This window comes from Pinus tabuliformis, chromosome 9 (genome assembly GCF_031772625.1).
Source record: "Pinus tabuliformis cultivar Carrire ecotype Pingquan chromosome 9, CPIR1, whole genome shotgun sequence".
NCBI classification, from domain to species: Eukaryota; Viridiplantae; Streptophyta; class Pinopsida; order Pinales; family Pinaceae; genus Pinus; species Pinus tabuliformis.
Genome location: NC_142307.1, coordinates 228,972,730 through 229,116,908, shown reverse-complemented (window position 1 = coordinate 229,116,908; position 144,179 = coordinate 228,972,730). Strand labels below are relative to the sequence as shown.

General features: G+C 38.0%; 1 protein-coding gene across 4 annotated transcripts; it reads left to right on the top strand.

Moving 5' to 3' along the window:
- Positions 1-22,565: 22,565 nt before the first annotated feature.
- LOC149148015 (mitochondrial aspartate-glutamate transporter AGC1-like) lies at positions 22,566-141,082 on the top strand. Of its 4 annotated transcripts, none has more exons than XM_089446012.1 (9): positions 22,566-22,795; positions 42,238-43,104; positions 43,255-43,373; positions 43,762-43,886; positions 102,461-102,560; positions 102,874-102,951; positions 103,178-103,261; positions 139,898-139,983; positions 140,200-141,082. In XM_089446012.1, exons 1-9 carry the CDS (start codon positions 22,726-22,728, stop codon positions 140,369-140,371), a joined length of 1,701 nt encoding a protein of 566 aa, XP_089302138.1. In that variant the 5' UTR covers positions 22,566-22,725; the 3' UTR covers positions 140,372-141,082. The 4 variants fall into 4 exon arrangements, with proteins under 4 accessions (XP_089302138.1, XP_089302137.1, XP_089302136.1 ...); XM_089446011.1 differs by having other exon boundaries at positions 22,568-22,795; positions 41,533-43,104; positions 43,315-43,373; XM_089446010.1 differs by having other exon boundaries at positions 22,573-22,795; positions 41,578-43,104.
- Positions 141,083-144,179: the final 3,097 nt, after the last annotated feature.

Genomic DNA, 144,179 nt, shown 5'->3' with positions numbered 1-144,179 from the left:
AGGAAGGGATCATTACATATGATGTTCATATTCAAATAAATATGAAACGTAAGATACATGACCGAGGAAAACGGAATTGTTCTATCACAATGTTTTGGTGTTTTGCATTTTCAATTTATTTTATATTTTGTGTTCATGTTTAAAGGAATATGAAGATTGCATTACATCTCAAGTTTATATTTTATTAAATTAATTAAAAAGTTTTGTGATTGATTTGTTTAGGTTTACTTTATTTTTTTTATAATTTTGTAGTAAAGTAAATTATGATAAAAATATGGTTTATATTTTTTATTTAAGTAATTTTAAAGTATTTAAATAAAAAAAAAGTTAATAATGATTTGTTAAATTGGTAAAGTTAAGTTTTAGTATTGTTTTATTAAAGTTTAATTTTGTTTTTTTGTTTTTAATAGATTTGTGTTTATGTATATATCAGTGTTGATGAAAATAGTTGGGATTAACTATAATCTTACGGAATTGTTCTATCACAATGTTTTGGTGTTTTGTATTTTCAATTTATTTTATATTTTGTGTTCCTAATTAAAGGAACATGAAGATTGCATTATATCTCAAGTTTATATTTTACCAGGGTAATTAAAAAGTTTTGTGATTGATTTGTTTAGCTTTACTTTATTTTTTTATAATTCTGTAGTAAAGTAAATTATGATAAAAATATGGTTTATATTTTTTATCTAAGTAATTTTAAAGTATTTAAATAAAAAAAATTAATAATGATTTGTTAAATTGGTAAAGTTAAGTTTTAGTATTGTTTTATTAAAGTTTAATTTTGTTTTTTTTAATAGATTTGTGTTTATGTTTATATTGGTGTTGATGGAAATAGTTGGGATTAACTATAATCTTATGGAATTGTTCTACCACAATGTTTTGGTGTTTTGCATTTTCAATTTATTTTATGTTTTGTGTTCATGTTTAAAGGAACATGAAGATTGCATTACATCTCAAGTTTATATCTTACCAAATTAATTAAAAAGTTTTGTGATTGATTTGTTTATGTTTATTTTATTTTTTTAATTTTGTAGTAAAGTAAATTATGATAAAAATATGGTTTATATTTTTTATCTAAGTAATTTTAAAGTATTTAAATAAATAAATAAATAAATAAATAAGTTAATAATGATTTGTTAAATTGGTAAAGTTAAGTTTTAGTATTGTTTTATTAAAGTTTAATTTTATTTATTTATTTTTTAAATAGATTTGTGTTTATGTTTGTATTGGTGTTGATGGAAATAATTGGGATTAACTATAATCTCATGGAATTGTTCTACCACAATGTTTTGGTGTTTTGCATTTTCAATTTATTTTATATTTTGTGTTCATGTTTAAAGGAACATGAAGATTGCATTACATCTCAAGTTTATATTTTACCAAATTAATTAAAAAGTTTTGTGATTGATTTGTTTAGGTTTACTTTATTTTTTTATAATTTTGTAGTAAAGTAAATTATGATAAAAATATGGTTTATATTTTTTATTTAAGTAATTTTAAAGTATTTAAACGAAAAAAAAGTTAATAATGATTTGTTAAATTAGTAAAGTTAAGTTTTAGTATTGTTTTATTAAAGTTTAATTTTGTTTTTTTTAAATAGATTTGTGTTTATGTTTATATTGGTGTTGATGAAAATAGTTGGGATTAATTATAATCTTACGTAATTGTTCTATCACAATGTTTTGGTGTTTTGCATTTTCAATTTATTTTATATTTTGTGTTCCTCTTTAAAGGAACATGAAGATTGCATTACATCTCAAGTTTATATCTTACCAAATTAATTAAAAAGTTTTGTGATTGATTGTTTGGGTTTACTTTATTTTTTTATAATTCTTTAATAAAGTAAATTATGATAAAAATATGGTTTATATTATTTATTTAAGTAATTTTAAAGTATTTAAATAAAAAAAAGTTAATAATGATTTGTTAAATTGGTAAAGTTAAGTTTACTTATTGTTTTATTAAAGTTTAATTTTGTTTTTTTTTTAATAGATTTGTGTTTATGTTTATATTGGTGTTGATGGAAATAGTTGGGATTAACTATGATCTTTAAAAAAATTTGGTATAATAAATATTTTTATTTGTGATTTTTATATTAAAAGTTTAAGTAGTTAAAGGTTGCAAGTTCGTTTTTTTTAAATATATTATAAATATAGAAAGTGTAACTTGTCATATTAAAAGATAAGATTTTTTTGTAAAATAGTTTAAATGATAATAGTAATTTTATAAAATAAGTAATTGTGTTTAGAGATGCTTTTGAGTTAATATGGTAGAGATGTTGTAATGTTTAACATTTTCATTTAGTTAAAATAAAACAAAATTAAATTCAAAAAAAAATAAAAAAATTTCTAGTCCATGGTTTTTTTCTCATGATAATTAAATGCCTAATGTGGTTTATTTAAAGGTTAATGATTAAACCAACCTAGATCCATCTTAATTCCATATCTACGAAGCGCCGAGAGGGAGCAAATCTCTTTTCACTCTAAAAGAGGTTTGTACATCAAAGATTTGATCCCTTTCAATGCTTGGTAGATATAGAGTTAAGATGGATCTAGGTTGGTGTAAACAAAAAAGTATTGAAAAGTAGAACATGCCACCATCTTCACACCTTATACTTTCATGTGCATTAAGTTATAAATCAGTGTCTTGATGATGTAGCATTACTACGAACAATTACACATATACCTACATTTAGTGATATCACAATCGATGCATTGTTTCATGGTAATATCACAATATATTAAAGTTTATATTCAAAATACATAGTTTGCAAATCTAAAGTTCTTGGTTCTTTGGGCATCTCTATGGTCATTCTCTTTTTCTCTGCAACATTAATTGATTCTAATTAGTTTCCTCACTGTTATTTTTTACTTAGAATGAAACCATAGGAAACCTCAAAGTACTTCCCCACATTTCATGGATGGTAAACCGAGTAAATCGTTGACCTTAATTACGGGGCCTTGCCCTAAGGGAATCGAACCTATGATTAACAACAATTAGCAACGATATCAAAAAACTTTACACCTGACTTTAGATCACTTGAGCTAACTCTTTGGGGTTGTCTCCTCACTATTTATTTTGACAAATCTTCACATTTTCTTTTATCTCCCCTCTTCGCTAACGTGCATGCATAGTCTCACGTTGTTCCTCTTACTCATTCACTTTTCTTTTTTATATTGTTTTTCCCTTTTATTTGTATAGTTTGCATGCATACTTGTCTATATTTACGTCTTCGCCTTCTAAATCATCTTTGAGCATTTCTTGACCGATGGCTTATTCTTACCTTACTTCATAAATGAATGTGCTTCATTCAAACTATATGCCTCTGAAACTATGCACTACTTGAATATGCTTTTGTACATATAAGTTTTATCATGCATATGTTATTCTTCCTTCCTCGACTATACATTATCTTCTTAGCTTTGTTCAAATTTACTTTAACACACACTTCTATATCTTTGTACGTAAATTGTCTAAAAACTCTCTCCTACATTAAGGTTTTCCATCACATTTAATGCTACTTCTTAATTTCATTACTTGCATAATTTTTCACTTTATTTTTTGATACCAACAATAATCACAGGTTAAAATTTGATATCAATATAAAATGTTATATGACATGTCATTATTTTTCTTTTGAAATGAAACGACTAGTTTTTTTTTTTTTTTTCAATACGATTTGAAGACCAAAACCTTTTACATCTGCTACAAGATCTTCATCAACAAAGTTTAAGAGTGTCTAAAAAAGACTTGAAATTCTAATTTTCTACCTACATACTACTAATCTAATATGGAATTTCTTATAAGCATCGTCTACTAAGGCCATAATTTCACCCAGATGGTGAAATTCTCGTTGGAATCCGAAGAATTATTTTTCAAGAAATCCAATCGTGGGGGTGTTTGAAAAAATTATGCCTGATTTTTTTCAAAATTCTGCCAGAATTTCCATTGTTTTTCGAGGTGAAGTTGTGGCCTCATTAGACTACTACTTTCTTATATGTCCTCCAAAAAAACTCCTATAAAAAATATGTACTTAAATAACACAAGTTAAAATTAAGAAAAAGAACTAGTATTCATTATTTGACCTGGGAACCAGGTTGGCTTCAATTCCTTCATCTCTTTGCCTTGGCTATAAAGAAGCAAATGTCAATTCCGCATTTGCCTCCTCAGTTGTCATCACCTGCTATTCTGGAACCATCCTCTGTTGTGCCTCAGACTCCACTATCATTTCCTCATTCACCCCAGTTGTTGTTGCATCATGCAAAGGTTCCATTTTATCAAGCATGAGGTTCAGAAGGTCATATGCCACTTATAACTTGTCCATCTTGGTTTTGAATATATCACTTTTCTAATTTAAGAGGATGGATTGAGCTTGAACCTATGCATTCCCCATTTCCCCTTGCTTGGTTAACAGAGAGAGAATGAATTCCATGATTATCATCAAATAATCGAATTAATGATTGAATTCGTCTTTCTTTAAACTAGATCATCACTCCATTTGAATACCAACACAACAAACCTCCACCCCTTTAGAGATTTTGAATAACTAGACTTGAATTTATGATGAAACGATGTTGTGTGACATCTCCTTATAGCCATACATGTCTACACCCACCATGTCATCGATTCTCTCACCATCTTCAATACGACAATCAACCTTGTACATTCTCTGAACTAGGCGCTCAATCTTTGTGTTACTGTCTACGCAAATAACATCCCTCTCCATTAAAGTTGCATACCCTGAGTATATTTGTTGATTATCGATTATTGAAATAATGACTCTATGCATCCCTCTAAATATGACTTGTCATTGCCTTATATATATATATATATCGATCGAAAGAGATTACATCGAAGCTAGTAACAATACATAATTGACAATTCCAAGACTATAGTAGAATTATACAAAACAATAGATATTCTATGAGGTCCTTTAGCAACCATTCCAACAAGAAATTAGAGATTTCTTTCAAGAAAATTGTTTCACATATTTTCCCAAAATATACATTACACAACCATAGACAAAAATCAAAGTTGAGCATTGTCTTATGCTTCTTATTCATCAACATGGAGGGAGTTTGGTTCTTCTATGTCCATGGGATCTAAGTTTTAAAGGATTTAGTCCTCCTCTACTCGTATTAACTAGACAAAGAGATTGTTGGAGGCTAAGGACAGAGCATCCATGTGCTAAGCAACAAAAAGAGATCTAAGCTGGTTGCATTTCACTTCAAGATTTTTAGTTCTCAATTGTTGTTGGAGGAGAAGATGCATGACATTGGCATTATGTGAGGCACTAGCCTCCTCAAGCTCAACAATTTTAGTGGTGATTGTAACTAGAGCATTGTTGGTTGTCTGAATGATTTCGTATCTTCGAAGCACATTCTAGACCTCCTTAACCACTGGATTCTCCATATCCATCAAGATTTTAATGTTAATAATTGATAGTGATCTCACTAAAATAATATAATGATATTTTGCTACACATATAGAGTAGAGGAAACACGATCATACCATAATATCATTGTAACAATCATTTTTAATACTAAGCAAAGTCTTTCGGTAGAAATCACATAAGAGAAATTTTTGGCCGACACGTTTCGAACCAACAAGTGTGGTTCATCATTAGGACTAGATGATGATCCACACTTGTTGGTTCGAAACACGTCAGCCAAAAATTTCTCTTATGTGATTTCCACCAAAAGACTTTGCTTAATTCATTATGGATCACAAAAGCCTGAATACAAATTTTTTTAATATATCATATTTATAATAATTACAAATTACAAAAGTTGAAAACAATTTATTAGACGTATCACTTATATCACTCATAAAATTAAAACTTTTTGATCTCAGACTTTTGTGATCCATATTGATTCTTTGAAATTGATTGTCGGATTAATCACATCATCATTATTTGTTGGTTGACGTTTTGAACTCTCTAATGTGGTTCATCCTCACAACCAAGATGAAAAAAAGGTTATATTATTAGGATTAAATAACAAAGATGCACCATGTCCAGAATTAGTCGTTAAAAAATATAAATTATTTTAATCAAAATAAGAATGACAAGGGAGAGTTTAGGTCAATATTTAATAAAATATTAAAAATAATTTGATGAATATATAAAAAAATAAAAAATAAAAATACTAATAAGGTTAAGGAAACTATTTGTTAAAAATAAAAATAAAAAAAGAAAATTAATAGATAAAAAATAGGAAAGAATAAATATTATTCACCAAATTAATAATAAATTATTATATTATATATTAAATTAAGGAAAAGAAAAAGACAAAAAAAAATTGTTTCTATATTACTATAAATAATTATATAAGCTATTAAATTCTAAGGAAAAGATTAATAATTTGAGTAAAGGTTAAAAGGAAAAATATTTAGGTTAATTTACAATAAATAAAATTAGTGATTAAATAGATAAAAATAATAATTAAAGTAAAACTAAAATATATTGTATTCATTAAAAAATAAAAGAAAAATAAAACTATAAAAGATTAAAAAATAAGAGATAGAAAAAAGTAGGAGTATATATGTGTGGGGTCCAAAAACCATTTAAAATCATTAATGACAAATTATAATATAATATTATGTATACCAATGTATATGAATGGGCTAGGAAAAAACATGATAAAAAAGGGAATATTACAAAAATAATAAATATAAGGAAAATATATATGTATATATAAAAATAAAAATAAATAAACAAAAAGGAGAAAAACCTAAATTACCAAAAGGAGAGGGAAAGAATCGAACTCTTACTCAATTTTCAACCATCATCCATGTTGAGATTTTTTGTATGTTTCTCAATTTCAATGGCCTCTCTCAACTTCCTATGGTGGAAATGATCAATCCTTGTGATGACCCTCAAATCCTCAATGTAGACATGGTGTTTAGTTTTCACCGCATGTTCAACAATAGTTGAGGAGTGGGAATGATTGTACTTAATGTTTGTTGCATGCTCTTGAATTCTCATATTAATTGAGCAGCTAGTTTTCCCGATGTATGGAATCCCATAGGAGCAAGGAATTGAGTAAACCCCTTTCATGTTATTAGGGTTCACAGGGTCCTTAACAGATCGAAGGGAGCTTCTAATGGTATTAAGGGGCTTGAAGGTAGAAAAGACATTCTTCTTAATAAGAATATGAACAATTTTATAAGTGGTCCCATGGATGAACAAAAGTTGAACATTGGAAATTTGTTCATACCGAGTTTTTTTTAATCCTTGGACCTTTACTGGATTTTTGAGAAGTTACAAGAACTTGATGTTTGCTATAGAAATTATTAAAAAAAAAAATGAATTGATGGGATTTCTCATCTTCTAGTTGATTATTAAGAAAGATCCTTAGTGCATGAGTAGCAAGAGTGTTAAGAACTTCGATTTTTTGCACTAGAAAATGGTGAGAATTGGCATGAATATATTCTTTCGTGTGAGTTTTTTTTTTGAAACACTTGATGAGATAAGGAACCATCTTGCATAGATCATAAAAGTCAAGATAAAAAATTATAACCCTATAAAGAAGGGAAAAAATCATATCTTACTTTTCTAAAACGCTGCAGGGATGCATCAATGGTTCCAGTGTTTGCTCGTATAAAACATCGTCCTAACAAATCTAACAACAATCTTATTTTTTTGAAAACCAATATGTTTTTGCTTCGATCTAAAATTTGTAGGGTCGTGAGCGAATTGGATTCTTTATCATGGAGGTTATTCTCTCTTCACTGAGATTTGGTGAATGGCATTCCCGAAACTCTTTGGAGAATAATTGTTGGATGTACAACTTCGAAAGCTTCTCGTCTGGGAGAAATTTTCAAGAAGTAACCCTTGGTCAGTCCTTCATCCACCAAACCTCTAGCTAACCCTCCTCTCATAAACCATGTTATCCATGCCATCTTTCTTGTGGATAGCACGTCAAGCGATTGTCGAGTATGTCTTGCCGTTGACTAAACCTCTCTTTCCTTTCATCCTAACCCCCATTCCGTTGACTCGTCCTCTCCTCCTCTTCGGTGGTAAGAAGTCCCTTTCTTTTCCCTCCTTCGTTTCATTATCTTCCGCCTCTCTTCAACCTTGTTTGGAATATAATAACAATTATTATGATACCTATAATGAAATTAATAACAATTATCATGATTCCTGTAATAAAATTATCAATGACAATAGGAATAATAATTATAATAATATTGTCTATTGTATTAATAAAAATTATTCAAATGATGATGATGATTTGATGTTTTAGACGATGATGATTTTTTTAGCCTTTCTCATAATAATGTTATTAATTTATCTAGTGTTAATTTGGACCCTCATGTTTTCACCTTTTGGAAAAATGATTAAATTTTGTCGTGGCTCCAAGAAAGATTCCCATTAAAGACATTATTTACAACCTTGAATATGGGATTAGGGACATTATTGATAATATTAAGGAAGCTATTATGCAATATTACGTTATTGTTCTTAAGAAAACTAAGCCTCCTAAGAGCAACATTAGCAAAAAAGAGTTTCTTGCCCTTAAATCCTTAAGAGATGAACCTGAAATCGCCATTCTTAAGGCCGACAAAGGTGGGGTTGTTGTTATTTTGGATAAATCTGACTATGTTAGGAAAATGTAACCTTGAATATGGGATTAGGGACATTATTGATAATATTAAGGAAGTTATTATGCAATATTACGTTATTGTTCTTAGGAAAACTAAGCCTCCTAAGAGCAACATTAGCAAAAAAGAGTTTCTTGCCCTTAAATCCTTAAGAGATGAACCTAAAATCGCCATTCTTAAGGCCGACAAAGGTGGGGTTGTTGTTATTTTGGATAAATCTGACTATGTTAGGAAAATGTTAGACCATCTTTGTAATAGTGAAATTTATAAGAAACTCAATAAATCCTCTTTAAAAAGTATCTAAGGAGGTCATTTATGCCTTAAAATCCAATATTTCTCTTATAACCTTTAGCAAGAAACTTATTAAGAGCAACCCTCTCACCCCCATAATTTATGGTCTTCCAAAGATTCATAAATTCGGGGCCCCCTTAAGACCTATTGTTAACACAATATGTGGACCTACTTATCTTATTGCTAAATTCTTAGCACAAAAGCTCACGCCTTTGGTTGGTCTCATCAACTCCTTCGTTAAGGACTATGCTTCTTTTGTCAAGGAGTTAAATGATGTTAAGATAGACCCTGGGGATTTGTTAGTAAGATTTGACGGTGTTTCTCTTTACACTAAAATCCCTATTAATGAGGCCATAAATGTCATAAATCAAATTATTGATGATGACACTACCAAATTAGTTGGTCTTTGCCTAACATCTACCTTTTTCAACTTCTAGGGTTAATTCTGAACAAACATGTTGAGTTGCCATGGGTTCTCTGCTCTCCCATGTCATTACTAACTTATTCATGGAATATTTTAATACCAAAGCTTTGGCCTCTACTCAATTTCGACCCAAACTCTAGAAAAGGTTTTTTGATGATACTTGTGTTGTTTGGCCCCATGTTCGTGAGAAGTTAGATTTGTTCCATAATCATCTTAATTCTCAATTTGAATCCATCAAATTCATAATGGAGGTTGAGATAGATGGTAGTCTTCCTTTCCTTGATGTTCTCTTTTTTAGAATGGAAGATGGTTCCTTATCTCACCAAATGTTTCGCAAAAAAACTCACACAAAACAATATCTTCATGCCAATTCTCACCATTTTCTAGCACAAAAATTTAGAGTTCTTAACACTCTTGCTCCCTGTGCTCTAAGGATCTTTGATAATAAGATGAGAAATCCCATCTTTTGAAAGTTTTAAAAAAGAATGGCTATAGAAAACATCAAGGTCTTATAGCTTTCAAAGAGTTAGTAAAGGTCTAAGGATTAAAAAAGCTCTAGATGAACAAATTTTCAATGTTCAACTTTCGTTCATCCATGGGACCATTGATAAGATTTCTCATATTCTTAGAAATAATATTGTCTTTGCTACCTTCAAGCCCCTTAATTCCATTAGAAGCTCCCTTTCGATCTGCTAAGGACCCTGTGAACCCTAAGGACATGAAAGGGATTTACTCAATCCCTTGCTCTTGTGGGATTCCATACATAGGGGAAACTTATGGCTACATTAATATAAGAATTCAAGAGCATGTAATAGACATTAAGCACAATCATTCCCGCTCCTCAACTATTGTTTAACATGTCGTGAAAACTAAGCACCATTCCTGCATTGAGGATTCTAGGGTCATAGCGAAGATTGATCATTTCCACCATAGGAAGTTGAGAGAGGCCATTGAAATTGAGAAACATGCAAAAAATATCAATATGGACAATGGTTGGAAATTAAGTAAGAGTTTGATTTCTACCCTCTCCTCTTGATAGCTAAGGTTTTCCCCCTTCTTTTTATTTATTTATTTATGTTTATTTTTATATATACATATATATTTTCCTTATATTTATTCGTTTGGTAGCATTCGCTTTTTAACCTATTTTTTCCTTGCACATTCATATAGATTATTATATATAATATCCTATTATAATTTGTCATTAATTATTTTAAATGATTTTTGGACCTCATATATTTATTCTGTCAAGTTTTTTTTATCTCTTATTTTTAAATCTTTTATAGTGTCCATTTTCTTTTTAATGAACACAATATATTTTACTTTAACTTTTAATTATTCTTTTTGCTTATTTAATCATTAATTTTATTTAACTCAAAATTAACGTAAATATTTTTCTTTTTGACTTTTAGTGGAATTATTAATATTTTATTTAGAACTTAATAACTTTTTTTCCCAGGAAAAAGTCATAATTTTATTATTGAAAACAAAATTACATGTTGCATCTACTAAGAAGCATTGCATCATCAAGTCCATGACTGATGATAATCAGTTCCTACCAAATAACAAGCTAATATATTTATGAAGAGAAAATTTAGGCTTTTCTCCCTTTCTTTTTCCCTACCTTGCGCCATTCCCCTTGTGACGACACAAAAGAGACAAGAGCGAGCTGATTTCCAACTTCTGGCCTTGCCATGTCCTTGTCTGAATTTGAATTGTCTAATGTATGTATATGTTTGTTTCCACTGGTATCCTTTGCTTATGGTATCTTTGTTGATTATACCAGACTGCTCTGAGATTTAGTTTGTTCTTGTGAGGTGTCCCCTTGTGTTTCTGGTTCATTTGATGTCTGGTTGTTCCCCTTGGGTGAAGGTTCTTGCTCTGCTTCGTCCTCCTCCTCTTCAAACTTAGGTGGGGGGAATTGCCAACCTTTCGGTTGTTTCCCAGTATTCTTCTTTCTTTAGGTGTCTTTCTTGGCTCCAGGACACATATTTTGAAGGTGCCATGTTTGCCTGCAAATTCTACATCTAAAAGTTGTGTTCTATAATCTAAAAGTTGTGTCCATTTCCGCTGGTTGTGGATCAGTTGTATGTAATCAGGTAAGCCTTTGCTAAGATCTACTTCCACACATATTTGTGCGTATGTGAATACTCTTTACTCCAATATTTGGGTATCTATTTTGATGTAATTCTCAATGATGTTCTCTATATCTACTAGGACTCGATTGTCCCAGAAATGTAGAGGGAGATTGTGCAACCGAACCCAAATTGGCATTCTGGTTATGACCGTGGTATTTGCATCAAATTCTAGAAACCAAGGCGTGATGAAAAGGCCCATCGATCCCCAGAACCATGGTCCTTCTTGAAGGATAATGTCTCTTGCATCCGATGATGGGAATTTTACAATGAAGATCCCTTTTGAACAAATGTGTATTTCACAATGTACTGTCCAGTTTGTGAAAATCCAATGAAAACGCTCTATTGGTTTTAGCCAGAAACAGTTGAATCAACAAATAATGGCTTGTGATTCAAAGGTAGCACATTGCTCATCTGCTTCTGGAATGTCTATATTTAGTTCTAGAGTGTAATTTAGTTGCTCCACTATGTATGGATTGGGAGAAGTACCTACTTGTTTTGATGGTTATGTAGTTGCATTTTTTTCCTTGTAGGATGTTCTTGAAGGAGATTCCTTCATTTATATGCTTCTGTTTTGATTATGTTCTTTTAGATGTATTGCTCCCAAAACCTCCTCCTGCACTTTTTATCTTACTGGAGGTCGCAACACCTCCTCTTAGATACAAGTTGAGGGTTGTGGAGGGTGCTGATAGGATGTTCTAATCCATCAGGAATCGGTCATCCTGCAATGCCCCCATAGATCACTATTTTCATATGAGCAGGGCATCCAATATTTTGTGTGATGTTATGCTTCAATTGCATCACTCTGTTTGTTATATTCACCCAAACTAATAAAGATTTCCCAGCAGGGGATTTTAGAAAGATTTGAAAATGAAATGGATTTACCATATGTCGAGAGCCTATGTCCATCTTGTTGCCGAGAGGTCGTTCCGCATCAAATGTCCCCTGTGGCGCTGAGATTTGTTTGTAGTGATTGTTGGGGCGGATCGTAACTAGGGCCACCCCATCTGAGCCAAATCTCTGCACATGATCTAGTTCAGGCTTAGGAGAGAAAATTGGTGTGGAAATCCTAAATCGGAGGGCATTTTTCCTTTTTGACTTCAGAGCCTATACCCGGTGTACCCAGATTTGGTATTATCCCATCCATCTCTGTGACTTCGTGCTGGTTTGTTTGATGCATGCGCCCGGCCTGCACAATAGTGTCGATATGCAAGTATCTGGGTGTAACGAGATTTGTCCTATCGAGACTGCGACAACAAAAGCTATTCTGTGACAGCAGAGGGGTCCCGCGAAGCAAAACTAGAGTGTCATGTAGGTTATGTCCGCTGATAACTCTGTTGTTGCCGCCTTCCTCAAAGTCCCCAAACCCAGCCACACAAGTATTGTCCAAGAAACTCTATTCAACCAATCCAATAGGGATAGTATGCCATCTTCAACAAGCTAGAGTGGGATGATGAATCACTTGTGCCAGAGCGATTTCGCTTTAGTTACCCCGAGGGTGGATTCTGCCGCAGTGCCATGGTCTCCCTCTTCTGAAAGTTTCAGGAACCCTGTGATCCATAATCCAGGTTGCCCTTGCCAATTAGGAGGTTCAACATGTGCCCACCCAGAGTTGTGAGCTCACTAGAGGCCAGGTACCTCAGATCTGTTGTTGCCATGCAAGCCCTCCAAGGGGCTGATCTTGGCATCCGATTCTATTCCCACATACCCACACAGTGAAACCCTAGCGCAAAGGAGCTCCATTTTTCTTCAAATTTCATTTAGAATTTAGAATTTAATAACTTACATAATAATAATATTATATAATTATTTATACTAATGTAACAATAAATTTATAATTTTTGGTAACTTTCTTTTCCTTAATTTAATATATAATATGGTAATTTATTACTAATTTGGTTAATAATATTTGTTCTTCACTATTTTTATCTATTTATTTTCTTTTTCTTTTTTAATTTATTTTTTATTTTTTATTTTTTTATTTCTAACAATTAGTTTCTTTTAACTTTATTAGTATTTTTATTTGTTGGTTTCTTTTAACTTTATTAGTATTTTTATTTTTTTCTTATGTATTGACCAAATTAGTTTTAATATTGTATTAAATATTGATCTTAACACTTCCTTATCCCCCGGACGGTCAAAAGTCGCTAGAATCCGAGCAAAAAAATTCCAAAAATATCTGGTAGAAGCAGTGTTTAAATTGTGTTTTTGATGGTGGAAATGGATTCAACACCATCAAAAACGTCTAGGACACTTAAAATTTTGAAGTTTAACAACTACAACTTGGATTTACAAAAATCCTTGCCGGATTTTCTCTAAATATGACCGAAATTTCCATAACTTTCCAGGCAACTCCTCCGCCTCGTTAGACTACGTAAATTATTTTTAATACTTTATTAAAGATGTAGTTTAACTTATAAACGAAATGGCATTTTTCACGACCATTTTTTTGGCTAGTTTGAATCAAAATTCGATAGAGATTTTTAAAAACTTGAGTTTAAATTATTTCCCTAGGGCTTTTCAAGGGTGTTGAATCCATCTATGCATTCAACAATGTATTTTAAACAACAAAAAACCCTGAAATTGTATTGTCGGATTTTGATGAATTCCGGTGAAAAAGGTTGTTTCATAAGTTAGACTATGCCTTTTATTAAATATTGACCCAAACACTCTCTCTGGGCAGTCATTAGGGACTCTTGCCCACCTGGGTGGGAACCCCAAACTTGAGGTTCCAATTGACGGGCCCGCTTGGGGAGATGATAGGGTGCATGCATCTCTATCCACTATTGCGATGCCAATGGATCTTTTTGGTCATCGTTGGGACTCTTGTATGACGCTCTCGAATCAACGGACATCCTCTTCGTGATCGAGACTCATGCGAGCTATGTTCGACCTCTCCTAGATATTGCAAGGTACCATTGGTTCTCAGTTTGTAGGTAGGAGACGAGGATCTCAGGAGGGGTCAGAGGATCAGGTGGAGTTACTTGTTTGGCTAGTGACTCACTCCAAAACATGGTATCTTTGGTAGCTGAAGATGAGTTTTCCAGGTTTATGTGGATTCGAATTAGCGTCAGGGTCTCTCCTCCGAGGGACATCTACATTGCAGTCCGTTACTTCCCCCAACCTATTCACCATTTGTCATCCATAATGGCTCAAATAGGGACCCGTTTATAGACTTGTACACTGACATCATCCAATACTCTGCTGATGGAGAAGTCATCCTCCTAGTTGACTTCAATGCTCGTACTAGAGATCTCCAAATCCTTCTCCACGATCGATCAAAGGATGTGTTTTGTACCTAGGGGATAGATCTAGATTCAGTACGACTTCACCGAATGTCAGATCTTACTTTGGGGCCCACCACAGTTTATGGTAAGACTCTATTGCAGTTGGGGGAACCATAGGAGTTGTTGATTTTAAATGGTCTCCCATGTTTACCAAACTCCCCTTTTTTCACATGCCGACCATATGGCGGGGGTGCGAGTGTAGTTGATTATGTCCTTACTAGCTAGAAATTGTTCCTTTTTATTCACCATATCTCGGTCTCCCCCATCCCCCTTGTTGATCATGCACTTCTTTCCTTCTCTCTCTAGTTTGACCCTTCCCTTCCATCCCATCCTTCCCCTCGGGGCCCACCCCAAACCATCTTTCGATCTGATGAAGGCAACCCTGACATCTTCTCCTCTACCCTACACATGATGCTCTCATCGGAGACCCAATTCTCCTTACTTGTTTTTGCTTACACTAAATACACTCGTCTTTCATCTGCCATTTGGGAAGAAACAATGAAATCCTTCCCCGATTCCACTCGTTCCACTTCCATCTCCCCAAATGTTGGATCTTACCCCATGAACAAATGGTACGATGACGAATGCAAGACTCTACATTGAGAACTTTGATATGATTTCACCCACTCTCAACCCTTCTACACTGACCTCAAAGCTTGTTATCATCGTCTCCTCCATGGCAAGAAATGACTCTTTGTCTCTCATAGAAGAAGGGAACTTTCTACTCTCCTTGCCCACTCCCATAAACAATTTTGGCATACTATCCTTCCCCGACGTGCCCCTCTTCCATATAACCTTGACCCTACATCCATGTTTTTTCACACTTCCAACCTTTACGATATTCCAAGGAAGGCCCAAATTCATGTTAGCTCCCCACCCTCTTCCTGTTACCTATTCTCAAACATAGATATTAAAGAGGCCATTCAGGCGATGAACAATAGAAAAGCGCCCGATGAGGAAGGCTACCAAGCAGAGTTCTTTAAGCACGGTTTTCGTGTTTTGGTTGGCTACTTGGCTTATCTCTTCAACCATGTAGTCTATGAAGGTTTTCCACTGACATGGTCACACCACATCATCCATCTGATCCACAATTCAGGTTCCAGCTCAAATCCCAATAACTACAGAATGATCATCATGGCCCACATGTTCTCAAAGTTGTATGCTACTGTTTTACATAGGAAGCTCTCTAGTGACCTTGAGCAAAGACAACTCAGATCTAGCAGACAGGCAGGTTTTCAACCGACTCATCAAGCCATTGATCACATCTTCACCCTCCGCACCATTAGTGAGGAGGCACGACATCACCCTTTGAAAGTCTACTATTGTTTCGTAGATTTTCGGAAATCTTTTGACTCTATTCTAAGGGAAGCATTACTCCAGAAACTCAGAGATATTGGCATCTCGACGACCCTATTGACAACTATTAGGCACCGATATGAGTCTGCGCTTGATTGTCTTCGTACAACTCATGGGATGTCTGATTTCATTCGTAGCACTATTGGCGTTAAGTAGGGTTGTCCACTGTCCCCTACCCTATTTGGGATATATATTGATGAGTTGGAAGCATTTTTACACGAGCATATCCAGGACACCGATGGTTGCCTTCTTCACCGGGTTTTGATATCTATTTCACTCTTTGTTGACGACGTGTTCCTCCTCTCCTCATCCCCAGAAGGATTAGAGAGGCAGTTGGATGCCTTAGCTCTGTTCCGCGATCTTCAACAATTGATGATCAATCTGGGTAAAACCAAGGTTATGATCTTAAATGGGGTGAAGAAAACTTCAGACCTTCACTTCCTATTCAAAGGGGAGGAGTTTGAGATCATCAACATAAATACTTACTCGGGGGTGCGATTCTCAGGTCCCCGCTTCAGTTTGCGACCAATGCTTATGTTATATACCTAGGGTGGATAATATGGGGTACCAAGGGAGGTACCCAAGGTAATAATGTAATAATGGGATGGGCCATAGTAATAAATAAGGTGGTTAACCCATATCATGCAAGGGACCACAAGTAGTTAATAATAATGTAATGGGCCCATGGTATTAGTTTGATGGTATGAGGGAACGATGGTAATGACCCATGGTATTGTATGTATGAGGCCTATATAGAGGCTAGAGACTCCACATGGAGAGTGTCAAGAAATAGTCAAGGATTATTGTATGAACAAGGATATGGCTTGTGGAGTGTTCTCCTTCCCTAAGGAGTGAATGTATGGTTATATTATCATATATTTATGGGTTAGATCTATAACAAATGGTATCAGAGCTATAACAAGTGGTATCAGAGCTATAACAGGTGGTATCGAAGCTATAAGAAGTGGTATCAGAGCTATAACAAGTGGTATCAGAGCACTTTCTTGGGAAAAAGGGGAGAATTTTTTTTTGTTTTTAAATTTTTGCAGGATTTCGGGGGCGGCGAGTTTGCAGATCATATCTGTATGTTTTGGTGAAAGATCTAAAAAATCTAATTGTAGATCTGTATTCTTTGTGAAAAAATAGCCGATTTCAAAAAGAAAATCGGTTGAATCAGAGTCCAGATGAAGGAGATATCGCTGATCTAAAAATCAGTGGGGTTGTAGACAATTTTTCAGTGCAGCGAGTTAGCGGCGCAGATCTGGACGTCCTAGTGCAAGATCTGCAAAATCTTATTGTAGATCTGGATTCTTTGTGAAAAATACCCAAATTCAACAAAAAAAACCAGTCGAATCGAAGTCCGGATGAGGGAGATATCGCTTATTTAAAATCAGCTCTTTTTTGCAGAAATTTTGGTGACGGCGGGAGAGTTGCAGCACAGATCTGAAATTTCAAGTGCCTGGATCAAGATTTCTACCACATGGGCAGATGCAGAATGATTGTTCCATTTCTAAAAACAGGTTATAATAGGGATTCTGAGCAATATTGACGGAATTGTGACCATTTCAAATTTTCGCCAATATTTTTTGTGATGGCGGGCCTAGATCGGAATTTGAGGGACTTGTATAAATTTGATGGCTCTCATCCAGCTAGGTGGCTAGCACAAATGGAGAAATATTTGGATCATGTCTATGATAATGAGACTCAGCTTATGGTGGGAAGCATGTACTTGGACAATGAAAGACGACAATGGTGGCAAGAGCATCAACGTTCCAATGGAAGGTTTTTGACTTGGGATGCCTTCAAAAAAACTCTTATAGAGCGCTTTGACCGTAAATCTAATCTTGTGGATAAGCTCACACAGACAGACACACAGCCTAACAAAGATTTTATTTTTATAGGAAAAAGGAAACCAAGGAACCAAAAGGGTTATTTTTTGCTGGTATCTCTGTATTGCAGGTCCATGGATTGATTCAGAAGGAGAAAATCATTGTGTCTATAAATCCGAGTTGCAAGCAAAATCTCATAAATGTCAACTTGGCAAAAAAATTGCAAGTTCCAGCAAAACAAATTGAAAATACACAGGTTGATGATGAGGATGTTCAAATTTATAAGGATTTGAATCTTTCTACGGATAAGTATGTGTTTCATGGTGATTTTTATGCTTTAGATATGGATAACATGGATGTTGTTTTGGGATACTCTTGGATGGAATCAATGGGTACTATCAATATTAATGTATAGAATAAATTCCTGAAGCTCTGGTATAAAAAGAAGAAAATTACATTACAAGATATTTCCATTAATAAATAGGTAGAGTCCAAGGAGGCTGAAGCAGAAGATGTTCCAGGGTTTGATATATTAGATGATGAGCTAGTGATGATAGACAATCAAACACAAATAGAGGCTGAAGCAGAAAAGGTTATAGGTGTTGATACATCAAAGGAGGGCTCAGTGGTTGAAGTAATATTGAAAGATAAGACACCACAGCGGGCACCACAACATGCACCAGATAACAGTCAGGCTCCCGTAAGGGGTGAATTAAAGAAAAAGCCATCGTGGATTCAAACTTCAACATATCATCACCCACATCACCTCGCAAGACAATCAACAAGATGGCAACCAATTAGCCACATGGACAACAACCCCCGCAGGACAGATAGAGAGGAGCGAAGATCCACCTACTACACATCCACACAGAAGAGCTACCACAGTCAACTTCCATCTCAAGCGAGCGAGGCACCAGCGAGATCGAGGGTTCACCTTTCTCTTGGATGGCTAGATGCACGTGCATGGTACCAGTGGACTACTCTTTTGAGTAGATCTTATTATTTGTGTTCTTCCCATGTTTCGGGGACGAAACATGCTTAGGGGGGTGGAATGTTATATACCTAGGGGGGATAATATGGGGTACCAAGGGAGGTACCCAAGGTAATAATGTAATAATGGGATGGGCCATAATAATAAATAAGGTGGTTAACCCATATAATGTAAGGGACCACAAGTAGTTAATAATAATGTAATGGGCCCATGGTATTAGTTTTATGGTATGAGGGAACCATGGTAATGACCCATGGTATTGTATATATGAGGCCTATATAGAGGCTAAAGACTCCACATGGAGAGTGTCAAGAAATAGTCAAGGATTATTGTATGAACAAGGATATGGCTTGTGGAGTGTTCTCCTTCCCTAAGGAGTGAATGTATGGTGTTGCCCTACCTTAAGGGTTTTGATATCAATAAAGTAAATCATTTCTATCTATATTCAGATTTTGTTATTCTTGGGCTTATTTATATTATCATATATTTTTGGGTTAGATCTATAACAGCTTCAGCGTCGGATCAACAAAGGATATGAATCCTTAGCCCTTCTTGAGAGACAATGATTTCGACATCACTTCGAGGACATCTCGTCCAAGATGAGCCTCATGGACACCTTGATCCGTCCCACTATTTTATATGGCTCAGAGATTTGGGGACTGTATTTACTTGAGTTGGATTGGGCTTCAGCTGAGAGAGTCCAAATTCTTCTTGTCCACCGCATCATTAGATGCAAACAGACAATACCTCAACACATCATCCTTGTAGAGTTTGGAGCTCAGCCATTTGGCTTGAGACGGTCTTTAGATTGGTCTCATTCTTGCACTGTGTTCGAGGCTTTGTAGACTCGATAAAGAGTAGGGACCGATATCCTTACTTGGAATATTTCTCTTCTGAGACTATTGCACGTTCTACTCCCTTAGGTCAAGTTAGATGTTGGTTTACAGGAGTTTCAAAACTCTTAGAGTCAATGGGCATTCAATTGGATCATCTCCCTCCTTTCCGATATTCCTTAGATGCCCCTGGTCACCTTTTACCTACTAGACAAGAGTTGAACAAGATCATCAGGAAGGACATTTACATGCATTTCATCCAGGTCACTTGGGTCAATCCTTTGGGAGGGTTGCACCCAAATATGGCCTTCTACGTTGAGCACTTATTGAAGTTGCGAGATTGGCTCATTGTTCGACCCCAATATACATTTTGCCACTAGATGCATGCTCTTCACATTCCTTTAGGCCAGTTCAGAGTAGGTTCTCATATACTTCGAGTAGAGACGGACCACCAGATTGATAGACCAGATAGAATCTGCAAGGTATGCCATTTATAGGAAGTGGAGATCGAGGTGCACTTCATTTTTGGATGCCCTGTCTACTACGGGATCAGGGGAAGGTTCCATTGCTTGTTCAGAGACTGTCAGACCCTCATCGAATTTTTTAGGTATCCTGATCAGAGATGTTTGACCCTATCTATGTAAGAGGCTCTCAGGTTTCAAGCCCATATTCTTTAGCCTCCCATCAGACCAGACTGCAGACACAGGATCACAACATTTTTCAGGGTACTACCTTCAGACAGGGGCACCAAGAGATCGATTGATATTAGTTCATATCCATACTCTAGATCAGTGAGGATCTGTGGGACCTCACCCCACCACATGAGATTTCAACAACAAATCCATCTCAGATCCGTTCCTGGGAGACAGACTAGGTCCTCCAAACCTCAACAGTGCACAAACTCCCCCAAGCAATGATTTAGTGGACATTCCGCACTTTCCACCGACCCTTCATCGGGCCAACAGGCTTTGTGGAGTTTTCTTTAGTGTTCTTCATCAGCCTCATATGTTAGGAGAGATGGGTCTGATTCTTCTCCACCATGACATTCCATACATTGTATCTTTTATGTTTCTGCATTGTACCTTTTATATTCATGCATTGTATTTTTTTATAAGAGACCGTTTGGTTCTCCCACATTGTATGGACATCATTGTACTCAATAGTCCCTTTAACCTACTTTGTGGTCAATAGTTGGACATAAATATAATTATCTTATATCATCTTATCTCTTAACTTTCTTATGTTGATTAAAATAATTTATATTTTTAAATGGCTAATGCATCTTTGCTATTTAATCTTAAGGATAGATCGATTTTTTTTAATCTTGGTCGTGAGGATGAATCACATTAGAGGGTTCAAAACGTTTAACAAATAATAATGATGTGATTAATCTGAAAGTCAATTACAAAGAAAATTAAAACTATTGATATAAATTCATCTTAATCTTAAATCTATTAAATATTAAAAGAAAAAAACATCAATATTAAATTATATAAAATTAAATTAAATCTATATATATATTATGAGGCTAGATCCATCTTAACTCCCCATCTACCAAGACCAAAGAGGAATCAAATCCATATTAAACATTGAAAGAATTACAAATATCCCTCATACATTGAATTACATTGAATTAGAAAGCAAATATTAATAGGATAAGAATTCTCTCAATTTTTCTCTCTATATATGTTTCATGTTAAAATCTTTTGTTCAACCTGGGTATTGACATATTTTATTTCCTATGGTAATTTTATCTTTGTCATTGATATTTTAAAAATCTTATATATCAACTTCATATTAGAAATAAAATAAATTACATATCTCCCTCGTTATGGAAATTGAAAATATAAGAATTTTTTAATTTATTTATTATTTTTTAAATTACTTTAGTTTTTTTTTGTAGATATAAAATTATGTTATTTAATATGGGCATTGAAATATTTTACAAAATAATTTTTCTGTTATTAATATATTTCTGTTTTAAAGATCATATATACTCACAATGTAGAATGAATTACACATCATGTAATATTAATGATACTATTCTTTGTCATCTTCATATTAAGTACTAAAGAAATCCTCATAGTAAAAGTAATTTTTTTTTGCTTGTCTCCATATTAAATAGTGAAGAAATTACATTTCTTCTTCATATTAAAAGGTAAATTATTATAGTTTGCATAAGGTAGTTCAAGTGGCAATGGCCGTGGAAATGAAGTCTCACCGAACCGAGATCTTGGGTTCGATTCTTCTGCTACCCTCCCTGGAAATGGAGTGAATAACGGACATGTAAAAACTCGAAAATGAGAAGGTCCCACCTAAACTTACAAAAAAAAAGGTAAATTATTATCATTTTTACTTCCATTTTTCCTCTTACTTTATATCTCTATATAAAGTTATGTTAAATTAAGATACAAATTAAAATACTTTAATTACTATTATTATTATTTTTATGTAAAATTAAAGCACAAATTATTATTATTTTTATTTCCAATTACTTTATACCTCTATATAAAATGTAAATTAAAATATTTTAATTATAACCAACATTAATTTTTTTTATTATTACTATTTTTAACTTATTATTTTAATATTTTAGTAACTCATCTCTTTCCTACTAAACTATAAAACAACTCCCACAATTTTTATTTATTTATAAACATTACCTATTTCATTTATATCACTATATAAAATAAACTAACCCTCAAAACAAAATATTAAAATAAAAATCCACTATTTAAAATCCCACAAGTAACCTTCCATTTAAAAAAAACCAGAAATCAAAGTTCCATAAAATATGAAAAAACCATCCGACTTTTAAAAAAAACACTCTGCCCCAACCAAAATAAGTGACCACACACAAAGCGTTTCCGAAATATACTGCAAAAAGCTCGTATCGATCGTAAGACTCAAAACCCCCCGAACCCTATTTTAAAACCCCCTAGATAATCGACCAAAGGCAGCCCAAGTTTTCAATGGGCGATTGGATTTCATGTCCACACGACATCTTCTTCTTCCCCAGACAAGCCAATCACAGGAAGAAAGGTATTTGAATTGATTCCAATGCTCTATTTTTTCGTAAAATTTGATGTGTTATCGCTATTTTCAGACCCAGATTCGATCTCTGTCTGCATATTATTCCAATGCAAAATCATCTCTTTACCTCACCACAGATTTGTCGTCTTCACTTTTATCTTCATCTATGTCCAGTACCTTTAAAGTGCATTCTCATAGCTGGCTATCTTGAACACCTGTGGAAAATCAGTTGTAGTAATCCGCTTTAATTTGAGTGGAAATGCTATGTGAATTCCTCTGCCATTCCTTATTTTTATGATAGGATTTGATGATACTTCATCTTGGTCAATGCATATTTTCTATTAAGCCCGACTCATTTTCTGGTTATGAGTTCAACGTCCGTGGAATGGTTCAGTTCAGGTGATGTAGCATGCACCAATGCTAATACCACGTGTACTAATTTGGAGCCGTTTCCTAGGAGTTAACGCATCCTTGTATTCTTGTATTCTTCTGGGGTGAACACTCTTAATTGCCAAGTTCATCAGACTAGAGTATTTTGAACTTGTTTTGTTTGTACCATAATGCAGGGGAGAATCATAAAATTAAACAAAGAACGATGAATCCAACCATGGACACTATTTCAGGAAATTTTGATCCGAGTCTTCTATAAATCACCACTTCATTGCATGTATCCCCTAGATTCATTCTATAGTTACTGAGTTTGGCCAGACTCCGAATTCGATTCTCCGAATCTAGCAAAGGTAATTAGGTTACTGAGACTATGCACCCCACCCTGAAAGCCCGTAGGCAAGGGTGAGATTCTCATGGCTCACAAAGTGTGAACATATCACAGTCGGGATTTGAACCTGGTTGGGAAGGATAACTCTTCTTCCTCTCAACTGCCGAAGGTAGATCCAATTGACAACAATGCCACTGAGATTTATGTCTGTCTGCATTTTGAATTATTATTTTATGATTGTGTATGTTTATGCATTTTCTGTTTTATTTGAATTTCTGAGTAATATGTAAAATTTTATATGTTCCATATTTCCTAAACTCTTTCTGAGCTTTTTTGAAATCATGAACTTTTCTATATCTCTCCTGCTTGAAACCAAGAGACTTTTCAAAGTTTGAACTTGGTAACCATGATTCATCCTGCTATAGGAAGAAATTGGATATGCTTCTGCATCAAGCTCTCTTTGTTGGAAAGTTTTGAACCTTCTGATTCAAAACAGAAAATATAATCTTCCGATGAAATTCTTACACCATCTCTGGTGCAAGTCTTTTTAGTTACTTACTGGCTAACATGACATCATCTATCAGTGGGTTTTTCCATTCCGATAGTTACTATTCTTTATATTTGCTACGATGGTACTGCAGTCAACTTTTGTTGCCAAAATTCTTTCCACTGTCCTAAATGGCTTTTTGAGCAAACCTAGCAAATCTTCAACTCAACTTGGCTGTAGTTCTATCGCTACACCAATGTCTTTATCCCTTGCATGATCCTATCGGGTGAATATACTTCAAATTGGAGAGACATCTGATATTCTTGGCGGACCCAAAATATAAGGATCGTAGCCCATTTTTCTCAAAATTGCAAGCGGCTGAATTCCTTATTTTAATTTATTATATTGGCATTTCAGGAACTGAGATTTTTATAAATATTTGATCACCATATCACCAATTTGATATTGTTTCTCCTTTCCTCCATAGCGGTTTTATACTTATAGACCTCATTATTTTATTCAATTTTTCTTCTTTTTTCCTCTAGGAAGTACACTACACCTTGTGAAAAATTTCATTAGAAACATTGGCATCTACTGGCAGAGGTCTCAATTTTGTCAGTGTGTCTCTATTATATGTTAGGAGTTGAATAACCTGTAGCAAGATTAACAAAATTGTTACAAGCAAACTTAGTGTGAGTACACAAGAAGTTCATCTTTGTTGGTTTTGGACTATACATTGTAACACATTCCCAGCTGGTGGATTCAATATTTCAATCTACTGATCAGTTTGACAGTGATATGAACTAAAGATGCATCTCCAACATCTTGCATAGTGTTCAACAAAAGTAGCCCAAGAATTTGGTGTCCCTGTCAGAGGTGATAAAGAGAGTTACATTAAAATGAATCACTACCTCCTTGAAAAATAACTTACAATGTGTGATGCATCTCCATGTTTATTACAATATCTAACATGTACATTGTAGGAAAGCTATCGAAAATTTAAAAATTTAATATTATTACCTCTTTGAGTTTGTGGTAGCCCCACCACAAAGTCCATGATTAAGTGTTGCCATGATTTATCTGGTTTTGGTAAAGGTTGGTCCTCACTGATATTTTGTTGCTTACCCTTGGCAACTTGACAAATGCAACTCTTGTTCACCTACATAGTGACCTCTTTGGTCATGCTTGACCAATAATGATGTTCTTCCAATTGCCCAAGGGTTTTGTCCTTTTTGAAATGAACTAGAACTCTAATATGTGCCTCAGTTATAAGTATTTCACCCACTGTACCTCTCTGAATACACAATTGCTTCTCATTTCTATCCTGCAACATATATTCTAAGAAGTTACTCCTATCGCCCATAATTGGTTCTTTATCAACAAGTCCTTCCAAAGACTTGATGCATTTGCTTTACCTACTCTGTACTTGATCAAAAGTTAGCCGTGCAATTAATTTAATCATCTGGCATGACTAGCATTTAACCTGTTTTATGCAAATACTTAAAGACTTGATCTTTCCAATTCCTCCAATTAGGTAGACTTTTTTATGATTCACTATAATTTCTAATCAAAATGCAGTATTTCTTCTTTTCTTCATTAAACATTTCTCTGTTGTATGTCATGGGATGCTGGTAAGTATTGGTAAGAGCCAAACCTGATACATGACATTCAACCTCAAAAACCCTGTTAAAATCTTGAAGGGATAGAATTGGAGCTTCTGCTACACACCTTTTGAGAGTTTGACAGGTCTCTTCTATTGCCTATAGGCTATGACCACAAAACCCCTTATTTGCTTTGACCATAGAAGTTCCAGGTGCAGCAATCTTACTCAAATTTTTGATGAACTTTTGAGAAAAGTTCACATGTTCATGAAAATGTGGCACACACACAAAAAGACTGCAGAGCTGGTCAATCCATATTTGCCTTCACTTTACCTGGGGGTTTATGTCAATTCATTTTATGAAATAATGTGTCCAATTATCAATATGTGCCAACCTGCGTTGGGAAAATATTGTCTTTTGTATATTCAGAAATAATTGCCCCTCTTGCAAAATGTCAAACAGAGCTCATAAATGCATGAAATATTTCTCTTGAGTTTTAGTGTACACTAGAATAGTAGAACAGCATGTAAATAAACAATAATAAACTTGCCAATAGGGGCTGACCCTCAAAGGTCATGATGATTCCCTGCTTGGTGCTGGACTCATACCTACTGCTGCTTGAGTTGTGGAGCTTGGACTTGTGTGTTTTTAGGGCCAGATGGCCCATCCTTTGTTTTCCATTATGTGTTAATATATTTGACATGTGTATGGACTGTTTAATGCCCAAGTGGGTGTGATTTGTTGATGGGCGATTTTTGGTACCAACACTGCTCAAATCTGATTTGGTTTGTGGTGGATGATTAAGCGACCTGCTTTTTTATGGTATAAAATACTGGAAGGTACATTTACTTTTATATTAACAGTTAAAGGAAGCATTCATTTAAAAATTACTTGACAATAAATGGAAGTATACCTTATTCATAAGTTGCATGAATTACTAGGTGCATTGACAGGACCATATGACATCACATCATAGGCCATTGTTGGCGCAAACTCTAGAATCCATTCATCTTCTTCATTGATTTGACTTTGATTGTAATCACTTCTTAAAAGTACCTTTGGAAAGAACTCTCTTCCTTAAATGTTTGTACATGCGAGGCATATGGAAGTGATTTTTGACAGTGAAGTCCAACGTTCCCCTCATTATGCTCAACTTTCACATGGTTTGACTTTATGATCTTCAACAGCTACATAAAGGTGGATGATTTCTTCTTGCTTTTGTGATTTAAGGCTTAATTTGCTTTCTTGTTCCTTTGATCTTATTCCATAGGAGTGTTCCTCACTCGATGTAACCTTTGCTTTGCTCATAAGATGTGCTGCATTGTTATATTTAACCCTCACGGCTGCCCCAAGAGAAGTCGGCCCGCCTTTAATGATGAAATAATGCTTGAAAAGGCACTCTGGAGAGGGTGTTTTTGGTGCTTTCACTTGGAGATGACTTGTCTTGCCTCGGAGAGTGCAATAGACCTCCTCCCCTGCCTTGGAGAATGTGAAATGCTGCGTTGAGGGAAAAATCATTGTAAATTGTGAGACTGCCTTAAAGCATGATGTCCATGGCGGCACAACCAAAGAGGTGTGCACACATACATAAGAGAAATGGTCCACGCAGGGAATACAAGATAGGTGCACTTAAGACAATGATAAGATGGGTGTTTCTACACTGATATAGTGCAACACTGCAATCACCTTTGCAAGGCTAATATAGCAAGTGTTCCCTTAACTCATGTGTCTTTCCTAATTGATCCACCTCTATGATGCCTAAATACCAGCACATGACATAAGCATGTTCGTCAAGGCAGGGAGATACCACTCACCAGGGGTCTGTTAGCAAAGCCATTAAACCAAGCACCATGAAGATGAAACTAAGAAGACTGGTCATGATCGTCCACCCAAGGGGAACTAGTATACATTTTTACAGTTCATCCCACATGGCTTAGAGGCCATAGATTGTACACATTTGGGCTTACAAATGGTGTGGTCCTTTGTCAACAAATTTGGGGTGCCCCTGGTGAAAGACGGGTAACAGAAGACAACTTTGTTTAGATTATTTGACAAGTGCCCGGAAAACATGTGCTGGAAGCATGGCTTTGTCATCCTTCATTGGCATAAGATTATGTCATCTATGATATTTCTTAAATAATATGTATAAACTATAAACTCTTTCTTCACAAACAATACTTCGATCTTATTGCATGGCCTCCTTTTGGGTAGTATCTGACAAGCAGTTTTGGGAAAATTATCACATCAAACTATATCTAGATAAGATCCTGAATTGAAAGCAACTGAAATTTGATGACCATCATTTGGACATTCCCAAAACTTATGGCTATCCTTAGAATACCAATGACAAATTGGTGGGTTCCTGTCTCTATGTCCTTGATCATTCATGTGCCTTCGTCCACGTCCAAGACTCTGTTTTGAGCATTGTTGATCCTTTATCTAAGATCGTTTTGTTGGTTCATAAGCCCCATCTCCTTACCCATTCATGAATCTAGCATCTACCTTTTGAGGGCCCTTGGAAAAATTCATTTTGGTGCCCAAACTGTCAAATCTTTCCAAATAGTCTACTAGAGCAAGTGTTCCCTTAACCCATGTGTCTGTCCTAATAGATCCACCTCTGTGATGCCTCAATACCAACACATGACATAAGCATGTTCGTCAAGGTAGGGAGAATACCACTCACCAGGGGGCAGTTAGCAAGGCAATTAAACCAAGCACCATGAAGATGAAACTAAGAGGATTGTTCATGATTGTCCACCCAAGGGGAACTATTATACACTTTTACAGTTCATCCCACATGGCTTGCAAGGCCATAGATTGTACACATTTGGGCTTACAAATGGTGTGGCCCTTTGTCAACAATTTTGGGGCACCCCTGGTGAAAGACGGGTAACAGAAGACAAAATTGTTTAGATTCTTTGACAAGTGCCCTAAAAACATGTGCTGGAAGCATGGCTTTGTCATCCTTCATTGGCATAAGATTATGTCATCTATGATATTTCTTAAATAATATGTATAAAATATAACTTCTTTCTTCACGAACAATACTTATATCATATTGCATGGCTTCCTTCTGAGTAGTATCTGACAAGCAGTTTTTGGAAAATTCAAAATTATCACATCAAACTATATCTAGATAAGATCCTGAATTGAAAGCAACTGAACATTGATGACCGTCATTAGGACATTCCCAAAACTTATGGCCATCATTAACACAATACCAATGACAAATTGGTGGGTTCCTGTCTCTCTGTCCTTGATCATTCATGTGCCTTCCTCCACGTCCAAGACTTTGTTTTGAGCATTGTTGATCCTTTATCTAAGATCGTTTGTTGGTTCATAATCCCCATCTTCTTACCCGTTCATGAATCTAGCATCTACTTTTTGAGGACCCTTAGGCAAATTCATTTTGGTGCCCACACTGTCAAATCTTTCCAAGTAGTCTACTCTGTACAACTGAGTCATTTGGCTTTTGTCCTATACTTTTGTTATTATTGAATAAAATTGCAATAATCTCAAGGCCATTATTTCTCTTTCACTGCCTTAATAACATCTCCCCATGTTGTAGGATGACTGATTCTTTGTTCTAATCTTCTATCATTCTAGCGGCATACATTTTACACCACATAGGCTTTCCCCATATGCTTCGAAACACCAAATTCTATTTTTTATAGATCAGTGAATGAAAGTTGTCAAAAAATTTTAGGGATCTTTGCACAGCCTTTTCCTACTAATCCTGAACAACATTTCTTTTCCTGAGGAAATAATCTCACTTCACCCTCACACACTTAGCAAAGAATGGGGACACTGGTACCAGGCCTGTCCTCGCTGAGAACTCTTCCTTCATCCCCAGAATTTTTAGAGAGGAGGATTGATCATTGGTGGCAGAAGTAGCTGGTAACCCAAAAGGACCTGATCGGAATTGATCCTGAGACATCTATGAGCTGTTGAAGTTTCTAAGTCTACTTAGTTTAGAAACCCTTCATGCACTTTTTCTTATTTTGTTATGAAACCAGCTCACAAAAAGATAGAAAAGAGAGATCCACGCCTTAGAATTCAGCCTCTTCGAGGGGGCAACCTCCTTTACATTACATAAATGAACAATTCTTGGATGATACAAATGACAAAACCTCCTTTCTATATATAGGAGTCTAAGGAGTCACAATATAATCCAGCCGACCTAACAATAATAATATAAAGCCACAAAAATAACAATAGAGGGATTCTATGGGGCACAGAAATAACAATATGGGGGTAATAGGGGCACAACAATATAAATAGGGGGTATAACTACAATAGTAATGGGGTAATCACTAGTATTATAGGGACCCAACATGCCCCTCTCCTTCAAAAAAGTGTTGTCCTCAACGCTTGAGCAGTTCTGGATACTTCTGCATAAAATTCTCATCCTCCCATGTGGAATCTTCAGCGGATAAGTTCTTCCACTTGATAAGATACTCTGAAATTGATCGATTTCGTAGCTGTCGAGTTCTTGTTTCTGTGATTGCTTCCGGTTCCAATATAATTTTTCCTTCCTCGTCAAGTTCTGGCAATATTGTTTGAATTGGGAGCTTGTCACCTATAACCTTCTTTAAACATGAAACATGGAAAACTGGGTGCAATCGAGAAGCTGCAGGAAGCTCCAATTTGTATGCCATAGTACCAATCTTTTCCAACACCTTGTACGGACCATAATACTTTGGTGATAATTTATTATCCTTCTTAGCTTGCTTTAGGGACATTTGCTTATATGGTTGTAGCCGTAGGAATACCCAATCACCTACATCAAAACTTCTTTCACTGCGATGTTGATCTGCCTGTTGTTTCATTCTATTTTGTGCCAACACGAGGTTATCCTTTAAGAGTTGGAGGACTTGTTGTTGATGTTCGATGTGATGTTCCACTGCCTGAACCTTAGAATTTTCTCTTAAATATGATGTGATGGATGGTGGTTGATACCCATAAAGTGCCATAAATGGGGTCATTTTTGTTGCTGTATGGAAGGAAGTGTTATACCACCATTCAGCCAGAGGCAACCATTTGACCCATTGTGTCTGTTTATCAGATACAAAGCAACGAAGATATCCTTCCAAACATTTGTTTACTATCTCAGTTTGCCCATCAGATTGAGGATGATAAGATGAGCTATGAGCTAACTGAGTACCAAGACAAGAAAATAATTCTGTCCAAAAATTTCCAGTGAAAATGGGATCTCTGTCACTTACAATAATCTTTGGGTTTCCATGTAGCTTTTGAACTGTTTCCATAAATGCAGTAGAAACTGTACTGGCTTTAAATGGATGTGATAATGCACAAAAGTGTGCATACTTGGTAAGTCTGTCAACTACCACCATGATGACACTCTTTCCCTCAGACTTGGGTAAACCTGTGATAAAATCCATTGAAACCTCCTCCCAACGTTGGCTTGGAATGGATAAAGGTTGTAATAGACCTGGTGTCTTAATTGTTTCAACTTTATTTTGCTGGCAAACCAAACATTCCGCCACAAACTTTTGAATATCTGATTTAAGGCCATCCCAAAAAAATTCCTTCTTAACCCTGTGGTAAGTTTTTAAAAATCCTGAGTGCCCTCCTAAGGGAGAAGTGTGCAATTCCATAAGAATCTTTTGTTTTAGCTGGGAATTCTTACAGAGGTATAAGCGATCTTTGTACCATAACGAATCATTTTTCCAGCTAAATGTATCAGAAGTACTGGAATCTTGTTGTAGCTTTTGAATAAGTGCCCACACTTCTTCGTCATTCTTCCATTCCTCCCTTGCTTCGTTTATCCAATCTGGTTGGATAATAGAAATGGCACACAACAATGCTTCCACATCCTCATCCTTTCTTGAGAGTGCATCTGCCACCACATTTTGCTTCCCTTTTTTGTAGATGATTTCAAAGTCATAACCCAACATCTTTGTGACCCACTTTTGTTGCTCTTCAGAGGATAATCTTTGTTCTAAAAAGTATTTAAGGCTATCATGATCCGTTTTTACCTTGAAGTGTCTTCCCATTAGGTAGGGTCGCCATTTCTTAAGTGCATGGAGTATTGCCAACATTTCCTTCTCATAAATAGCTTTGCTTAAAAACTTTCCCTTGATTGGACGACTTTCAAAAGCAATGGGTCTTTCATCTTGCATTAGAACAGCACCAATTCCATTTCCTGAAGCATCACATTCCACAATAAAGGTTTTTGTGAAGTCCGGTGTAGCTAAGACCGGTGCTTGGCACATTGCCTCTTTAAGATGTTCAAAGGCCTTTGTTGCTTCCGGAGTCCATGAAAATGAATCTTTCTTCAATAATGTTGTTAGAGGTGCTGCTATTCTCCCATAATTCTTAACAAACTTGCGATAATACCCTGTCAACCCAAGAAATCCTCGCAGATGCTTTATGGATGTGGGGATTTTCCATTCCTTAATGGCTTTAATTTTGCTAGGGTCTACCTTAACTCCTTCATGAGATACAATATGACCCAAATATTCCACCTCCTGGACTCCAAAGAAACATTTGGATCTTTTTGCATATAATTGTTTCTCCTCCAATAGTTGTAGCACCCTGTCAACATGTTCAACATGATCCTTCCAAGACTTGCTGTAGATTAGTATATCATCAAAAAATACTAACACAAATTTTCTAAGGAATGGTTTGAAAATTGAATTCATCAAACCTTGAAATGTTGAAGGTGCATTGGTAAGGCCAAAAGGCATGACCAAAAATTCATAATGACCCTCATGAGTTCTAAATGCTGTTTTCGGAATGTCTTCAATCTTCATTCTGATTTGATGATATCCCGAACGAAGATCCAACTTGGTGAAGTAAATTGATCCATGCAATTCATCCAGTAATTCATCAATAACAGGAATGGGGAACTTATCTTTAATAGTGAGCTTGTTGAGCTCCCTATAATCTGGACACATGCGCCATGATCCATCCTTCTTGTGCACCAATACTACTGGAGCTGAGAAAGAACTTTGACTCGGTTGAATTATACCAGCCTCTAGCATTTCTGCAACCATACGTTCAATTTCACTTTTTTGGACATATGGATATCTGTACGGCCTGATGTTTGGAGGAACACTTCCTGGAATCAGATGAATAGCATGATCATGATCACGCATAGGTGGGAGACCTTTGGGAGTCTCAAATACCTTGGAATGATTGTCCAGGACTTTTTGGAGATCTGGAGAAATAGATGATTCCAATGTGGAAACATCTAGCGAACATAATTGTGCAATTACACCTCTTTGCTCCTTTTTTAGAAGCTTTGTCATGCCATTAGAGCTGATTATCTTTCCTGGTTTCCCTGCAATACCCCTTAATTCAACTTCCTTTCCTTCCACAGAAAATTTCATGAAAAGTTCTTGAAAATTAAAAGCTATTGTACCCAAGGATTGTAGCCATTGGACTCCTAGTACAACATCAGCACCTCCCATTGGAATGGAAAGCATTGGGCTAGTCAATACATATTCTCCCATGGATAGCTTGATATTATGGCACTTTCCAGAACAATTTATTGTTCCTCCATTTGCAATCATCACTTGACACTCTGGTGCTGGATATAGGAAGCAATTCAATTCTTTTGCTACCCTACAATGAATAAAATTGTGGGTGCTTCCTGAATCAATCAACACTATTACCTTTTTCTTCTTGATTTGTCCTTCTATCTTGATGGTTTGAGGAGTGGTAATTCCCGCCAATGCATTACAAGATATGGTCGGATTTATTTGTTCTTCATCTAGGCTTTGTTCCTGGAATATATCCTCTTCTTTTGACCTTTCTTGCTCCTTTTCTTCTTCCTCTTCACAATCTATGTAGAATAATTTCTTCTCAGCACACTTATGACCTTTTGTGTATTTGCTATCACAATTGTAACAAAGCCCTTTTGCTCTTTTTTCTTCCAATTGTTGTGGTGTCAACCTTGTAGGTTGTGGAAGACTATGGGCAACAACACTTCCGTCTTTATAGTTGTGAACGGTATGCTTCCTAGTTGCCATAATTTTGCTTTCCATTTTTCTTGCTAACCTGAATGCCTTCTCTAATGAATCAGGTTCCCAAAGGCGCACATCATGTTGGATATTATCCTTTAAAGACCCTATGAACACATCAATCCTATGCTCCTCTGGAATATCTTTTACCCTTATGTTCAATTTTTGGAACTCCTCAATGTGCTCCATTATTGAACCCTTTTGTTTGAGACTTATCAATTGGCTAAAAAAAGTGTTGCTTTTTGTATCCTCATAATGTGCTATCAATTCTTCCGTAAAAATTGCCCAAGTGATAAATTGTTTACGAGAACAAAGCCATTGATACCATACAAACTGATTTGGTTCCAAATATAAAGTTGCCATACGTACCTTTTGTGTGTTTTGCACATTATTGAGATCGAAGAATTGCTCCATCTGTAATATCCATGTGGCGGGATCCTTGCCATCAAACTTCCTCATATCGATTTTTGGAACATGGTGAGTCTTCGATCCAACATTAGAGTCTATGGAATCATGATTAACATTTCTTTTGTTCTCATCATGAGTTTCCTTTAGTACCTTTCACCATTAGTGACCATTTCTTGTAGCAACTTATTCATATTTATCTTCAATTCGTCCATGTCTGTCTTCAAATCTATCTTCAAGTCATCCATCTTAGCTTCCACACCTTTCTTTAAACCATCCATCTTAGCTTCCACATCTTTCTTTAGACCATCCATCTTAGATTCTGTTCCCTTTTGTGCAAGGGACATTTGTTGCACTTGTTCTTGTAATTTTGATATATCATGTAGCATTTCTTCCTCTTCTTCATGAGTCATGCTAGAGCTTTCAGGTCCCTTACTAGGTGTTTGCATTTTCTTTCCTCGGGGCATCAGTTACCGATAATAATGCTTTACTATGCCCTTTGAATTCCTTCAAACCAAGCTTATGCAAAAATAAAAAAAAAAACTACACACCTTTTTTCACTTTGTAGAAGCCTGATATTGAATCTGATGTATCTCTGTAATTTCGAATCATCCAATTCTAAAATTGCTACCTGTAGTAGCCTTCTGCGTCCTCTTTCCAATGCCACAAGTCTGAGCCAAATTGGATTCTCCAAGGAAGAGTTATGTGAAATCTCCCACAGTGACTTGCTTTTAGACTGGTTCAGTAGAGCGAACTTGTACGACGTGCCACGAGTCACTGTTTCAACTTTGAATCTGAAACACATATACAAGAAACTACAGTCCGTCCTCTTTCTGTACCTTTTTACGAAATTTCAATCCGATCCTCAGAGAGAAAGTTATGACGATTTTCCCCAGGTCACCTGTTTTGAATGTAATTCAGGAGTCTGCAAAAAGACCAACTTCCTCAGATCATATCTCCGAAAATATCGCGCGAAAAGCTCTGAAATTCGGACCCAAGGTTCAGCGCCAATTCTTCTCAAATGGGTTTTTTTTGTGACTTCTGAAACGTCACAGAAAAAAGTTATAGCGAAAATGCCACGATGACCTGTTTGGAGCAGCGAAACCCTAGAATCCAAAGCTCTGATACCAAATGTTATGAAACCAGCTCACAAAAAGATAGAAAAGAGAGATCCACGCCTTAGAATTCAGCCTCTTCGAGGGGGCAACCTCCTTTACATTACATAAATGAACAATTCTTGGATGATACAAATGACAAAACCTCCTTTCTATATATAGGAGTCTAAGGAGTCACAATATAATCCAGCCGACCTAACAATAATAATATAAAGCCACAAAAATAACAATAGAGGGATTCTATGGGGCACAGAAATAACAATATGGGGGTAATAGGGGCACAACAATATAAATAGGGGGTATAACTACAATAGTAATGGGGTAATCACTAGTATTATAGGGATCCAACATATTTATTCCTACTTACTTGTTATTTTTCTTTAACAAGTTATTTACAAAGTAAATATTGAAAATAAACACTAGTGCATTCTCAACATATTATAGATCAACAACTAAAATAAAGAAGAACAAATACACCACATGACACCATTATTTTTGGACCAATGTCCCCGGAAAAACCCAATGCGGGAAAACCGATGCTGATATCTGAGGGTTTTCTTATTAAGTAATATCAGAGTGCAATCAGGGTGCCGAAACTGGCCTACCCAATAGAGAATTTCCTTAGCAGCTATACCTCACAATTTGAGAGAAATCACCTCGTTGAAACCCTGAAAAATCCTTCCGGCAGCTCCTCAGCACAAAACTGCTCTGCAACCCCAGCGTTTGCCTAATCTGGACTGCGTCAGCCCCTCTCTATCTCACGCTGACCCTGCGTCAGCCCCAGGAGGCCTTGCGTCAGACACGCTGGCCTCTCTGGTGCTTTGCGCAACACTTGGCTACCTATGCGTGGCCCTGCGTGAGCCCTTGCTGGCTCTGCGTCACTCTCCTTGGCTGCTGCGCTGCTCTCCCAACACAATCTCTGCCTTCTTTGTTTCTCTGTACTCAATGCCCCTCAGCTGCTCTGCCGATCACTGATTCTATCTCTCTTAGCAAACCCTGCTCTAGAGAATAGAATGACTGATCACTATGGTGTGTTCTCCAAGTGACCTTCAAGCCTCCTCTTATACTTTTCCTGTTGACATCTCAACAGCCAAGATTAAGTCCCTAATCAACGACTAAGATTAGATTTGGCTTGATCCATTTCTTTTGGACCATTCTAACACAGATTCATATTAATATTTTATTTTCCCTAAGTTTAGACTTAGGGACTCCATTAGAAATATTAATTATTTTAATATCTCCTGATCTGTTTAGAATCTGCCCAAACCCTTTATGGGTATTGGAGATCTCATGTGCCCCAACCTCTCCACCAAATTTCGTGGCTAGAGCACATCCGATGCTACCGCAAATCAACACTCCCTCTTAGCGAGGATTGTGCTCGAGCAATACTCCTCACTGAGTATTACTCTGATCATCCAGCATTGGTACCTGCGCTGATGCTAGGCCTTTCTGCCCAACATCTTTTGCACTGCTGCCCATGGTTCTACCACTTCCACTGCTACATCTGTACGTCAGCTACCTCTGCATCCATGCTGCTGCTGGTCCTTTCTCCCAGCACTGCATCCGCACTGCACCTCCTCTCATCATGTTGCATCGTGCTGCCCTCTGCTGCATTGCAACTCAGTTACTGAGAAGTAAGTAACTGATCTCCCAACTGACCTCCCTGTGGTGCTAGAGACACCCACTGATGCTGAAGCTCTCTCTGCTGCTGACAAGTGCTCCTTCTCTGACCTCTGCGTTGCTGCAATAACTCCCTGCATCTCACACCGTTGCACACCTCTCTGTGCCTTCCTGCACTGGTGCAACACTCCTGTGCCTCTTGCACTGCTGCAACCTACTAGCTCTGTGCTGTCTCGGGACTCCTACACTGTAGCTCTCTCTGCCGCTCCATCCGCATCCGTCTCTACCCACTCAGCCAGTCCTGCTACTCCTCGTCGGGGCTCTCGTAGCAAGGTCTAATCCAAGAGGCTGGGTACCTCAAGGATCCTGCCCCTCATCGCCTGTAGTCCGCCTGACTACAGCTCGATGTCTCCCCACTTCCGCTCAAGTGGTGCGTGTGCACTCATGGCACAATCATCGTCTATCAAAACTTCCTTCTCTGCTCGTGCTGGTGCTGCCTTAGTCTCGGAAGACTCTCCCTTACTCTTCTTCCTTGGGCACTGGGTCGCATAATGACCCATCTCCCCACAGTGGAAGCACTTGATCTTGGAGAGATCTTTCTTCTTCCGCTTCTCCTGCTTTCCCTTAGATGCTAGGGCCACATCTTCCTCCTCCTGCTGAACTTTGATCCCTTTGCTGCTATTTCCTGTCTTCGACTGCCGTCTAATCTCTTCCTGGCGAAGAGTTGCCCACATCTTGTCCCAAGGTAGGAGAGTCCCTCTGCCCAGGATACTCTGGACAAACACTTCCCAATCTTCTGAGACAACATTCAGGGTTGTCCTCACCATAAGCTCCTGATTCGGTGTCACTCCTATAGTAGTCAACTGGTCTCGGATCTCATTCAGTCCTCCGAGGAAGGTGTCAATCGATTGACCCTTCTTCATCTGATACAAACTCATCTGGTTCTCGAGTAACATTTTTCTTTGCATAGAAGTATGCTGGTATAGGTTCTTGAGAGCCTCCCACATCTCAACTGCTGTTTCCTTCTCGGCTATATGTGGTACCACATGATCCTTGACCCTGTCAAGGATAATGCACTTGGCCCTCGCCATCGCCTCTTCGTACTTGTCGTTATCATTTGGGTCGACTGGGATATCTATAACCTTTAAGGCGAAGTTCTTGACATGATTCTTGTCAAGCACTTACAAGATTCTAGCCTTCTAGACTGGGAAGTTCGATGCTCTGTCCAGTCTATCTTGGTCTCTTACCCCGTGTAGTGCCATGACGCTCCTCTACTTCCCTCCTGTCAAGCACTGATAAGATTTTGGCCTTCCAGACTGCGAAGTTCGATGCTCCGTCTAGTCTATCCTAGTCTCTTACCTTGTGTAGTGCCATGACGCTCCTCTACTTCCCTCCTGGAAGTTCTCTGTTCGACTCCTCTGAGTCTCTACTTCCTGTCTGGAAGTTTTCTTCTAGACTCCCTCTGAGTCCTAATTTCCCTCCTGGAAATCCTTCCGCCGCTTGTCGAGATGCCCCCTACTCTGATCGTCTTTTGCAACTACACTGCTGATCCAGGTTCCTCGGCTAGAAACCCTCGGTAACAACTCCTCTGGCTCTGCTTTGTCATGTACTGTTCTGACTATAGTACCTCACCAGCTCCACTCTGCAATATTTCTGTAGCCTTCTAGACTCCAGCAACTGCCTCTCTGTGAACTGCGTGAGCCCCTCTCTGCCTCACGATGGGTCTGCGTCACCCCAGATGGGTCTGCGTCAGCCCTCTGGCCCTCTGCGTCAACAACGCTGGCCTCTCTGAGGCTCTGCGCAACTCCCGGCTTCTTCTGCGTGGCTTTGGCTGGCTCTGCATCACACTTCTTGGCCTCTGCGCTGCTAGAAACAACTTCTGTCACCTTGGGACAACTGTTTTCTGTTGCTATTGCTCCGCTCGGCTGATGTCTTTTAGTCCTCCTGTGATCTGCAATCACCCTTTGATACCATGTTGAAGTTTCTAAGTTTACTTAGCTTAGAAATCCGTTATGCACTTTTTCTGATTTATTCCTACCTACTTGTTATTTTTTCTTTAACAAGTTATTTACAAAATAAATACTGAAAATAAACACCAGTGCATTCTCAACATATTACAGATCAGCAACTAAAAGAAACAAGAACAAACACACCACATGACACCATTATTTGTGGACCAATGTCCTCTGAAAAACCCAATGCGGGAAAACTGGTACAACTATCTGAGGGTTTTCTTATTAGCAATATTAGAGTACAATCTGGGTGCTGAAACTGGCCTACCCAATAGAGAATTTCCTTAGCAGCTATACCTCACAGTCTGAGAGAAATCTCCTGGCTGAAACCCCGGAAAATCCTTCTGATAGGTCCTTAGCACAAAACTGCTCTGCAAACCCAGCGTCTGCCCAATCTGGACTGCGTCAGCCCCTTTCTGTTTCACGCTGGCCCTATGTCAACCTTTCTTGGCCTGCATCAGCCTCAGGAGGCCTTGCGTTAGCTTTCTGGGCCTCTGCGTTAGATACACTGGCCTCTTTGGTGCTCTGCGCAACACTTGGCTGCCTCTGTGTGGCCCTGCGTGAGCCCTTGCTGGCTTTGTGTCACTCTCCTTGGCTACTGTGCTGCTCTCCCAGCACAATCTCTGCCTTCTCTGTTTCTCTGTACTTAATGCTCCTCAGCTGCCCTCCCGATCACTGATGCTATCTCTCTCAGCAAACCCCACTCTAGAGAATAGAATGACAAATCACTCTGGTGTGTTCTCCAAGTGACTCTCAAGCCTCCTCTTAATACTTTTCTTGTTGACATCTCAACGGCCGAGATTAAGTCCCTAATCAACGACTAAGATTAGATCTGGCTTGATCCATGTCTTTCGGACCATTCTAACACAGATTCATATTAATACACATTAATATTTTATTTTCCCTAAGTTTAGACTTTAGGGACTCCATTAAAAATATTAATTATTTTAATTTCTCCTGATCTTTTTAGAATTTGCCCAAACCCTTTCTGGGTATTGGAGATCTCATGTGCCCCAACCTCTCCACCAAATTTCGTGGCTAGAGCACATCCGATGCTACCCCAAATCAACATGGGCATTGCACAAGAACATCTACTGATCAAGCTAACCCTTGGGGCTATTAACCCAAACGATTTGTTTCATAAACCACTTCTTCAATAAATATACACTATGTAATATGTTGACACAGATTCTGAAGAATTTATTTGAACCATTTAAATATGTAGTTTTGCTCAGCGTTCCTATTAACCCCTAAAATTAGCTTCCCTCAAAAAATACACGTCTGAACATTATCTGAAGTTCGAACATACCTAGTCATTATATTCCAAAACAACTTTGTATTATCCATAGCTGTTCATTATCATCCATCCACCTAAAATTAAAATGCTAAAATATTTTCTGCTTGCTGAAAGGCAAATCTCTAAGAATATCTAAAATGCACATCTATTGTTTATGCTAACCCCTTCCAGTAAAAGATTATTATGCTTCAGATATCATTTTGTTCTTACAATAGATACAAGGTATGTGCGTTGCGATTCATGTTAATGGTCAGCTTGCTTTTGATGCACCTAACTCTCTTGCTTCATTTTATCAAATGGAAAAGTTATCTTTGATAGAGCTTAAAGGGCTTGTGTTGGATGGAAATTCAAGAGAAAGAACATTTGCCAATTTCTTGGGAATGTTAGACACTGTTGTGTGTGTGTGTGTGGGAGTGAGAAAATGACACATAATCCCATCTGCTATTTTTGAATTCCATCTTTTGGTGTTTCAAGAACTTTTCTTGCAGGTCTCTGTTTGTTAGGAATTCAACTGTCACTTCATTGCTCTTGTTTGGGTAAATTCACCTCCGATATTCTTTGAGACATGGCAATTTGAGGAATATGCGAATGGTCCAAGGCAATTTTTTTTTTCCCAAACACGTTTTGTTTGTCTTTTAAACGTATTTAGAATTTTAATATGCCTTCTGTAATATTTATCTGGATATAAATGGATGCAATATGACCTCTTCCTCAATTCTTATCTTGTTAGACGTTGTCTTGGTGTTCTACATTGTGACTCTGGGAAGACAGTAAAGCAATTATCTAATGTCTTGACATAAAGCTCCATTATTTTTTTGGTTTCAAGAATTCCACATACTTGGTAATGCTTGTTTTCTTTTCTTACTGATATGTTTATCTGTTTGTCAATCTAATGTGGTGACTTTAATATAATAAAGAGACAAGCAATCTCATTCCTTAGAAATACCCTACCAGACTCTAACTTTATTTAGATTACAGTGAATTGATTGAAACATTGTTGGGCTGACAGAAAATATTGCACCTAATACTGTATGCTTAACAATAAAGTCCCATATAATTGTAAATATATAAAAGATGGAAAACAAACAAGCCTAAGAATCCTGATATATAACATGTTTTCTGTTTGTAATAAATGGTCATGATAGTTGTATATGATGATAAAAGATAATGTTTGTTATGTCTTGAAGCATGCTACTGAAAGGAGGTCATTATCATTTAGCATCTTTTAATACGCAATGCGTGCTCTATTTTCATTGTACTTCTTTGGGCTTCTGAGAATTCAATTTCTGCTTGGTGTGTCTACTTTGTCATTTGCTGAAATCAAACAAATTGTCTGATTTTATATTTTTGAATTCTTTCTCAGCATCTTTTCCCCAGTGGCTTGCCCATTTTAGTCATGGTAAAAGACTGGTCAAATTGATTGATTTCATTGCAGTGGTGGACAATTTTCTGTTAGAGCTCTGTTTATAACTGCCAGAATATTTGTTTTTCTGATAAATGCAGCATTATTTTGAAGATTGGTAAATGTGATCCTTCTCATCGCTGCAGTGGACAATTTTTCCTGGAAGCTCACAACTTCCAAATCCTGGAAATTTTCTTGAACAAGCCTTTGTCTTCATGTCTGATAAATGCAGCAATTTGCTATTATCCATCTTCTTCATGGGTCCTGCGAGGACTAACCTCACCAGAAAGTTTGGACCATGGCAGCAGGGGGCAAGCCTTTTGTACAATACCCTTGGCTACCATCTGATTTGACAACTTTTGTGTGTGTGCACTCTAAAAAGAAGCACAGTTTTTCAATCCAGAAGGCTACTTATATGTTACATGACAAATGCCTCTCGCTTGTGGGTCAGTTCAACAATGTGTTTAGTAGAGGGCATTTTGTCTCAGCTTCTAAAAGTTTCCTTTGCCCAATATCTAAGTCTATCACAGATTATCTGTCAGGAAATTTAGGATCAAATATTGGTTCTGAGGACAACAGATATACTGATGACTTCAATGGCCTTATATTCAATACTAGTGGCATTGATTTTTGGGAAGATAAATTGTTTCTATATGTGTCAGAACAGGACGATGCGACCCAATTCTCGGTCAGTAATGGATGCTGTAATGTGGATCTGAAGGCAGCTAGTAGTTTAACATATAGCTCTTCTGAATTTCAAGTTCCTAAATCCATTGCACGTCTTTTATTTGATCCTTATTCTACAGATAATGTCGAAAGTTTATTTTGGAGTGGCATTTCAAGTAACAAGTCTTGTTTGCGTCTCCAAGCTGGCAAAGGATATGGCTGTGGGGAAAGAATAAAATGGCCTGGGGGTCTTGATAGAGCATTACATTCTGATTTGAAAAGTCCACACAAGTGCATAGAAAAGCTGCACAGGTTTGGAAAGCTGTTGGCTGGTCAGATTTATCGAATAAGTAGAAGCATAGGAGATTTTCAAGGGATAAGCTCTGCATTCCATGGTAATGCAGTGGCTTTGGATATCATATCAGAAAACTATCAGCAAAGAACGGTAAACAACATACCAAATATACTCATGAAGGGCGATTCAATAGTAGAGTTGACACCAGATAAAATTTCCAAACTTCTCAACTTAGGAACAGACAAAGACTGCAGAGATTTTGCAGATTCAATGAATAACCTACCTAGAAACACAGACAAAAGGGGAACTGCTGCTGTTCTCCGGCAGTCAACTCTGTTAACCCCAGCCAGGTTTCATCAGTCTATGAAGTACATCTTAAATTCGAATAGATCATTGGAGGAGTCTGTACTACCTATTTCTTCTACTCTGGGAAAAGAGTCTGACAAATGTAAATCTGATGATAGATCCATGAAGCAGTTGGCAGGCCCTCTTGGCAGTGAGGAGTCTTTGAGAATAGACACTCGTTTACAACAGACAAGCTCCATGAGTCCATTTCCAAAAATGGGAAATAATGCTCTGGCAGGTGCATTGGCTGGAGTGTTTGTAAGCCTTTGGTTGCATCCAATAGATACTGTGAAGACCATAATTCAATCTCGTACTGTTGGTCATCGGTTGCTCTTTCATAATTTGGGCTCTATTATGTCAGAGAGAGGTATGCTCCTTTCATATTGAAAACTGCTGTCTCTAAAACTTCTTCATTTGATTGATTACCAGGACTGGTCTGTTGTGAAGTGCTTGTTTTTCACTTCAAAATTTTCCTTTGAATGTATTATTTGAAATGCAGTGGTTGTTTGGATTTTAGGTATAGCAGGCTTGTACAGAGGTATAGGAAGTAACCTTGCATCATCTGCACCTATATCAGGAATTTATACATTTACGTATGAGTCTGTGAAAGCCGCCTTACTACCCCACTTGGCAAAGGTAAAGGCTTCCTCTTGCAAAACTTTTCTGTGTTTTATATTAGAAACTGTTTTATTACTTATCCAAGTAGAGTGACATGTTTTTGCTTGGAGTATGGATGTTTACTCATCAAGATGCAGTCCCTGCCATTATCTTCAAATAGTCAATTTGTTTTTGGATGACAAATGACTATATTTCTAAACGAGAACGAGAGAAATGTCAAGTTATATATGAGCTTGCTCCTGTTAATGTGGGTCTTCTGAAAGAATTCTTGCAATTATTGTTCTAAATGAGAGATAATATTTTGTTGCATGTTGGTTCCTTGTTCCCAGCAATTTATTTTTGATTTCAATGATACTAGTGTAGGAATTATTTTCTTCCCATGATCTTACTAGCCTTTCTCATACAGGAGTACCATGCTTTTGCACATTGCGTTGCAGGTGGTTGTGCAAGTATTGCTACATCATTTATTTATACTCCTAGTGAGTGTGTTAAACAACAGATGCAAGTTGGTTCACAATATTGCAACAGCTGGTATTTAACTTTTGATTTTTGGCTATTTGTATGTGCCGTTTTGTCTGAGAGTCTTCTTTGAATGTGTTATTGCATTGGATTATGTCGTTATTTTTTACTATTTAGTTTTCAAAATTCACTTTTGTCTATCTGAAAACAAACTTTGTGTAAATGCCTCCCAGTTTGTGTGTTATTCTTGTGAGATCCCATTAATTTTTTGGGACTTGGCGATTATTTTTTAGGGAGCAGATATGGTTACATCAACATGACTTGACCTTGTTCCCAGACTGTTCACATGTATTTTATAAGAAAAAAGCTTAGGCTGTAGACTAGTTTGGACTGCTAGTCCGCTACCTATTGGCAGTGTAGATGTCTATTGTGTTCCTATAATCCTTTTAATAAAATGAGTGACTTTTCCTCAAGCTGGCTCTAATGAAACCTTTTGATTTCTGCTCTACCTCTAAGCCACTGGTGTTAATTCTTTTATACCAGATCTGATTTACTTTACTTCAACAATCTATTAAAAACCCAGAAACTATTTATCTCAAATATTTATGAACTTGCTGATAAAATAAACACACTGGTATATTAGAAAATAAAATGCAGCGGAAGTAAAACAGGAAAATCAATCACACTATACCAGCAACTTTGTGCCCAACACAATCTTCTTTCATATTAAATTTCTCAGGACAATTTGGGCCTAGATCCACAGAGAATACACAGAAAAATACAACTGTTAGGAACCTGGAGCTCGACCCCCTTGGAAAATCGGCCTCAAGGAAATTGACAGTACTGAAGAAACTCGATCTATGGAAAATTTAGCCTACCTCACTGGCAATTCGACCCTTCTTTTTTCCTTGTTATGGCCTTTGCACACTTAAGAAATCTGGTCTCTGGATATTTCAGCCCTCCAATAACTCGTCCCTGCTCTTTAGCTGACTTGGCCTTCCTCTTTCTCGCTTAGGCTTCCCTGAAATTTTCTTCCAAAATTCCTTGCTGCAATTATCCTTTTTCTTTAATCTAATTGAGCCTCTTGCTCCTGAGAGAATCGCTTCATCAACAATTGTGTGTCTTTACCTCTCCCTTAGGCTTATTTTATAATTTCATTACGCCAAAATCCTTAACCCTAATCTCCTAACTGATTAATGTCTAGGATTAAATCCTAGGCCTCACTTGAGATCAACAGCTATGATTATATTTAAGTAACATAAATAGTTTTATTATTTATCTTTAAAATTTTTGCGTAATAGTCCACAATAATTAATTAAATTAATTATTTTATGTATCGTAGGTTAATCTTAGAAAGAAATCATAAAATCACTTACTCCACGAAGTAAGCACCTGAAGTGACAATCAAATATCTTATACATGCTAAGACACCAAGCCAATGTAGAAGACCTTTCGAGGCTACAGGATCAACACTGCCTCCTAGCAAGGAAGTGATTCTCCACCACCCTTAGCTTGTCTATGTAAAACATAAACTTCCCATTTACTAGAGGCTTATGAGAATATCTACTACTGGTTCCTTTGTGGAGATGTATTGCAATCTCACAACACCTCTCTGGACCTTGCCTTTGATGAAGTGGTATATGATCTTTGTATGCTTGGACCTATAATGAAACACTTGATTCTCAGAGAGCTTAATGCAACTTTGGTTGTCACAGTCAATCACAGTGAGTCCCATCTCAAGACGAAATAATCCTGTGAGCATTTTGTGAAGCCATATGGCCTTACAACTTGCCAGACTCGTTGCCATGTACTCGGCCTTTGCTGAGCCAAGTGCCACTGAGTGTTGCTTCTTGCTATACCATGAGATCATAACTGATTTGAAACTGAAACAACAACTTTAAGTACTCTTCCTATCCATTGCAGTCTCTGCCTAGTCTAAATCTGTGTAGCCTTGCAACTCCACTCCAACAACTTTGACATACCATAGTCCATTATTTACTAGTACCATGAAGATACTTGAGCACTTGCTTCGCTGCCACCCAATGAACCCTCCTCGGCTCCACCATGAACTGACTGAGTGTGTTCATAGTAAAACACATATCTAGCCTATTGTTGACCGGATACATCAAGGACCCGATCATCTGCGTGTACAGTGTTGGATCCACCAACTCATCGTCTAAAGCATTTAGCTTCCTCAAGTTGGTGATCGTAGATGTAAACATCGACTTGTAATCCTCCATTTTGAATCTCCTCGGAATCTCAATTGCATATTTTCCCTACCCTAGGAAGATCTCTCCTAGTTGCTGCCACACCTTTAATCCCAAGAAGTGATGCTTCAAACCAATGTCCTTCATCTCGAACTCTGATTCAAGGTCCTCCTTGCACATCCCTGTGATCCTCTTTGATCTTGTCAGGAAGAGATTGTCAACATATAGTACCAAGATAAGTGGCTCACCATTAACAAGTCCATAATACCAGTTGGGGTCTGCCTCACCCTTGGTGAAGCCTAATTCAAGTAGGTACTCATCAATCCTAAAGTGCCATGCACGAGGTGCCTGCTTAAGTCTGTATAAGGCCTTCTTCAATTTGCATAACATGGGATTCCCTCCCACTTTCCTCAAAACCTTGAGGTTGCTCATTATGCACCTCTTCCTCAATCACCCCATTGAGGAAGAGAATCTTCACATCCATCTGTTGTATCCTCCACTCCATCTCTAAAGCAATAGAAATGACTACCTTGATAAATGCATATCTGGCGACTGGAGCAAATGTCTCAGTTTACCCCCTCGTTTAGGCAGAACCCTCTTGCTAAGAGTCTCACTTTGTACTTCTCAACACTGTCATTTGTTGCATGCTTGGCCTTGAGGATCCATTGAGAAGTGATCACTAACTTCCCCTCGGGCCTCGAAACTATCTCTACACATCGTTCCTCATGATGGAATTGTACTCTTCCACCAAGACATTCCTCCTAACTTGTTGGTTTGTTGCCTCCTTAAAGGTAGAAGGCTCAGACTCATTAATGTTGCTCATTAAGGCCAAATAATTGCAAAATATGTTAGGTGGTCTACTCTACCTGAAAGTGCTACTACGAGCCTCCAGATTCTCCTTAGCATCCCTCAATGTTTGCTCAACCCATCTCGGCCTCCTCTTGATAGATTTCAAAGGAATCTCTCGCTCCTCTTGATCTGAAGGTTGTGTCCTTGCTGCTATTCCCTCCATAGCCTTTTGAGCCTCTCACTCATGATCCTTTCCCATTGCTGAATTTGTCCCATGTGACCTCCTAAAGGTCCTACCTTCCTCAAATCTAACATCTCTCCTCAACACTATATTCCTATGTCTCGAAATGTAGACCCTGTAGGCCTTTGAAGTCTCATTGTATGCAACAAAAATGCCCCTCTCTGATGAGGGCTCCGGTTTAGTCCTCTTCTTTAAGGGAATGTGGACATAAAATGGACTACTGAAGATGCACAGATGACTCACCTCTAATTTGACTCCTGTAAAAGACTCCTCATGAGTCATGTCCTCCACTGCCTTGTGAGGACTCTTGTTTTGCGAGTGTAGAACCAAATTACATGCTAACACCCACTAGAATATAGGCAATTCCTGATCATGGGTCATGGCTTTGGCTGCTCCGACTATACTCATGTTCTTCCTCTTTGCCACTCCATTCTGCTATAGATTGTAAGGCATTGTTAGCTCTTTCTTGATTCCTACAGGAATCCTTAAACTCCTTGGTGGTATACTCGCTCGCATTGTCTGATCTCAGTACCTTGATATTCTTCCTAGTTTGGTTCTCTACAAGAGCTTTGAACTCTTGAAATCGATTGAGGACCTCATCCTTGGTCTTCAAGAAGTAAATTCATGTCCTCCTAGAATAGTCATCTTTGAATGTCACAAAATATTTGCTCCTCGAGATAAACTCCACTTAGGACCATAAATGTCAAAATGCACCAAATCCACCACACTTGACCTGGTCTCATTGCTATGAAATGCTTCCTTCACTTGCTTTCCAAGTGGACATCTCTTACACACACCATCATGCTCTATACTAAACTTTGAAAAACCAGTGACCATCTCCTGTTTTAATGGTAGATACCTATAGTGTAGATGTCCCATCCTCCTATGCCAAATCCCATTCTTATTGTCATTGCTATGTAATAGGGCTTTAACTCACTGTCCTCTCAAAAGATACAAGATATTCTCCTTGTTGCCTATAACTTGCCTCACACTAGGATCAACCCTTTTTGGCTTGACTTCAAGTCCCTTGCACTCCATGGCCAAAACTGAGAGTAAATTCTTTTCCAATGGAGGTACATACATTACCTTCATCACCCCCCTAAGATTCCTCAAGTCTAGCTAGGACTGTATGCTGCCTATTGAATATGTAGCAAGTAAAGGTCTTTTGGCTTGTGCCTTAGTGAAGACCTCAGTTTGTCCTTCTCTCAGTATGAGTGCGAGCTCATGAGTTAGACTTCAGTTAGGATGAGTCTATTTCCAGTTTACATGAAAATCACCAAGTTTGCATGCGTAGAGTTGGAGCTTCAGTTAAGTGGAGTCTTCATCAGTTTGACTAGAGAATGAGGTGGAAGTCACAAGTTCAGTTAGAACGAGTTAATCTTCAGTGTTGATTGAAGGAAGAGCTAGTTAATACTCTAAGTGTTGGTTGGAGAGAAAAAGAGTATCACTCTCAGTTAACTTGCTATTAGAACTTGAGCTTCTAAATTGAGCTAGGCCCCTTGCATGCTCGAATTGGGTCTATAACGAGGAGGACAAAGGCACAAAAAATCATGTTTTGTTCACAAGGTTTGCGAGACAAGACAATTCACGAGTTTGTGAGATCATCTTTGATTGTGGAGAGTGCAGAGAGCTTATGTCCTAAGAAATAGGAGATCATAAGTGCACAAGTATTTAGGAGATTGTGCGCAATTTTGAGGAGCTTGTGTCATAAGAATTAAGAGGCACAAGTGCATAAGGAAATAGGAGGACTTGCACTAGGAAATAGGGGACTCGCGCAAGGGAAAGTCGAGTATTCAGCAGGGGGACAATTGTGATCAAGAAGGTCGAGATCAAGCAATGATCAAGGCAGGACAAGGTCAGTTGTATTAGCTGAGATTAGTGAGAAGAAGCATAACACTTTCTCAGATAGACAAATTGCCTTGTAATAGATCCAATTGCTTAAGAAAAATCTTTAAAATATTATAACCAAGGAAGTAGATTTTCCTAAGTAAACAAGCGAGTCAGTTTGTGTGATGTGTTTTTTTATCTTTGGTGTTTTAATTCCGCTGTTTATAAATTGTTAAGAAACTCTGTATCTTGGTGAAAGTAACTTTGGTTTCAGTTTTCAGTTGCCTAGTTTTTAGTGATTCATCTAAGTAGTTGCAGAGTTTCAAGGAAATTTAACACTGCCAATGTCCACCGCTACATACTTGGTGTTGTCACCAAGCTCCACATTTAGATCTTTGTGTTGCTTGTCCATACTGGTGAAGATATCATGAGATCCAGTCATGTAACGAGATGTTCCACTGTCCATAAACCATACCCCTCTTGTAGTGGTGCCAGAAAAACAAGATACTAGAGCAGTTTCCTTCTTGATTTTTTCTGCCAACTCATCTATCTGTGCAAATGTAGTTGTTGCTGTCTTCCCCTTTCTTTGCTTTTTGTTTGGGCACTATCCGACATAATGATTGAACTTATGACATGCAAAACGCTTGACATTGCTCATTTCTTTTTTCCTTATGAAGGTGCTCCTACACTCTTGTTATGCTTGGCTTTACCCTTGCTCTTCTTTGCTTTCCCAGAAAGAGTAAGGTTCTCCTCATCTCCACCTTTGCATTGTCCACCTGTTATCCCAAATCTCCTTTTGGGTGAAATTCTCCCACAATTTGGCCAAATAAGGAAGCTTATCTTTGGCTAGGATACTTGTCACAAATGTAGCCCACTGGTTGGTACACCCTTTCAGTGCTACTTTTTCAACATCCATCTCATCCACCTCTTCCCAATAGTTGAAAGTCCATTAGAAACATGCTAAATCCTTGTGAAGTACGAGGCCACAGTCTCAAAACTATTCATCTTCTCTCTTAGTACCATCATTCTGTTCTGGTTGTCACTTCGATACAACTTTGTTAAGGCCATCCACATTTTATACGCTGCATCCTTCTTTGTTATGTGAGGGTTTATGTTTTCACACCATCCCAAATGACGCCCCTGGCTTTTATATCACTTATCTTATGTTGCTTGGGTAACATCTCGAGGACCTTGAATCTCTTGGCTTCCAATTTTTCACAAATATTTGCCATTAAAACTGTGGTGATCCGCTCCTTCCATGGACTGAAGTTTGTAGCCCTTTCCAACCTGTTGTCATACCTCAAAGTTGATGATGCCATTTTACAAGATCGATTTCAGCTATAGAACCCTTGTTACAAAATAAAATTCAGTTGCAAAAAATAATTTGCTACTGTAAAACCTTTGTGATATATGATATTCACCATAGAGTTTCTATTGTTGTAATACCATGTTAATTATTTTATAATAGATCTGTTTTATGTTAACAATTTTTAAAAAACCTAGAAAATATTCATCTCAAATATTTCTGAAATTGATGATAAAATAAACACATTGGTATATTAACTCAAAAAATAAAATGCAATGGAAGTAAAATAGGGAAATCAATCACACTAAACAACAAATTCGTGCCCAACACCTTTATTACTTCATATTAAATCTCTCAAGAAAATTTGGGGCTAGATCCACAAAGAATACATAGGAAAATGCAACTGTTGGAAACCTGGAACCTGGCCTCACTTTGCAATTCATCCTCAAGGAAATTGACATTAATGAAGAAACTCGACCTTTGAACAATTTAGCCCCCCTTAGCAGCAATTTGGCCCCTCTTTGCCTTGGTACGACCCTTGCGCACTTGAGGAATTCGGCCTATGTATATTTTGGCCCTCCTCCAATAACTCGACCCTCCTCTTCAGCTGAGTCGACCTCTTTCTTTCTTTCTTCATCTTCCTTGAAATTTTCTCCTGAAATTCCCTACTTAAATTCTCTTCACTTCTCTTCAGTGTAATTGAGTCTCTCGTTTTTGAGAAAATCACTTTCTCAACAATTGTATGTCTTTATCTCTTCCTTAGGCTTATTTTATAATTTCATTAAGCCAAAATTCCTAACCCTAATCTCCTTGGTGATCGATGGCTAGAATTATATCCTAAGCCTCACTTGAGATCAACAATTGTGATTATATCTAAGTCCCTTAAATAATTTTATTATTTATTTTTAGAACTTTGGCATAATAGTCCATAGTAATCAATTAAATTAGTTATTGTACTTTTCCCGAGTTAACCTGAGGAAAGAAAACATAAAATCACTTACTCTACCAGGCAAGCACCTAGAGGGCAATCAAATATTTTTTACATGCTAAGACACCAAGCCAATGAAGAAGATCTTTTGAGGCTATAGATTCAACAACTAGAAGATAATCTTTTGTTAACTTGTATAGTGCTAAAGCGCAACCAATGTAGAATTCAACATCATAAATCAAGACAAGGGAAAAAAATATTATTAATCATTGAAATAATCTTCAAAGGCTATGATTAGGATTCAATAAAAGGTTAAACCAAAACCTTGCACAAAATGGGGGGTGCTTATAAGATACAAGGGTAATTAAAGATTTAGGAAAGGACAAACAAATTAGTGGAGTTGCTTCCTTGATTATACACAAAAAAATTAAATACATGAAGAGAAGCATAGAAGAGGCTTTTAAAATAATGAGCCTTTAGCCTCTGACCTAACTTGTATATGAAGGGGTGATGGCTTTTTTTGAAGCATTAACTTAATATTTCTTGTTTTTTATAACTAGACCAATTATGGGAGTGGTGACATTACAGGGGACCACTGACTTCAGTTTAACAACTTGGGACTTTTAGGATTGGCCTTAGTGATTATGACTATAACATTATAAATTTTTATGATAAATAATCATTTACTATTACTAACATCATTAAATTAAATATTTACAAGAACAACGTTGTTTGCCATCAATTAGAAGAAATCACCTGAAGGCTAAGTAACACAATTCTAGATAGGCTTTTGTGAGTTTAGTTGGTCCCTTTTACTGCAAAATCTAGTAGGCCTAGTGCAAAGCCTCATTAGGCAAATCCACCTCATGGCAACAAGGGATTTGCCACCATTGTCACCTCAACAACCTTTCTCTAGCGATTTAGTGGTAATTTAATCACAATGGGTGCTTCCCTATATGCAAATCACTTGAGGATATTCAATAAGAAAGGTTCAAGGTGGTGAAGGAGGTCTAAAGATTTGGATAGAGTATTGGTAGAGCCAAGAGGGCTAATTTGTTAGGACAAATTAGGACATGATATTTTAATCATTTCGGGTGTTCGTAAAGTTAGAAGCACGCTACTATATGTAGGGAATTAGGCTTGGATGATTGTCATGTTAAGAAATAGAAAACTATTATTTGTCCTCAAATTTAGAGCTAGGTTGCGTAAGTTTACTAGTAGGCAATTTAGCAAATTAAACTTTGAAATGCTAAATTGACAAAATCAAGAAAGCATGAAACAAAACTATGATTTAACAACCTGAACAACCGAAAGAAACTAATCTCACTTTTTGAAAGTAAAAGCGCACAATTTAGTCTTTTGGATGATCAGGCATGCACTAATGTCCCACAAGTTGTAGTTTCTTTGGTTTCAAAGGCTTATAATGGTTGACTCATTAGTCTTGTACTTTTATCATCATGATTGATTTCAACTGTTAAAATGAAAAACAATTCTTAGAAATGGAAACAATGCTTTGATGCAAGGGTAGTTTGATAGATTATGCATGCATTAGGGCCTTTTCCTAATGGATGGACTCTCCTAATCATTTACCTAATTCTTCGGTGAGCTTGTTTCTCAAAGCATTTAATCTATGGAAAGAGAAGCCTACAATGTTTGATAGAGGCTCTCCTAACCTTTTACCTAGTCAATCAGTAAGCATGTTTTTCAAAAGCATTGACTAATCTATGAAAAAAACTTGATTTTTTCTTGAACAACAATAAAACTATGATGACTGTTACCCCAAAATCTAGCAGTGCTTGGAGAGGGAAACCCTACAAGGTATAAACTAGACCTATAATCAACAATGGGGTAGTGGACTGTGGCCCATTGTCACCATAGCCAAACCCCCCTGCTCTTTATGTAGGGAGGAGTCCTGGTAGGAAAGATATCACTTATGATGGTATTCTAGGGTTAAAGTATGAAATGATCTCACTAGGAGGTCCTCAAGAAAGACTTAATTTTGGTTGAAGGCTTCACAAGGAACCAATTCGCTTTCTATGAAGATACTTGGAAATGGGGAGGGGGGGGCACAAGACCTAGGGTTTGATTTGATTTGACAAACATTGGAGGAACTCAAGGTCAAGGCAAGGAGAAAAGGTTTCTTACATTGGATAGTAGCTAAGGCAAGGTTGATGAAACCTTCAAGGAAGTCCTTAAGTTGAGGGAAGAAAAACTAGGGTTTCCCTCTTTGGGCAAACACCTAGGGCAAGATAATTTATGGATGAAATTGAAGTGGATACCCACCAAATAGATAGGTTTGATGGCAAACCCTACCAACTTGATGTTTAACTTCTCCAACCACCAAAATACCTCTTCCTTGGAATTTTTCCCTAAGCCCTAGTTTCTAGCCCTAGCCTTGAAATGACCGAATTTAAGAGAGAGAAAAAATGGATAAAATATGAGACCGATCACCAAGAAGTTGGACTAGTGCCTTGTCCTTGGGAGAATCGAGTCTAGGATGATTTTGGTTAGTTAAACTTGTTTTCAATGAGGCAAAATTTGATGCCCTAGCAAACAAATTTCAAGCGTTTACCCACTCAATGAAAAATGGATTTTTCATGGGAGAGCTACAATGGGTTCACCACTAAGACTATTCAATACATGTTATACATGAGTAATGTATGCAATATTCATCTAGATGTTAATTCCATTAATTTTCAACAAATTAGGGTGCAATTTTACCATGAATTAGAATCAATAATTCCTTAAATTAGACATAGAAAAATAGATATTCAATAATAAAGAGAACATACAAGACAACATGCAAGAATTCCTTCCATTATCCAAAGAATAACTCAAAGAAATATAATAAGCTCTAAATGTCAAAATGCATCCAAGAGATCCAAATCTCTCCCACAAGAGAACAAGTGTGAATTCCTCTATGAGGCTGAAATTTCGAGTGTGATGATGACGAGAGATCAAATGGGGTCTCTCCAGTATATATATATATATTATAAGTCCTAACATAACCTATTTTAGTCTACAATGCCCTCTAAATAAAATTACGTACAAGTAAAAGCCTAGGTCGCAAGCTGACCTAATAGATTTTACAAATTTAACTTTATCTCCACAAATTCTAGCTGAAATGCTGATGTCATGCTTGTATGGGCATCTAGAGGGTTGGCGTTGCGGCCTTTTGATGCCATGACCAGTGTAGAAGGCCTCTAAAATCGAGATCTAGGGGTTGGCCCCTACATCTTTGTGCAAATCATCCCGTGGCCCCCAAATGTGGGTTAGGGGCACAAAACTAGGTCTCATGGGTCTCCAAGTGATAAAATCTTTGTCTCTGCTCCAATGTTGAGGGCATTGAAGATGGTGCCTGCCTTGCCATGTCTCAGGGCATGAGACAAACCTCATATGGGCCCTAAATCAATTGGCACACACACACACACACACACACATATATATATGTGCATAGTTGATTGGGGGCAAACTGATCGAAGTGCATCATCCCATGAATAATATAAGGCAAAGTGCAAAAGTTGTGGGTGTTAAAGGTGCCCATAGCTATGAATGATGCTCAAAGAAATATAATAAGTTCTAAATATCAAAATGCATCCAAGAGATCCAAATCTCCCACAAGAGAACAAGTGTGAATTCCTCTATGAGGCTGAAATTTCGAGTGTGATGATGATGAGAGATCAAATGGGGTCTCTCCAGTATATATATGTTCTAACATAACCTATTTTAGTCTACAATGCCCCCTAAATAAAATTATGTGCAAGTAAAAGCCTAGGTCACAAGCTTACCTAATAGCTTTTACAAATTTAACTTTATCTCCACAAATGAAAGCTGAAATGCCGACATCATGCTTACATGGGCATCTAGAGGGTTGACGTTGTGATCTTTTGGTGCCATGACAAGTGTAGAAGGCCTCTAAAATCAAGATCTAGGGGTGGCCCCTATATCTCGGTGCAAATCATCCTCTGTAAATAGATAAATAAGTAATATGAATAGTCATCGGGAGATGAAGTGAACGGTCTCTCCCTCATGTATATAATGAAGACTTACCTGAAGGAATAAACACGAATCAATTTTTGGTTGAGGTACTGTCTGGTCTGACATGGTATCAGAGCCAACACCATTTTTTAGTTTCCCTCTGCTTTGTAACTCCCTCCTGCATATTCTGCTTATATTCTGCCCATGTTCTGCAGGCTGACATCTCTGTCAAATCCCTGCAAAATCTCATTCATTGTTTAATGTATTCGTTGAAGTGCGTTACCCCTTGAAGGAGTCGATTCGTTGCATTGGAGTTGGTTGTTGCATCGAACACACTGAAGCCGTAGGTGCTGTGGTGTATGGCACTGCTTCCTAAAGACAGCAGGCCGACGGACAGTTTAAGCCTAGAGGTGCTATTTCTTCTTGCACGAATGGTATTGAGTTGCACATATATCTTGATTGTATTATGCAGTGGTATAAAACCCTTTTGCTGTGTGTTCCATTTACTATGAGTTCCATTCGCTGTGAGTTATACGTTTGAGTTACTAGCTGCAACCACTTACTTTGAGCCATGGAATCTTGGCGAATCAGTTATCACCCACTCCCTATCCGGTGCCAGCCGCCATGCCCCAATGCTGAGCTGAGTTTTGAATTTTCTATTGAAAATAGTGCTCTTTATAGAAAAAGAAACGGTTAATTGCATTATGTTTGCCATGTCGTCGTGGTTGGATTCTTTATAAATCTGGCGTGTGAATATGATTACTTATTGTTGGGAGGTGCGAGGTCTCTGAATTGGGGATCTCTGCTTGCCTTACCAAGGTGCCACACGATTAATAACAGAACCCTTCGTGTTCCATTTCTCGGACAGAGAAGCAGTTTATGCTGGCCAGATGATGCTAAAACAGCCTGTATTGACATATACACGTGAAGAACTCGTTTGGTCGTTCAATTAATTTGTTCAGTGTGTTGTATAGGTTGTGTGCCTCCTGATTTGGAAATGTTGTCTTGGTATTTGTGACCAGCATGTGCGGTGCCTATACATGACCGTGGACTGTATTGCCTGTCTTCGACCTCGGATGCATGCCAACACGATTTCTTTATTGACATATACAGCGTGGAGAACTCGTTCTGGCGCTGATTTGGAAGAGAGTTTTTGTCAGTGCATCGCTGATCTAACTGTTTCTTTGGGAAATGTTTTATAAATCAATTTTCATTTAGAGTGTTTTGAAGACTCCGCCATAGTAAAATGTTTTGAAAACTACAATGCATTTTTTTTCCCTTTTACACAACAAGTGCAAATTGTTTTATCACTAGAAGAGCGATTTTTTTCCACTGTACACAGATTTTACAATGCATTCAATCATATCTATGGTGGGAATAGTTCTCACTGGAAAGGGGAACTATCCTGAATGGTCCCGGAATGTAAAACACACCTTCATTTTCAATGAGTTGTGGAAAGGAGTGTGTGTCGGAGACAGAGACAATGAACCAGAACAGCCTACCTCAGACAAAGAGCTCGTCATTTGGGAAAACAAGAACAAGAAAGCTTATGCATTAATCACAGCATCTGTAAATGAAGAGGTGAGTCGACATATTTCATCATTTTCAACTGCCTTTGAAGCCTTACAAAAGCTGAAAGAACTCTATGACTCACATCTTGCACTTGAAGTTGTTCAACTCATGATTAAACTCTTCACTCTTGAACTGCAAAATAATGATCCTCTTGCTCTTGCATCTGAAGTAAAGTCTATAATGCATGATATCAAATCCACTAAGGTTGAATTGGATATTCCTCTTATCGCTTTTCTCAAGGCACTTTATCCTACTTACTCCAATTATCTTGAGTCATTGCAAGCAAATGGAAATCTCAAAGATATCACCTTTGACTCTCTTGTGAAAAAGTTTGCTGAAAGAGAGAAAGCTTTTGGAAAGAAGACAACCCCTGAATCTTCTGAAGAGGCTGTGTGCCTTGCTCATAAAGAAAAGCATCCTCTTCAAGATTCTTCAAGAGGAAGAAGTGGCCGAAGAGGAAGAGGAAGATATTTCAGAGGTAGGGGGGCAGGCATTCTCAATGAGAAAAGGCAGATTTGCATTGCATTCGCTGCAAAAGAAATGGATCACATGATGCCTCTACATGCAAGCTACCATGGGACAAAATTGAGCAGAAAAGAAACCAACAGAAAGGTAAAATTGATGATACAGACAAAGGTAAAGCACCTGAATCCACTCACTATGTTGTGGCACAATGTAATATTGGAGTAAATGAAGATTTATTTAATGCTTCACTTGCTTCTTGGAAAAATGATTGGTTGCTTGATTCAGGAGCAACCTGCCACATGACTCATAGAAAAGATTTTTTTGAAGAATTTACTAACAATGTTGATGGAGCAATATACTTTGCAGACCAATCAAAAATCAAGCCATCAGGGCTTGGCACAATCAGGGTTAAACTACCTGGTCTTCCGGACTTTCTTCTGCATCATGTTCTATATCTCCCATAGCTCAAGAGAAACTTGTTGTCCTTGGTCCACATCCGCCAGCAAGGTCACTCCATTCATATGTTTGATGGCAAGCTTGAGGTAAGAAAAGCATCTGACCACTCACTTGTCATGAGGGGAATAGAAGAAGAAAGACTTCTCAAGCTGCAAGGAACCTCTGCTCGTGCACAACATTTCTCATACAATTCTCATCATGAAGAAGGTACACTTCCATCAAGTTTATTATGGCATGCTAGATTTGGACATTTGAACTATGACAACCTCCGCTTGTTGAAGAAAAATGGTGTTGCTGGTTTGCCTACAATTCCTAGGAAATTTAAGCAATGTGATGCTTGTATTCTAGGAAAGCATAGCAAACAGTCTTTTCATGATTCACATTCAAGAGCACATAGAAAACTTGAACTCATTCATTCAGATTTATGTGGTCCAATGCCTGTTCCTTCTGCAAATGGAAATAAATATATGATGGAATTTATTGATGATTACACCAGAATGTGTTGGGTTTATTTATTGAAGAACAAATTTGATGCTTTTCAAACATTCAAGAATTTTCATAAATGGATTGAAAATGATGCACAATCTCATATTGGGTCTATTCACACTAATAATGGAAAAGAATACACATCAAATGAATTTGAAAACTATCTTCGCCAACATGGGATCAAACATCAAACAACTGTACCTTATAATCCCCAACAGAATGGTGTAGCTGAAAGAATGAATAGGACAATCTTAAATATGGTACGATCCATTCTCTTCTTCAAAAATGTAAACATAATGTTTTGGGCTGATGCTGTTCTATGTGCTACATATATAAAGAATAGATGTCCATCTAATGCTATTAGAAACAAGACTCCTTATGAAATGTGGTATGGACATGTTCCTTTGGTAAAACATCTCAGGGTCTTTGGTTCCACCTGTTATGCCTTGATACCAAAGGCACATAGAAACAAACTTGGTGCTAGAAGTTGTAAGTGTATCTTCCTGGGGTATTCAAACACTTCCAAAGCATACCGTCTCTATGATGAAGTAAATAAAAAGTTTGTTTTATCTAGAGATGTATTTTTTCTTGAATCATCCAAAACTGACAATGTTGTTGAGCGACAACTTGATCACTTGGATAGATACGCAAAAGCAAAATCATTTCAAGAATTTGATAATCAAATTCCACATCTTGAAGGGGGGATTCCTATACTAGATCAACATGTGGAATCTTCTTCTGAAGAACACTCTCCCCTGCATGAAACTCCAACAACAGATGATGCTTTAAGTGATGTGATTGATAGAATTGGGAGACTCAATCTTGTTTCAATCCCAACTCAATCAATGGTGCAGCCTGGACCATCTGAGAAAGGTTCCCCAAAGTGGCTGACAAAGACACTTGAAAGTGTTCATCCTGATGAGGTTGGAAAGACAGGAACTAGAAATTCAAACCGGCAAAATGGAGGTGATGTGGATGACTCCAATTCACCTGTTGATATGGATGTTTCTTATGATTGTGAATTGAAGTTGTCTACAGATTTTGAACCAACTTCCTTCAAAGAAGCTGCTTCTCATGATGAATAGAAAGAAGCGATGCAAAAGGAGTATGATGCCCTCATAAAGAACGACACTTGGAAGCTGGTTGATCCTCCATTAGGAACAAAACCAATTGGCTGCAAGTGGGTCTACAAGAACAAGTATAAAGCTGATGGCTCACTTGACAAGCACAAAGCTAGGCTTGTGGCAAAAGGTTTTGCACAGAAGGAAGGGGTCGATTATGAGGAGACTTTTGCCCCCACAGCAAAATTTGCTACCATCCGAACACTCTTTGCACTAGCAGCTTAAAACGGTTGGAAAGTCCATCAAATGGATGTAAAAATTGCTTTCTTAAATGGAGATCTAAAAGAGAATGTTTTTATGTCTCAGCCTGACGGATTTGCTGTGAAAGGACATGAACATAAAGTATGCAAACTTGTGAAGTCCTTGTATGGCCTCAAACAAGCATCGCGAGCATGGTATTAAAAGCTAACTGAGCATCTTCTGAAACTCAATTTCAAACATTATGATCTTGATAATGCAACTTTATTTGTCAAGAAAGTTGGCAAAATAGTTGTATATCTTGTGGTATATGTAGATGATCTTTTGATGACAGGGGACAATGAAAGCTGCATTGCATCCATAAAGAAGGAATTGGGGAAAAGTTTTGAAATGACTGATTTGGGCTATGTTCATTACTATCTTGGCATTGAAGTAACCCAACATCCGAAGTCCATATTTCTTTCTCAAAAGAAATACATTGAACTGTTGAACAGGTTTGGCATGACAGAATGCAATCCTCTTACTACTCCAATGGAACAAAACTTAAAGCTCACATCTATTGAAGGAAAAGAATTTGAGGATGCAACAAAGTATAGACAACTTGTAGGAAGTCTCAACTACCTAACTACTACCAGACCGGACATTTCGTTTGCTGTTGGAATCCTCTCCAGGTTTATGCAAAAGCCTTGTGAGAGACATTGGTCTGCTGCAAAAAGAGTTCTAAGGTACTTGAAGGGAACTCAAAACTTTGGAATCAAGTATACACAGGTGGATGACTTCAACTTGATTGGATACTCTGGTTCAGACTTCGATGGAGACAAAGAAACTGGGGTATCTACTTCAGGATATGTTATGAGTCTTGGATCAGCAGCTGTCTCTTGGAGATCACGCAAACAATCAGTTCCAACAGATTCCACAACAGAAGCAGAATACGTGGCAGCAGCTGAAGTAACAAAAGAAATTGTGTGGCTCTAGGTTGCACGAAATGGGGAAACGGGTACGAGTTTCCGAAACGGGAACCGATATGAAACACGACCTCCCCAAATTTTGGAAACGGAGAAACACGAATATATATATATATATATATATATATATATATATATATATATATATATATATATATATATATATATATATATGGACATTTAAGAAACATGTGCAATCATAAAGCATATATGATACATTCTAATTTATTACGTTATGATAAAATTGTCAATTGTCAATGCATAAACTATAAGTTTCTAAATTTACATCACATTTACTCATGAATGATCACATAATGAAAATAGAAATATCCAAAATCAACCACGAGAAATTTCTAATTTCTTGTTTCGTGCTTGATTAGGAGTCTCCTCCTACATAGTCGAACGACCTTAGTGCTCTTGACTAAATACAAGTTTCATACCTTAGTACCCTACATGCTCTTCATTATTGGGAGTCTCCCCTACATAGAGGGCTTGGTTCTCTTGATTAAATACAAGTTCCATACCTTAGCACATGATAAAATCCAATGGAAACATTGCAATCCCCCCAATCCTGAAATCCTGAAAAATAGATAAGTCTGCTGGATTTTGAGCGAGATCTAAAATTCTACTTTCTCCATATGAAATCCAATGAGGGCAAAACCACTCTCAAACATCCTGAGCCATTTCATGGTAGTGTTAAAAATTTAAGTAAAAGGATGAAAATGAAAAATAAAGGAGAATATCACTTTTACTTTAAGAATTTAACATTACCATGAACTGCATATCAACACTAGGGCAAAAGTTCACTTTTATAAATTTAAACAGGCATCTAGAAGCAACTAAAAGTCACTAGGATAACCTAAAAAAAAATAAAAATAAAAAAATTAAGTAAAAAGCCGAAATGTGAATCGTACGACCCTGAAACGTGCTTTAGGCCGTATTGGCCACGTTTCAGTTTCGTGAAACATGGCAGTACGACCTGAAACGCGTTTCAGGGCTGTACCACGCGCGTTTCAGCGTTTCGTATTCGTAAACTGAAACGTGGCAGTACGACCTGAAACGTGTTTCAGGGCCGTACCACACGCGTTTCAGCGTTTCGTATTCGTTTCCGTACGGAAACGCCCCCTTGCCCTACGTTTCCTGCAACATAGGTGTGGCTCATGAAAATTCTTGAAGATTTACAGGTAAAACAATTACAATCAACTCCACTCATGATTGACAATACCTCTGTAATAAAGTTGGCCGAGAACCCAAAGTTCCATGATCGAACGAAGCACATCAATACTAAATATCATCTGATTCAACATCATGTTGAGGCCAAAACAATCCATCTTCGTCATTGTTCCACTAATGAGCAAATTACAGACATATTCACCAAAGCGCTTGGAAGAGAAAAGCTTGAACGATTCAGAATGATGCTTGGACTCACCAACATCCCTTCAGATTAAGGGGGGGAATGCTGACACCTAATCCTCATGATTGGGTGAATATAATGTAAATAGATAAATAAGTAATATGAACAGTCATTGGGAGATGAAGTGAACAATCTCTCCCTCATGTATATAATGAAGACTTACCGGAAGGAATAAACACGAATCAGTTTTTGGTTGAGGAGTTACTGCCTGCTCTGACACCCCCAAATGTGGGTTAGGGGCACAAAACTAGGTCTCATGTGTCTCCAAGTGATAAAATCTTTGTCTCTGCTCCAACATTGAGGGCACTAAAGATGGTGCCTGCCTTGCCATGTCTTAGGGCATGAGACAAATCTCATCTGGGTCCTAGATCCACTGCCACACCATATATATATATATGATTGGGGGCAAACTGGTCGAAGTGCATCATCCCATGAATAATATAAGGCAAAGTGCAAAAGTTGTGGGTGTTAAAGGTGCCCATGGCTATGAATGATGCTCTAGAACTGTTTGGAGCAGTGTTGAAAATATCGGTATCGGCAAAATATCGGCAAGGGTCCAGAAAATATCTTATCGGCAAAAATATCGGCAAATATCGGCAAGCATAAATTTTTTTTTTTTCAAATTTTTAAATATAGCCGATATTTTGCCAATATTTGCCGATATTTCGAAAATATCGCGATATTTTCGAATATCGCCGATATTATCAACAGTGGTTTGGAGTGCCATGGCTCTGAATGCATCACCTATGGGTGTCAATACGTCTCTTTGTAATATAAGGCAAAGTGCAAAGTTGTGGGTATTAATGGTGCCCATGGCTATGAATGATGTTCTAGAACTGTTCGGAGTGCCATGGTTCTCAATGCATCACCTATGGGTGTCAATATGTCTCTTTGGAGGACCTTGACCCTAGTTAAGTTGCCCAAATCTATAGATGAAACTAGCTGCCTATTACATACAATATCCAGTGGTGCAACTTTCATCATTAGGTACATTAGTCATTATTGTATCCCAGTGAACCAAAGCTTGAGAGAAATAGGCATAATAACACTTCATATGTGACTTCTCTTCCAAAGTTGGGGCTTTAGACATGTAATGGCGTTACCTCCTTAGGTAGGAGTGGTTAATAGATGACCCTATTAGGTGTTCCCAACCAATGTTGCACGAAGCGGGAACATTTTTTCGAAGTAGGGATGCGGAAGCGCCATTTCCCAAAAATCTAGGTAGCGAAGCGTCTACTATATATATATATTTAATTTTAATTTTTTGCATTTATATTAAAAAACATCCAAAATACCAAATTAGTTGTAGAAGACATGAAAACATGCATATTTTTACATAAATCAAGATAGATATGGCATCCATGATTCATTGTACATCAAAGATTAATTTTTTGAGCATCAACCATCTAGATTCTAGCAATTACAAACATACATCAAATTTTTAAGCATATCATAAAACATCAAACATTTAGAAGATAAAATCATCAAACATTCAAGTGACTTATCTAGAAAGTGAGCAACTGTCAACACGAGTCATGTCCAAAATTCACATAATAATGTTTACAAAATAGGCCACTTGGCCACCACCAAGACTTAAGTACACTCTGAACTAGGAAGAGTAAGACAAAAAAGTTTAAATTCACAACAAGCCTACAAGTCTAATTTATGACAAAAGCATTAAACTATGAATATATGCATTAATCTCTCCTCCTTCCCCCATGAATAGGACGTGAGCCTCCACGTGGTGGCGATGAAGAAGATGGTGAAGATGGGGGTTCTGGAAGTTGTGGCAGTGGAACTGATGAAGATGAAGCCCCTGTTGTTGGTGTTGAAGCATGGAACCTGGGAACCAAAGGACCGGATCGGGGTGGTATGTGAACTCGATTATCATCCTCCTGGATAAGAGCATTCTCCAATTGCTCTAATCACAACACTCCATCCTCCAAGGTGGGCTCTTCTAGATTTTTGTCCCAAACCTTAAGGTCTTTATTAGTCTTTGCATCATCACAGTAATGGGATAAAATCACAAGTTGTAGTTAACATAAACCAAGCTCTCTGCTCGGTCTAAATTTAATATGTTCCTTTTAACACTGTGGATGAAATAATAAGAGCTCCAACACCTCTCTGTAAAAGAAGTGTTTACCAAGTGTGATAGCACCCACAATGCCAAAGTTTGTGGAAGTGGAGTAGCAACTCCATGCATGTTCCACCACTCAAGAGAAGATAAAGTCTCTCGATCTCTAATTGCATGCATGCTCCCAAATGGACGAGTGCTAAGCATATAGTTGCTCAAATGTTTGTGTAGCATGGCAAACTTCTCATCAGGGACTAATTTATCCAATGCTTTCATATAATCAGATAGAACCTCTGGATCTAGGTGCGGTTTTCTCTTGCTCCCCCCTAGGTGCTAGTGTTGAAAGCCATGATAGATGATAGTATTTAGGTGTCAGAACATATGCTAAGGTATGCAATGGAATGTTTAGCACATCCCATATTTTTTCCACCTCTGCATGAATATAATTGTACAAGGTGATATCTCTAGGCTCAACGATGTCTTTAATTTGCCCCAACATGCTATCCATTTGCTCATACACCTTCCCAATTATTGGCTGATCTGAATCTGCAAACTTGATCATGTAATAAATTGGTTTGGTGAATTGCAAAACATATTTAATCTGTGACCAAAAGTAATTGTCAAGAATAGTGTCCTTGGCTACATTAGCACCATCTCTATTAGTGTTAATGTCATCCCATGATTCAGAGGTCACCATATTAGTTAAAGATTGTCTCACCTTCACTAGCCGCCTAAAGGTGAGGTAATAACTTGCAAATCTTGTTTTTGCAAGTTTAAGCAACTGCAACTTGTAGTAAGTGCCATAAAAGTAGTTTACCCTTGCATGCCCCGTGACAAATTTAATGAGTTTCTTCCCTCTCTTGTAAAGCTCATTAACCTATCCACATTATTTATGTTTTACAATACCATGCATCAAAAGGTTCAATGTGTGCACCAAGCACCCAGACCATAAGATGTGTGGATGAGTATGCTCAAATAATTTTTCCTGTTGCCTTTCAATTTTCTGCATTATCAGTGATCACTTGAACCACATTATTAGGACCAACATCTTTGATTGATTGCAATATGAGATCTGCAATGTTTTGGGAAGTTACACTGATGGAGGAGAAGTCATGACATGCAATAAACATCGCACCACTAGCAGAAACACCAAGAACATTTCTAACATATGTCCACCCATCTGATACAATGGATACTCGACAATCCACTCACTCATTTGTAAAACATGTCAAAGCTCTTTGAACCTTTGCTTTTTCTCTTTTTAATAACACTGTTCTAGCTTTCTCATAGTTGGGGCTCTTGTATCCTTTTGGCGCTTCATTGATGGCCTTAATCGTATCATGCTAATAGGCAGAGTGAAGCACATTGAATGGTACACCATAAGCACAAAGAAACCGAATTATCTTTCCATCCACATCATCTCTCCCAACAACATTAAGGAAATCCTCTACTGTTCTTCTACTTCTAGAGGTTGCAGAAGTACCACGACGAGATGAGCTACCAAATCGAGAGGTTGCATTTGATTCAGAATGATTTTTTTGTTTTTTGTTTTTTCTGTTGTGCAACCTCCTCTATTTGGATGTATTTTCTTCATTGTTCAGCTGAAACCTTATGGCAAATTTCTATTCCCACGACACCCTTTTTGTCATCACTTTCCAACACCCCACAAGGATGCCTTCTCACATGGGTATATGAACCACTGTATGGTTTTCCTCCATGACAACCATGAGGGCACAAAACCTTGTAGCTTCCACCACCTTTTCCCCCTTCAAGTTGGGTCACATAATTCCACAAGGGTGTCAATGCAACTTTCCCCTCTAGCATTCGGTCTCTTCTTTATCCGCTTCCTCTTCATCATACACTGGGTCATTCATATGGGGACCACTATCCTCTTGTTCTTCTACCCTTCTATTCCTACTCCCCCTTGCCATCATGGAAACCAAAAGTGGAATGATACATAGAAACCAAAAGAACTCCATTTTGGAATATGAATATAGATGGACAATCTGCAATGAAATAAGCAAGAAGAAAGAATGGGACAGAGTAGGAGAGGGAGGAGAAAAATACAAACAACAATGATAGAAAAATGAGGGAGTTTGGGGTTTGCACTTACCTCTTTAGCTCTTGTAGATGGAAGCCCTTCTTTACTCTTCCAAGCTCCTCCTCCTTCAATGCTCCTAGCTCCTACTCCACTCCTCCAAGCTCTCCTCAAGCCTCTCTTTTCCAAGCTCTCTTCTCCTCTCTTCTCCAAGCTCTCCTCAAGCCTCTCTTCTCTATTCTCTCTTCTCTAAGCTCTCCAAAAAGACAAGAGTGGGGAAATGAGATTTATCCCCACCTATTATTTCCCTAACTCAACCTAAATCTACCCCCAACTCAAGTTAAAAAAAAAAGTTTTTTGGGTCGGCCATAGCGCAACCACCCTTCGGGCAACAGATCCGCTCGGGATCTGTATGGATCCATGCCCAATTTGCCGTCGGATCTGTTCAGAACTCCGGAACAACGGATTGGGCCGACACGGTTCTGGATTTCAAGGAACCGTGTTTGCTTGCCTGATCCTATTAATTTTGGGTATGTTCTATGCTTAGAGCAATTTATTTCAATTTTCATAGTTAGCTCAATATATTTTCTAGATTAGCAATCACATCAGAATTAAAGTAAACTATATATAGAACATAAACATAAATCGCAGAAGACAAGCCAAGACAAGAGGACACAAGATGTGGCGCTAGCCAGGGACAAACCCTAATGTGGGGAAACCCTTGATCAATTCTTCTTATATGTTCTTCAATAGTTCAACAGAGGGAGAGAGATAGGACGTTTACAACATAAGTCAACACTTTGACTTCTTTAGATAAGAGCATAAATCATTTCTAAGAAGATGATACATGAGATTAGTTGAAGACATGCTGCTTCAACTGATTCTCCAAGGTGACTCCTTCACCTATCGTTGTGCTGCATTTCGTCATCATGCTGCACCATGTTGCACCCATCATCACTATGCTGCATCTCATCATGCTTCATTAATCATGACTGTACCCATCACTGTATTGCATTTTGTGCCATTGCTGCACCATGTTGCCATACTGACCTATGTGTTGGCTGCACCTTGCATGTTTTTGTCCCTTGCTTGCTTGTTGTTGCATGCTAGTTGTCCCTTGCATGCTAGCTATAACATTGCATGCTTGGTGTATTTGTTACTAAGTACCATACAACTATCCCAATGTTAGTTAGCTGTCCCTTACATGCTGCTCTCCTTCGGAGACAGATGCTCCATTTGTTTCGGTAGTTCCAAACAGTTCCGGCTATTCCCGGTAGTTCTGGCAGTTCCGGTTGTTCCCGGCAGTTCCGGTAGTCCTGACAGTTCCGACTTTTCCACATTCCGGCAGTTCCGACGTTTCCGACATTTTCGGCTTTTCTGGCATTTCCGGCTTTTGCGGCATTTCTGGCTTTTCCAGCAGTTTCGGCTTTTCTGACAGTTCCATCTTTTTCGGTAGTTCCGTCTTTTCCAACAGTTCCCGCTTTTTCAGCTTTTCTGGCAGTTCCAGCTTTTCCGGCAGTTCCAACTTTTCTAGCTTTTCCGGAAATTCCAGTTTTGCCGGCTTTTCTGGCAATTCTGGCTTTTCCGGCAGTTCCGACTTTTTGCCCTTTGGATCAAGGCAACGTTATTCCTTAGGATCTCTCCTCCTACTAAAATCCAAAGACAAGTAGAGAGAGGAAGAGATCCCAAGTGTGTTGAAATGACTTGAAGATCACCTCTATTTATACTAAAATGTTGAGCGGTTGTTGGCCGACCTTGACAAATTGTCTTATAACGCAAATAAATTCATAACTCCATGAATACTTATCGGAATCGAATGATCTTTAGATCAATCCTACACCTCTTGATGAGAGGGATCCAAAAAAAAATCAGCTTCCATAAATAAGATGACTCACATGGAGTTTGGCCCTAGTTGCCAATTTTAACACTCCCTCTCAACTAGGGAGAACTCCATCCGTTGATCCATATGTCCGACTGTACTATCTCTGCCATCAGTGCCCTGCACTGCTCTGCTCTGCTTTGCTGAACCATGATCGAGAATGTCTCATACCATTCTCTACTTACCCGAAGTCAGTTTCATTTGAAGAGAGTGTGTCACATCACTCTTAGTGGCCCGAAGTCAATTTTATTGATCCCAGATCAATATCACAAGAGAGTATCTCAAACCACTCATACTGTTCCCAGATCAATGGAGGTCATCCTAGCATAGGGAGTACGGTAGATACATCAATGCGTCCATCGATAATACTACTATGGTCCCTAACCCCATTTCCCTGCTCATTGATCAGATGAGAGGTACTTCCCACGAGTCCCAGACTACATGGGTAGGATGTCTCGACAGGAGAACTAATCATCCTGTCCACAGGAGAACGAATCATCCTGCCCCACAGTCGCCACGGGAGAACTAATCATCCTGGCCCACAGGAGAACTAATCATCCTGTTTCACAGTTGCCACGGGAGAACTAATCATCCCGGCCTACAGGAGAACTAATCATCCTGTTCCAGAGTTTCCACGGGAGAACTAATCATCCTGGCCCACATGAGAACTAATCATCCTGTTTCACAATTGCCACGGCAGAACTAATCATCCTGGCCCACAGGAGAACTAATCATCCTATTCCACAGTTGCCACGGGAGAACTAATCATCCCGGCCCACAGGAGAACTAATCTTCCTGTTCCATGGTTTCCATGGGAGAACTAATCATCTTGGCCCACAAGAGAACTAATCATCCTATTCCACAGTTGCCATGGGAGAACTAACCATCCCGGCCCACAAGAGAGCTAATCATCCTGTTCCACAGTCGCCACGGGGTATCACAGGGGAAGCTTGAACCTGTCATCTTGTACATAGCACATCACTAGGGGAGGGTGAGTCGCCTTGTGGTCGCATGTTGCTCCAGTAAGTACCCCAAGCCCCCTAGAGTTCCCAGAGCTCAATGCATGCAACATGCAGGACCCTTATAAGAAGGCCTCTCAACAACTCCAAGTCGTTCGGGAAAGTCACAGATTTGACCTTTCCCCGAGGCTTTGACAAAATGTCTGCGACCTGTACATCAATCTCAATACGATGGAGCCTCCTCGCTCATCGACTTACCATATCGCAAATAAGGCAGTATCTGATGTCTATTTGCTGGAGCAATCATCGAATACATGATTCCTCAATAATCGAATCCCCCCTTTGGTTGTCACAGAGAATCAAAGTGGTATTCATCATGTGTACAAACAACTCACTTAAGAGCTTCTGCAACCATGCAGCTTCACACGAGATCATACTCGTAGCTATGTATTCGGTCTCGATGGTGCTTATAGCAACTGACTTCTGCTTCTTGCTCATCCATGATATCGAAGCAGAATCCAAAGAGAACCAATAGAAGTGCCCTAGTGATCCTCCACATTGCTTGCCTAGTTAGCGTTCGAATAATCATGCAGTTTCATATTTCCAGCAGTGTATCTTAATCCATGAGAGATTGTGCCCTGAAGATATCTCAGAAGATTCTTGGCACCAATGACTTGAAGGCCACCTCTATTTATACTAAAACGTTGAGCAGTTGCTGGCCGACCTTGGCGATTTGTCTTATAATGCAAATAAATTCATAACTCCATGAATACTTATTGGAATCTGATGATCTTTAGATCAATCCTACACCTCTCGATGAGAGGGATCCAATAAAAATATCAGCTGCCATAAATAAGATGACCCACATGGAGTTTGGCCCTAGTTGCAATTTTAATAGATCCATAATTCCAAATTTTCGAACTGCGGATTCGACGACAGATCCTGGTTTGGATCCTTGCGGGGGGTGGGTAGGGTTTGTGCATTATTTCCAACTCCCAAAGGGAAGTGACATGTCATTAGTCCACCCTTCAGTCGATAGGTGCCATGTGAGTAATGATGGAACGAAGGGGGAAAGGATTCCATGGCCAAGTGCCATGGTCAAAGGGACCAACTATGATGGAGTACCTCATCCTGAGTGTACAAATGTGAAGAGGGAGAAATCGTGGATGCATGAGTTACCCCAACCTTTGTTTTTCCACACCTCAATGTTTTCCTTTTACTTTTTCTTGATTTTTCCTTGTATTGCTGCTCTTAGCTCAAGGAATGAGAGCTTGCTTTGTATGATGTATAACAATTATTACCCCCTTTAGGATGGGATAGTTCATTTCCCATCAGGGGTTGGGACATGCAAAGGTTCTTTGTCTTTTATGAGGTAGGGCAACATTGGCTGAGCCTATAGGCCATAAGATAGTGGTAGAGCTCTTGCTTGGCTTTTGCCTAGGTTCTAATTTGCAAATCTCGACCATCATGTGTATTTGATTTTTTTTTTTGTTTTTGTTTTTCTTGTGGCTAGCACATGCTCTTTATTTTTCTTTAACTACATCAACCTCCTAGGGTGCATTTCCAAGCCCTACGCAAAGTATGAGGATTTGTGGATGCGAAATCCCGATGAACCAATGGTCAGTTGATTCGAAGAATGGAGGTGGAATATGGGCTCGTAATATAAGATGTAAAGTGGTAACTATGGAATTGGGATAGATGGTGTTTCGCTATCTCAATCATGGTTTCCCAAGTAGTGCCCCTTCCTAATGTCATAGGCCATTAGGGGAGGTCTCAGTGGATTAGGATTGAAAATTAACCCCCCATTTAAGGTGGGGGAACAAGACTACGACCAAGACCCTTCTTTCTTCCAATTAACCCCATAATCCATGCCAAAATGCCCAAATACAAATAGGCATGAGCACTCTATTGCGTAATGGATAAAGTACCTTCTGGTCCGAAGCCCACCTTCCACCGAGGAAACATATCACTGATGCATATGGCGGAGATATGAATGGCACATCACATCTGCTACGAAGTGGCTCTTAGCGGTTGTTGGTTGCCGACTGGAAGAGATAACAATAGAAAAGTTTCTCTTGGGGGTCACCCACTTTTGGTGGGTAACATTTGGCTCCAATTGGGGCATGAGCTCACCGTAGAGCTCATGATCCATGTACTTGAATGTAGAGGTCATAAGAACTCCAACAATCTCCTGGGACCAAAAACCTGTAACCTGCACATCACAATACAGTTGTTTGGGAGCAAGTGCAAGTCTAATCTATATGCAATCTAATCTAGCATGAAAACATGATATGATGATATTAGCTATGCAAAAAAGAACATGCAATGCATTGTACACTATCATGCAAGACATGTTATGCAAGAGCTAAGTATAGTCATACAACCAATGTAACCAACATATTAATAGATCAACATAATACCCCTTTCCCCCATGATTAGTAATGAAACAGGATAAGAACACATCACAATCATCTATGCAAGATCTATATACAAGATCATAAGGGTGGAAGTTACCTGTAACTTGCACATCACAATACAATTGTTTGGGAGCAAGTGCCCTGGGTGTACTGTAATCGTCCATGCTTTTCATAAAAGAAATAATCCATATAGAAAAGTAAATCTATATTAAGTGCAAGTCTAATATATATGCAATCTAATAAAGCATGAGAACATGATATGATGATATTAACTATGCAAAAAAGAACATGCAATGCGTCCTACACTATCATGAAAGACATGTTGTGCAAAAGCTACGTATAGTCATACAATTACAACCAATGTAACCAACATATTAACAAATCAATATAATACCCTTTCCCCTATGATTAGTAATGAAACAGGATAAGAACACATCACAATCATCTTTGTAAGATATATATACAATATCATAAGGGCGGGAGATGGGAAAATAGGAGGACCTCGCTTTATGAAAAGGGTTTACGAATGCAAAGGAAAAAGGGGAGTCATGCGCACACCATTGGGTGATTCCCTCAAGTTTGAATATAGAGAAGTGAACAACCAAGCTCAATTACTCTTCTCAAAAGACTCCTTAGTGATTGAATGCTCCATGGAGTGCTTATGGGCATGATCACAACAACCAAGTTGCTTATGTGAGAATTTCACTACTAAAATCCTATTGCAGCAACTAGAATTAATTCTTCTAATTGTTAACTACTTAACAATTTATTTGATACGAAAAATATCGAATAAATCACATTGCAACCTTCCCAAATAAAATTCCGGAAAATAATAGTGTTGGAAACTGAGAAATATTCTATAGCACACACAAATTATAACACTTATTTTTGGACTAAAGTCCCCGGTAAAACCCAACTTGGGAAAACCAGTGCAGTAGTTGAGGGTTTTATATTAATATGCAACAGTGAATTTCTGAGGACAATCTATGGGTGCTCAACTGGCAATCCAATTAGTGAAATAAACTAGTTGAAATATTTGTGAGGCAAATACCTCAACGCCACCCCTGATCCTGCTCCTACAGGCTACAACTGACAAATCTAGCTAGTTGTACAACCTTTGTGCAGTGCTTGCGCAAACAACAACTCACTAAGCCCAGAATTGCAAGAAAGATGATGTCCTAGCTGACTCTGCCTCTAGGATAAATTTGCTTGGCCTCCTAGAGAATTTCCGACCAACAATTACTGAATTTCTCTCCTTTAGCAAAATCGATCTCCCTATGAATCCTTCTGCGTTGCATCTGCGCATCTCCACTGGGAAATACGACCCTCTTGCTACTGACTCTTCAGATCTAGAAAATATTCCTATGGTTTCATTGTCCCTGCCCCTCTTTGTCTCTGCTTCCGTTTTGAAGCTCGAACTCTTTTCTACAACTAACTGTTGCTCTCTGGAAAATTGAACTCTCCAAGGAAATCGATCTCTGTGTGTGTGTTCTCCATATACCCATTGACTTCTTATAATCTTCTATTGGGACTCCAATGGCTAAGATTAAAACTTAATCAAGCACTAAAATCATATTGGAGTGGATCTGTGTGAGTTTCTAGATGATTCACACCTTATCTCAATTAATTTTGATTAATTAATCTTCCTAAGTTTAGACTTAGGAAATATTTAAAAATAGGCTAATAATCTAATTGAGACACTTCTAGGTGGAATTTCTAGAAACGATTTTTGGGTTATGGAGAACTCCTATGTTTTAGCTTCTCCACAAAGCTTCGAGACTAGAACACCTTTGATTCTACAAAAACTAACAACTTATTACAAGGACCACGTTGAAAAGGGGGCATCAACCTAGGTTCATCATCTTCAATGCTCGTGCATTAGGGAATGGTAGGAGGGTACAAGGATGACTCAAATACACCTCTATGATCCTAAGGAAGATAAGTCAAGACAAAGTCTCTATTAATATCATCATCGATATCATAAACCGGGTCCTTGTCAAAATGATGGTCATCAACCTCCCATTTCCCCTCTTCTATATGTCAACCTCTAAGGGATTAATGGGGTCACCTTTTTCAAGGTCCTCAACAGGGACATTGTCAGAAATAACGTCCTTGAAAAATATAGGGCTACCTTCAACTTTGCTTTCTTAGGAGCCCTCTTCATCAAAATCCTTATCACAATCCCTTTCAAGATCACCCTCAATATCGTCATTAGTGATTTCATTTTGATGACCTAGAAAGGGCTCCTCTTCTTTCTCATGGTATTCTTCCACATGATCCTCCTTATATTCGATGAAGACTTTCTCTTGAAAATCAAAATCTAATGTTTGGTGAGCTTTGTCCCTAGTTCGAGAACTTGGACTTTTATGTTCTAGAAAGTTACCAACGAGTGCATCAATAGATGGAATGCTCCTAGGCTTGCAATTATTATACAATCACGAGTCATGACCTCGAAGGGATCTTATGAACAAATTTACGAGAATATCTTGATGAATTACCTTGGCTTCTAAGATATATGTAGCAAATCATGTCACATTATCAATCAAAGAAGATGGATCACCATCAAACTTGGGCACCCTAAATATCGTGCTGAGGTTCACATAATTTGCGTACCTAGGGATGCTAGCAATGTCTATGGCGGGATTTCATCAACGTAAGACATTCTATTAGGTTACACATATCAATCATGCAAGAGTTGCCAGGGTGAATTTTAAAATGACTTGAATGATGCTTGCTTCACCCTACAAGCATTGAAGTTTGGTTCAATGAAGAACAAGGGCTTAGTTCTTCCAATGGAGTCGCCAAATAAAGATTTATATTGTCGTATGGGAACAAAACACACGCTTCGTGTCCTTGGCAACAACGCCAAAAATGTTGACGCAAAACGTACCAAGCCTTTAAGAGGGAAACCCTACACATTATAAACTAGACCTATAATCAACAATGGGTAGTGGTCCATTGTCACCACAACCGAAACCCCTTGCTCTTTATGGACTTTCACCGATCAGAGGAGTCCTGGTAGGAAAGAGATCACTTATGATAGGTATTCTAGGGTTAAAGTATGAAATGATCAAACAAAGGGATTCATAAATAGAAGCGCTAGGGCCACAACTAGTCCATAAATAGTTAAAGCTTCCATTAAAGCTAAACTTAGCAATATGGTACCTCATATCCTACCTTCTGCTTCTGGTTGTCTCGCAATACCTTCTACAACTTGGCTCGCTTTTTGTCGAAGGCTTCACAAGGAATCAATTCGCTTTCTATGAAGATCCCTAGAAATTAGGGGGCACAAGACCTAGGGTTTTATTGATTTGATGAGTGTTGGAGTAACTCAAGGATAAAATATGAGGTCAATTAACAACAAGTTGGACTAATGCTTTGTTACTTGGGAGAATGTAGTCTAAGATGATTTAGGTTAGCTAAACTTATTTTCAAGGAGGGTGAAATTTGATGCCCCAACAAACAAATTTCAAGCATTTACCCACTCAATGAAAAAAGGATTTTTCATGAGAGAGCTACGATGAGTTCACCACTAGGACTATTCAATATATGTTATACATGAGTAATGTATGCAATATTAATCTAGATGACAATTCCATTAATTTTCAACAAATTAGGGTACAATTCACAATGAACTAAAATCAATAATTCCATACATTAGACATAGAAAAATAGATATTCAATAATAAAGAGCAGCTACAAGACTACATGCAAGAATTCCTTCCATTATCCAAAGAATAGCTCAAAGAAATATTCAAGAATAAGCTCCAAATGTCAAAATGCATCCAAGAGATCCAAATCTTCCACAAGAGAACTGTGACAACCCCGCGTTAAAGTTTCATGTAATAATGTATAATAAAGGCAAAATAAGACCACAGTCATGGGACACATATTCCAAGCTGAATGTTGGGAAAACACTATTGTGGGCATCACTTTGGTTTATTTATGGCTATGGAAATTGACAAAAGCAAAGAGACAGTGATTGACGTTTAATTATGAAAATGAAGGAAAATAGGAGAAAAAAGGTGAAGAGACACAAATTTGCATGCAAGGGAAATTAGAGGAAAAGTGAAGGAAAATGAAAAAGAAAGGGAGATCAATAATAAAAAGGCATTAGATGATCAGTTCACAACTTTTGTCAGTTTAGTTCGGCTCTCTCCTTTCATTTCCTCTCTCATCCACTCTTTCACACTTAGAGTATTCTTGGAGTATTTTGGCATTCACTTGGATTTGGAGAAAGGAAAGCAAGGAGAAGGTTGGATCAACAATTTCAATAGGAGGATATTGCGAGTAACGGGTTGCATGTGAGATTTCCTAGCTGGGATGTGAATGCATGGTACATGCTTTTGTTTGTTTGGTTCATTTGCTGTCATTGGCATGGGTTTTGCCGGGTTTGACAGTGGTTTCAACCTTGCCTTGCCATTACCTGGATAACCATGGTGTGATGGGATTCATTCTTGGTTGGGATTGGGATTTGGATTGCCGGAAGGTTTTGGAATTAGGTGAGGTGGTCTCAGGAAAATTCCCAAAGGTTGGGGGTGGAGACGGTTTTCTCCATGAAGCCCTTGGCAGGTCGGTGGAGACAGGAAAATCCCTCAAGGTATGGTGTAGAAATTCCGAGACATCCAAGCTCAGTTTGTTTTTCTGATCTTGGGACCGGATTAGGTGAGATCGCGGTAGCTTGAGGGTGGAGGTGGTTTAACCTCTAGAGTCCCTGGCTGATTATGTCTTGGTTTATCCCTTGAGATCCCACATTCATACTTGGAATATGGCACAGGGGTGATTGGCTGAAAGAAAGATGTGGTTTAGCTCAATCTATGGTTGGGTGGTATATGGAAGTCCTTGACTTGGTTGGCTTTTGCATATGTTAATAAGAGCTATTTTCCTATTGTGATCTATGAACACTTGTACTTGTTATTACGTTGATTTGAAATTTTGATGGCTAATTTGTCATGGTTAATATTTTGGTTATAAGCATGGTTCTATCATGTGCTCTAGCCATGAATCTTGTTCATGATTTGATAAGTATTTGAATGGTTGATGAATGCATGGGCTAACAAGTGTTGTTGCAACTACTTGAGAGGGCATTAGACCTTCTTGGTGATTCTCAGATGAAGATCAGATATGCATTCATGACCTATAACTTACATGTTTACCTCATGTTTGACGAAATGTCTAATTTGTATTAGGCAGTCTAGGTCAAGTTCTTGCTTCAAGTTTGAATGTTTGGCATTGTTATCACCTTAATCATGATTCTGGAAAGTTACAGGCAGTTTTGGGTAGTGGTCTAGAGGCTAGCCTGGAAAAGTGGCTTAGATCACAGAATTGTTGGCATAGAGCTGGGGAATTTAGGTCATAACTGCATGGAAGAAGGATTATGAGTGCGCTTATAGCCTCATAACCGCATGGAGGGTGTGTCAAGGGTGCGATTACGGAGTTAGTTTAGTGAAAAAAGGTTCTAGCTCAGGGATTGACCACCTGGGGTGGTTTGCAGCCTCTTGAGTGGTCTGTGGTTTCTGAGAGATGTCGGTTTGTGGTCGGATTGCAGACCCCACTTCCATAACTGGAACTTGGAGGTTGGGACAAGTGTAGAATGCCTCTAAAATCAATATATAGCTCTTGGCCCCTATGTCTTGGTGCAAATCATCCTATGGGTTAGGGGCACAAAACTAGGTCTCATGGGTCTCCAAGTGATAGAATTTCTGCCTTTGCTCCAACATGGAGGCTAGTGAAGATGGCACTTGCCTTGCCATGTCGCAGGGCATGAGACAAACTTCATCTGGGCCCTAGATTAAATGCTACACTATATATATGCGAAGCCGACTGGGGGCAAACTAGTCCAAGTGCATCATTCATGAATAATACAAGGGAAAGTGTAGAAGCTGTGGGTGCTAAAGGCGCCCGTGGCTATGAATGATTCTCTAGAACTGTCTAGAGTCGAGTGGCTGTCATTGCATCACCTTTGGGTGTCAATATGTCCCTTTGGAGGACCTGGACCCCAGTTAAGTTTCCCAAACCTATAGATGGAACCCCCTGCCAATTACACACAATATCCAGTGCTGCAACTTTCATCATTAGGTACATTAGTCCTTATTGCATCTAGGTGAACCGAGCTTCAAAGAAATAGGTATAATAACACTTCGTATGTGGCTTCTCTTCCAAAGTTGGGGCCCTAGTCACGTAATGGTGTTACCTGCATAGGTAGGAGTGGTTAATAGACGACCCTATTAGGTGTTCTCAACCCCTAAAGGGAATTGACATGTCCTCAGTGCACCCTTCAATTGATAGGTGCCATGTGAATAATGATGGAATGAAGGGGGAAAGAACTCCATGGCCAAGTGCCATGGTCGAAGGGACCAACTATGACAAAGTACCTAATTTGTTGAAATATGTAACTAGGTCTGGTCTTCATAATGTCTATTGTAATCATGATTTTATGTATTTGATGAAAAGAGAAAAAGAGATTTATTATTTTCATTCTTGATGCATGGGTTTCATGCTCAAGGTAAATTTATTTGTAGGTCAAGCACCCATTGAGTGCTTCTAGGTTTGTCATAGAATTATGAAGACAAAAGAGTCATTGTCATACATGTAAGACCCCTTTGGGCATGTTGTATCTTGTAATTTTTTTTTTTGAGTAAAAAATGTCATAAAGACCCTCCAAGACCTTGTCAAGCAAGTCAGCCTACATGAAAGATCAAGTCAGCCTCATGGAAGCAATTCGTACCCCTAGAAAGCCTATATATAAGAAGGAACTCGACCTCATTTGGATACACAACAAGCAAGTTCGATCTCCTCAAGAAAGAAGTTGGAAAAGGATGAAAATCAAGGATAAGAAGAAGAAAAGCAAGGTCAAAGTTTTTGGGCCTCTCTCTCTCTTGTGTTAGGGTTTCTAAAGTTGTTGGGCAAGTCGAAGTACTAGAAAGTTGTTGGCAAGTTGCTAGGGGTCGAAGTTGCTAGCTCAAGAGTAGTTGAAAGGAAAGTTCATTAAGAAGAAGTTTGACTTGGTCTTGGATGGGTCTTTGACAAGGGTCTTAGGTCTTGGAATTCATCATTTGAAGATTCTATAAGAAGAGAAGAATTCTAGTGGGTTTTCCTCTCAAGAGGAGAGGTTTGGGCCGTGGCTGATAGCCTATATCTTGTGTCATTGTTTTTTATTGTTTGGTAGTTGTTTGATCATAAGAACACTAATTAAAATCAACAGAAAGAAGAAGCTAATCAAGTTAAGTAAAAATACATCACAAGCAGTCATCAAAGTAAGAGAAATGACTTAATCTCGCTGCCCCTAGATTTCTTAACATGGTATCGGAGCTAAGGTGACAAGACAAGAAGAGACACCAATTAAAGAAGGATACATAAGGGCCAAGCAGAAGGAGGTCATCAAGAAGGACTAATCACACATCACCTTGAAGGAAGGAATTAAGGAGCATCGAAGAAGACCTCAAAAACCCTAGCTCATTCAAAGAAGGATTCTACACATGAAGCATTCTTGGGAAGTTCACACATTTTACAGTGATCATCCAAGGACGCAAGAAGAAGCGTTGCTATCACCATCAAAGAAATCAAGGTGATATTTATCACATTGAAGCAAAGATCACTTCTCAAACATTCTTGAAGAAGATCATTAAGGAATTAACATCATCAAGAAGGCATCAAGTTGAAGATATCATCTTCAAAAGAAACATCTTCACTTGACAAGTAAGTATCTTTATATTTGTGTTTGAATCTACTATTAGATGACTTCATTATGCAAGGAAAGCCACAAATTGGTTGGGTCATCAAATTTCCTTGAATGGAAGAAGAGGATAGATTTGATCCTCATAGAGAATGAAGTTTTTGGACATGTTAAGGATTCAATCTCCAAACCATCACAAGGGGAAGCTCAAGCACTATCGAAGTATATGAAAGCGGAAATAAGGGCTCAAAGAATCCTCATAGAATCAATCGAGGATTCCCTCATCCCTTATGTAGCAAAGTTGGAGAAATCGAAAGAAATCTATGATAAGTTGATAGAATTGTTTTCCGTGAGTACTGTAGGAGAAGTTATGTCTTTGAGAACCGAGTTATAGAAGATGAAGGTATCAAAGGAAGAAGGGATAACCTCATACCTTATGAGGGTATCACAAATAAGAGACCAACTATAGGAGTTAGGGGAAATAATGTCCGATAAGGAAATGACCACTGTTGTGCTTAATGCACTACCTGATGAATGGGGCAATTTTTTATCAAGTATCTATGGAAAGAAGGAAGCCACTCCTTTTAATGAACTTTGGTCATTATGTAAGATTGAAGAAACTAGGTTGAAATCAAAGAGCGATGTTTGGTCAATTGAATAAGTTCAAGCATACATTGCCATGGCCTGAAGAAAAGGAAAGTTTTGAAAGATAGATCCTCGGAAAAAGAAGAAGATCGATATGTCAAGGATACAATGCTATGAGTGTAATGAATATGTGCACTTTAAAAGGAATTGTCCTAAACTTAAGAAGGACAACAAGAAGAGAAAAGAAAAAAATGAAGCCCATGTCACTGAAGAAGTGGAAGAACTTGAAAAGAAGATGACAAATGAGGAGGAGGTGAAAGACGGTAGACCTCTATTATGACTAAAATATATTTGAGTCCTTTTCAATTTTGGAGAAGATAGCAATCATGATGGAAAGCATCACAAACATCAAGATGCATTAGAGTTGAAATAGAGATGACATTGTCATAGAAGCTTGGAAGGATAGTTGAAGTAAAAGTCTACATGGTTGTAGCAGTCATCATGATAGAAAGAAAGTAGCTTATGGTGTCTCCATTGGAAGCATATAAGGACAACCGAAGTAGTTGTATATATGGTTGGAAGAAAGTCATCTAGCATGATAGAAGATAAAGAAATCATCATACATCATCATCATTAGAAAGGAGCATTTGCAGAATAAGGATCATTTAGATCCTCCACTAGAATATTTATAAGAAGGTTCACCTCTACTTGGAAGAAGCAAGTGTCTCACTTATAGTCTATGGTCCACCTTGTGTGGGATCCACTGGTAATGTATGATGACGAAGGTGTGCAACATGTTGAAGTTGTTTGAAGTACTTTCATCTTCAAACAAGAAAAGGAAGCTGCTAGAAGGAAGTCTAGATGACCAAAAGAAGGAAAAGGTATGTATATATTTGATAGAGTCATGCCATCATATAGTTGTAGATAGCTTGGTTGAATTGCTCTATCTCATGGGCATAATTGAACAAGAAGGATCTCTTCCATTAGAATGATGCATGAAGGCATGTAGACAATGTGCCTTGAACTCTTCTACATATTGATAAGATGAAATCAACATAATATGACCTCATATGGAATATGAGGTGGTTGACAATCATGGTTCCTATGTTGAAAGAACCATGTAAAGAAGATCCTGAGGAAAGCAATATGTGAAGAAAGGAAGAAGAGTTTGTGAAAGATGCAACTATAGTCACGTAAGATAAGAAAAGTGATCAACATCTGATAACTAGAAGAATTAGCTATGACATCTCCATGGAGAAGGAATGAAGGCTTTGATAAAGTCCGAAAAACAAGGAGACCCTACATATTGAATGTCTTGGAGATGGATTCATACATGTACAGGATGTTGATGTTGCACGAAGCTGATGTCATGACGAAAGGGCATCATAAAAAGGTAATTTTGATTTGATTTTGATTTTTGAAAACCACTGGTTGGGTTGAAATAGGGTTACCGAAAGAGAGTTGTAGATGCTACCTACAACTAATACTCATGAAAATGGATGGAAGATCCTGAAAGAAACATGACTTGGAAGAGGTAGATGTATGGATGATAGCTAGATGTGGAATATAGAAGATCACTTTCCAATGAAAAGAAGGATGACATGACTATTAGTTCAACATTATGGTTTATTGAAGGGAAAGTGATGAAGAAGATGGTCGATGCCCTATGAAGAAGATCTGGAAGATGAAGGCTCCATGATGAAGAAGTTGAAGTTCATGACATCAAAAAGAGGAGCCCTACTAGCAATTGATAGTACCATGATCTCCACCAAAGAGCAGATAGCTGTTGTTGGAAACAAGTCCCTAGTTGAGAAGGAGCTTGGGCAAGCCCCTGGTTAAGAGGGAGCTTGGGTATATTCCTTCTATAGAAATGAGTTGATCCTCCCTGGTTAAGAGGGAGTGACGAATATGGTTCTCTACTTCATGTGTCATGCACTAGACTAGGACTAACAACTGCAAGTCTTAGTGAAGGCCATGAGGGAGAGAAGGACACATCATTCTTGTCTTCATGTTATGAAGAAAGAATGGAGGATTGGATAAGCATCTGGTTTTCGATACTCTTTGAGGATATGGTAGGGCATCCAATAAGTAAGAGTAGTCGAAGAGGAAATTCCTTGAGGATGTGTTATTCCAAGACAGGAATTGTCCTAAAAGGACATACCTTGTGAACATCCAGGTGGGGTATGTGCCTTAAGAGACAATGATGATGGTGTCTATCAGTCATTGTTTCGCCAACATTGTGCTCTGATCTTGTGGAGAGATAGAGTTATTAGTCAAGGCCTTGTTATGTGACAATGTTGGTTGGTATGACAAGATGCAATGAGATAAGCTGAATAATAGCTTATGAGATGGCTTACCAATTCGACTCTTCTTATGAGAATTCTTCAGTATGAGAATGTCCAAGTACCATGTATGAATAATGAATACCTCTCTTGTTAAGAGAGAGTGTGAAAATATGTAACAGAGTCGGTCTTCATAATGTCTATTGTAATCATGAGTTTATGTATTTGATGAAAAGAGAAGAATAGATTTATTATTTTCATTATTGATGCATGGGTTTCATGCTCATGGTAAATTTATTTGTAGGTCAAGCATCCATTGAGTGCTTCTAGGTTTGTCATAGAATTACGAAGACAAAAGAGTCATTCTCATACATGTAAGACCCCTTTGGGCATGTTGTATCTTGTAAAGAATTTTTGTTAGAGTAAAAAATGTCATAAAGACCCTCCAAGACCTTGTTAAGCAAGCCGAGCTACATGAAAGATCAAGTCAGCCTCATGGAAGCAATTCGTACCCTTGGAAAGCCTATATATAAGAAGGAGCTCGACCTCATTTGGATACACAACAAGCAAGTTTGATCTCCTCAAGAAAGAAGCTGGAAAAGGACGAAAATCAAGGATAAGAAGAAGAAAAGCAAGATCGAAGCTTTTGGGCCTCTCTCTATCTCTTGTGTTAGGGTTTCTAAAGTTGCTAGGCAAGTCAATTTGCTGGAAAGTTGTTGGGCAAGTCAAAGTTGTTGGAAAGTTGTTGGGCAAGTTGAAGTTGCTGGAAAGTTGTTGGGCAAGTCGAAGTTGCTGGCAAGTTGCTAGGGGTCGAAGTTGTTGGGTCGAAGTAGCCAGAAATTGCCAAAGTTGCTGGCAAGTTGCTAGGTCGAAGTAGCCAGAAATTGCCGAAGTTGCTAGAAGCAAGAGTAGCTGAAAGGAAAGTTCATTAAGAAGTTTGACTTGGTCTTGGAGGGGTCTTTGACAAGGGTGTTAGGTCTTGGAATTCATCATTTGAAGATTCTATAAGAAGAGAAGAATTCTGGTGGGTTTTCCTCTCAAGAGGAGTGGTTGTGGCCCTGGCTAATAGCCAATATCTTGTGTCCTCTTGTCTCATTGTTCTTTATTGTTTGGCAGCTGTTTGATGATAAGAACACTAATTACAATCAAGTGAAAGATGAAGCTAATCCAGTTAAGTAAAAATACATCACAAGCAATTATCAAAGTAAGAGAAATGACTTAATCTAGCTGCCCCTAGATTTCTCAACATGATCTTGGGTGTACAAATGCGAGGAGGGAGTAATCGTGGATGCATGAGTTACCTTAGCCTTTGTTTTCCCACTCCTAAATGTTTTCCTTTTACTTTTTCGTGATTTTCCCATGTATTACTGCTCGTAGCTTGAGGAATGAGAGCTTTCTTTGTGTGATGATAACAATGATTACCCCCTTTAGGATGGGGTAGTTCATTGCCCATCAGGGTTGGGACATGCAAGGGTTCGTTGTCATCTATGAGATAGGGCAACATTAGCTTAGCCTCTAGGAACTGGTTGATGGTCGTATAATAGAGGTAGAGCTCATGCTTGGCTTTTGCCCACATGCTAATTTGTAAGTCCCGACCATCATTTGCATTTTTTTTTCTTGTGGCCATCATATGCTCTTTCTTTTTCTTTTAGCCGCATCAACCTTTGAGTGTGCATTTTCAGGCCCTACCTAAGGTATGAGGATGTGTGGATGCCAAATCCCAATGAACCAGTGGCTAGTTGACATGAAGGATGGAGGTGGAATATGGGCTCGTAATATAAGATGGAATGTGGTAAGTATGGAATAAGGATAGATAGGGCTACGCTATCTCAATCTTGGTTTCCAAAGTACTGCCCCTTCCTAAAGTCTTAGACCATTAAGGGAGGTCTTAGTGGAATAGGATTGAATTAACCCCCCATTTAAGGTGAAGGAAGAAGACTACGACCAAGACCCTCCTTTCTTCCAAGTCACCCCATAATCCATGCCAAAATGCCCAAATACAAACAAGCATGAGCACCCGATTGCATAATGAATAAAGTACCTTTTGATTAGAAGCCCACCTTCCAACATGTGTTCTTGACAAATGGACAAGGAAACATTTGATTGATGCAGATGGCAGAGATATGAATGGAATGTTGCATCGAGTGCAAAGTAGCTTTTAGTGGTTATCAGCTGAAAGAGATAATGGGAGAAAAGTTTCTCTTAGGGGTCACTCTCTTTTGGTGGGTAACAATGACTAATAAAGTAATAAGGTTGATAATTCAAAACAGTGAGCTATGAACAATTATGTACAAGAAAAGCTTGAAAATGAATGTATGGACAAGATAATTGACATCTCATGAAAGTAACGACTTGCTTGCATGTGTAAATATAAAGATGAAAAAAAATACACACAAATATATACCAACATCCACATATATGAACAATAATAAAAGTAAGTGCACAAACTGAGACAATGGGAGCCCTCCATGCCTTAGCTTGTACATTGTAGACTATCAAGACTACTGACTAGTAAAAACTCACAAGGACTGCTTATATTACTTATAATGAAGCTTGAATAAAAATTTCATTGATGAAGTTTCTGAGTATTAAGATCACAATAGAAATCTAAAAGTGATTAGCAAGCTTCACTAGCTTGTCATGTCATTTATACATGAAAAATGAAACCAACTATTGATAAATCTCTTTGTGGCTAACTAAATACTAATTTAAGCCTCCTTCTAAATGTAATTCGACTTTTCCTATTGCCAAAATCGGGGGAAAATCACGTTTGCTTAAATTTGAGCGAAATTTCTCACTAAATTTGCATTTTACCAGGAAGATTGGCCGCATTGACCGTGTGTTGACTAGATCTTTGCATGCGTTTTCTTGCAAAACTAGGGGGAAACTAACTATCTTGGGATCATGGGTGACAAAACCCATGTCCCCCATTTTGCCCAACTAGCCTACAAATAGCGAAACAAATGAGCAATTCCAAACACTGTTTTTTTTGTAAAAATCTGTTAAACTTGATTTATGCATAAATTTTCATGAAATTTCAAAAATAAAAAATTAATAATACTTTGGGAAGTGGTTTATTGATCAAAATAAGTGAAAAATGTAATAAAAGTGGCATAAGATAGGTTTATGTAGGCCGAGGATGTGGTATATTATCATGGCAAATTTTTGTCAAAGTAGAGGACTGATAGTCTGACATTGTCCTCAAGTTGGCTCCAGTGAAGCATTTTGATTTCCGTTAGAGTTCTAAGCCCACTAGAATATAATCTTTTGGTAACTTGTAAAGCACAAAAGCGCAACCAATGTAGAATTCAATAGCATAAATTAAGACAAGCACACAGGAATATTATTAACAAATGAAATAATCTTCTAAAGGCTATGATCAAGATTCAAGACAAGGTTAAGCCAAAACCATGAACATAATTAGAGATTCTTATAAAATATATAGGGGGAATTGAAGATTAAGGAATAGGAAAGGATAAACAATCAACAGTGTTGCTTCCTTGGGTATAAGCAAAAAATTAAATACGTGAAGAGAAGTGTGGAAGATTTTCTTAAAATAATAGCCTTTAGCCTCTGACTTGACTTGTATATGAAGGTGTGATGGCCTTTTTAGAAGCATTGACTGTGATGACCTAGGGTATTTTTTGCCCTTATTCATCTTAGGGTTACTAACAAAAATCATTTACTCATTTAATAGTGGGTATTTTTCACATAATAAATACCTCATTTTATTAGTAGCAGTAGTCATATATGAATAGGCTAAACAATACGATTCTCTGCAATTGTACAATAAACAAGGCTAACTTCCCAACAAACAAAAGATCCATTATTCCACTAAAGACAACACTGTTACAATGATTCAACAAACCAATTTAAATAATAAACAAATTTAAATGAGTTTATCCTACCCTGGACTGCCTCCCTGAGGGTGTCTACAGCTAGAGATGAAGCTCAGATGCCTTTCTGCGATGAACCATAGCCCTAGGAGAGCCCAAACACGAGTATGTTGTGTCCAAAAGAGATTTGGTCTTGTGCCCTTTCTGGCTTAGAACTAGACCAAAACCTTAGGGGGCCAAAAATCCTTAGTCTGCTGCTCCTGTGCCAGTGTGACCTCCTAATCCTCCCTTTCGATGTCCAAAAGATTTCAATCCGTCCATAGTTAGTAGCTTCTTCAATAGGATTTTCCAGTGAATTTGTCTCAGAAGTGTTGTCGAATTCTGCCTCAAAGAGGCCACGAATTCTACCTTAGAGATGCCATGAATTCAGGGCTTAGTGATGGCCATGAATTTTTGCCTGAGAGACGTCACGAATTTTTCCTCAGAAATGCTGTGAATTCTGCTTCAGGGATATTGCCGAATTGCCTCAAAAGAGGTCAACGAGTTGCCTCAGGAATGCTACCAATTTGCCTCAGGTTGCCCTTAAACAAGACCCAGGTCAGATTCCCTTAGCTGAACAAAAAAGCATCTCAATGTGCCAAAACATATATGCTCCAATGACCTATGCCATAACAAGAAAATGAGTGTTTTGGTAAAGTGAGATCAACTCCATCAAAAGTAGACATGAGATTAGATAGGGTGGGATCACTTCCACCGAAGCTAATCAAAGAGAAAGAGTCTTAAACCTTTAGAGCCTCAGGCTCAAAGAAAAACAAAAACAAGTCAATCCAATTGAATGATGATCAAAATGATTTTAACTCTCTTGTATTTATAGATTTCCTTGTGGGGATTTCTCCTCAATTAATTGAGAGGGGTTCATGGCAACCCCAACTTTGGGGTTTTTTTCTCTAGTTGCCTCAAAACTTACCCCATGTTGCCCAAACATTGGGTAATTGGGGTTTTCCCCATTATCAAAGACTATAACCTACGGGGATTGATAGACTACTTCGTCCCTTTGGGGCAATTAATCCATCGGGGACATTACATTGACTTAATATTTCTAGTTTCAACTACCCCAATTATGCGAGTGGTGACATTACATGGGACCATTGACTTCAGTTTAACAACTTGGGACTTTTAGGATTGGCCTTAGGGCTTATGACTTCCACATTATAGAATTCTATGATAAATAATCTTCTACTATTAATAACATCATTAAATTAAATATTGACAAGGACAACATAGTTCCATCAATTAGAAGAAATGACTTGAAGGTTGAGTAACACAATTGCAGATAGATTCTTGTGAGTCTGGTCCTTGATATCACAAAATCTAGCAGGCCTAGTGCAAAGCCTCACTAAGAAAATCTAGACCTCGCGGCAACAAGAGACCTACCACTAGTGTCTCCTCAACAAGCTATCTCTAGCGATTTAGTGGTAATTTAACCACAAGGGATGCTTCCCTATATGTAGATCACCTAAGGATATTCGATAAGAATGGTTGAAGGTGATGAAGGAGGTATAATGATTTGGATAGAATAGTGTCAGAGCTAGGAGGTGTAAGATAGTTTTTATCGAAGTACAAGCACTCTATCCCTAGACCACTCAAGTAAATTAGAGGTTTGTTATAAGTTAGGTTTTGATAGATTTGCAATGAGAGGGCATGCAATGTCCTATAACAACCATAAGAAATAGTCTTACAAGGATTAACCAACGAAGGATTGAGCCTATCAATTAGATATGTGAGGTTTAGTGTTTGCAATGGAGTTTTTATGGTTGAAACATGCATAAAACAACAATATAATGATGATGTCAGCCCTAGAAATAGGGTTTTAACATGTAATAAATGCTAGATTTTGTTTTTTTGACAATTATTCAATGCAATTCCTATCTAGAAGGCAATAACACATCAAATTAAACTACCTTTTAGCAATATCTCGAATTTAAGATGGAAGAAGAAGAAAATAGGTATAGAAGAGAGATTGATCACCACCACCTTCACTAGACCCATGATCTAAGTGGGCTGTTGTGTTGCCTAGTGCAAATTTAATTAAGATGACCTTGATGAAGAGGGTGAGAGGGGAAAGGCCTCTTCTTACAAACCCTAGGGGCTTCCTTTAATATGGAGATTTTAAATTCAAGAGATGCACACTCGAAACTCTCTTGAAGGATTCAAGGAAAACAATTTTGAGGCACAAGGAATCAATATTTCTAGGTAAATTGAGCATTTTTAACCATGGCACATGTAAGAATCCTAATTTACACAAGATAACATGCAAAATATAGAAGATAACCAACAAGCCTACACAATTTTCCACAAGAATTTCGCCGATCAATCCCAAGAAATCATCCTTAAGCAAAAATTCTTCTCCAAGAGCAATTCACACCATAGAGCTACATTACATCCAAGTAGAAAGAGGCAAAAGCTAAAATGCACTTCCCAAAGAGAGAGAAGTGTGATGATGAATGATCATCCAAAATGAACAAGGATTCACTTTATTTATTTCAAGGCAAACAAGCCTTATTTCATCAATTTTACTAGTAAAACCCTTAAAAAAGCGTTTTGTAATGATGGGGCAATGAGCAGGGTGAGGGCTTGGTGACTGGAACCCTAACCGCGTAGCACTCATTTTCGTGCTGCCCTGCCTTGGTTCTTCACCGCCTTGACAACTTGTTTACCATTGCCGATTGTCGCTTTTGTTGGGGCTTCACTTTTTTGGAGCCAGCTTCGTGCAACCGTCTAAGCTAGCCTTGTTCATGGCCAGTCTTTTTTAGAGCCTCATTGGGTTCGTTGTTTTTTCGTCGTGGCGTTTGTGGAACAATTTGTTACTGTCAATTGATTTTCTTCGCTGTTGTTGCCGCTTCTTCTCTGGTGTCATTTGTTGATGCTGGCTTGGGTGCTATTGCTGGGTTCATTCTTTTGCTGTTGGGGTCTACCACCCAGCTAGCGTAAATTTTTGCTACTCGTTCTTGGGCGTTCATTTTTTTCCGCCTGTGGCCCTGCATAATGAGTTATGTTTGTGGGCCGTTGCGCCCTGTATCTTTGGTTTTTGGCCGGGTTCTAGTCAACACGTTTTTGGGGGGCTCGGTCTTGTTTGTTGCTTCGCAGGGTCTTCTTAGTGCCCAAGGGTTTGTCTCTTATGCAGACCCTAATTTTTTAAAAATGTTTGTCTGCAATGTTGTTAGTAAATCTAGATCTGGAATGGTCAATGTTCGCCCTCTTGGGTTTCTTTAGGATGGTGATAGCTATTTTCTCAGACTATATCTCTGGAATGCGTTTTCGCATATGCAAAATGTAATTTCATTCTTCTTTGATGAATAAAATTATGTGTCATAGGTCATAAACCCCTAGAAAATAACCTCTAAAAACGTTTACTTGAGCATTCAACTAGGTCAAAGGTCATAAGCCTACCTTGAAATAGCTCTAAAACATAACAAAGTGTCAAAAATAAATCCACATTTGCTGAAGAAAAGGAGTCTCCACTAGGACGTCATCCTCCAAAATAGGCAATAAAGCATCAAGGAATTGAGACAGGGGTCCAAGAGTGCTCCTCATTCCAATAAAGTCCCAAAGTGCAAGTGTAAAATTCCAAATGGTGCCTCCTCCATCAGGATATCATTCAAGCGGGGCCCCATGTTATCCTTTCCAAGCATGTGGGAGTAACATGGCACCTCTAAGGGCAAACATTAACATCAAAGCCCTCCCAAGTCATCTTAGTGATTACCACCCTCATCTGGGCTTCAGAACAAGGTATTGTCCATCAAACAAGGTCAAGGCTAGCCTGGGGGCGTCCTGGATTCATTTGGGCACATCATCAAATAGTCGAACACCCAAGCCTTTAGGCTTAGCATTTCAGTGTGTGGAGGCTCATCAAGTGGTGCAACATGTGGAACTAGCCTAGGGCCCAATGCACAATTGTGGACGGCCAATGTGGCGGCTACAATGTCATGTCTACTCTATGAAAGGGGGCAAAAGAACCCAGTGGAAAGTGTTGAAGAAGAATCAAACCATCCCTTAAGGGATCTTTGTTGCATATGTGATACCACTTGAACAAAACCTCTAAATATTAAGTGAGATCAACTTCATTAGAGACATAAGACCATTAAAGCATCATAGTGAACCATATGTAATGTCACGGGCACAATAATACTTCACACAAACACACCTTTAGATGTCTAAGTAAATTAGGATTTGCAAACAAGTTACCTCACTTATGTTAGGGATGATTAGGTCAATAATCTTATACAATGTTTCTAGGCCCCAAGGGGAGTGACATGTCCCAAGTTATCCCATCAATCCATAGGTTTTTGTGATAATGGTGATCATGGAGAGGGAGAGACTTCAAGGCAACTGCCACAAACATGAGACCAGCTAATGGGGGTCCAACATTCTAAGTGTAATGATGTAAGGAGGGAGCAATCATGGTGGCATGAGTTGTCTCTTTATTTGGCCTACTTTTTCCACCCCTTTGGTGTGCCTTTTACTTTAGTGATTTTGCTTTTATTTGATGCATAGCTAAGGAGCCCAAGCTTGCTTTATGCTTTTCCAATACCCCTTAAGATGTAGCAATTTCTCATTCATCGGGGTTGGGACATTTAAGAGTTCCTTACTTAAGATGAAGCATTAAATTCTCAAGGAATTGGGTGATGGCTAATGAGGGTGGTAGAGCTCATGCCAGGCTTTCACCCACATGCTAGTTTTCATCCCAGCCATATTTTGCATTTTATATTAACTTTCATTGTGGCTTTATATGATTTTAACTTTCTTTTTAGCTGCATCAACATTTGGAGCCATGTTTCTGGGCCCTGACTCAAGGATGTGGATATAGGGTGCCAATCCCAATGGCCAATGGCTACCAACCCAAAGAATGGAGATGGATAATCAAGAGAGATGGAAAATGGTAAGTATGGATTGCCTTCGGCATGCTATATCAATTAATTCCTCCCAAGTAGTGCCCTTTCTAAACTCTAAGGTCTTTGAGGAGGTCACACTGGACTAGTGTCAAAGATTAACCTCCCAAGTGAAGTGTGGGAACAAGAATACAATCGAAGTCAGTCAATCATCGAGTTTGCCTCATGATCCATATCAATATGACCATAGTACTAAATGAAAACACACGATTGCAAGAATGGTTGGAGTACCTGCTGAGAGATGACCCACCTTCCTTCAAGAAGAATGCCGGGTGGGAGAAAAATCTGACTTGAGCAATGGGTGGAGAACTCTAGCATAGTGTTATGAACTGACTATCATGGGGTTGCTGGCTAGCTGGCCATCAAATGAGGAGAAAAACTTTTCCTAGGCATTACCCACTTTGGTGGGTAACAGCCCCCAGTTTTCAAGGTTTTTATATGATTTTCCTTTAGGACTTGTTGATTTAGGATCATTGATTCGAGATGACCCACCTTCCTTCAAGAAGAATGCCGGGTGGGAGAGAGATCTGACTTGAGCAATGGGTGGAGAACTCTGGCATAGTGTTATGAACTGACTATCATGGGGTTGCTGGCTAGCTGGCTGTCAAATCAAGAGAAAAACTTTTCCTAGGCATTACCTACTTTGGTGGGTAACAGCCCCCAGTTTTCAAGGTTTTTATATGATTTCCTTTAGGACTTGTTGATTTAGGATCATTGATTCTCAGATTCTTCCAGATTTGCTTGATTGAGATTCTTCATTATGTCAAAGTCACAGTGTGCTACTTATTCTTAAGGAGAAGGATTTGCCTGTCTCAACTTGTGTTATTGATTGATAACATTGTGGGTTTTAGCATTGTTCGTTGTCCAGATCATTCAGCTTTAAGGTCAACAAGAATGGGAAGTCACATGGCATTGGGGTAATGTTGTTGATACTTGCATGTGGAGTCATAGGCTTGTTATGTAGTCGATGCTGACAGGTGCCTGGCATTTACCTTGAAAATCTCCATGGTTTCAATCCTAGTCCTGGCAGTCTCTTTGATTTGGATGCCTGACAGCTCTAGATTATGAGCACATGCCGCTAATACTTTTTATAGCTGTCACTTCTATCACCTGTACTAGCTTAGCTTGACTTCTATTGAAAATTAAAAGTTATTTTCTCACATTATAAGAGACAGCTGATGCAGTTTCTGTGCAAGTAAAAGTGGATGATTTTCCTAGATTTGCCTTTTAATAAAAATGTTCCCTCAATGAGCCCCTAGAGAACTCATTGAACTCAGGATTAAAGCAACTCGGGTTTCCAGACTTGACCTCTGTGATTACAATCATCTGCAAAATGTTCAAAATAGCAGCCAACAAATTGCATATCTTGCATGGTATCAATAACTGCCACCCTTATTTTGATGGGCAGCATAGTTTTGATACAGGGTTGCATGTAACGGGGAAACGGGTACGAGTTTCCGAAATGGGCACAAGTACGAAACGTGACCCCCCCAAATTTTGGAAATGGGGAAACGCGAATATATATATATATATATATATATATATATATATATAGGACATTTAAAAAATATGTGCAATCATAAAGCATATATGATACATTCTAATTTATTACATTATGAATGATCACATAATGAAAATAGAAATATCCAAAATCAGCCACGAGAAATTTTTATTTTCTTGTCTCGTGCTTGATTGGGAGTCTCCTCCTACATAGTCGAACGACCTTAGTGCTCTTGATTAAATACAAGTTTCATACCCTAGTACCCTACACGCTCTTGATTATTGGGAGTCTCCCCTGCATAGAGAGCTTGGTTCTCTTGATTAAATAAAAGTTCCATACTCTAGTACATGATAAAATCCCATGGAAACATTGCAATCCCCTCAATCCTGAAAAACAGATAAGTCTGCTGGATTTTGGGTGAGATATGAAATTCTACTTTCTCCATATGAAATCCAATGAGCGCGAAACCACTCTTAAACATCCCGAGTTATTTCATGGTAATGTTAAAAATTTAACATTACCATGAAAATGAAAATGAAAAATGAAAAAGGATGAAAATGAAAAATAAAGGAGAATGTCACTTTTACTTTAAGAATTTAACATTACCATGAACTGCATATGCCTCAAACTTCCTGATGAACTGCATATCAACACTTGGGCAAAAGTTCACTTTTATAACTTTAGACAGGCATCTAGAAGCAACTAGAAGGCATTAGAAAAACCTAATTAAAAATTAGAAGACAAATTAATTAAAAAAATTAAAAAAAAGTCAAGTTGCATGTGGAAACGGCATCGTATAGCCCAGAAACACGTTTTCGGCCGTACTGGCCACGTTTCCACCTCGAGAAATGTGCCAGTACGGCCAGAAACACATTTATGGGCCGTACCGTACGCGTTTCCGCGTTTCGTTTCCGTTTCCATACGGAAACTCCTCGCCTGCCAACGTTTCCTGTAACTTAGTTTTGATACAATGATAAGAGAAATTGAAACAAGAAGAATTTTGCAAATGATCAGTCAATTCTAGACATATCAGAATTGTATTAACTGATCCAGTCCGAGATTCTTGATGCAAGGGATCATTGCCAAATTTGTTGAGGACATAAGGAGAGGCAGACGTTAAGATCAGGATATCTATGAATATCTTTTAATAATCCAGGCTACTTGTTAGGTAAGGAGGGTAAGGAGGGTCCACATTCTTCATTCCATTAATCTGTCAAAGGTTTAATCTCTAACCAGGTAATCTAAGGGCCACTTTTGGCAGCTAGTTTAGTGTGACTTAGTATTTTAGTAAAATATTTAAGCTTTTTGTGAACTCAAAGCTAAAGCAAAACTAGCTTCACACAAAGGCAGTTCTATCAATTCCAAACACAATGAAAGCCGCCAGATGTTAAAGAGGCACTGGGGAAGTTGTAAGAAAGATCAGTTTTATCTGCAATTGAATAGATCTAGTTGCTTTCAACTCTAACAAAAACCACAAATTAATCAAATTATAAATCATATAAGATAAAATCTGTTCAGCTAAATATAGTTGATCTGTTCATTGGAAGTGACACTTGTTCCATCATCTTGCTGCTTGTGGTATGGAAGTCTTTAGGATGCTTCTTCAGACTTCAATGTGCTGAATATCCATCACCTATCAATTGGTGGCACATCATTTAGCACATAATGGCATGTGGCCTCTAGGATGACTTAATATCTGTGATGGCTTCCAGTATCCAACGCTATCTGAGGCAGTTAGATTCTATTGCAAAATATGCTTGAGCCTTGAACCCTGAGCTGCGAGGAACTTGTATTGGTTGCATTCTTATTGTATATAGCTTGCTATTTTTATCATTAACATTCACTAGCATCCCTTATATTTTATATGTAATACATATTGTGCTTGTCACAAATACTGAAATACAATAAGTGAATAACCAAAATGTTTCCTTATTGAGTAATGTTCTTAAACTCAGACTCAGGAATGACTTGGCAAGACAATTATTTGGGAATGTTATTGGCAACTCAAAAAGCTCGGCAGCATGACTAGGGAAAACTTCATGAAATATTAAGTACACGGAACTTTGGCGCCCCAAAAAAAATTAAACAAAAAGCATTTGCAAGTTATAGGACTGTCTAAAGTACTTATTAAAGCATTAAATACTCATACATAATACTATATAGTTTATTCAAAGAATCAAAATCAGGAGGTTACTTTATTTTGGGCATTTGAAAGCCTTTTATGGAAAAGTGTTTCCAAGAATAGAAGGTGCGGTGCATAAAGTAAGTTCATTTGATAGTGTTATGTTCCTATACCGGTGGGTGTCATAATATATGAATGGATGAGATTAAATCTGTAATATGTACATACGTTTGCTTTATGCAAATGTTTTCCATATTTGTAAAAAAAAAAAAATGTAAAGAGGGTATGTTCTAAAAAAAAAATTCAAAGAACAAAAAGAATGAAAAAGGTCAAAAAAGATGAAAAATGAACCCCAAAGAAAAAAAAAGAAAAAGACCAAGAAAGTGTGCAAGCCCAAATGCCACTAATATTTTACTTTTTGTACAATAATGATTGTGGGCAAAGTGTTGTTATGCCACAATGTACGGTAACCAAACAGTTAAATCTTGGTTATTCCATGTTTTCAATTTTATGCTTAGAGATAGCGAATAAAATCTGACCAAACTATTTAATCTTGGCAGATAAGTAGATAGGTAGAGTAAATAAAAAAGGGAGCTCAACAGTTTAATCTGAGCCCTTGGATGTAATAAGGATAGATTTAGATAGATTTCTATTGTAAAGGAAAAAGAAAAGTTCTGATAAGCGTTTGTCAGTTTAAGTGCACCCTAATAACAAGTAGAAAAAATGGTAGGATGAGTAGGTGGGTAAGTAGTTGGATGGTTGCAAAATTTTGATGAATGATTATCTAAGATCATATCATTTACTTTGATCGTCAAGTTGCTAATGTATGGATGACAATGGAACAATTACAAAGCCAAGTGATTAATTCCCCCCCATTCATTTTACTTTTTCATTAATTCCCCACAAGCAAAAATCAAAGTACCTAAAACTGTAAGTTAAAGGGGCTCAGAGTATTTCTCTAACTTCTGGAGGGACCGAACCCTCGGCCCAATAACTTATAAGGTTCTAGTACTTCAACCCCCTTCAAACATTCATTCCCTCCATAAATAGCATTAAGCCCAAGTTGTAATGCGTAAATTTAAAATACATGAATAAATATGTTAAAACATTATACTTAGCGCAATTTGTTCTCATTTCCATTTCATATTAACTTTAACTTTTATTATATTTAACTCTCGAGAAACAAACCCATTTCCTGTATAATTAATTAAAATCCCATATGTTAAATATCCCACCCCGATGGTTTGAAATATAAACCATAATAGTAAAAAATAGACGGATAAATTAGTCGATATGCGACTAATTAACAGCCATAACCCTTCGCCTTATAAAAAGGGGATTAATTAATCAATCCGTGATAAATTAATAACCCTCCCCCAATCACATCGCCTCCGACGCCATTAAGACGCCTTAACCCGCATTTGAAATCCCGTTGGGCCCCTCCATTAATTCCTGATCAAATCACACTCCCGATCACCCTATGATCTAACCCCTTCAGATCTAACGGCTGTTGCTCATATCGGGCGACCTCTAGTGCCGACCTTTACCCGCCCGATGTGAGTGGTTTCATTGTTCACCCCACTGCTACGTGTCGCTAAATGGCATCGGGTGGACCTCTCCCAATACCGCCAAGCCCCCAAAAGTGGTGCGATAGAATCTGCTTACCGCCTCCGCTTACCACCCCCACTGCACGACAAAACGTCACGTCCGTCAAGTTAGCGCCAACTGTCGTTTGCCATTATACCCTCCTAAATCATTGACTTTGCAGATAAACCAAAAATACTCATTATTTTTGTTCTCTTACCAAGAAAAGAAACTTCTGTTCTCCATGCAAGCACAGAATACATTCGAAGTTGTCAACTTGCTACAAACCGTCAATCTTGCTGAACTCCAGACCACTGTGCAGACCTGTGCGCTCCCTGCAAACAGTGCACCAGTGCCATTAAGCCATACCGACGACCGAAACCAGGTATTTATCCTATTTCCAATTGAGAAAACCTGCTTTCGTGCCAAACCCGAGCTAAATTGCTTTGAGAATTAAGTAATTTAGTAAGCTAAGCTACTTGATAGTACTGAAATACTCTGAAATAGGCCAATTGTGTCCAATTTCCTTGAATCCTTTGCCCCTGTCTTTGAACCCACAAGAACCAAAGATGGAAGCCCCAATTGCTTTGAATGTCATGCCAATTACTACTCCCCACAGAGATTTAAACCATCTTCCCCTGGTTGACAAAGATTTTCAGATTAAAGATCTCACCTTTGATGAATCCCCACTGAAATTGCATTGCAGACACCGAGATAACTACTTGAACCATGCAGATAAGATAGGCCTCTGGGAATCAAACCTACCCAAATATCAATTCCTTAGTGTTCATGTCTTCCCGGAAATTGTTCACTACTGTCATGCAAACTATGACTCTATCATGAGAGCTGTAATGTCCCTAGATCAGAAAATCCTATTTACTATCACTGCACAATTCATAAATGAGATGTTATAGTACAACCTGGTGAAAATCTTACCCCCCTTACCATTATTGACTTGCTTGACAGATTTTCCAAGCTATCTAGTTCTAGAAGTACTCAAATCCTCCAGACTTTCATTATTGAAGAAAAATACATGCCAAAGGACCCCCCTCCTTACATGTCATCCTACTTTTATGATCTGGGCAAAGATATCACATCAATGATATCATGCATTTTAGGTTTTACCACTAGTGAATATGTAGATGATATCATTTTTGCCTACATGTGTATTTTTACCCCTAGCCAGTCTCCTGCAGTGAAATTTGATTATGCAAAATTCATCTCAGATGCATGAGCAATTTATGAGATTGGAAAATGAAAAGGTGTTCAAATATTCATCAGTCCTGCACCATTTATTTCTTTACTATCAGACTGATAAGTTTCCATTCTCTGTCCAAAAACTTGATACCAAAGGTAATCCTAGATCTGTCGTCTTCTGGACCCCTCTGTTCCACATGTCTAATTCTCCCTACCCATATACAAATTTCATTGATCTATTTGTACACCCAGTGACTACCATGTTGTTAGGAAGCCCTCCTCCCAGAATCAATGCAGACATCAAGAGGGTCTTGCAATTGTCTAAGCAATACAAAGTATGGGATTGGTACTTGTACCAAAACCATACAGAGATCAGAATCTATGGATGTGAGTTGCCACCTTACAAAATGCCAAGGTATTTCTATATGAGATTATTTGCTCTAGAGTACTATAGGCAAATGATCAATTCTGATGAGATTCATTTTGTTAAGGCCAAGAAGAAGGCCCAACTAAGAATAAAAGATCATCTTGGACCATTCATTTGTAACAGTAGAGAAGCAGGAAAGGAGGCAGATGAAATCCTCCAAAGGTTGAGATTAAAACAGAGTTTCAGGTGGACCTATGATCCCCACAACTTCATTTGTGATAGGAGGCAGAAAAATAAGCTATCTCCTTACATCCACCATAGGATCCCAAAAATTGAACAATATGCCAATCAATCTGAATGGAGGGAAAACACATTAGTAGATCAAGATAGTACACAGGTTGCAGTTGACAATGTATTGATGGATTTAGATAGGCTTGATGAAGGTTTATTTGTACAGGTGCCTGGAGAAACTCCATCTCAAAGGCAGTCACAGGAACACAGTGGACAGACTTCGGAGCAAGCAGGGCCATCAAGCCAACCAGGATCATCAGGACAAGCAGCATCACTAGAACAAGTAGAGCCATCAAAACAACAGGAGCTTTCAGAACAACAAGAAGAATTTGAACAACCTGAAATCTCAGAGGAGCTTGCTCAACCTGAACAAATCATGAGCAATCCTCCTGTTTTGCAGACTCCTCTCAATGAGGAAAGAAACCTTAAAAGAGACAGAGAGGAGGCCACTCCTTCTAGTAGGCCTATTGATCAAACTTTTGCTAAAAGGCAAAGGTTAAACCCATATGCAGAACAAGAGTACACTGAGGAAACAACAGGCAACATAGTGGCAGAAAGGACAGAAAGTGGGCACACTATCCCTTCAGGAGGTTCACCATCCACCTCACAGTTCCAGGTATTAGAAAGGCAACAGAGCACAGAGGTATCTTCCTTCAGGGCTCCTTCTGGTCAGAGCCAGGATATCAAAGAAAAGTATAAAGAGATCAAAGCAAGGAATGAGAAACTAAAGGTTCAAACCTATGCTCATTATCTCAGAATGGCTCCAACCAACTAGACAAGGCTGATGTCAGCCTTTGATATAAAGGAAGGCAAGATGCAGATGAGCTTTCTCAAGCCAACTGTGCAACAACCAAGATCAATGGTTGACTATTTGAAAACTAATTTTGAAGTTTTGGCAAAGGATATTCATCCTATTGACCAAATAGAGCTGCATAAACAAACAGGTGAAATGGTCTACTCTACATTGACCAACAAAGCAATCACAGCTCATCAATTACAAAACTCACTGCATAACACATCTGCACAACTTCAATTGGAAAAGGCCTCTTCTCAGGCCAAAGACACCAGAATAAAGACTTTGAGGGACTTGATCATAGAGCTGGGACATGATCGCAAGGATGTCAAAGCAACAAAGCAATTAATAAAGAAGAAAAATGATGATATAGCTGCACTGAAGAAGCAGCTTAAGATCCCTCCTCTTCACCATCCTCAAATTGCTGAAGTTATAGAAAAACAAAAGGAGGAAGAACTTATGGATTAAGTTGAATGATCAATTAAAAGAAACTGAGAAAGAATTGGAAAATGTGATACGGTCTAAGCAGAGTGAGCTAGCCACAATTCCTTAGACTGTAATACCTACAATTTCCACTGCAGTACCCTCCACTCTGGCAACCTCCTTGGCCCCAACACTTCCACCAATAACAAGATTGCCAGTGGCAGGTACTACTTCAGCCACAGGTACATCAACCAATACAGGCCACTGAGCTCAAGAAACTCGGTGAACAAGTGAAAAATTTAGAAACTAATTGCACACTTGCTCAAATTCAGCAGAAGGAAGAGTCCCAGAAAAATCAAAGAATGGTAGATAGGATTAAAGCCCTTGAAAAAGACTTAACGTTGCAAGAGCCATTGGGAGATATGAAGGATATTCTGTGGGCCAACATCATTGGTTCCATCAATGATGTTTGGCCTTCAATTCAGGTTATTTTCGAGCAAACTGAGTTAGTCAAAACAACCATGGAAGCCATACAAAAAACAAAAGAAGAACTGGGAGACAAGCCTGAGGAGGCAAATCAGTTGATAGATTTTTTGAACAGTAGAAACAGGTATCAGCTGGATGAAATGGAAATTCAGGACAAAACAACAACTATTATTGAGATAAAGAAGGTTCTTACTAAAAGGAACCTGATGCTTAATTTGGAGAAAAGATGTCAAAGTATTCAAGCAGACATCGACAGTTTCATGTTGAAATATGGCATTCTGAGAGAAAAAGGACTTCCTAGTCCTCTGGTCATACATGAAAAATTATTGACACAACAAGATTACATCGAAAGACTGAATAAACAGGCTAGGAGCCAAGCTAGTTCTTCAGGAGTAAAAGCATTACCTACAGGAAAGTTACTTTATGATGGCCTGGAGAATCTGTTCTACATAGAACATGAAATCAAACACTTGTTCACTAGCAAACCCAATTTTGTCAAAGATACAGAAGCCGATGAAGTCTACAGGAAAATGATCAAAATAAAATTACCAGATATTGAATGGTGGACCAGTTTTACAGATTTACTATAAGTTACTATAGTAAATCTAGATGATAAAGATGACTGCCAGGTGAAAACAGGTAATACATGATGAATCAACACAAGTAAAGAGTATCAGTAGTTCAACGATAAGAGTGAATCCAGCACATAACTACCAAGGCAACTGCAAGAGCCAAATCCGAATTCCAGCAGCTAACACATTCACAAATAAAGGGACAACAAACAAACGGATTTCCATCTGTCTCTATCTTTGTGTTGAAGATATTTATTAATTCTCATATTGTTATGAGATATTTTGTATCAAATTTTGTATAAATACTTCACAAGTTGAAGTAATTAGTGTGGATTAAAAAGCATTTCTGAAGACATTTTGTTTTAAGCTAAGGAGCTAATGTACTCAAGACTGGACTGGTTTATTGGATTATGAAATAACGCTGAGGACATTTCACTCGATTCTTGTGCACATCTGGAACGAATATGTATCATTTTCTTATGTTTAAATACTGTATTCTCTTTATGTCATGAAATATTCTTGTGTGTTTCTTATGAAATCTTAAAAGCAAACAAGGAATGATATCATCAGAATTAGCTTAAGTGCTCTCTGTTTTAACTGTTTGCTTTATTTATGTTTTCTTCTACACTGCCTTGGTCTGGAGATTCTTAATTGCCTCCTCACTTCCGTAGTTTACCCCCCTTTGGCCCATAGTATAGGATTCTTCACTGCCCTTTGCTACTGGCCATCCTTCCCTTCCTCATCTTAATCCTTGTTAAGGATTCTTCTTTGCCCTTAGCCCTGGTTAGGATTCTCATCCCTTCAAAATCTACAGATTTGCTCTTGCCGTGTTAGCCTACCCTGTGGACTCTTACCTCAGTGATAAATCAAATCCAGTTAAGCCTTTCTTGATTGACTCCATATCCCAATGGCCTAAATATTTGCTGTACCCATCTGTCTTCTTAATTCCCCCACCAAATCAAAACAAACAACCTGAACATTAAGAGCTAGCCTAAAATCATATTCAAACAAAGTTAAATTATAGAGAGAGACCTCTCTGGACTTAGGTTGGCTAGAACCTGAGTCTAAAAGATTGGTTTGTGGTTACCCTGGGCCATTCCTTCTTTAATAACTTCTAAGGAAAAAAACTGAGTGATAATAGATATCATCACAAGATACTAAAAAATGCATGCTTATATGCTTATTTGAGCCCTCCATTTGCAATTTAACATCAATAGCCATCAAGGAATCCAAGGAGCCTCCCACCTTCAAGGTACAATAGGGAATAAGCCTTAAGGAACAAGCAATCAAGTAAATCTTTAAACCAATAGCTTATGTATGCTTGCATTAGTCATATATAAACCTAATAATATTTTTAAGGCATGGATGTAAACTTTGAAATGTCTACCAGCGTAGATCCATCTTAACATTGCAACTACCAAGTGCCGAGAAGGATCGAATCTCACAAGATGCAAGCCTCTCTTTGAATGCAAAACTTGGAGAGAATTGATTCCTTGCGGTGCTTGGTATATCCGGAGTTAAGATGGATCAATACTGGTTATTAGTAATAATGTTTATAATATATGTTTATATAAAAGTTCACATCTATTATTTTCAATTTTATTAAAACCCTTTCACATGTTTTATAATTTATAATTTAATTTTTAAATGTGATATTCGTAGCATTGATGATATATATATATATATATATATATATATATATATATATATATATATATATATATATATATGTAACTTAGAAAAAATGATTATTGCAAATATTGAATTTTTATATATTTATTAATAAAATTTAAATATGAAGTTCTGAAATATAATGGTTATGAATATGAATTATTATTTTAATTTATACAGTCAAATGGATCTTTAATTTATAGTTACTAATATTTTATGTGTCTCACATTTCTATGTTTAGAAATATTTTTATTTTTAATTATAAGTTTATTAATTAAATTTATTAAGTTTTTATATGCTTATTAATTTTCAGTATGTTGAAAGAATGGCCTGTCTGAATACAAAACCACAAGTATGCAAAAGTCTAGTGAACTCCCATTCCTGAACAAGAACATAAGGCATGCAAGAAAAAATGAAAGAAATAAAGAAAGAAATTTATTAATGGTTACAAATGACCAAATTAGGTCAGTGGGACTCAAGAGTGCAACCAACCATACAAATATAAATATAATGTCATGGGGAACCAAAAAATCCAAGGCATTTGGGAATAATAGCTCAATGGGAATAATATTAGTGCATACAAGAATCTTTAACGTCAATTTAGCTGACTGCAAAGACTCCTAAAATGCCGACGTAACATCTAAGGATACTCGTCAACAATTTGAAGATCAGTATAAGGAGTCAAAGGCCAAAATTCAAGGACTTGACTCCTTTTTGGGATGCTTTGCCCTTTTTCTGGCACAATGTGGCCTTACAGAGTCTACAAAAAAAATTTGATCGTGTCTGTTGAGTTTGACTGGTCCATCTTGGCAAAGTCTAATAATCCTGTCCACAAATTTTCCACTCTACATTCAACTTAGTTTCACCAATTTGACCTCCTTTTCTATGTTAGGTTTGCTTTCTGCTTTCTTGTTGATTTTGTTCCATTATTTGATTATGCCTTAAGTTTTGTCCATCTGTATGGCTTTTTTACGTTTTGTAACTCTATGCAGGAAGGCATTAACGGGCATTCTTGAGAAGGGTGGATTCCCTTTGTTATATGCTGGATGGGGTGCAGTTCTGTGCAGGAATGTGCCGCAGTCTGTGATTAAGGTGCATGAATTTTTAAACTAAATGGTTTAGACGTGTGGGGTTATCAACTTTTAGCTAGATTGACATGCTGATTGTCTTTTCTCCCCCCTTTTACATTTTTGGGATTTGTGAGAGAGGCATTGTGGAAAGAACAGATAACAATCTAAACTGTGTTCCTATATCAGACACAGGAGACAATAATAAGTGTTAGATCCTTAAGTCATAATGAAAAACATAAAGATTTAGGCTTCTTGGTCATTATTTCTGAAAAATTTGCAGTGTATACCATAAAGCTAAAGTTCCCGTGGCATGTACTATTTCTTGACTTTGACAGTTTTATACATACGAGGGTTTGAAGCATTTGGCACTGCGTAGGCATAGTGCACAAGCCCACCTTGGCACTTTACAGACGGTTTATTTTCTATCTGTCTCTGAGATGTTGCTTTGTAATTCTTGTTCTCTATTTAAAGTAAAAAGTGGTCATTCAATTTGAAAATTTGGGAAGTTGAAAAAATAACACACCCCCGGCTCACAATGACTATGCAATAAGTGCATGTGGTGACTGGGTTACCTCAAAGCCTTTTATGATTTGAAATGGACAGCCTTTTCTAATAATTGGTGGGCAAACTCTATTGCAGCTTGCATTTGGAGGATTAGCAGGATCAACTGCAGCATTATTTACAACTCCTTTTGATGTTATCAAGACGAGGTTACAAACACAGGTGGGTTCATCCAATAGTTTTGCTTGTTGCTGCTGGTCTATTGTCTCAACTGGGTGCACATTAAAGCTGAGTATATATTTTGGTTGAATTGTAGCTAAGCTGTTGGGATTTCATGAATGGTGTTTACCTCCTTGAATCTTTGCAGATTTTATATATAATGCATTTGCAGCTTGGATCAGAAAGTATAAATTTGATTGACACCTGTCACGTGATTCTTCTTTGTGGATAACATGGATTGAAACTATAATCTGTCGTAACCAGTAACAATGGGAATGCTACAAATTACCCCCTGGAGTGAACTCCTCATGGCAAGAATTATAAAAGGTTACTCACAATTGGCTAAAGAATGCGAAATCTACCCTCAAATATGGATTTCCATGCAGCTAGTAAATTGTAATGTTTTGATGATCCTGTTAACTTTCTGAAAATTTTTGAAAGGAGGTCAAATGAAGCCATTGGTGATCTCAAGCATGCCTTAGAGGTGGAGTTAGGTCTCAGGGGTTGAAGTCTAGGCTGAACTGCTATGATTAATTTCCACATTGAAAGTAAATAAGGGTCAGCTTCTATGTTTGAATTAAGCATAATCATTCATCATTAATGACAAGAATCATCTGTGATCACTTTTTTTGGTGGATTTCCACCACCTTCTTTGCAGTTTTTCTTAGAAAGAACAATTGCAGACACTGGATGCTTGATTTCCAGATTGGAATTACTACCATAGCTACTAATAAACCCTTGTAAGTCACCCTCAAAGCAATCCTAACAGAAATAAAGGAACATATACTAGAACACATCCTTACAAGGCAAGCAAACAAGCATGCACCCTTATTAGATTGAGAAGCTTGTTAACTTGCTACAGTGTAGTGCTTTCTTCTTATTCACTCCTTTTTTACCAAAAGCTAAGTAGACATTAGGTAAATACTTAGTGACAATAAGTCATTGGAAGGACCATTTGTCATCCTCAAGAGATCATCACCACTTCCACCTCACGCAAAAAGGACTTCAAATTATAAGAAGCCTACTCCCATCCCTTAGCAAGCTTAGTTTTTAAAAGTGGTCTGAGTCATCTTGGACTTGGTCAACTTGGCCAAGTTGACTGCCAGCAATATTGACTCTGCCATATACTTAGTTCAGACTCCAGAGGGCCGATTTGGTACTTGTTGCATGAAAATGTAGCACATTAGTGCAAAGCCTTACTAAGCAACCTAGATTGAGTGCAACGATGGGACAGTCTCCATTGTCACCACAGTGATTACTCCCCTTGTCCTGTGGTTGGAGAAAATCCACCACAAGGGAGGCTTCCTAGTAGATCTTCAGGATCGAGTAACCCAATTAGACTTTAGGCTAAATGGCCCCTAAGTGTTATGCTACAAGATTCACCCAAGATAAGATAAGATAATTATATTAATGTCCAATGAATGACCACAAAAGATAAGTATGCAATGATTAGGGTTTTGGGTGATTTATGATATAATTTCTAGAGAGTGAGTTCAAGGATTCCAATGGCTCTAGAACACATAGGTTAACCAATAGAGGCTCAAATAGGCTCCCAAACACTTGCAATCAAGGAATTATACTTGGATGTCATAAAATAGGGTTTTAAGCAGCAGGTTACAACATGCAAATAATGTATAGCGGCGATAAAGATAAGCTCTAGAATCTATGATAAAGAAGTGTAAAGTTAGAGCTAATAAAAAGTAAATAGAGGAAATAATTACAGCAATTTTCTGTGGTTTAAAAGCGCATATGAAAGCAGAATAAACCCTAGACGTCAACTCTAATTTGTGGTTGATAAATGCATGTGAAATGATATTTTTTGAGCCGAGAGGCTCATTCTACAGCCCAATATGAGGGGATGTGTAACTTTGTCCGTCCATCCGTGCCCCTTTAAAATAAAAATTATGTTTTAAATAGAAAAATAATGTCCAATATAATTAAAAAATTGAATATGCTGTAAAGTAATTAGAAGTAACAAAAATGTGTGAATCAGATGTTTAAATCTTATACTTTTCAAAAATAAAAATAAAAAATAAAAATTATGTTCTAAATAGAAAAATAATGCCCACTATAATTAAAAAAAATTGAATATATTCTAAAGTAATTAGAAGTAAAAAAATGTGTGAATCAGATGTTTAAATCTTATACTTTTCAAAAATATTTCAACAAGAGATTTAAATAAACAATTTGAAGATCTATGTTAACTAATTTATGTAGATATCAACTTCATGTATATCTATATATAGAAAAATTATGTGTGAATCTTATACTTTTCAAAAATAAATAAATTATGTTCTAAATAGAAATATAATTTCCACTATAATTAAAAAATGAGTATGCTGTAAAGTAACTAGAAGTAAAAAAAATGTGTGAATCAGATGTTTAAATCTTATACTTTTCAAAAAATAAAAATAAAAAATAAAAATTATGTTCTAAATAGAAAAATAATGCCCACTATAATTAAAAAAAATTGAATATATTCTAAAGTAATTAGAAGTAAAAAAATGTGTGAATCAGATGTTTAAATCTTATACTTTTCAAAAATATTTCAACAAGAGATTTAAATAAACTATTTGAAGATCTATGTTAACTAATTTATGTAGATATCAACTTCATGTATATCTATATATAGAAAAAAATTTAAGTTTTGATGTTTAAATTTTTGTATTTGGTCTTATATGTACTCTATTTAGCATTCAAAAATACAATTTAAACAATGAAAAATAACACCTTGTATTTTGCACTCTAAAAAAGTTTGCACGTGAAGAAATTTGATCCCTTTCAGCTCATGTTAGATCCATACTTGAGATGGATCTATGCTAGTTTTTTTTCCAAATAAATGCATAACAGTCCTAACCCTACTACAAGAATATCCAAGTCAAAAAATGCTGAAAATTAATGATTTTGTTGTAACTGAGCCCTAATTTACCTTAACACAAATAAAAAATGAAAATATTTAGAGTTTTTTAAGGATTGTCACAAGAGATAGGACTAGTGCCTTTCTCAATCTAGGGCTAATGGAGTCTAGGAGTAGAAATCTATCTAGGAAAAGAATTGGATGTGGATTCAAGGAAATTGAGGAAGGAAAATTTTCGTTTCTCAATTCTTTAACCCTAGTGCTCTTCTATTTTATTTGGATGTGGATTTAAGGAAATTGAGGAAGACATATTTTCGTTCCTCAATTCTTTAACCCTAGTGAAGGTGACTGACGATCAGACGCTGGTGATCGTACACAGACTATAGGGTACTCAATGGTATGCGAGGAGGAGCATCATTGCAGACTCCAAGTGCAGATGAGTGTTTAAGGAGTCTAGGGCCAACATCCTGCATAGACAAAGCAATCGTTTTTTGCTTGACGGTGGGGACCACATTGTCAGCGTTCATGGATGAGCAAGCTCATAATCAATGTCACATGATTTGGGTTCGACAATGAGTAGGTTTGGTTTGAGTTCGAATTTTTTGATGAGGTTAGGATGAGGTTCGCCATTAAGTTCATATATATATATATATTAATTTAAAATGAATTATAGGATAAAATAGTAAGAAATCAACATTAGTAAACATAAAAAATGCTATCACAGACATGGAAAATGCAAGGATAAATTACAAGCTTGAGTTGTGACATGAAGTTATGAGTTTTGATCTATGGACTTGGTCAATGGCTACAAGGTTTGCCAAACCTCAAATTTTTTTTAAGGTTCGCCAAAATTCGAACCTCAAGGTTAAAGTTCAATGAATCTTGTGACATAGCTCATAATAAAGTAAGCTGATTGATAGTGACAATGCGTCCATCGAGGGGAAACATCAAATTGTTCCTCAATTCTTGAAAGGGAGGGAGTTAAACCTAGGCCACTAAGAGAGAGAGAGAGAGAGATCAAATGAGGTGGGCTAGGGTAATTGTGCCCTAGGGCATTAGGGTTTCAATAAATTTTCTCCCTTTCAATTGCAATAGTTAAATTCAAACAATCAATGCGTTCTACACACAATAAGCTTAACGGAAGGATACCGACATTCACTAGATTGAATCAGTGCAATACATATCAAATGATTCATATCAGACCAATTCTTATAGATGCACACAACATGATGAAACCAAGAGAACATAAAATATTGTTCTATATAATTTTGGATGCTGATCCTACTAAATGTACCAGTTTTGGCTTGAAACAACCTCGACCTTCCATGTATTATTCAATCCATCCATCTATTCTGATTTCTCCTCCTGTATAGGATCCAAACTGCAGAAATAATCTCTTGTACACCATAGATTGAACTTGGATCACAAACTCGATTTTCTATAGAAATCACAAGTTTGATCGCCAATAGAGATACTCTTGCCTACCCTAGAACTCAATCTAGGTACTTCAGAGGCCACAAAATAATGGGGGAAGCCGGACCGCACTTTGTCAGAATCTTTTAGGGCTCCAGGTCAGTGGAATCAAATCTCAGGAAACCCTCCTTGTTGATCTTCAACAACTCGGACATCTTATGGAACTTCAGAATGAATCCGTTCAATTTGACTATCTTCATTTTTCCCATAATCGATTTCAGGAATACATCTATTTCAGGGATTTGTAGCTAGTTTCTCCCCACTGTAGTGGGCTAGGGTAATTGCCCTGTAGGGTATTAGGGTTTCAATAAAATTTTCCCTTTCAATTGCAATAGTTATATTCAAATAATCAATGCGTTCTTCACACAATAAGTTTAACAGAAGGATACCAACATTCACTAGATTGAATCAACACAATACATATCCAATAGCCCACCTGACATAACTAAATGATTCAAATAAGATCAATTTTTATAGATGCACACAACATGATGATACTCATTCCACATTGATCAACAAACCCAAATTACAGTACAACAAACCCTAACCAGAGAACATAAGACACTGTTTTATATAATTTTCGATGCTGATCCTACTTAATGTACCAGTTCCAACTTGAAAGAGCCTCGACCTTCCCTCTATTATCCAATCCAACCTTCTGTTCTGATTTCTCCTCCTGTATAGTATCAAAATTGCAGAAATAATCTCCTGTACACCAAACATTGAACTTGGATCACAAATTCGATTTGCTATTGAAGTCACAAGTTCGATTGCCAAAAGTGATACTCTGGCCTACCCCAGAATTCGATCTAGGTACTTCAGAAGCCATAGAATAATGGGGGAAACCCGACTACGCTTCATCAGAATATTTTAGGGCTCTAGGTTTGTGGAACCAAATCACAAGAAACCTTACTCGCTCAACTTCATTAATTTGGACGTCTTTTCGTTCTGCCCAGAATCGATTTCAGTGATTTGCGGCAATTTCACAGGGGGCTAGCTGTCCATACAACGGTCTTCCGAGACAGTTTAATCATAGAAAAAAAATTGTTGCTCCTTATATGAAAAGTTTCTCCTCTGCCAAAAGTTAACTTCGCAAGGTTTAAGGCCTCAGAAACTTCAATTTGTCTCAGAATTAATCACAAAACAATTCGTATACCTTCGTATTGGTCTGTCCAAGAAATTTGCTTTCCCTCCATATCAAATCGCACTACCCAAAATTCCGTCCTATCTGCATCAGAGGGGGGTTAGAAATCCGTCCTGACTGCCACAGAGAGGAGGGGCCCAAAAATCCGTCCTGTTTGTGGCACAGTGTTAAAATTGGCGACTAGGACCAAACTTCACATGGGTTATCTTATTTATGATAACTGATATTTTTCTTGGATTCCTCTCTTCGAGAGGTGTAGGATTGATCTAAAGATCATTCGATTCGGACATGTACAAATAAAGTTATGAATTTATTGAGTATGGACAAATTGTCAAGGTCGGCCAACAGAGTTATGTAGGCTCAGAAGCTCAACAGTCATGTCTATTCATCCTCAACGTTTGATATAAATTCATGATGCCTGAGCCTCATTTAGACACACTCATCTTCTCACATCTCTGTCTCTCCTCATTTGATTGGGTACACATTTCTGGGCAGTCTTCTCTCTCACACGTGCGAAGGAAAGAAGGACAAAATTTTGTTTGCTACGTTGACCAGCGTTGACCGAGCTGTTGGGAAGCTGTTTGATTTCGTTGACTTGATGCGTTGACCTATTTTGACTTCGATTTGGGTGAGGAATCTCTTCCCTAGCAGGCCACAGATCTGCGCACAAAAACCGAGGCAATCTGACCTCCGCTTTGACTAGCATTGATTGTACTAAGGCTGGTCGCAGGGTTGAATTTTGTTGACTAGTTTTGACTAGACTTTTTTGGACTGTTTTGGGCTGATTAGACTTGCTGTTTGAGGCCGAAGTTGACTGGGTTTAACTGAGCTGAATTGAGGAAGAAATCTACCTTGTTGACCAACGTTGACTTTTCTGGATAGGGCTCTTTTGCTGCAGTCATAAATTATCAGAATTTGTAAATTGTACTATCTCTCTGCTGAAATATTGAAGACTATAAGAAGAATTGATCAAGGTTTTCCCCACATTTGGGTTTGTCATTGGCTGGTGCCACATCTTGTGTCCTCTTGTCTTGGCTTGTCTTCTACTGTTTATGTTTATGTTCTATTTGCATTTTACTATTTTGTTGATGTGATTGCTAAACTGGATATTGATATTGGGCTAGTAAAGAAATTGAAGTAAAATTGCTCTAAAACATAGAACATACCATTGTTGCCTAAAATTAACATGGTATCAGAGGTGAAGTGAAGACAAAGCCCAAGCAAGAGTGAAAGAGCAATCACCAAAGACAGTTGGACAAGGACAAAAGGCTCAATGGGTTCCTCATCCTACTTCTCGGTTGAAGACAAGCTCCATGATAAATTTGACTATCATGAATGGAAGATGTCTTTTAATTTGACCTTGGAAGAACAAGAAGTGATGGATTATGTGAAGGGTAAAATCACTGAGTCTTCTTCAAATGCATCGGTTGCTGTGGAGACCAAGTACAATAGGGCTGAAGTAAAAACAAAGAAGATTATCAAAGATTCCATTGACAAGCGCTTGGTGGCCTACATCTCTGAATTGAAGACCTCTAAGGAGATCTACGACAGGTTGATCAGAATGTTCAAGGTTAGTAATGCTAATCAAATTCTATTTCTCAAAAATAAGTTGAAGGACATTAAGAAGGGCAAGGACGAAGATATTCAATCCTACTTCTTAAGGATCATTGAGATCAAGAATGATCTACTTTCGATTGGAGAAGTCATTCCTGACAGGGAACTTACTCTCACCACCCTTGGAGGACTCCCATCTGAATGGTATGTATTTAGAACCACTATACTCAACAATGATTGAATTCCAGGGTTTGAAGAATTGATGTCGAGATGCATCCTAGAAGAAACAAGAATGGTGGAGCAAGAAATGCCTTCTAATAGAAGCAACCCCACTACATTCTCCGCTCATGCCAAAAAGAGAAATTATGCAGGGTATAAAGGTCATCTCCACGGAAATCCTGGATCTAAGGGAGGAAGGAAGGGTAAGTGCTTTGTTTGTAATAAGTTTGGCCACTATGCAAGGGATGTCCAAATAGAAGGGACACATCGCATGATGATGATCAAAATCATTCCAGGGGCAACTTCAACAACTACGATCAAAGTATTGGCAGGTCTAATGGCAAGGGAAAAAGGAATGCGGGACATCAAGGAAATGGTCGACCCTCTAAGAAAGCAAGGAACTCCAGGTATGAAGAATCAAATGTTGTTAACAATAAGCAAAAGGAGTACTATCTTATATCGACCCTCTCCACTACCTCTCCACCAGACACTTTGGGGAATTGGCTAATTGATAGTGGTGCCTCAAGGCACTTCACCGGATACAAGGAAGCTCTCTCTAATCTGATAGAAAAGGAGACAAACTTGGAGATCATCCTTGGAGACGATGCCACCTATCCCGTGAAGGGAGTAGGGAATGTTACCCTTCAATTGAATCAAGGTAACACTATTCATTTACAAGAAGTACTATATGTACCTGATCTCAAGAAGAACCTGGTGTCCATTTTGGCAATGGAAGACAAAGGATTCAAGGTGGCATTCATCAATGGAAAGGTACGTGTTTGGAAAAGAAATTTTAAAGATGATTTTACTCTTGGGTTCAGGGTTGACACTTTGTATCAAGTTGGAGGAAGAAGTCCATTGGGAGCCATGTCTTGCGGCAAATCTCTACAATCTGAACTATGGAACCAAAGGTTTGCCCATCTTCATTATAAGGCCCTACTCGATGTGAGACAGATGGTGACAGGTATGCCCGAGTTCAAAGTAGAGCGTGAAGGTGTATGTCTGGGATGTGCCGAAGGAAAACTTACAAGGGGACCATTCCCCTCAAGTAATATCAAGACCACAAATATATTGCAATTGATCCACTCCGACATATCTAGTATGATGCCCGTAAACTCTTTGGGAGGATACTTATATTATCTCACCTTTATGGATGATTATTCTTGCAAGACTTGGATCTACTTCTTGAAGAAGAGGATGAAGTGTTCACCTGGTTTTGACACTTCAAAACCTTGATCGAAAACCAATCTGAGAAGAAAATCAAGATATTGAGGACTGATAATGGGATAGAGTACGAATCCAATGAATTCCAAGATTATTGCAGAGAAGCTGGCATTAAGAGGGAGACTACAATGCCATACACTCTCGAGCAAAATGGTGTCGCTGAAAGGAAGAATCACACTATTGTAGAAGTTGTTCGTGCCATGCTTCATGATCAAGGGCTTTTGAAGTTCTTATGGGCTGAAGTTGCAAGTACCACCATGTATATTTAAAATTGATGCCCTCATCAAGCATTGGACTCCAATGCTCTCGAAGAAATGTTCACTGGTAAGAAACCTGATGTCTCTCATTTTAGAATTTTCGGAAACCCGATATATTTTCATGTGCCGAAAGAGAAAAGAAGCAAATTGGGTGCATCTGGGAAGAAAGGAGTCTTTGTGGGCTATATTGAAAATTCTAAGGGATATAGAATTTATGTGGCTGGTCAAAGGGAAGTTGAGATAAGTCATGATGTCACCTTTGACGAAGATATGGCCCTCAGGAAGATCAACAACCTTCCTATCCCAAGGAAGGACAAAGAAACTGACATCGGAAATTAGGTTACAAAAGAAGATGAAACGATGCCTGATGTTGATGAACCTATGGATCCTATAGATCCTCCTCATGAGCCTTCCTCCTCCAAGAGGAGACCCTCATGGCTTAGGTAGACTCTTGAAGATGCCAAGAGACATATTGCACCAAGGGGGACTTTCCATGAAAGCAAGAAGCCGAATAGCTATAAAGGATGCTTGACCGTGATGAGCATTATCATTTAAAATGAGCCTTCATCCTTTGAAGAAGTCGTGAGGCAACAAGTATGTAAGGATGCTATGAATGAAGAATACAAGTCAATTATGAAGAATGATGTTTGGGATGGGGTCCCTAGACCCTAGGACAAATTGGTTGTCACCTCTAAGTGTCTCTTCAAAATCAAGCATGGAGCTGGTGGAAGTGCTAAAAAGTTTAAGGCTCGCTTTGTTGCTTGAGGCTTCTCTCAAAAGGAAGGTATAGATTACGATGAGATATCTGCACCTGTTGCCCGATACACCACCTTCCGCTCGATCATAGCCCTTGCTGCCTCACAAGGATGGAACCTACATCAGATGGATGTCAAGACCACTTTCTTGCATGGTTCGATCAAAGAGGAAGTCTATGTGGAACAACCCGAGGGGTTTGAGGTTCATGATTGGGAATCTCATGTATGCGGGTTGAAGAAGTCTCTCTATGGTTTGGAGCAAGCACCCTGGGCTTGGTATGAGAGGAGCGATAACTATCTGATGAAGCTAAGATTCACTAGAAGTGAAGTCGATCCGAACCTTTACTTTAAGGTTGAAAATGATAAACCTCTTGTTTTGGTACTTTTGTGTGGATAACCTCTTTTTGACAGGTGCAAACCCTCTTATTCACAAATGTAAGAGGGAGTTGGCTTCTGAATTTAAGATGAAGGACCTAGGACCGATGCACTACTTCCTAGGGTTGGAGGTCTGGCAAAAGTTAGGTGAAATTTTCCTATCTCAAGGAAAATATGTTGTGAAGATACTGGAAAGATTTGGGATGGTAGACTGTAAGCCCGTGACTACCCTGATGGAACTTAACTTTAAGAAGTTATGTGGTAGTGCTGCCGGACCTGGATTGGGAAATGCTTCGAGTATCATCAACTCATAGGAGCACTGATGTTTTTGGTGAACTCCCGTCCGGACATATGTTTTGCAGTTAACACATTGAGCCAATATATGGTTGAGCCTCATTATATACATTGGATTTGTGCCAAGAATCTTCTGAGATATCTTCGGGGCACAATCACTCATGGACAGAGATACACTGCCGGAGATGTGAGGCTGCATGGTTATTCTGATGCTGATTGGGCTGACAGTATGGTGGATCGTAAGAGCGCTTATGGATGCTGTTTTTCTTTGGGTTTTGCTGTGATATCTTAGATGAGCAGGAAGCAGAAATTGGTTGACTTGAGCACCGCTGAGGCCGAATACATAGCTGCTAGTATGGCCTCCTGTGAAGCTGTATGGTTGAGGAAGCTCTTCAGTGCGCTATTTGGAGATGTGCTGGATACCACCGTGATCCTCTGCAACAACTAGAGTGGGATCCAATTATCAGAGAATCCCGTGTTTCATGATTGCTCCAAGCACATAGATATCAGGTACCACTTTATCCGAGATATGGTACAACGAGGAGCAATAAGGCTCCATCACATTGGGACTGATGAGTAGGTCGCTGATATTTTGACAAAGCCCCTAGGGAAGGTCAAGTTCTTGGCCTTCCGAGAACGATTTGGAGTTGTGGAGAGACCCTCTTATGAGGGTCCTGTATGATATGGACATTGAGCTCCGGGGGGCTTGGGGTACTTCTTGGAGCGATGAGCAGCCATAGGGTGAGTGGTTTAGCCTTCCCCTAGTGTTTTGCTGTGTACAAGGTGAGTGGTTCAACCTTTCCCTGTGATACCCTTTGGCGACTTGTAGGCAGGATGAGTGGTTCAACCTTCTCTTGCTGAGACATCCTACCCATGCAGTCTGGGACTCATAGGAAGTACCTCTCATCTAGCCAATGAGTAGGAAATGAGGATAGGAATCGTAGTACTACAGATGGATGCATTGTGTACAACCGTACTCCCTATGCTAGGATGACTGATATTGGTCTGGGATCAATTGGAACTGACTTCAGGTTAGTAAGAGTGGTATGAGACACTCTCTTTTGATTGGAACTAACTTCGGGTCAATAAGAGTGGTATGAAACACTTTCTTTTATTTGAGACTGACTTAGAGTCAGTAGAGAATGGTATGATATATTCTCAATTACTTTTTATTCTTCATAGTTCAACAAAGTAGAGCAGAGAAGTGCATTGATGGTAGAGATAGTACAGACTGACAGATGGATTAGCAGATGAAATTCTCCCTAGTTGAGAGGCAGTGTTAAAATTGGCAACTAGGGCCAAAATTCACATGGATTATCTTATTTATGACAGCTGATATTTTTCTTGGATTCCACTCTCAGAGAGGTGTAGGATTGATCTAAAGATCATCCAATTTCGACATGTACAAATCAAGTTATAAATTTATTTTGATTATGGACAAATTGTCAAGGTCGACTAGCAGACTTATGTAGGTTTAGAAGTCCAACAATCACGTATATTCATCCTCAACGTTTGCTATACATGCATGATGCCTGAGCCTCATTTAGACACACTCATCCTCTCACATCTCTCTCTCTCCTCATCTGATTGGGTACACGTTTCTCGGCAGTCTTCTCTCTCACACGTGCGAAGGAAAGGACAAAATTCTGTTTGCTGCATTGACCAGCGTTGATCGAGCTGCTGGGAAGCTGTTTGATTGCATTGACTTGATTCGTTGACCTGTTTTGACTTCGGTTTCTGAAGAAATTTCAATCCGCACTCTGGTTATTAGTTTTCCTTATCACTCCATGCATTTAGTTTTAAATCCCAGCATGATAAAAATTCTAAACTCTGGAAATGACAATAATTTTCTAAAAACACAAATTTAGAGATTTCACAACTGCGGAAATTGCAGAAATAAAACACAACAAAATTATGACAGCCACACACAGAAAATAACACAGTGATTTTTGGTCAATGTGACCCTGGAAAAACCCCCTACAACTCTTGGGGAAAACCAGTTTGAGAGCTCTTCTTTATTTCTGAAAATGCTTTTACAGAGAAACTAAAATACACAGTAAAAATTCCAGCAACCACAAATTACAACTTATCTCGATTTCCGTGCTTGAACTCCACCTCAAAAATTGTGCCAATCAGCAAACAACCAAAATAGAATTTTTTACAACAATAAAACAACATTAAATGTTGTATGGCCAGCCTCGAAAAACGTGCCCAGAATTTGTTGCCCCGCTTTCTCGATTTCTGTGCCTTTCTCCTATTGTACGGTTTTTCCTTGGGATGCGTGCCAATAAACGCTGCTGCCCAGATTTGTTGAAATGTCTTCTTGTTGCTCTCCTTCACTTCCTCACTACTCAAAAATTTTCTCCTTCCTCTCTCTTTTCTTTCTCTCAAATGCTCATGAAAGAATGAATTCTCCTTTTATTCTCTAAATCACTTTTTGGGTTACCCTAAGATCTAATGGCCGAGATTCATTTAGATCTAGAGATGAGAATAAATGTGCATTTAATTCTCAGTTTCTGTTTTTTAACTCACCCACTTAAATAAAGAGCCACTTAGCCTTTTATTTCCAGTCACTTTTTCGCTTTCTAATTCTTCATTGACTTTAATAAAGTCACTTTTAAATTAGAATGTAACGTTACCACTTATAAAGTCACTTTTAAATTAGAATGTAACTTTACCACTTATAAAGTCACTTTTAAATTAAATTGACTTTACCACTTATATAGTCACTTTAGGAGAAAAATAAAAAATAGATTTGGACAATTTTCCCTAGGCCAAAGATCAAAGCCTTAGGGAACCACTTGTCCTCTGGTACCCAAATTTTAACACTCCATCTTACCAAGGAAAGTGTTCTTCACCCCTCCCATCTTGTCTCTGAAGTAGACATGCTTGCCCCATGGTAAGGCTTTGGTGAAAATGTTCGCTACCTGCTCATTTGTGGAAATGTACTCAAGCTTGATAGCTCCCTTTTGGACAGAGTCTCTAATGAAGTGATACTTTATCTCAATATGCTTTGACCTGTCATGAAAAACTGAATTCTCCTTGAGTTTTGTGCAACTCTGATTATTACAGTAAATTACTGAAGGTCTCAATGCCTGATCAAATAGACCAAACAACATCTTGTGAAGCCATATGGCTTCACAACTATCCAAACTAGCAGCGATATACTCTGACATAGCTTAACTCAATGCATTTGACTGTTGTTTCCGGCTGATCCACGACACAACTGCTGAACCCAACCCAAAAAAACACCTGAAAGTACTCTTCCTACCTGAAGCACAACCCGCCCAATCTGAATCTGTGTACCCTGCCAGTCTCACTCCATCACCCTGTCTATAATCCAGACCAAAATCCACAGTCCCCTGCAAGTAATGAAGAATGTGTTTTGTAGCCACCCAGTGCACTCTCCTGGGCTCACACATGAACTGACTCATAGTGTTAACTGCAAAACATATATCTGGTCGAGTGTTGACCAAATACATCAAACAACCAATCAACTGTCTGTATAGAGTAGGATCCACCAACTTGGAATTAGAAGCGTGAAGCTTCTTCCAGTTAGTGATCATAGGTGTAGACATGGGTTTGCAGTCCTCCATGTGAAATCTTCTAAGAATATCCACAATGTACTTCCCTTGTCCCAGGAAGAAATGCCCCTCCTCCTGCCACACCTCTAATCCCAGAAAATAATGCATCAAGCCGATATCCTTCATCTCAAACTCTGAAGCAAGATCTCTCTTGCAGCCCTCAATGAGTCTCTCTGCACCAGTGATGATCAAGTCATCAACATACAACACCAGAATGAGAGGCTCCTCACCCACCACAATGAAGTATAGGTTCAGATCAGCCTCACTCTTTGTGAAATCACACTGTTGCAAGTATGTATCAATCCTAGAGTACCAAGCTCTAGGAGCTTGCTTCAGGCCATAGAGTGCCTTTTTCAATCTGCATACATGGGACTCCTTCCCATGCACCTCAAAGCCCTGCAGCTGCTCAATATAAACCTCCTCCTGAATGAAGCCATTGGGAAATGCGGTCTTCACATCCATCTGGTGGATCTTCCAACCCATCTATGCTGCAATTGATATAATGGAGCGAATAGATGTATACCGAGCTACGGGAGCAAAGGTCTCCTCATAGTCAACTCCCTCTTACCTGTGAGAACCCTCTCGCCACAAATCAAGCCTTGAACTTCTCGACGCTGCCATCTGCAACATGCTTTATCTTGTAGAGCCATCTGGAGGTAACAACTAATTTACCTTCAGGCCTCGACACTACCTCCTAAATATCGTACTTCATAATAGAAGAATACTCCTCCATCATGGCCTCTCTCCAGACCTGCTGACAGGCTGCCTCCTCATAACTAGAAGGCTCAAAGTCAACAATGCTTGTTACCAGTGCCATGCAACTACAAAAACGCTCAGTTGGTTTACTCTCTCTAACTTGTCTCTTTGGCCTAGCAACTGATGTGGCCTCGTGCAAGGTATCTTGAAGCCACTTGGGCTTCCTCTTCCCTGAGCTACTTCTCCCACCGGAGTGAAAGAATCCTCATCATCATGAGAACCTTGAACTCCTGAAGGCCTGCCAACTAATCTCATGCCTGAATCTGTGCCTGTAGATGTTGAAGTATCGTGCGAATTGTCCATTAGTGGACTACCCTTTGAACTACTCTGTGGACTGACCTACATGCTGCCCGAAGAACCACGCACCTGACTCTGAGAGCCACTGCTCACTGATGGACCTGACACTGTAATTGATGTACTGCCTGATCCCTGTGACTGGCTCAACTGCTCTTGAGGGTTTGGTGACTCTGAATACTCTAACTTCCATGATCTCCTGAAAGCTCTCTCCTCCTCGAACTTCACATCCCGGCTGACAACCACTTTCCTCTACGCAAGAATATAAATTCGATAAGCATTCGAGGTCTCGCTATAACCCACAAAGATGCCCATGTCTGCAGTGGGCTCTAGCTTGGTCCTGTTCTCCTTGGGGACATAGGAGTATGTAAGGCACCCAAATATACGAAAGTGCCCAACATTAGGTTTCTTCCCAGAAAAAGCCTCCTCCGGAATCACATTCCCCAAGGCATGATGTGGATTACTGTTCTGCAAGTACACAACAACGTTGCAGGCCTCTACCCACAAAAGTAAAGGTAACCCCTGATCATGAAGCATGGCTTTGGCAGCCCCTGCAATGGATCTGTTCATCCTCTCTGCAACCCCATTCTGCTGGGGGTAGTAAGGAACTGTGAACTCCCTCCTAATGCCTGCCTTAGCACAAAAATCAACAAACTCACCAAGGGTATAGTCCCCTCCATTGTCTGACTTGAGGACCTTGATCTTCCTACCTGTCTGGGTCTCCACAAGAGCTTTGAACTCTTGAAACCAATGTTGCATTAATTGTTATCGGGATAATATTGACGCGAGGAAAAAATCGGAAAAAATCGTAATTATCGGGAAAAAATCGTTTGGTACAAAAATATTCATTTTTTTTTTCAATTTTTTTAATATCTAAACCATCTACAACATAAAATAAATAGATTGACACATAAATATGATAAAAGAACTAATATAGAAGATGTTTAATATCATTTCTAGTGCTAAAATCACACATAACATTGAATCATGTCCTGAATAGTAAGTCCTGACTCCTGAGTCCCAACTCAGCCTCAAACTATCAACAAAAAATACAATAATGTATCTCATCATGTCATAATGTCATATACAATAAAATGAAGAAAATAACTAAAGTCTAATCCTATTGATTTCCTTTGCCCCTCTTGCGAGAAAATGCCACAGCTTTCCCTTTCCCTTTCCCTCTAGATGTAGATGCTGGTGCTGGTGGAGTTGGCAGTGTAGTCTGCTATGCTCTAGAAGCTGAAGAACTAGAAGTAGGAGCTATAGGAGGTAGACCACGTCCTCTACTGATGGCAGGGGTGGCCCGGGCAGGTGGTGTCACCTAGAAACATTACAATTTCCCAATCCTGAAATCCTGAAAAACTAATAAGTCTGCTGGATTTTGAATGAAATGTAAAATTCTACTTTCTCCATATGAAATTCAATGAGGGCAAAACCACTCTCAAACATCCTGAATCATTTCATGGTAATGTTAAAAATTTAAGTAAAAGGATGAAAATGAAGATTAAGGAGAATGTCACTTTTACTTTAAGAATTTAACATTACCATGAATAGCATATCAATACTAGGGCCTAGACTTGATCATTAAGCTGCCCCACTCAAAAATTATTTGTTTCTTTAAAAAAAATTGCATTTCGAACATTTAGCATCCCTTATAAAGCCTCGCTAAAATTATTTGTTTCTTTAAAAAAAAATTGCATTTCGAACATTTAGCATCCCTTATAAAGCCTCGCTGCCCCGATTGCCCACGATAAAAACAGGAAAAAATCGCGATTTTTTGGAAAAAAACGGGTATAAAAAAATTTGGTGATAATTTCGGATATTACTCGCGATAACATCGGCAACAGGAAATTATCGCGATAAAACGATAATATCGCGATACTATCGCGATTTTAACAACACTGCTTGAAACCGCTTGAAGACCTCACTCTTGGTCTTCAAGAAATAAATCCAGGTCTTCCTGGAGTGGTCATCAATGAATAAAACATAGTACTCGTAGCCACTCAAGGATACATGAGACATCCGACCACTCACATCAGTATGAATCAAGTCAAGGATTCCAGTCGCTCTACTGTCATTGCTGGGAAAAGGGGATCTGGCAAACTTCCCCATAGCACATCCTCTGCATACATCAAGGTGAGTGATTAGAACTGAAATCTGGCACACCAGTGATGATCTCCCGCAATGTACTCAAGGCCCCATGATACATGTGCCGCATCCTACGGTGCCAAATCTCACACAACTCTGAACTGCTAGATCTGCTGTCAGTCCTATCTCGGGTGCTGCGACTCAATGCCATCAGGGGCTGGAATGAGAACTTGTACACCTTGGCATGGCGCACACCAATCTCTCTAGTTGAAGAAGCTGGAGTTCCCCTAAGATATATAAGCACCTGCCCTCTCTTGAACAACACATCATACCCTCTATCCTCAAGCGCTGAGATGGATATCAGGTTCTTCTTCATTCCAGGCACATATAGAACATCTGACACTTTCAAGGGAGGTTTGGGTTCCCTATCAAATGTCAATGTCCCCACACCGACTGCTCTAACAATGCTGTCATCACCAAGTACTGCCTCCATATCAGTATCACCCTCTGAAAGCTCTAAGAAGTACTCTCTGACTCCTGTCATGTGGCTGGAAGCACCACTGTCAACATACCAAATGCTAGAAGATGCTCTGCTAGCAGCAAGGAATGCACACACTCCCTCTGAACCTATATGGCAGGTGATCCTGGAACCCAAATTCTCGATCAAATCTCTCTGAGAAGCTCTCTATCTCTGCAGAAGCTGCCATGGGTTTGTCTTTCCCTTTCTTGTTCTTCTTCTTCGGACACACAATAGCAGTGTCCCAACTTTTGGCAATTCCAACATTTGACTTTGGAATAGTCCTTCTCCTTGTTCTGCTGCTTGCCTTTACCTTTGCTTTTGCCTCCATTGTTGGAAGCTTGCTTCTTTGCTTTGCCCTTCATACCTCTTGCTAACAATGCCACATTGTCATCCTCCTCCACCTGTTTGGCTGCCCCAAGATGGTTCTTTCTGATCTCATTCTGAATGCAATCACCCCACAACTTCTCCCAATTGGGAAGGTTTTTTCGTGCAACAATGCCATCCACAAAATTCTCCCAAGTCTTGGGAAGACCATTCAAAGCAATCCTCAACAACTCAGTGGATGCAATGATCCCACCTACGGCTGCCAACTCATCTCTCACTGAAGTGATCTTTGTGAGGTATGCTGTAGCACTGTCAGTCTTAGCCATTTTAATGGCCTTCAGTTTCTCCTTTAGGACCATTTTTCTGTTTTCATTTGACCTCTGGTAAAGACTGGTCAAGGCTGTCCACATCTCATGTGCATAAGTCTTTCCTTTCACATGAGGAATGACATGATCTTTGATTCCTTCCAGAATCAATCTTTTTGCCTTAGCATTCTTTTTGTTAAACTCTGCCAACTGTACAGGGTCAACAAGTACTACTACTGGGTTCTGTGTGGCATTTACCATAATGCCCCAGACTTCTGCTTCCTCAAAGATGCTTTGGATTCTCTCCTTCCATGCACTGCAGTTGTTCTGCCCATCCCACCTGTCTTCAACTCTCAAACCCAAAGACATGTTGCACTGCCCTACCAAACTGAAATTTTCAAATCTGTGGTAAAAGTTTCTGTTTTCTGTGTAAAAATCAGCGTGCTGTCCCAAACTGCACTTTTCAACGAACCAAGCTTTGATACCATGAAGAAATTTCAACCCCCACTCCGGTTATCAATTTTCCTTATCACTCCATGCATTTAGTTTTAAATCCAAGCATGATAAAAATTCTAAAATCTGGAAATGACAATAATTTTCTAAAAACACAAATTTAGAGATTTCACAACCACTGAAATTACAGAAATAAAACACAACAAAATTATGACAACCACACAGAAAATAACATTGATTTTTGGTCAATGTGACCCTGGAAAAACCCCCTACAACTCTTGGGGAACACCAGTTTGAGAGCTCTTCATTATTTCTGAAAATGCTTTTACAGAGAAACTGAAATACATAGTAAAAAATCCAGCAACCACAAATTACAGCTTATCTCGATTTCCATGCTTGAACTCCACCTCGAAAATTGTGCCAATCAGTGAACAACCAAAATAGAAATTTTTACAGCAATAAAACAACTTTAAATGTTGTACGGCCAACCTCAAAAAATGTGCCCAAAACTTGCTGTCCCTCTTCCTCGACTAAGTCACCTGACACGAGGATTTAGGATTCGTAGGATTCAGGATTCGTGGTGTCGGATTCGGACACGTTGACCCCCTGGAACAGGACACGTAGGATTCGTTATATATATATATATATATATATATATATATATATATATATATATATATATATATATATATATTAAAAATTAGATATTTCTTACACAAATTTTAATTAATGATACAAATTTATTGATTTCAAATATAGATCTTCATCTATAGCTATTAGCATGCATAGCACATACAAAATACAAATACATGTCAATCTATTATCTATTTCTTATGCTTGGCCCTCTTGCCACCACAAGAAATGTCTAATTTTTTAGTCTTGTTGGAAAATCAAGATCTTTGTCATTAATATCACCCTCTAAGCATTAATATCTAGAGGTATCTTTGTCATTACCTCTGTATCTGTATAGGGATCTTTGTCATTAATATCACCCTTTAAGCATTAACATAAGATAGAACAAGCATAACATGTCAAGTCAAGATTTTGTTTGAGTGATGCGTACATTTTTAGGAGGGTCATGATACAAGAGTTCGACAACCAATGTCACTAACATCAAGGTACATAGAGGGATTGGTGCTCTTGATTAAATACGAGTTCCATACCCTAATACATGACAAAATTCAATGGAAACATTGCAATCCCCCAATCCTAAAATCCTGAAAAACTGATAAGTCTGCTCGATTTTGAATGAAATCTAAAATTCTACTTTCTCCATATCAAATCCAATGAGGCCGGAACCACTCTCAAACATCCTGAGTCATTTCATGGTAATGTTAAAAATTTAAGTAAAAGGATGAAAATGAAGATCAAGGAGAATGTCACTTTTACTAACACGCTGCCAAAATCGTGACACGCAGTCGGATTCGACGTGTCAAAATAGGACACGGCGTGTCATGGTTTTTGGACACGAATCTTGAGAGAATCGTGTCGGACACGATGGATTCGGGATTCGTGGGGCCTATAGGACGAATCTGGTTTCATAGTTCCTCGATTTATGTGTCTTTCTCCTAATGTACGATTTTTCCTTGGGATGCGTGCCAATAAATGCTACTGCCCAGATTTGCTGAAATGTCTTCTTGCTGCTCTCCTTCACTTCCTCACTAAGAAATTTTCTCCTTGCTCTCTCTTCTCTTTCTCTCAAATGCTCATGAAAGAATGAATTGGTCTTTTCCTCTTCTCTTCTCCTTCTATTTTCTAAATGACCTTTTGGGTTACCTTAAGATCTAATGGCTGAGATTCATTTAGATCTAGGGATGAGAATAAATGTGCATTAATTCTCACTTTCTATTTTTTAACTCACCCACTTAAATAAATAGCCACTTAGCCTTTTATTTCCATAGTCACTTTTCCTCTTTCTAATTCTTCATTGGCTTTAATAAAGTCATCTTTAAATTAGAATGTAACTTTGCCACTTATAAAGTCACTTTTAATTAGAATGTAACTTTACCACTTATAAAGTCACTTTTATATTAAATTTATTTTACCACTTATAAAGTCACTTTAGGAGAAAAGTAAAAAACAAATTTGGACAATTTTCCCTAGGCTAAAGATCAAAGCCTTAGGGAACCACTTGTCCTCTGGTACCCAAATTTTAACAATTTGGGTGAGGAACCTTTGTCTTAGTAGGCAGCAGATTTGGGCACAAAAACCGAGGCAATCTGACCTTTGCTTTGACTAGCGTTGATTGTGCTAGGGCTGGCCACAGGGTTGACTTTTGTTGACTAGTTTTGACTGGACTTTTTCGAACTGTTTTGGGCTGATAAGACTTGCTGTTTGAGGCCGAAGTTGACTGGGTTTGACCGAGCATTGACTTTTTTGGTTAGGGCTCTTTTGCTGCTGTCATAAATTATCAGAATTTGTAAATTGTACTCTCTGCTGAACTATTGAAGACTATAAGAAGAATTGATCAAGGGTTTCCCCACATTGGGGTTTGTCCCTGGCTGGTACCACATCTTGTGTCCTCATTTCTTGGCTTGTCTTCTATTGTTTATGTTTATGTTCTATCTACATTTTACTATCATGTTGATGTGATTTCTAAACTGGATATTGATATTGGGCTAATAAAGAAATTGAAGTAAAATTGCTCTAAAGCATATAACATACCATTGTTGCCTAAAATTAACACAGAGGGTCCCAGAAATCCTCGTTTGCCTAGAAAACTACTAGGAATCTAGCTATTGTTTTATCTTCCACTCATTGTCTCTGCTTCTGATCAGGACTTGCGTTCCTGCACAGGTAGACTCTTGGTCTGCCGCAGATGAGTTTTCACAAACAATCCAAGACTTGTTTGTTCAAATTGTTCTCATCTCAGACAATCACATCAGTGTCAGGATGCTCTGCCACGGTCCGCAAAACTACTTCGCTGCTCCTTAATCCTATGCCAGAAAATGAGATTTAGCTACCTTTCTAGGTGGGATTCCAGTGTCAAACAAGGATCAAGAACCAATGGAATTTTGTTGCTTTTTCCAGATAATATTCCTGTGCCCAGAACAGAGAGACAAGATAGAAAATTGTCAACTAGGGTGGAATCTTTCACCACCGGAATTGACAAAGAAGAAATGGGTATTAAAACCCTCAGAGCCTCAGGGTCAAAAACACAGAGAGATAATCGAATCAATGATACCCCAAAATGAATTCAATCCTCTTATATTTATAGATTTCCTAGAAGGGTCTCTTCTTCTTAATCGATTGAGTAAACTTTACTCCAAACCCCAATTTTGGGTTTCTTTGCCCAACTGCCCCAAAACTCACCAAGACATTGTGGGCATTTTGGGTTTTTCCCCTTTTTGGAGGACTATAGCCTATGGGGATCAATAGGCTATTTCATCCCTTAGGCAATTAATTTCCTGGGAACATTACAGTCCCTACTTCCCGACGGTGCTCGAGCACTGGCAAGTTACACCGTTCTCCAACAGTTTGCTTTACTCAACCAATCCCTACTACACTCTACAGGTGGGATCGAATCTTCTATGGCAGCTAGGTGCTCAGTGCCTTCCTCATTAAGGTTTTGCATCATCAGGCTTGTCTACAATGTCAAACAAATGATCAAAAGCACATGAATCTGAAATCAATCTTTTTTTTAATTTCCTGTTGGCTGGCTCACTACTTTGATGTTCATCTCTAGCCTCTAATGCATCACTCCCAGCATGCTGCATATCCATAATCTCTGAATCACCATCTTTGAAGACATCCACTACTGTATAATTTGTTCCTAGTATTTTCTCTTCTGTTATAGTTTTAAGTGGTTGTCCAAAATTTTCCTTACTATCCTGGTAAGCAGTTAATGTATCTGATCCAACAACAGCCTTTAGGATAGAATGAACCTGTTTACTATTTCACACATGGCTGACCCATAGATTCAGCTTAGCAAGTAAACCAGTTGGAGCAGTGACACTTGTTCTTTCTTGTCACCTTCCTTTTTCTGTTTCAAGGGCTCATGTTTAAGCTTTTTAACTTGGATGTGAAATCTTCTAGCACCTTTCTGTCCTCGTGGTAACAGTAGTGTGCCTCATAAAGGCATAGAAAGATCAGAAAAATGCATGTAGTTCTTTGCAGTGCCTATTTGATTAACAAGGTCCTTTTTACCTGCATTTTTATGGTCCAAACAATCATCTGGAATCAACAAATCAATATTAAGACAACAGATTGATGCCTCGCTTTCAGGTCGAGACTGATCAAGGTCTTGCTTCTGAATTTCTTCATTCTTGTCTAGATATGTAACAATATTGTCGGGTTCCAAAACTTGAGATACTGCTAATATGTCATCTGTTTCATCTTGTTTTAGTAGAAGGTTTTCCACAGAGGGCATCTCAACAGCCTCAAGTACAGTCTCAACTACATAAAGTTTTATATCAACTTCTTTGTGGTGAGGAATTTTCTCAAACACTGGAAACTCATCCACTGCAGAAACATCTTCATTATTAACTTTAGCATTATTGTGATCCCCTGGCAAATCTTCTACAATTTCCGTGGGAAGCCCAAGGGTAAGATCGGCACCAATTTTTGGTGAAGATTGTTTCACAATTCCACAAGATGTGGAATAATCTGTAGAAGAGCAACAATTATCAGTACCAATGTATGGTGCATGTCCTTTACTATCATTCTTTGAACTGTCAATCTGGGGATGAGAGTGATTCAATTTGATAGCAGACTGGCAAGGATTTTCATCTAAGCCTAAATTTAGAAAAACAACTGCCCCCAAAATGGACAACCCATTGTCATTTCCCTTGGGAGGTACCTCTTCCGGGTACTTCAAGGAATCCGAAGTCTCAAACAATGGCAGAGCACTCACCTCATTCAAAACAAAGTTAGAGCTTCTCTGGTTATCATCAAGAGAAATAAGAATTGATGCTGTATGAGTTGTGCTGGAAAAATCTTGTGCAGATTTGTACCAGGTCACTGAATGACATGGGTTATGACTATTGTGTATATTCGTTGAGTCAGAACTAGTCTTCGTCCTTTTTGAGAAGATTCACATTCGCATTCTCTGATGCCTGTCTGGGATAGCTATCTATTCCCTGACCCTCTACAGCAGTAACTATTGTAGGAATTTCCAGCTTATTCAAACAAGTTTTGTCCTTGGGACTTAAGTAACCTACATGATGCAAATCTTCAAGCTGAGAATCATGATGCGAATCAAATTGCCATTCAGGAGCCTTCAATGAGGCAGTATCATCCACCTTTTGAATATGCACGCCTAGCATAGCAGTGCTTCCCTTTCATCTTGAGATTTGGTATCTGATATCTTCTCTCTCTCTTTCCATTCCTTCAATGCATCATCATTGCGCAAAGGATTTGCATTCATTTTTTCTAATGATTGCAATTCTTCTTTAGCAGATGAAGAGGACAACTTAGGATCCGTGCAATCATAATACTTTCCCTAAATTCACCTTTCATAAAATCACGCCCCTTTATGATCATTTCCAAGGATAATATCATTCCGCAGATCCGAAATAACACGATCTGCTAAGGCCTGGTTCAGTTGATTTAGATTTTTATAGCTTTTACCTGAATTTGGAGTGTATAGAGGATCTGGTAGTGTATGATTAGTATTCACTTGTGAGGCAATATCATCAGATTCAATTGAGTGGTGATCTCCTCCACATGTATCTTCATCAATAGGTTCCTCTTGTTGAAGCTCTCCACCAGACTCTTGCTCACAAGAATTCTTATAAAAATCTTCTAAAACTGAATGTTCCTTGTCCCTTTCAGTAGTCTTGTCATCCAGATTAGAGCCCAAGTTCAGAAATTCAATATCAAGATTTTCTTGATGTTTTTCTCCATTCAGTGGCCCATCTTCTGATCCAACAGAAGAGTCACTGCCAACTGTACCACTTTCACTGTCAAGATACTTTCCATTTTCACAATCAAGGGGTACACTAGCTGTGGCAACTAAAGTTGGCATTCCATCTTTCAGTTGGCGATTGGACAATCCATCACAACCACTATCTTCATTTCTTTCAAATAATTCTGGTTGATCGCTTACCTTCTCTTTAGGGGGATACATCCATGTCCATGCTTTTGTCTTTGCTTCACCTTGCCTTTCATGCTTGGGCTTCCGATTGGCATCGCTTGATTTGTTTTTCTTGCCACTATTCCAGAAGTCGTTCCATTTTATTTTTCTTAGATGTTGTGGCATTTTGTTAAATTCTTCTAATTTTCAGTTCCATTCTTGCAGCCTGTTGATATTTTTTGCTTGCTGCTCTTCCATCTTCCTCAAAGTCTCTGCTTGCTTCTCTTCTAGCTTTCTCCAAGACTCTGCATTCTTTTGCCAAAAAATTGCTTCCGGTGGTTCCATTTTTAATTACCAACCAGCACGACAGGATTTCTGCTCTGATATCACTGTAGTGGGCTAGGGTAATTGTGTCCTAGGGTATTAGGGTTTCAATAAAATTTTCCCTTTCAATTGCAATAGTTAAATGCACACAATCAATGTGTTCTTCACACAATAAGCTTAACAAAAGGATACCAACATTCACTAGAGTAAATCAGTGCAATACATATCGAATAGTCCACTTCACATAACCAATTGATTCATATCAGATCAATTCTTATAGATACACACAACACGATGATCCTCATTCCACAGTGATCAAGAAACCCAGATTCTAGTACAACAAACCCTTACTAGAGAACATAAAATACTATTCTATATAATTTTGGATGCTGATCCTACTTAATGTACTAGTTCCGGCCTGAAACAGCCTCAACCTTCCCTCTATTATCCAATCCGACCCTTTGTTCTGTTTTCTCCTCTTTTATAGGATCCGAACTGCAAGAGTAATCTCTTGTACACCACATATTGAACTTGGATCACAAACTCGATTTGCTATAGAAGTCACAAGTTCGATCACCAACAGAGATATTTTGGCCTACCCAGAATTCGATCTAGGTACTTCGAGAGCCATAGAATAATGGGGGAAACTCGATTGCACTTCATCAGAACCTTTTCGGTCTCCGGGTCAGTGGAATCGAATCTCAGGAAACCCTCCTTGCCAACTTCAGTGACTCAAACGTTTTATGGAACTTCCGGGAGAATCCGTTCAATTTGACTAGCTTTGTTTTGCCTAGAATCGATTTTAGGTATCTGTCTATTACAGGGATTTGTGGCCAGTTTCACCCCATTGTAGTGGGCTAGGGTAATTGTGCCCTAGGGTGTTAGGGTTTCAATAAAAATTTTCCCTTTCAATTGCATTAGTTAAATTCAAACAATCAATGCGTTCTTGACACAATAAGCTTAACAAAAGGATACCAAAATTCACTAGTTTGAATCAGTACAATACATATCCAATAGTCCACTTCACATAACCAAATGATTCATATTAGATCAATTCTTATAGATGCACATAACACGATGATCCTAATTCCACAGTGATCAACAAATACAAATTATAGTACAACAAACCCTAGCCAAAGAAGATTAAATATTGTTCTATATAATTTTCGATGCTGGTCCTATTTAATGTACCAGTTCTGGCCTGAAATAGTCTCAACCTTCCCTCTATAATCCAATTTGACCTTCTGTTCTGATGTCTCCTCTTGTATAGGATCCGAACTGCAAAAGTGATCTCTTGTAGACCACAGATTGAACTTGGATCACAAACTCAATTTGCTATAGAAGTCACAAGTTCGATTGCCAATAGAGATACTTGAGCCTACCCCAAAATTCGATCTAGGTCCTTTAGAAGACAAAATAAGGGGGGAAACCCGATTGCACTTTGTCATAATCTTATAGGGCTTCGGGTCTGTGGAACCGAATCTTAGGAAACCCTCCCAGCGTAGCTTTAGTAACTCAGATGTCTGATGGAACTTCAGGAAGAATCCATTCAATTTGACTAGCTTCGTTCTGCCCATAATCGATTTTAGGAATCCGTTTATTTCAAGGATTTGCGACTGGTTTCATGGGGGCATGTTGTCTATGCAACGATCTTCCCACAGAGTTTAATCATGGAAAAAAACTTCACTGCTCCTTATATGAAGAGTTTCTCCTCTACCCAAAGTTAACTTCGCAAGGTTTAAGGCCTCAAAAGCTTTGATCTGTCTTAGAATTAATCACAGAACAATTCATATACCTCTGTATTGGTCTCTCCCAGAAATTTGCTTGCCCTCCAGATCAAATCGCACTGGCCAAAAATTCGTCCTATCTGCAACAAAACCGGGGGCGGGGCGTGGGGGGCGGGGAGAATCCATCTTGACAGCGATAGATAGGGGGGGCCCAAAAATCCTTCCTGTCTGTCGCGGAGCGGCCCAGAAATGCTTGTTTGACTAGGAAACTGCTAGGAATCTCACTATTGCTTTATCTTCCATAGTCTGTCTCTGCTGTTGACCAAAACTTGTGTTCTTGCCCAGGTAGACTCGGGTTTTGCTGGAGATGACTTATCACAAATAATCCAAGATTCATTTGTTCAGATTGTTCTTATCTTAGACAATCTCATCAATGTCAAGATGCTCTGGCACGATCCTTGCACAAAACTACTTCTTTGCTCCTTAATCCTATGCCACAAACAGAGATTTCGCTGCCTTTCTAGATGGGATTCCAGTGCCAAACAAGGATCAAGAACCAACAAAATTTCTTTGCTTTTTCCAAATAATATTCTTGTGCCCATTATAGAGAGAGAAATGATAGAAAAGTGTCAACTAGGGTGGAATCTTTCACCACCGAAATTGACAAAGAAGAACCGGGTCATAAAACCCTCAGAGCCTCAAAATAAAAAGCACAGAGAGATAATCCAATCAATGATACCCCAATATGAATTCAACCTTCTTATATTTATAGATTTACTAGAGGGATCTCTTCTTAATTGATTGAGTAAACTTTACTCTAGACCCCAATTTTGGATTTGTTTGCGCCACTGCCCCAAAACTCACCCAGACATTGGGTATTTTGGGGTTTTCCCCTTTATGGAGGACTATAGCCTATGGGGATCGATAGGCTATTTTGTCCCTTAGGCAATTAATTTCCTGTGAATGTTACAGGATCTACCCAAGTGACCTTCACAAGTGCTTCAATTAAAGACTCCAAATTTGAATTTTGATATATCAAACCAACAACTCCAAAACAACAAATGCTTGACGTCGATTGAAGATGAACACTCAACCCTCATTAAGTAGCAATGGGAGGGTTTGAGGTTTAGATTTAGGGTTATGAATTTTTAATTTTCATTATTTTTTTCGTTTTTTCTTTTTGTGTCTTTTGTGGGCCCAAGCACATCCGCATGGCCCTATACAAAACCAACAATTTTTAGTCTGAACCGTTGTTTTCAATTGGAAGACCTCCATAGTTGGTCCAATCTGTTGGTTTCGATAACGTTGATTTACTCTCAAGAGAATTTTTTAGAAGGTATTTTTCCTTAGGGTTTTATTGGGAAATGGATATTTATGAAACGACTAGTCAAGGACTATCATATCATTGGATGTGCACAAACTTGATGGCAATAGCTATGCAATTTGGAAATTCAAAGTCAAAATATTCTAGTGGTAAGAAAACTAAGAAATAAAGTCAATGTGTTTCTCACTCTATCCCACATTCACAAAGTGGATTTGACTCAACTTGTAACCTTTTATAAGGAAGCTTTCACTTTCTCATTAATCAATGCAATTTTGGTTTTCTTTGTGTTTGTGTTATCGTAATAGGAGGCACCTCTTACAGCACCTAAATGTTGTTTTGCATGGATGAATCATATTTGGTGTTAATGGACATTTCCCACTAATTGTGTCATTTTTTTCATCATAAGTTTGCGGCTGAAAAGAGTTATGAACAACAACCATTAATGCAAAATTTATACGTTTAGGCTTGTACTACATTAATGGATACCTCTTGCAGGAGATTGAAGAAGAAACAAGAAATGTGATTGTTCTCGTTAAAATCCTTTCCTAACTTTGAACCTTAATATGTTATAGCTATCAAGTCGATTTCTGCTTGTTTTAATTAAGTAGGTTTAAGGCCTTAGTGTGATGGAGTACATACTACAGACTTTGCTAAGAGATATTTTGCTTTTGACTATGTAAAGCCAAATAAAGCTGATCCTTTAGTGATGGATGTCATGGGTGAAAGAATTATGATCAAGCATCCCTCTTTTGAAGATCAAGGAAAGCAGAGAAATGCTGAGCCTATTATGAGGGCATTTTTATTTCATCTTGAAATATAAATATGTTTTTTTTAGAGGGAGAAAAAGGCTAGTACTACGTTGGAAGCTCATCATCCCTCACATCTATAATTTTATAGTAAAATTTAGGTCTGTGTTTTTACCGTTTTCCTCCAAATCAGCATCAGCACTATTTAGTATTTTCAATTTCACTGATGCTATCAGTGTGCTCAAATCACCATGTTCAACTTGCACATTTTTTCATTGATGAGTTCTTCATACAAATTTGTGCCATGCATCTTGACTTACTTTTCAGTGTTCATGTAACCAACATCATCAAATTTCATTGTTGATTTTGAACTGAAACGTACCAAGACTCTCATTGAAGATTACATCCCCACTGATAACTCCCTTGTTGGTAATGATATCCAACAATCTCTATGCTTTAGATTGTTCGTTGCACATCCAATAAGCATCATTTTTCTACATTTTGGATCTTTTTAGTTCTCTTTTTAGTTGGAGTAAACGCATGAAATACAACCGAAAACTTTTATATGACTAACCTTGGGTCTTCTACCTGACCTTGCCTCCTCTAGTGTGATGTTTTCAACAACCTTTATAGGGATCCTATTGAGCAGATAAACAACACTGTTTACTACTTCTCCCTAGTTCTTGTTTGGTACAACCCTACCTTGTGACATGGACCTTGCCATTTAAACAGTTGTCTCATTTTTCCTTTCCACGACCCCAATTTGTTGAGGTGGATAAGGTGCAGGAAATTGTCCTTGAATTCCTGTCTTCTTGAAGAACTCAACAGGCTTAGTCGAGGGGAATTCCTCTTCATTTTTTGACTGGAGGACTTTTATACATCTACCTGACCCTTTTTCTAGTGCTGCCTCAAACTTGGAAAAAGCCTCAAATTACTTCTTTAGAAAATAGATCCACGTCTTTCTAGAGAAACTACAAATGCTAGAAAATACCTTGCTATGGATGATGTGGGTGTTTGCATGAGTTGTTGCAATGTACCAAATCCATCCCTCCTTTGTCTATCCATGCATTTTCAGTTTCGAAGGTTGCCTTTTGTCATTTCTTGCTACGCATGCTTCACATACCGCTTCCCTCCCTTCTTGTATATCTCGCAAGTCGCAACCTAAGTACCATTTTGAATTTTTTAAGGTAGGGAAGATAGTGAAAATTGACATGCCCATACCTTTGGTTTGTGCCACAATGGGCTGATGTTGTTATTGCTTCTACTCTCATTGCTTGTTCAAGTCATGTGCTTTTCTCGCATCGCTTCTCACAAACTTGTAAACACCATGTTCCTTTCCTCCAGAAGCAAGTGCATTTTTTGTCTTGAATCTTCGCCATAACAAAGCAATTATCTGCCTGAAAGATCAATCCAACTGTTTACATTGGCTGGTTATTTCTTTAACTAAAATAAAATTCTTCTTTAGGCATGAAATATAAAGTACATTCATAAATAGAAATGTTCTGCCTACTGACTAAAGCTGTGCATTGTTTGTTCCCTCCACAAATGGAGCTCTATCATCACCCAAAATGATAGACTCTGAACTGGATTTGTCTTAAGCAGTCCCATTGACATACTTTTGGTCATTTTTTGGATATTAATAAACTTATAAATCAAGATACCATGTTGGAGATTACCTTGACCTTGAGAAGCAACAAAGCCATACATTTTTTTCGTCTTTATCCGCTTTTTTAACAATGTCACTTGCTTTTTTGTTAGCATACTCTGCTCCCATTGTTTTGTCTTTTCTTACATTTAGCCTTTAGATTACCTACTTTCCATAAATGTAAGTTTTTGGATTGAGTTTTTCTCTTAATTTTGCTCAAATATGAAGTTGTAGATGCCTCCCACTACTGTTCAACCCTCCTCTTTGCTTTTTCTTGCCTTTGTCTTTTGCAACAAAATAATTTGGAGGTGTTACTGCTGCACGAAAGTTGTTTCTTCCACCTTTCTTGCTGCAACCACTGACTTTAAAACATCTCAAATGTTGTGTCGGTAATTTCAGAAGTGATATTCAAGGTTTCCACAAATTTTCAGAGGAAGGGGGCAGAGCTTTGAGGTTCATCACCGCCATCTCTTCTTCAGGTGCCGCTCAACCAATGGCTAACAATGAATCCAACGTCTTTCAACTTCAACAAATGACCAAATGTTGACTAGTTTATCTCTTATGTTTACTTAAATTTGAAGTTGCATGGGCCTTTCATCGCTGTTTTCCCCTCTTTGTGTTGTCTTGCCTTTGAAATTTGCAGCAAGAGCAGTTTTAGAGATGTTACTTCTGCTCTCAAACCTTTTCTTCCAACTTCCTTCTGCAATAGCTGATTTGACAACTCAAATCTAGAGGACTATTCAAGAAATCATGAGAAATTAGTCAGTTACGACTACCTCTCATGGAAATGGTCATAGATGAATGACTTACTTAATGCAATTGAATCCCAAAAAAATGATATCTAATATAATGTACCGCGAAAACCCCTCAATACTTAAATTCAAAAGAGTAAAGGGAACTCTACTTGAATGGTTCATGAGGCACACTACTTGCTAAGGTTTTGCAAATGGGGTAGCAAGCTAAGTGGGCTTGATTGTGGGGAAAACTCCACAGTTAAGCACGCTTGAGCTAGAGGCGATTTGGGATGGGTGACCTCCCGGGAAGTTGTGGTTATTGGGTGCAAGCCCCAGAAGTGATGATTGATGCTATGTGATTCATTTCACTAGTTTCAATCCCACTTCTTCACCCCTATGAGCATCACCCAATGCAATGAGTGCTATGTGGACTATTCAAAAATCATGAGAAATTAGTCAGTTACGACTACCTCTCATGGAAATGGTCATAGATGAATGACTTACTTAACGTAGTTGAATCCCCCAAAAATGATATCTAATATAATGCACTGCGAAAACCCCTCGATACTTAACTTCTCAAATGTCGTGTTAGTAGTTTAGAAATGATATCCAGATTTTACCGAAAATAGGGGCAGACTTTGGGTTATGGGGACCATTTCTTCTTCAATCAGCTCTCATCCAATGGGTCCCCAATGCCTTTTGTTTTCAACAAAAGATTGGAAATTAACTCCCCTTTGTTTTTGAGCTTGTTGGATGTATAAACACGAATTGATGTTTTTGGGAACCCACTGATGGTTTCAACTGGTCGATAGAAATCAATAGATTTGTTTGATGATGTAACAATGAGGGGAAGATGAAGCATGTGAAAGAGTAGTGATTGCTAAGATAAATGATGGAATGAACACTGTTTTTTGATACACATTGGGAAATCGAAAGGCGTTTTTGAGCAATGAAATTATGAAAGTTAAGATTGTTTTGTTTTTGGTTTTGTACTATTCTTGACAATGCTATTTGGGGCCTGGGAAACATATTTTGCCCATTTGTGCATAAGCTCTTGTTGCTCCACCTTTATGTGTGGAGATGTATGGTTTTGTACTATTCTTGACAATGCTGTTTGGACAACCTATTGCGACCATTTGTGCATAGGCTCTTATTCTTCTAGCTTTGTGTGTGGAGATATATGGTAGGTTCAAGTTCTAAAGAAGTCTCTTTTGTAAGCCATATTGAATGAGATTGCTTCACTACATTCCGAAGAGGAACGGGTGGAGATGTCGTGGAGGTAATTGTTTTGTTGTATCTATTCATGGTCAAGTATTTTGGTTGTTAGTGTTCCTAGCGTTAAGGGGTGAATGACAGGATATATGATATATCTAGAGAGTTTATAGGACAAATTGCAGTGGTAAGGTTCTCTGCAGGATGTTGTCTATAAAGGGTAGTATTGAGATAAGGCCACCTCCATTGATCTTCAAAGTTTTGTTGAAATGAAGATGTGAAAATATTTAATGTAAACCCAACTTTAGGAGTTTATTAAATTATTGGACCTTTGGGACTGCTTCATTTATGGTGAACCAGTTTAGTAGTTATTGTAGTCCCACACTTTGGGGTCTTAGGGATAACTTGTAAACCTATTTATTGGTGAGGTTCTAGCCTCACATCATGTACATAATAGACTCATTGCATTCACCCAATGAATCATTCTGCTTGTGATCTTCTTACAAACATGTGCTTCGTTGTTTGAAGGTGATGTTGAACACCACCTTTCCACTTGGTTACTATGGGCTCATCTTAAAACCCTAAAACTCTTCCTCCATATCCGTTGAAAATGACATATTTTTCATTAAACAGGCCCTATCATACTCTGAAGTTTCATCCATTTCCTGCAGTTGCATCTATATAGTGGATGCAACGTTCACATCTTGTGCTTATAGGAGGCTGGGGCATCTCAGTGGTTATTGACATCTTTATTAACATGATCACTTAGTAATTTTCATGGTTGTAGTCATCTTGGTCCACGAGTACTATGTTTCCTGGTACTTTAAATTCATTCCAATGTTATCAGAACCAGACCGGTCATTGAAGCGGTAGACCCCCTGGATCAGGAACTAGTCGGAACTGGACTAGAACTGGTAAAAACACCAGAGCAAAAAACCGGTCATCCAAAAACACATATTCTAATTTTAAAGAAAACCACATATATTCATGTGCATCCATATGAATCCAAACCATTATACATGATAAGAAAAAGTTCTCATTTATAGAGCATGTAAGAGTGCACATGACCAACATAACACCAAGAGCAATCCATTTTTGAAACGAAAATATATCCAAAAACAAGACCTAGATGGCCTCTAGAATCCAAAAAAAAATCGTGCTACAACAAATACCTACATATCATCAAAATCTCTGCCTATATTGTGATCTACGTCATCAATATCACCCTCTAAGCAATAAAATAAGATGAGCAATGCTTAGCATGTCAATTCAATATTTTGTTTGAGTGATGGGTACATTTTTAGTAAGATCATGATAGAGGAGTTCAACAATCAATGCCACTAACATCAAGGTACATAAAGGGATTGGTGCTCTTGATTAAATGCTAGTTTGATACCCTCATACATGACAAAATCTAAAGGAAACATTGCAATTCTTCTGATCATGAAATCCTAAAACTCTATTAATTCTGCTAGATTTTGAGTGTGATTTAAAATTCTTATTTCTCCATATGAAATCCAATGAAGTTGGAACCACTCTCAAACATCCTGAGTCATTTTGTAGTAATGTTAAAAATTTAAGTAAAACGACGTCACTTTTACTTTAAGAATTTAACACTACCATGAATTGCATAACAATAGTAGGGCCATAGGCTTCAATATTAGCCACTTATTGTGGGCTAGTGCCCGGCTAAGGCAAAAGTTGAAAGAAAATAAGCAAAACAGTCCCACTTGCTGCGTTCTACGTGGCTTTACTGAACCATTTTCAAGTCGGACCAGTGAGTTCAGAGTCTAGTCTGGTTCAGCCCGGTCCTGATAACACTGATTCATTCGCACCCAGATTGTATGCAAGCTTTCCCAATGACCACTTTCAACAAGTGGCTAAACTTGAGGCTGGCAATCATTTTTTACTTCCATGTGCTGAAATTGTGTCCATCATATTTTTCACCAAGCTCCAACATTAAATTTTTTAGTGGGGCCATACTAATAACTGTCATTGTGAGCTGTTTCATTCTGTCTGAGGTCTCTTATAGCTCACCCAAACCTCGGTTTTTCATTGTCCAAGCCCATTTTAGGTGGCCTGAAGTCCGTTGCAGGCCATCGCAGAGTTTCTTGCTGCATGAAGCCTATTACAGGCTGCTGGAGCCTACTTCTCTTTGCCCAAACCTTTTACTAGCTGGGCCTAGCCTTGAAATATGCATCCATGTTCTACCCTTGTTGATCATTTTCATTTGTATTTGTAGATTTGTTGGAGATATTAAAATGAATTAGTGACTCTTGTAGATTATTCTATTTTGTTTCACTCTTCATGTGTATATGAGGTTGAAAAAAAAGGATTTCACAAACAATGACGCACTCCTTCAAAGTGGGGGAAGCTTGGTAAATTAAGTTATATAGAGATGTGAACAACTATTTTCAACTTTATCTATGCTTACATTGGATTAGGGGGCCATTGAACTATTGAACAACCTTTTTCCAAATTGAATAGAAAACAGACTCTATTTCTTTCGTTTTAAAATTTGGGTACCAGAGGACAAGTGGTTCCTTAAGGCTTTGATCTTTGGCCTAGGGAAAAGTGTCCAAATTTATTTTTTACTTTTCTCTTAATGTGACTTTATAAGTGGTAAAGTCAATTTAATTTAAAAATGAATTTATAAGTGGTAAAGTTACATTCTAATTTAAAGGTGATTTTATTAAAATCAATGAAGAATTAGAAAGTGAAAAAGTGATTATGGAAATAAAAGGCTAAGTGAGTCTTTATTTAAGTGGGTGAGTTAAAAAATAGAAAGTGAGAATTAAACCCACATTTATTCTCATCCCTAGATCTAAATGAATCTTAGCCATTAGATCTTAGGGTAACCCAAAAGGTCATTTAGAGAATAAAAGGAAAAGAGAAGAGGAAAAGATCAATTCATTCTTTCATGAGCATTTGAGGTAAAAAGAAGAGAGAGCAAGGAGAAAATTTCTGAGCAGTGAGGAAGTGAAGGAGAGTAGCAAGAAGACATTTCAGCGAATCTAGGCAGCGACATTTATTGGCACGCATCCCAAAGAAAATCCATACATCAGGAGAAAGGCACAGAAATCGAGGAAGAGGGACACTACAAAAATTGAGGAAGAGGGACAAAAGCAAGGGCACACATTTTGAGGCATATTTGGGCACAAATTTCGAGGCAGTCGTACTACTGAAATTCGTACGGTCCGTACAAGTTCTCGGCACATTTTTTGAGGCTATCTGTACAAAATTTAATGCTGTTTTATTGTTGGAAAAATTTCTGTTTTGGCTGTTTGCTGATTGGCACGATTTTCGAGGCGAAGTTCAAGCACGGAAATCGAGATAACTTCTAACTTGTGGTTGCTGGAATTTTTACTGTGTATTTCAGTTTTTCTGTAAAAGAATTTTCAGAAATAAAGAGCTCAAAAAAAATAAATTGTTTTTGCTGTTTGCTGATTGACACAATTTTCGAGGCGGAGTTCAAGCACGAAAATCGAGATAAGTTGTAATTTGTGGTTGCTAGAATTTTTACTGTGTATTTCAGTTTCTCTGTAAAAGCATTTTCAGAAATAAAGAACTCTCAAACTGGTTTTCCCCAAGAGTTGTAGGGGGTTTTTCCAGGCTCACATTGACAAAAATCCATTGTGTTATTTTCTGTGTGTGGCTGTCATATTTTTGCTGTGTTTTATTTCTGCAGTTGTGAAATCTCTAAATTTGTGTTTTCAGAAAAATATTGTCATTTCCAGATTTTATAATTTTTATCATGCTTGGATTTAAAACTAAATGCATGGAGTGATAAGGAAAACTGATAACTGGAGTGGGTGTTTAAATTTCTTTATTTGGACCAAGGTTGCCCTTCAACATTTACTTATCTCTATATTCAATAAATGCTTATCTCCATATTCAAGGTTGCATTAAATTTGGTATATTTGTAAATGATCAATTCATCTTATATATTAGGTGTGTGTGAGTGTTTATATATGCAATTGCATGTGCATGTATTGTGTGCATATATGTATATGTTATTGATGTTCACCTGATTCGCTTCCTAGTTTGGTAAAAGAATTGAAGTCATGTATGCTGTGTCCTTAAAGCATATAATGTTCTTTATTTAATAAATATGAATTGAAAAGTTAACGGTAACATACTATTAATATCTGTACACTTCTCTTGCCCAATTCAAGCATATATATTATAATTTAAATATTTATAGTTGCAGTGTGCATGGCAATTATGAAGGATCATGCCATATAATTCCCTGATGATATATTTGTTAGATTATGTTTTGACATTCAAGGGCCCATGTTGTTGGCTATTCTTTTCTTGAAGTCACGGTCTTTTATTAATGATTAGTTACTCGTGAAATAATATAGGTCATATTGTTTTCTTATGTCATTGTGTCCATTTTGTGATCCTTATGTATGTAAAGATTTAATAATATGTGCAGATTCTAGGTTCACCCACATACTACGAGGGTGTTTTTCAAGCTTTTCAGCATATTGCTACACATGAAGGTGTAGGAGGCCTTTATCGGTGAGTGATAGCATCATATCGATTCTAGTTAATGACTTTTTCTTGTATTTGAATGGTGTTTATTGGAGCTTGTGAGGAACAGCCAAATCATTTCATGTCACCAATCTACTTCATTTTTGCCATCATTACTTCTGAATAAAACATCGGCTTATTATTTCTCTTAATTTGCTATCGTGAAGATCTTACTAATAAAATATATGTAAACCTTTTTTTCAGAGGGTTACTTCCAAGGTTGGTGATATATATTTCACAAGGGGCATTGTTCTTTGCATCTTATGAATTTTTTAAGCGGTTCTTAGCAATTGAGGTCCGACGTTTGAGTATACAAACATCACAATCTAGAGGTACTAATAATATGGGCCAATCTGCAGTTGTTGAATCCACATAGCTAGTGCATGCTGTATTGGCAATGGAAATGCTCCACGGAAGGATGATAATTCTATTTGGAGCCCGTATGAAGCAGCATGGACATATTTATTGAGTGCTTTCATCCAATCAATGCTAGCTCAATTCCAGTGGAGTTGGACCACTTGTCGAGTTCATATGCTCTCCTTTGTTGTGGGCATATATTCTATTCAATGGCTTCGAGTCCTCAGTCAATGAATATCTTAGATCACCTTGGTTGCCCTTGAGTTGTCCATTACAGTGGACCAATTGTATTGAGATTTTTTGTTAGCATTGTAGGTTAAGGGCCATTTTTATCTGAGATTTTTTGTCAGCATCATTGGTTAAGGGCCCAGGTTTAACTCTTGTTACTTCCAAGTTCTTCTGATCTGATTCAACAGCAATACCATTCTTTTCAACAAAGCTAGATATGGAAATTGTGTTTATCCTATTAAAAGAGAGAGATGATCATCACTGTCAAAAGAAGAACCACTTTTACAAAGATTAAATTTCCTCTTGATTGGTGAACCAGAGGACTTGCTTATAGGCAGTGGGCAAAATCTTTTAAAAAATAAGTTTCTTTGGAATATTGTTGGAGATGAGTATTTGATTCTGTAGTTTCTCTGGCTGCGAATGCATATGTAAAGGTATAAAACTGCATTATCAGTGCCAATCACATTTTATGCTTGTAGAGGCAAATCTTCTAGTTTGGCTATTTCTTAGTGTGTTAATTATGTTCAACGTTGTAATAGCTAACTCTAATTTGGTTTGGATATTTTTTAATAAGAATGCCTCATATGTACTAAGGGAAACAAACAAGGCACCAGTATTTGAGGTGGTTACAAGTGCAGACAACTGGGGTACTATGAAAATCACAGTCTAAACCATAAAAGGGGCAGCACGTGAGCCTGCCCCCACAGGGAGGGACTCAACAACACGATGGAATGCACTAAGGTTAAGTTTCAGGAGCAGAGCCCACTCTTGCTTAAAGCTCCTCATATCCCCCAGAGTACGGGGGTGATGAACCTCCTTGAAAGTAATTTTACCACAATGTTTCCACAAAAAACCAATTGTAATGAAATGCACTGAATGCCAAAGCAATTTGCAGCTGTTCCTCCAGGTGTGTTCCCTTCGATGAGAACAGAGCTACAGAAGGGGGATGATATTCGGTGGGAAAGCATGACCAGAAAACTCAGGCAGTCTGATATTTCAAGAAAACTGTTGAACTGTCTTGTCCTTCAACGTAATGTGCACGCTGAATTAGAAATGCCAACTTTGAAGCAGTATCCACTGCCATTTTTTTTAAGAGGGCTCAAAGGGGCATGAGCTTTCCAAATGCCCCGACACCTCAGCCAACTCAGCCAGCAGTCCACAGGATCTCCAAACTCTCATCTTTTGTCTTGGAAGGTTCAAATATTTTGCTCATTCGAAATCCAAGATGGGATACAATTAAGATACACTGCAAGCACAGAAATTCAGCAAAACCAAATTTGTCTAAAGGTGGCTTTATATTTACTTATGATTGAGTCAAGGATAGCGGATATTTCTGCCTGTTTGATGCTGTGATTAAGGTAAGTCTCTTAATTAGTTAATAGTGAGATGGGCGGGAAGTTATCATAACGATCTGTTGCTTCTCCAATTATCATGTAGATGTGTGATCAGATGCATGTAGAAGACAGAGGTTCTTATACTTTGTTAGTCTCTGTGGGTGTTAATCATCTCCGTAGATTGTCTGGACATGCCTGATTTTTCAGATCCCCTTTTCATTCTCTTCATGATAGATGATTTTGTACAACCTAGGGACTTTCCTATTTTGGGGAATTACCTATTTTAAGCATGCAAGTGTCCAAGTGCAATTGAATTTGCAACTCCTTTAGAGTATCTCTTCCCTCTAATTTATGGGAAGAAAAACTATATCAAATGAAATGATCATTCTGATTGATGGATAGGGGATCCAATTCAAATGGCAATGGGGTAAAAAATTACTTGAGGTAGAATTTAGTTGACAAGAAATTCGGATATAATCATCGAACACAACAAAGTTAAAGAAGTGATGTCAAATATTACAAGAACTCACTGTAATTTCAGTTTGGTGCAGCAACAACCTGTGGGCAGGAAGAAACAAATTATTTTTATTAGATTAAAATCCAAGTGTGTTGATAAAACAATGGGCAGGAAGAAACAAATTATTTTTATTAGATTAAAATCCAAGTGTGTTGATAAAACAATGGAAGTTGATGTGTTCCAACAAACAACATACTTTTCTATTGCATGTTTTGAGAAACAAAAATAAGATAAATAATATACATTATTAATGTTTACAAGTGACCAATAAATAGGTCAGCGAGACTAGAAGATCCAATCAATTAACATTGCATTGAGATCCTTGCAATGATAAATCTTGAAAATAAAAAGATGAAGACATCCATCTGAAAAATAGAAGGAAAGAAAAGTACACGAGAGAACTGAAAAGGTAAGACCCTGAAAAGTTCTGGTCATCATCTATTATTATTGTAAATGTTTTGATGCAAAGCTTGATAATACTCTCTAGGGAGTGCTTGAGGTTGAGAGTGCATGTCTAGGTGAACTTGGGAGGAGTCCGAGAGTAGTTCATCAATACTATCTTAACGTTTGATGTCACATAGAAACTTTGTTGATGGACATTTGTTTGCTCAATCTAGGTCGAGGGACAGGGGTGCCTTGTGACTTTGTGGAGTTAAAAAGTTAGTGGGAGAATGTGTGTTCTCACAAATTTGATGGCATCCATGTCTATGGCTTGGAAGTTTTTAAGGCACTTAGTGCCTCTAGTCACCAATATAAAAAAAAGGACATTATGAGCCTAGTGGGATACAGTTTCGAAAGGTCTTGTAAGGTCTCTTGTGTATATGTGATCGTCTCCCATATGTAGAAAGCTAGACATTCTTTATCAAGATAGCAAAAGGTGGTAAGGGACCACCTAGATTCATGAAAAAAGAGTGAAATATCCTCTGATCTCATAATATATGGGATATATGAAGACAAAGAGTTCCTTTGTCTAAATCCCCTAAAGATGGTACAATTGTGGCACAATTGACATATCTTGTCTACATGGATAACGTGGTGATTTGGCCTAAGCCAAGTTGTGGGAAAAACCCTAAGCGGTGCAGTGGAATCTTGAGGTCATGTGACCAATGACTTTGAATGTAGTTGGGATAAACAATGACATTGTCTAGTGGTGGTAGAAAATGCTTGTAAGAAGTCATCTTGGTGCTATGAGATTTGGGGGAGGGGGGCAAGATCCAAGTAAGATGAATTTAATGTTGGTATGTGTGCTCCTTCATTGCCTAGTTGACTAGGTGGAGGAGGTGATCATGGATGTCTAGAGAGTGCCTAAAGTGAAGAGGTGCTCAATAGGAAGGTTGATGCATTGAAGGAGCAAAGAAGTCTTTAACAACTAGCATTGACTATGTCTAGAGAAGATTAAGGACATAAACCCCTATTAAGAGCAAAGGGCCAAATGAGCCCCACTCTCTCTCTCTCTCTCTTGTTCAATACTCAAGTCTCTTAGGTCACAAATCTCGTGAAGGAAAAAGACAAGCCTAAATGTTATCAAAGCGTAAAAGATGGGTGCTAAACTCTCGACTTGAATAATGTTTTGCAACATGGTCCACTTACAAGTATTTCTAATTGTCCTTTTAAGGGATGAAGAGATGTGTAGATTATCAAAACATTTGATTGCCACTCAAGAGGCATGTGTGGGTTGCCAATTATAAAAATGATGTGTTTATAAAAATTGAGATGTCTATTAATGCACTTTTGAATGAGTCTTGATT

Coding starts and splice junctions, on each gene's coding strand:
- LOC149148015 (XM_089446010.1), top strand. CDS start 41,730: ATGGCAGCAGGGGGCAAGCCTTTTGTACAATACCCTTGGCTACCATCT. Junction 43,105..43,254: donor CTCTATTATGTCAGAGAGAG/GTATGCTCCTTT, acceptor TTTGGATTTTAG/GTATAGCAGGCTTGTACAGA. Junction 43,374..43,761: donor TACTACCCCACTTGGCAAAG/GTAAAGGCTTCC, acceptor TTTCTCATACAG/GAGTACCATGCTTTTGCACA.